Source organism: Chamaea fasciata, unplaced genomic scaffold (genome assembly GCF_029207755.1).
Source record: "Chamaea fasciata isolate MVZ Bird 193981 ecotype frontalis unplaced genomic scaffold, bChaFas1.0.hap1 SCAF_56, whole genome shotgun sequence".
NCBI classification, from domain to species: Eukaryota; Metazoa; Chordata; class Aves; order Passeriformes; family Sylviidae; genus Chamaea; species Chamaea fasciata.
In genome coordinates, this window is record NW_027094141.1 from 507,210 (window position 1) to 648,006 (window position 140,797).

A 140,797-nucleotide genomic window follows, 5' to 3' on the forward strand; every position below is an offset into this window, starting at 1 on the left:
TTCTGTTGGTCCTCAAGGAAACATCTTCTGCAGGACACGTGCAGAGAGCAATGCAGCTCCCACGGGCAATGGATAAGGTGACGGGATGGGTAGAACACGTGGTCAAAGCTTTCTTCCTCCCAGAGGCTGCTGGAAGATGCAGAACACAGAAAAGGACGCAGATGTCAAATGCCAGAGTCAAACATAAGGAGCCCAGCACGACACACGGTAAGAAGACAGAGTCTGTTTCCCAAAGCAGGCTGGTGTCAGAGCAGGACAGTTTGAACAAGGGGGAGTTGTCCCAGAGGAAATGGGGGATCTTGGAGCCACAGAAAGACAGCTCAGAGAGGAAGAGCAGCGGTAGCTCAGCAGGACAAAGCCGAGGACCCAAAGAACCAACACCCAGGTGGACACAGAGCTGAGGCTTTGTGATGTCAGCGTAGAGCAAAGGGTGGCAGATGGCAACACAGTGGTCAAAGGACATGACAACCAGGGAAAAACTCTGTGCAGCCCAGGGCAAAATAAAAATAGTTTTGGGCAAAGCAGCTGCCTAGTGAGAGAGTGTTCTGACCAGAACTCAGCATCACAAGCCATTTGATGCTTGTGGAGGATGTAAACCAGATTTCCAGGAAGGCCAGGCTGCAGATGAAAACGTCCATGGGGGTTTGCAGGTGGTGATCCACACACAGGAGGAAAAGGATGGTTTCACTCCCCATCACTGTTGTCAGGTACATGAGCAGAAGGGCCTGAGATAAAAACATCCGCAGTCTTGGATCATGCTCTGGGAAACCCTCTAGGATGAACTCAGTAACTGCTGTTGCATTTTCTGGTGCAGAATTCCAGCTCTTCGTGCTGAGACAGGATCATGGCAAAAACAAGGGCGATAATTTCACAGTCTGGACAAACATTTCTATCCTTCCTTCTCTGCTTCTTTCTTTTCCTGCAGTCTTGCCATAAAGCACAGTGATTGCACTTCAAACACTTTGTTGCCCAGTACTTTTTAGAGGAGTAGTTTCCTGCCCAATAGTTTCTTGGGGATTAGTTTCTTGCCCAATATTATCTTACCCAGTAGTTTCTTAGGGAGTAGTCCCGCCGTCCCTTTTATTTAATCTTCCTTTCTTTCATTTCTTTCTTTCTCTCTCTCTCTCTCTCTCTCTCCTCCTTCCTTCCTTTCTTCCTTCCTTCCTTCCTTCCTTCCTTCCTTCCTTCCTTCCTTCCATCCTTCCATCCTTCCATCCTTCCATCCTCCCTTTCTGTAATGTGGTGCCCTTATCCTCCCCAAATCACTGCCACGTAACCTCAGCCCTGCACAGCTTGGGACCTTTACCTCTGCCTTCCCAATTTCACTGTGATCTCCCAGAATGCACTTCTAGGCCCCAAAATTGCTACAAGCAACAGGAGCCTCCAAAAAGTGCCTCTTGCTTTCCCTTCCTCTAGACCCACTACTCCAAGAGCAAAAATTACCCAATACCTCATTGCAATCCCTACACCTGCCAAGTTCCTTACCACCCCCACAGTGCAATCCCCACATTTCACCGCTCCACACCACCCTACCCCACGGTACCCTACACCATCCCATCCCATCCCATCCCATCCCATCCCATCCCATGACTTCGGGGCAGGAAATCCCTTCCAACCAGGACTTAAAACCTCCCAGGGATTCAGGGGCAGCCGCAGCCTCTCGGGCCAACCTGGGCCACGGCCCGACCGCCCTCCCAGGGTACAAGTCCATGCCCACATCCCATCTCGGCCTGGCCCCAGCAGCACAAAGCCCTTCCCTGTGGCCTCTCCTTGCAGACCCTTGGCAAGAGTCTCTCTCAGCCAGCAATTACTGCTCCTCCCTGCTGTGGGTCACAAGCTGCAAGTTGATTTTCTCCCCGTGGCCCCGGCCCAGCCCAGAGCCAGGGCCAGGACCTTTCCCCGCAGCTCTGCGGCCGCTGCCTCCCTTCGGCCGCAGCCCAGCAGACGCAGCTCGGAGCTCCCCGGGGGCTGCGGCTCCTTGCCAGGGCCGGCGCTGGGGCAGCTCCACCTGGGCCCCGGGGGAGCAGGGACAGCAGCCCAGGGAACGGCTGGGGCTGGGCCAGGCTGGCTCCGGGCCAGAGAGGAGCAAAAGCTCCTTCCCCTACAGGGGGCTGGGACACTGACCAGGCTCCCCGGGGAATGATCACAGCCCCGAGGCTGCCGCAGCTCCAGGAGCCTTTGGACACCCCTCCCAGGGATGCCCAGGCCGCCATTGCCTGCACTCCATCATTCCTCTGGGTCCCTCTCAGCTCAGCCTCTTCTGCCATTCTCACCTCTGGCTCAGCCTGTGTGTCCACTCCAGGGGCTGACAGAGCCCTTCAGAAGCTGGTGGGGTAGGCACAAAGAACTGGTTGAAGGGCTGGGAGAAAACTTCCCCTGCTGTCATTTCCTCACAGAAAGTACCATTCTTAAAGTAACCCCAAAAACATACACTTAGAGTGTGATAGCCGTGTATCTATGTGCTTTAACTTCAAGCAGAAGTTAAAAATCCATGAATTCCTCACCTTATCTGTTGGGTTTGGTCTCCTCACCTGAGCTTGAAGATGGTAAAAAGCCTTTTTTCCCTCTGAAAGCCCCGAGCCAGGTCGCAAGAAAGAAGCGGAGTCCTCAAGGTCTTGTTCTCTTGATATTTCGTGTTGTTTATTGTTTCATATCTTAAAATGTTCACCGTGCCAAGTGGAGATCTGAACAGCAGCTGGGACACGAGGCGACTCCCCCCACAGTGGGACGTCGCAGTCCCTTTATACAGAAAGTAACGTATCACCTGTTTACACTTATATTCCAATACCTAGCACCTATAGTAAAATGGTCAACTTTACTCTAATCCAATCTCCTTAAACTACTTTGTGCCACCGTCACCAAAAGATGGAGGCCAGGGGAGAAGAAGGAAGAACTAAGGGCAACACCCTAAGCCCTCCATCTTGTCCCCCATGTACCTATATTCTAAAAACTCAAAACTACATCATTTCTCATCCTATACCAAACTAAACTACTTTTTTCACATCTTTGTGGTTTGTTATTCTTCCCTCAATGTTGGAAGCCGTTCCCATGGACTGAAGTCAAAGACAGTGTCTTCCTGAGCTCCGTGCCAGGGTCTCCAACCTCCCTGTAGAGCTCCAAAACCCCCCTGTACAGATCTCAAACCCTCATGCTCAGGTCTGTGGCCTCCCAGGGCATCCAGAAAAATGCCCTGGACTCCGACATTATCAACCCATAAAACAAACTAGATAACAGACCCAGTAGCCTTAGTTGTAGGGCCCCTGTTTTGATAAGGGCCTGCAAATGGGAGGAATACAGCCACAACCATGTGCCATCCAAACCAGGGTAAGCTAGACAACATGGTGTTACCTAATGAGGTTTCTATATCCAGCTCACAGAAAATTACAAGCTGGCCAGAAGGTGAAAACTTTGGTCTCACTGATGAAGAGGAGCAGAAACAAGTGACAAAGGCTGAAGAAGCTCCTCTGTCCAACCAACTGCCAGCAGAAGAAACACTCTACGCTCTTTTCACTGACAGCTCCTGTCGCATCGTAGGGACGAACTGGAGGTGGAAGGCAGCTGTGTGGAGCCCCAGGCAGGGGAGTATGGAGACAGGCCGCTGAAGCTCCTGAAGGAGAAGGTGGATCAAGTCAACTTGCTGAACTCAAAGCTGTTCAATTGGCCCTGGACATTGCTGAAAGAGAGAAGCTCTACCTCTACACTGATTTGTGGATGGCAGCCAATGCTCTGTGGGGCTGGCTGGAAAGGTGGAAAAAGGCCAGCTGGCAGCAGAGGGGAAAACCAGTCTGGGCTGCTGATGAATGGAAAGACATTGCCACTAGAGAACAGTGAGATGTTACTTGGGTAGAGAAGCTACCTATGAAAGTCCGCCATGTAGATGCCCATGTCCCCAAGAGTCGGGCTAATGAGGAGCAGGGAGATCAGGCTGCAAAGACAGAGGTGTCAAAGATAGATTTAGATTGGCAACACAATGGAGAGTTGTTCCTAGCTCGATGGGCCCATGATGCCTCAGGTCCTCAGGGGAGAGATGCCGCCTGTAAGTGGGCACGAGACTGAGGGGTGAATTTAACCATGGACAGTATTTCTCAGGTTATCCGTGACTGTGAGACATGTGCTGCAGTCAAACAAGCCATGCGGGTGAAGCCCCTATGGTATGGTGGGCGGTGGTCCAAATATAAGCATGGAGAGGCCTGGCAGATTGACTACATCACCCTTCCCCAAACCCTCCAAGGAAAGTGCTATGTGCTGGCCATGGTGGAAGGCACCACTGGCTGGTTGGAGACCCACCCTGTGCCTCACGCTACTGCCCAGAACACCATCCTGGGCCTGGAAAAACAAGTCCTGTGGAGACATGGCACCCCTGAGAGAATCGAGTCTGACAATGGGACTCATTTCAAGAACAGCCTTACCAACACCTGGGCTAGAGAACATGGCATGGAGTGGGTGTACCATATTCCTTATCATGCACCAGCGGCCGGGAAAGTTGAACGGTGCAATGGCCTGCTTAAAACTACCTTGAAGGCACTGGGTGGGGGAACCTTCAAGAATTGGGATATTAATTTAGCAAAGGCCACCTGGTTGGTGAACTCTTCAGGTTCCACGAACAGAGCAGCCCTGCCCAATCTGAGCCCCTGAGAACAATAGATGGAGATAAGGTTCCAGTGGCACACATGAGAGATATGCTGGGAAAAACTGGATTAATTCTGCCTTCAGCAAAGACAATCCCATCCGTGGGGTTGTCTTTGCTCAGGGATGAAGTTGCACCTGGTGGGTGATGCAAAAGGATGGAGAGATCCGATGCATACCTCAAGGGACCCTTGTTTTAGGGAGAACTACCCGTGACACTGTATCTGTATCCATGTTTGCATGTATATATGTATATAATTAAGGAAGTGAATGTATGTATATTCTTTAAAGGTTTAAATTCAATGTAATATGTTGGTATGGGGAAAAAAATTGGGGTGGATATTGTTGGGGGTTAGATTTGTTTCTTTTTTGCTTACAGAATTTTGTCCGATAGGTTGCTAGGAGACTAACTGCTGGGTACTTGTGGGTGCTTGACTAAAACAAAGCAGTAGCCAAAAGTCAGGAGAGTAAGTGTAGCATTGGACTACACTTCTTTTGTCTCTGGGAGTTTCCCTCGGAGGGGGAAGATAATCTGAGTTTTGGAGGCAGGTAGAGGATGGGGCTGGGGGCAGCTACGCTGTCTCTTGCCCTCGTATTTAGGAGAGAGGACGGCCAGGCTGCTGCATGCTGTGGGAGGAATCCACTGACACTACCAAGTCCGGTCCTGGGAAATCTACCCTCTGCTCGTGTTCCCAGGAATTCAGGGCTGCCTCCTCCTGCCCTGCTGGAGCTGGGCCGGCCCTGTCTCACCACTGCCCCTTCTTCGGCACAGCCCTTTTTGCTACTCTGTGGGCCTGCACTCCCCTGTCCTGCCGGGACGTCCCTGCCAATGCAGCTACCACCGTGGAGCTTCTGATATACCTTACCCACCAGCCCAGGATTTTTCACTGTTCCAGCTTGGTGCTCTCATAGTCCCGCAGGGGCACCAAAATCAGACTGCCCCAAGCTTTCTGAAACAAAGACGCTCAAGGTTCCTGGTTCTGTTTTGTTGTTAATGCTGTTGTTCTTGTTGTTTGTTTGCCTTGTTATACATACTAGAAAAGAACTGTTTTTCCTATCCCCATATCTTTGCCTAAGAGCCCCCTCAAAATTCAAAATTATAATAATTTGGAGGGAGGGGGTTTGAGTTCTCCCTGCCCCTCCCTAGTAAACACTTGTCTTTTCCAAACCAAGACACCCTTATAACCTGGAAACCGTTAAACAATAAAGATGTTAAATTTCCCAAAAATGTTTCAGGTAAAGAGGATTAGTAGGAGAAGAAAAAGAGAGATTGAGAAAGACAGAAGATCTATATCCAAAGACACACATATAGCTAGCAACTGCTTGGGTTCCAGTGTGGGTGAGACACAAACCCCAGGAGAAGGAGGGTCCACACCATGGGCTGAGCTTGTGATCCGTCTTTTAAGCTCCTGGGCCTTTGTGTGGCCACTGTGACACTGCAGAGCCAAGGAGACCATTGCTGACAGTACAGAACCCTACAGAACCGAGGGGCCATGGGGACACTGTGGTGCCTCATGGAATCAAGGGGACCATTGTGAAACTCAGGGGCCCCATGGAAGCAAGGGAACGTGGAATAGGCCTGGCTGGTTTGGCCTCCCGGGGGCTGCTGGACAGGTCTGGCTGACCTTGGCATGTTGAGGGCTGCTGCTCATCTGCCCCGGAAGCTCTGGGGCTCTGTGTTCTCCTTCTGTGGAAAAGAGCTGTCCTTCTCCTCCAAGGGCCTGTGGCTAAATTTGCAATTCCTCCTCCAAATTTCCTTAAATGGAAAGATTGTTTCCAGATGACATCTGCCAGGAGAGACTGATCTAGCTGGCCTGGAAACCTGGGGTCCATCTCACATTGTAGTAGTTTGAAGACAAAACAAATGAGAGGCTCCAAGTCAGAGATACAATTTAATAGGAAAAAAAAAAAAGAAAGAAAGTAAAATAAAATAGATGCAATAATACAAAAGACCACTGACAGAGTCAGAATACAACCTGAGCGTAGTGATGGAAGCAGTCCAGATGAGGTGGTCTTCCTGAAGCAGTGATCCTGTAGAAAGGTCTGGTAGCTCGGGTCCTCTGGGAATCCAGTGGGTAAGCGCCCCTCTGGTGTTCAGAGTCTCAGCTTATATCCAGGCTGGAATGCTTGGTTTCTCCCTCTGGACGGAGCATCCCACAATGGGATGGTGAGTCATGTGATAAGGCCTGATGGGCCCATTAACAGGAGGTAGTCCAGGAGGGGGTTATCTGTGAGCTGTGTAGCAAAGGTGCTGATGGCCCATTAACAGAAGATAAGCCAGAGTGGAGGAGGCAGGGAGCACTGCCTCACCTGGTTTCAACAGTTCTTGAAGATGGTGATAGAATATACTTCAACCCAGGACATTATCCACCCCTTATTCTATTACCATCTACATCATCCCAAATCAATACCTTCCTTAAACTACACACACACACATATATATATATAATGAAATCCTACACACAGTTCTCACTTAAAATAAGGTCTCCTTGTGGTACACAGTGGGTGTCCCCATCCTTTTGCATCACCCACCAAGTGTAACCAGGTCCTTGTGCAAAGACAGCCCCTCGGATGGGTTTGCCCTTGCCCGAGGTGGGATTAATCCAAACAGTCTTTCCTAACATACCTCTCATGTGTACCACAGGGACCCTATCTCCATCCACTGTATGCAAGGATTCAGACTGGGCAGGACCAGCTCGATTGATGGACCCTCGGGTATTGACCATCCAGGTGGCCTTCGCTAAGTTCAGTTCCCAATTTTTGAAGGTCCCTCCACCAAGTGCCTTAAGGGTAGTTTTAAGCAGTCCATTGCAGCGTTCCACCTTCCCGGCAGCTGGTGCATGGTATGGGATATGGTATATCCATTCGATTCCGTGTTCTCTGGCCCAAGTGCTTATGAGGCCATTCTTGAAATGAGTCCCGTTGTCTGACTCAATTCTCTCAGGGGTGCCATGTCTCCACAGGACCTGCTTTTCCAGACCCAAGATGGTGTTCCGGGCAGTAGCATGAGGCACAGGGTAGGTCTCCAGCCATCCAGTGGTTGCTTCCACCATGGTGAGCACGTAGCGCTTGCCTTGGCGGGTTTGGGGAAGGGTGATGTAGTCAATTTGCCAGGCTTCCCCATACCTATACTTTGACCATCGTCCGCCATACCACAGAGGCTTCACTCATTTGGCCTGTTTGATCGCAGCACAGGTCTCGCAGTCATGGATAGCCTGGGAGATGCTGTCCATAGTAATGTCCACCCCTCGGTCACGAGCCCATCGATATGTTGCATCTCTCCCTTGATGACCAGAGGCATCATGAGCCCAACGAGCTAGGAATAATTCTCCTTTGTGCTGCCAGTCTAGATCAACCTGAGATACTTTCACCTTGGCAGCTCGATCCACCTGCTCGTTGTTATGATGTTCTTCATTAGCCCGACTCTTGGGTACGTGCGCATCCACGTGTCGAACCTTCATGGTCAGCCTTTCTACTCGGGTGGCGATGTCCTGCCAAATCTCAGCAGCCCAGATGGGTTTCCCTCTGCGCTGCCAGTTGGCCTTTCTCCAGCGGTCCAGCCATCCCCACAGAGCATTAGCTACCATCCATGAGTCAGTGTAGAGATAGAGCCTTGGCCACTTCTCTCGTTCAGCAATATCCAAAGCCAGCTGGACAGCTTTAAGCTCTGCGACCTGACTTGATCCACCTTCTCCCTCGGTAGCTTGTGCAACTCGTCGTGTGGGGCTCCATACAGCAGCTTTCCATTTCCGGTTAGCACCTACAATTCGGCAGGAACCGTTGGTGAAAAGGGCATATCGTCTCTCACTCTCTGGTAGCTCATTATATGGTGGGGCTTCCTCGGCCCGTGTCACTTGCTCCTCCTCTTCTTCAGAGGATAATCCAAAGGTCTCACCTTCAGGCCAGTTTGTTATAATTTCCAGAATCCCAGGGCGATTCAGGTTTCCAATACGGGCGCGCTGCGTGATCAGGGCGATCCATTTGCTCCACGTGGTGTCGGTGGCGTGATGTGTGGTAGGAACCTTTCCCTTGAACATCCACCCCAGCACTGGTAGTCGAGGTGCCAGAAGCAGCTGTACTTCAGTACCAATCACCTCTGAGGCAGCTTGGACTCCTTCATAGGCGGCTAAGATTTCCTTCTCTGTGGGAGTGTAGTTGGCTTCGGATCCTCTGTAGCTTCGGCTCCAGAATCCCAGTGGTCGTCCCCGAGTCTCACCCGGCACCTTCTGCCAAAGGCTCCATGACAGACCATGGCTCCCGGCTGCAGAGTAAAGCACATTCTTCACCTCTGATCCCGTCCTGACTGGGCCAAGGGCTACCGCATGAGCGATTTCCTGCTTGATCTGGGCGAAAGCTTGCTGCTGTTCTGGGCCCCAGTGGAAATCGTTCTTCTTGCGGGTGACCAGGTAGAGAGGGCTCACGATTTGGCTATACTCGGGAATGTGCATCCTCCAGAAGCCTATGGCACCTAGGAAAGCTTGTGTTTCCTTCTTGTTGGTCGGTGGAGACATTGCAGTGATCTTATTGATGACTTCAGTGGGAATCTGACGCCGTCCATCTTGCCACTTCACTCCCAGAAACTGGATCTCTCGAGCAGGTCCCTTGACTTTGCTCCTCTTGATGGTGAAGCCGGCCTTCAGGAGAATCTGAATGATCTTCTCTCCCTTCTCAAAGACTTCTGTTGCAGTGTTTCCCCACACGATAATGTCGTCAATGTATTGCAGGTGTTCTGGAGCCTCACCCTTTTCCAGTGCAGCCTGGATCAGTCCATGGCAAATGGTGGGACTGTGCTTCCACCCCTGGGGCAGTCGGTTCCAGGTGTACTGCACGCCCCTCCAGGTGAAGGCAAACTGAGGCCTGCATTCTGCTGCCAGAGGAATGGAGAAAAAGGCATTTGCAATATCAATGGTCGCATACCATTTTGCTGCCTTGGATTCCAGCTCATACTGAAGCTCCAACATGTCTGGTACGGCAGCGCTCAGTGGTGGTGTGACTTCATTCAGGCCACGGTAATCCACTGTCAGTCTCCATTCTCCGCTGGACTTACGCACGGGCCATATAGGGCTATTAAAGGGTGAACGAGCCTTGCTTACCACCCCTTGGCTCTCCAGCTCACGAATCATCTTATGGATGGGGACCACAGAGTCTCTGTCGGTGCGATATTGCCGACGGTGCACTGTTGCTCGGGCGATCGGCACCTGTTGTTCTTCAACTTTCAGTAGTCCCACAGCAGAGGGGTCGTCTGAGAGTCCAGGCAAGGTACTCAGTTGTCTGATGCCTTCTGTCTCTAGAGCAGCTATGCCAAAAACCCAGCGGTATCCTCTTGGGTCTTTGAAATACCCATTTCTGAGATAGTCTATGCCCAAAATGCATGGGGCCTCTGGACCAGTCACAATGGGGTGTTTCTGCCATTCTTTCCCAGTTAGACTTACTTCAGCTTCCAGTACAGTCAGCTCCTGGGATCCTCCTGTCACCCCAGAAATGGAAATGGGTTCTGCTCCCACGTACCTTGATGGCATCAGAGTACACTGAGCACCGGTATCAACCAGAGCCGTATATCTTTGTGGGTCAGATGTTCCAGGCCATCGGATCCACACAGTCCAGTAGATCCGATTGTCCCTTTCCTCTACCTGGCTAGAGGCAGGGCCCCCCTATTCCTGGTCATGGCATACATTGCTCTCTTCTTGTAAATATGTTTCTGAGGTTCCTTCAAGAGGATCAGTCATATCATCATTCCTGTACCGTCTGGAGTTCTGTGCACGAGAGACCGGAGCAACATTGATTCTAGATGGGCTCTTTGTGGTAGGTGTTTCTCTTTTCAGTTCACGTACCCGGGCTGCTAAGGAGGAGGTGGGTTTTCCATCCCACTTCCTCATGTCTTCTCCATGCTCCCGAAGAAAAGACCAGAGGTTACCTCGGGGTGTGTATCCTCTCTCCCTGGCTGGGGAGCGCCTGCTCCTAATGGCAGAGACTCTCATTGGCTCTGGCTGGATATGGTAAATTTCTTCCTTAAGTTCTTTTTTCAGTTTCTGATGGCCTTCTTCAATCAAGTTCCGGACTTGCTCAGCCAGTCTTGTTTCCACAGATGAGACATGGGTACGAACTGGAGCAGTGACAGTGTCCTCGTAAATTCTTAGTTTATTAGCCAAGACACCTACCCTGTCCTCACCTTCCCTCCATTGCAGTGTTGCCAGGTAACGTGAGTACATCTCGGGTCCAAGCCGTGCAAATCTCAACCACATCCGTGATGTGCACTGGACACCATCTGGGTTTTTAGGAAATCTCTCATCTTCTGAAAAAAGGATTTCCAACACAGCCAATTCCCTCAGGCATCGGATGCCTTGTTCTATTGTGTTCCATTTTCCTTGGTGCACTTGGAGGTCTTCTTTACAAAGGTATCTATCCTTCACACTTGTTAGCAGTCGCTGCCAGAGGCTGAGAGGTTCTTGGCTTTTCCCAATCCCCTGGTCAATGACCACATCCCGGGACAACGATCCCAGTTGCCTGGCCTCACTTCCATCCAGAATGGTGTCATTGGCTGCAGCGTCCCAGATGCGGAGCAGCCAGGTCAGGATGGACTCGGTCTGGCGGGTGAATTCCCTTCGCAGGTCACGCAGCTCACCCAGAGATAGAGAGCGAGTGATGATTTCTGGCTCTGTCTCTTCTGCTGATTGTGAAGGTCCTGCTGCACCCTCATCAGTCACTATGCGGACTGATTTGGTCCTTGATTTCTTCTTCTGAACGGGGGCAACTGCTACTGGTTTAGGCTGTTCCGGTTCGGTGATGGTTTGTGTGGAGATGCTGATGGCACCCTTAGTCCCTTTCTCCTCTGTGACAGTCTGCGTAGATGTGGACACTGTTGCCTCACTTTTGGCTTCTTTCTCCTCTGTGACGGTCTGTGTAGATGAGGACACTGTTGCCTTGCCTTTGGTTCCTTTCACCTCTGTGACACTCTGTGTAGACACTGATATTGTTGCTCTGCTTCTTTTTCCCTCTTCCTCTTCCTTCAGAACACGCTGTATCACACCATGTAGTGTTTTGATTCTAAGCATGGTGCGGGCCGTGCAGAGAAGACAAAGCAGGACTAACAACAACATCATGCTGTCCTTGGCACCCAGAGGGTATTCCATATTTTCAAAAACTGCTGTGTCATGCCTGAAAAGCTGGAAAAAATCATTCTTCACCCCTCCCCACAGGGGCTGGGTGAGATTGTTGAGGCCCCAGATGTAGCATCCTAGACCAGAACAAGAAAACAAAAGTGGGTGTATATTCTGAATAATGTTCATTGCCTCAGAGTTTATCAAGCAATGGACATAATAGACTACTAAAGCAATTTTAGTACCATACCCTGGTCTACGCAGGAGCATTAAGACTGGCAGATAGTACCCCAGTTGTGGAAAAATATAGAGAGATAGATATAAGACACATGTAAGCATGTTGAGCATCATAGCGAACAGGTGTCTTCTTCAATACAAAATTGTAATTCTGACTTTTCTCAGTGCCTTGTGCCCCACGTTGGGCGCCAAAAATGTAGTAGTTTGAAGGCAAAACAAATGAGAGGCTCCAAGTCAGAGATACAATTTAATAGGAAAAAAAAAAAAGGAAAGAAAGTAAAATAAAATAGATGCAATAATACAAAAGACCACTGACAGAGTCAGAATACAACCTGAGCGTAGTGATGGAAGCAGTCCAGATGAGGTGGTCTTCCTGAAGCAGTGATCCTGTAGAAAGGTCTGGTAGCTCGGGTCCTCTGGGAATCCAGTGGGTAAGCGCCCCTCTGGTGTTCAGAGTCTCAGCTTATATCCAGGCTGGAATGCTTGGTTTCTCCCTCTGGGCGGAGCATCCCACAATGGGATGGTGAGTCATGTGATAAGGCCTGATGGGCCCATTAACAGGAGGTAGTCCAGGAGGGGGTTATCTGTGAGCTGTGTAGCAAAGGTGCTGATGGCCCATTAACAGAAGATAAGCCAGAGTGGAGGAGGCAGGGAGCACTGCCTCACCTGGTTTCAACAGTTCATGAAGATGGTGATGGAATATACTTCAACCCAGGACAGGGGTAAACGGTATTTAACAAAGGAGACCTTTCAATAGGTACAAGATAACAAGGTCACCAGTATTTTAACTGAGAGAAGGCACCTTACAGTAGAAATCTTTAACTGCGTTTAGAAATTTGTATTTTATTTCTTACATTGGAGACATGAAAACAACTGAAGAGAGAGAAAGAGCTCGTGAAGGTATTCTGTATTTTCATGAGCCCCACACTGGATTTGGGGCTGAGTCGCGGACGCTTAGGCATGGAGAGAGGGTTGAAGAAGCTGCTCAAGGAGGCAGAAGCAAAACTCCAAGTCCCTTGGAGCATCCCTGGGCCCCACTGAGGGCAGGGAGTGCCAAAGGCTCCCCAGGGACTGCTGAGAGCAGATCCTTGAGGCCAGGATTGCAGGGAGCCGCAGGCTGTGAGCAGGGAACTGCAATGCTGAGCAAGGCCTGGGCTGGTTGGAGGCAGCAGAAAGGCCAAGCCCTGAGCCCAGGCCTGGCACAGCAGGGCCTGTCCCTCCCGGGTGGCTCGGGGCTGCTTGTGGGGCAGTGGGATGGGAGGGGCAGCAAGGACAAATGGCACAAAGCTGCAAGCCCTGCCAGCCTCCTCAGGGAGGGGCCGGGCAGGAGCAAAGTGCAGCCCCTGAAAGGAAAGTTCCTTCTGTGGGGCCTGCAGAGGCGCTGGCAGAGCCCAGGGGACAAAGGCCTGGGTGCCTGTGGCCCTGCCAGCCCTGCCCAGCCCTTGGCCATGTGTCCTGCAGGCTGTGCCCCCTGTGCGTGCTGCTGCTGTGCCCTGGCCGCCTGCACACGCCCATCTCGCTGTCCCCCCAGCATTTCTCAGCCCAGCATTTCTGTGCCCTCCCTGGGCTCCCTGCACCCAGCGCTGCCGGCTCCTGGCACACAGAGCCAGGCCATGGCCCGGCCTCACGCTGGGACACCTCCTGCACCAAAATTCTGCCCTGGAGGGACTTTTCTTTTTGCTCAGCTCCAGGCTGAACCTTTCAAGCTTTGGGGAGATTTCCTTCTCATCCCAGTGCCAAGGAAAGCTCTGTCTGCTGCTGTCCACAAACAGACAAGGGCTGGTGGGAGATGTGCTGACCAGAAGCTGTTTGGCGTACAATGACCATGAAATTATAGAGTTTTTATATATTCTGTGAAAGAAGGAGGGGCATCAACAAAATTCTGCAGTGGATTTACAGAGGGCAGAATTTGACCTATTCAGGATGCAGATTTGGGGAGTGCCAAATCAAGTGCTGACATTTTTAAGGGAAACAGCCCTTAAAAACAAAGGGGTCCAGGAAAGATAACACAAATCAGGAAAGAAATCTTGAAGGAGCAGGAACAGCCTGTCCCTCTGTGCCAAAATATGAGCTAGCAAGGAAAATGACTGACCTGCTTGGACATGGGGCTTCAACAGGAACTCATGGGAAAAAAGGAGGGTTCATTGCTATTGGACAGAGGGGCAGGAAAATCAGGAAATGTTGAAGGATGTTGTTAGGTCATGCAGAAAGAAAACTAGAGAGGTGAAAGCTCAACTAGGACTTAATCAGGTTGCTTCTGTAAATGATAATACAAATGGTTTTATAAATATATTACTGGCAAAAGGAGGTATAAAGACAACCTCCATTATTTGTTGGATATGGTTGGGGGGGAATATAGTAACTAAATTGAGGAAAAGGCTGAGGTACTTAGCCCTTTCTTTGCCTCCGTTTTCAACAATAAGACTTGTCCTCAGGACGAGTGTTCTCCTGAGCTGGTAGATGGGCACAGGGAGCAGAACAGCTCCCCTGTAATCCAGGAGGAAGCAGCTGCTGACCTGCTGAGCCACTCAGATGCTCACAGGTGTCTCTGGGACCAGATGGGACCCCTCCTAGGGGGATGAGGGAGCTGGTGGATGAGCTCCCCAAGCTGCTCTCCATCATTTCCCATCCGTGCTGGCTCCCCAGGGAGGTCCCAGCGGACTGGAGGTGCCAATGTGAGCCCATCCCCAAGAAGGGCTGGCAGGAGGATCTGGGGAACTCCAGGCCTGTCAGCCTGACCTCGGTGCCCAGCAAGGTTATGGAACAGATCACCTTGAGTGCCATCACACGGCACCCACAGGATGGCCGAGGGATCAGACCCAGCCAGCATGGATTTCAACATCTGCATTGATGGTCTGGATGAGGGGATTGAGTCCACCATCAGCAAATTTGCAGCTGACACCAAGCTGGGTGTGAGTGTGGATCTGCTGGAGGGTAGGAGGGCTCTGCACAGGGCCCTGGACAGGCTGGATCCAGGGCCCAAATCCAGCAATGGGAGGTTTAACAAGACCAAGGGCTGGGTCCTGCACTTGGGCCACAACAACCCCTGCAGTGCTACAGGCTGGGGACAGAGTGGCTGGACAGCGGTCAGGCAGAAACGGACCTGAGGGGACTGCTGGACAGCAGGCTGGACATGAGGCAGCAGTGTGCCCAGGTGGCCAAGAGGGCCAATGGCTCCTGGCCTGGATCAGGAATGGTGTAGCCAGGAGGTGCAGAGCTGCTGTGCCATCACTGATCTGTCCCCAGTTAGCACACAGACATTGCTGCTGCAGCTCCAGAGAATGAAACAAAAGGGGGATCTCCAGGGAAGACTTTGCTGGGAGATCCTTTACTTCATTTAGAGCGACTGAGAGCACAGTTCCTCATTGACGCAGTCTGGGGCCACAGCGAAGAAGAAGAGAATCAAAAAGAGAAGAGGCACAAACAATGGCCTTTCTATGTGGACAATGTTGAAAAACAAGAACACAGGAAAACAAAACAAAAAAAAAACCCACAACCAAACAAAAAAGAACTATCAAAGATGACTTTTATTATATTCGATTTTCAGAAACCTGCCTATAGTTTAGTGTTTGTGAAATTGTCCAGTGATCAGTGTCCACACTGCAGCCTTGAGCTCCTGGTTCCTCAGGCTGTAGATGACGGGGTTCAGGGCTGGAGACACCACTGAGTACAGAACTGACAATGCCAGATCCAGGGATGGGGAGGAGATGGAGGGGGGCTTCAGGTATACAAAAAATGAGGTGCTGAGGAACAGGGAGACCACAGCCAGGTGAGGGAGGCAGGTGGAAAAGGCTTTGTGCCGTCCCTGCTGAGAGGCAATCCTCAGCACAGCCCTGAAGATCTGCACATAGGAGAAAACAATGAAAATGAAACAGCCAAAAGCTAAACAGACACCAACCACAATAACCCAAAGTGCCCTAAATTTGGAGTGTGAGCAGGAAAGCTTAAGGATGTGTGGCATTTCACAGAAGAACTGGCCCAGGACATTGCCATGGCACAGGGGCAGGGAAAATGTATTGGCCGTGTGCAGCAGAGCATGGAGAAAGGCACTGGCCCAGGCAGCTGCTGCCATGTGGGCACAAGCTCTGCTGCCCAGGAGGGTCCCGTAGTGCAGGGGTTTGCAGATGGACACGTAGCGGTCATAGCACATGATGGTCAGGAGGGAAACCTCTGCTGAAATGAAAAACACAAACAGAAAGAGCTGTGCAGCACATCCTGCATAGGAGATGGTCCTGGTGTCCCAGAGGGAATTGTGCATGGCTTTGGGGACAGTGGTGAGGATGGAGCCCAGGTCGCTGAGGGCCAGGTTGAGCAGGAAGAAGAACATGGGGCTGTGCAGGTGGTGGCCGCAGGCTACGGCGCTGATGACGAGGCCGTTGCCCAGGAGGGCAGCCAGGGAGATGCCCAGGAAGAGGCAGAAGTGCAGGAGCTGCAGCTGCCGCGTGTCTGCCAATGGCAGCAGGAGGAAGTGGCTGATGGAGCTGCTGTTGGACATTTGCTGTGTCTGGACATGCCAACCTGCAGATGGAGGAAAGACAGTGATATTTGAGGGGAGATTTCTCACAGAAAAGTCAAAGCCAATTCCCATAGACCATTCTCTGCCACTTAATACCACTCTTTTGTCTATATCTGGGAGATCTTCCTTCACCTTGGTTGCTGAAGCCCTGATTGCTGCTGGCCATTGTTCAGTGGGGAGCCAGACCCTGACCTGCAGGACACCTGGGAGTCAGCCCTGACCCCCAGTCAGTGCAGGGGAACAGTGAGGGCAGGGGCCAGTCCTGGTGTTTGAACTTGAACAAAGAATCTCCTGCTAATGCACGGGAGCTGCCAGAGCATGGGAGGGGATTGCAGGAGGCAGAAAGAGAGATTCTTCTGAACCTGGGGACAACAGAGAGTCCAGTGAGGTAGGAGGATTGTCTGAGCCTTAGTGCAGACTGAGGGGAGCTCCTTTTTTCCTGTGACCTGTTCCCAGCTGCCTGGATTTGCACCTTTCTGAGCTCCAATCCTGTGCTATCCTAGAAAGCCAGGAGACACTGCTGAGAGCAGAGGGATCCCTGACACACAAAGTGACCCCTGCCTTTCCCTAAATCAGGGAGATTTGGCTCATTCCCAGCCTGCCCTGCCCAGAGCTCCCCGGGGCAGAGGGAGCTGGGACACCCCATTGCTGTGCTCAGCCTGCACAGGAGGAGCCCAAGGGCTGGGCCTGAGCCTGCAGCTGGAACTGCAATTCCCAGAGAGCCCGTCAGCAATGCCAGCAGCACCTGGGCAAGGCAAGGAGAGAGAGAGCCGGGCCCTGAGGAAAAGCCTTTCCCTGCCCAGCCCTGCACAGCCCCTCCCAGGCAGCAGCAGTGCAGGACAGTGGCCCTCAGGCCCTGGTCAGCAGGGAATGGGCACATGGCAGGAGAGATGCCCTGCATCTCTGGGGCTGCTCTGCCGGCCCAGGAGGGGACTGAGGGCCCTGAGCCCCCGGGCTGAGGGCTGTGCTGGCTGGGAGGGGACACAAGAGCTGTGCTGCTCAGGGCAGTGTGTGCCCTGCAGGGCAGGGCCGGCAGGTGCCACATGTCCCCTGCAGCAGGGCTTCCCTCAGCACTGCCTCCCTCCCTCCCTGCCCACGGCTCTGCTGCTGGAGCTGTCCCAGCCCGAGCTGTTCCTGGTGCCCCGGGCTCCTTCCCTGCCAGAGCTGCCAGAGCCCAGCCCAGCCCTGGGCCAGCTCTGCCCTGCAGCTGCTCGGGGCTGCAGGATTAAAGAGCAGCTCCCCCAGGCCTGGGCACCATGGAAAGGTGATGCTGGATGGATCTGGAGGCTGGGGAAGTGGAGGCACTCGCTGAGGTTCCCAGGAATCCTCATCCTGATGCTTTAAGAGCCTCAGCCCTTGCTCTGCCCTGCACAGCTGAGTTTCCATTGCTGCCAAGTTGAGTCAGGGAAAAATGGGAGCACAGATTGAGGAAAGCAGAAACACAAGCAGGAAACTCCTGCCCTGAATGAGCTCATGAAAAGTCCCCTCAGAAATTACCTGGGCATGAGCTGGAGCTCTGGGCAGCCCTGGCACACACAGCACCCTCTCCACAGCAGCAGGACCTACCCTGGCAGGAGTCACTCACTGCACCCACAGCTCCCCTCCAGCATCCATGGGAGCTGCCAGGCAGGCTGAGAGCTGCCCCTGGCAGGTGACAGATCCCCCGGCCTGGCCAAGAGCCCTCAGGGCTGCAGCACCTGCTCTGCACGACAGCCCTGGGCACCCCTGGCTGCAGCCCCAGCTTCAGCCCCTGCAGCCGTCCCTGGCAGCAGGAGCCGTCCTGCCCTGTCCCTCTGACGGTGCCCAGGGCAGCCCCGCTCTGGAGCACATCCTCCCCCAAAGCAGAAAGGGCAGCAGAGCCATCCTTACAGTGCTGTCAGTCCTGTCCTGGGTCAGCTTTAGGAGATCCCTGCAGCCAGAGACTGACTGTGTCTGAAGTGGTGAAGATTTCTCCGTGAATTATCTCAGAATTGTCCTTCCAGTTGCTTTAAGCCTGTCTGTTTCACTGCTCTCAGGTACCTGCAGGCAGTGCCCTCAGCCCTGCTGGGCTGGTAGAGGAGCTGCTCCTGAGGAGAAATGTCTTTTTAAAGCTCTTCTTGGTTGCCAGGCGGTGCCTCTGTTTCAGGAGTCCGGCCCAGCTCAGCAGCACAGACACAGTACCAGGATTTTAATGACCCTCTTGGAGCTATGGTGTTGTTTACATCAGACTCAGTCCCTAAGAGAGTGTTTAAAAAACTTTCTGAGAACTCCTAATCAGATTGAAACTTCAAAGTTTCTTGAAGTTTTAAATGGGTCCCACTGAAAGACATGACTGAGAAAATGTCCCCAGGTTCCAGTTAGAGCAGAATACTGTAGGCACTGATGACAGGTGGGGACAAACAAGGCAAAGGTGTCTGTGATGCTGAGCAAACCTGCATGTGTTTCAGGAATGCAAAGGGCCAAGGCCCGAGCCCCAGCCCCTGCCAAGGCACATCCTGTCCCTCCCTCAGTGCTCAGGGCTCTTCCCGGCCCACTGGGATGTGGGGATGTGCAATGCCAAGGGCAGCAGCATGGGGCGGCCCCTGCCAGGCTGCTGAGCAGGGACAAGGAGGCAATGAGGCCCCAGGCCTGCAAGGGTCACTTGTCTCCTCCTCATGGCTCAGGCCCAGGCCCAGCAGCCATGGCCAAAGTGCTGCAGGAGTTGGCTCTGTCAGGGCCTTGCAGCTGCTGCCCATCCCTGTGCCCTGTGCAGCCCAGGCTGTGCTACGGTGTCCGTGCCCTGCGCCTCTGTCCCTGCAGGCTGTCGTCATCCCCCGGCTGCCCCACCTGGCTGGGCCCTTCCTTTGCTGACAGCTCTGCGTCCTGCCTGCCTCTGCCTGGCCACACAGAGCCTTGGGCTGCTCCAGACTCTTTCTGGGGGATGTTTTGCACCACAGCCCTGCCCTGGGACAGAAATTCCTCTCTCCCTGTGTCCAGTTTGGAACTCCCCAGGAGATCTGTTTGGCATTATTTCATCCTCAGGCAGTTTCACACAATGAAGAAGAGCTCCACCATCTCTGAAACACCCCTTCAGGCCCTCTCAGGCTATTCACACCACTGAGCCCAGGGCCCTTAGTCTCACGGGCTTTGTGCTTGTGGCCTCCAGATCATATCTTGGGAGATTTTTGTGTCTTTTCAAGGTCTTTTCAGATTAAAACATCGTGGTCATAATCCCAGAAAAATTGGCATATTTTTACAAGCCTGTATTGGCAGTGGAAAGGGAAAAGCCTTTAAAATTGTCAAGCATAAATTCAGATTTGATATAAGAATGAAATATTTTGTGTTTATGCTGACAGGATAGGAACAGGTTGTCCACAAAAGTGAGTGCCCCATCCCAAAAAGTGTTCAAGATCTGGAGCTTTGACCATCTGTTGCAGTGGTAGTTGTGCCTTCTCACAGCAAGGGGACTGCAGTACATGATATTTTAGGGCCATTCCAATTTTAAAAAAAACAGAAGATAAAAATTTAATTTTAGGGAAGTTCTGACACCTCCTCATGAAAGCCTCACCAAGGGGGTCAATGGCAGAGCTTTCCAGCATGATGTCATCTGAGCATGGGAGGTTCTGCGTTGAGGTCTGAGATTTAGGATGGAAATCCACAAAGGGCATTTGGGCAATGTGCGAGATTTCCCATGGGGTATCTAAGAAAGGGCCCCAGGAAGGGAAAGGATGGGGGATCAAGGTGGTTTGCTCAGAGGTGATGGTCAGTGCCCATCCCTGGCCATGCCCTAGAGCTGATCCCCACAGCCTGTGCCATTTTCCTAAACCCCTTGCTGCCAAGAACTCTCTGGGACAAGGGAGCTCCCTCTGCTCATGGTACTGAGGGATGTCCAAGTGCCAGATACTGGCGTGGGGACCACAAACCATCAGGTCCTGTGTCCTTTGGGGCCCAGGCACTGTTGAGACTGGTGTGTGTGCACACAGCACTGGTGTGTGTGGGGCTGGGTGTGACCACCAGGGAACATTAAACCAGAGCAACCAGAGAGCAGCAGAGGCCTGGGAGCCACTGAGTGAGATCAGCTCCTGCAGGGATCCACATGGTCTGGGTGTCTGTGCAGCTCTGCATCTCATCCTGCCATGGCAGAGCACACAGACAGCTCCTCCCTGTGTCCCTTTCTCCACTGACTGTGCTTTGGCCTGGCCTGGAAACCTCCCGAGGTCCCTCCCAGGGGGAGTCCCTGTGCATTTCCCTCCCCCATGGCTCTGCCCTTCCTGATCCTGTGGTGTTTTAACAGTGGAACATGGTGCCCAAGACGGAGGATGGAAACAAGCTGTCTGTAGCCCTTGTAAATCTCTTCTTTCCCTTTGCTCACAGCTGATGACTCTTGGCTGACAGGGACGAGCTGTAGTCTCTGACTGCTTTGTTCTGTTTGACTCGAGGTGGAAGTTTTGACATCTGGCCAGGCAGCCTGCAAAGGCCTCCTGCAAATGACTGAGGAGGAGGAGCCCCAGGATCAGTGTGAGCCACAGGAACTGCCTCCACCAGAAGTGCTGCCGGTTGAGCATGACCTGAACGTGGTGGAGGACAAGAGCACTCCGTGGGAGGAGGTAGAACATTTGAACAGGGAGCTCCAAGTGTGTCTGTAGCCCTTGGAGGGGGAAAAGAGGGAGTGGAATATGGTCCTTGGGAGGAGGTGGAATGGTCCTTGTGGCAGTCCTCCTTCAGAAAATCCCTGAAAATGGAAGATGAATCTGGCCATGAACTCCAGTAAAGCCAGTCTTTGGCTTTGAGCCATCCAGTCAAAGGGAAGTGGACGTGCAAAAAATCCATTTGAAGAGTCCTGCGTGTGGCAGGCTGACAGCATCTTCCTAAGGGCTGGCATTTGGAACGGCATCTCAGGGTCATCTCTGCCAGCCACCTTTCTGAACCAAACTCATTTCTTCTCCCAGATCTACACAGGCTCTTGCACCAAACCAGCTGCAGCAGGAGCATTGTGTCAAGAAGCCTTTGCTCCCCGAGCTGAGACGGTGATCCCGGGCAGTCGGTTCATCTCCTGCGCTGACACAGCTGCTGCTCAGCAACAGCAGATCGAGGAGGACTCCCTGGAGCTACTGAGTACGTCTTGTGTATTTGTTGTCTGGAGGATAGCGTATTGTGTGCACATGGCAGCGTAGCTGGAGCAAATGTTTTTCCTCAGTTTGATATCACAGTGACATTTAGGATTCCCCATAGGAACTTCTGGAGAAAATCAGTCTCTTCTGGCCATTTCTGCTTCAGAGCTGTCTGTCTGGTTGTTTTGTTGTTGTTACCCAGCTGACCACAAAGTGTTCAGAGCCCCAGCAATGGGGCTGCCTTTTGTGCCTCCTGGAAGCTGGGATCTCTGCTTGAAAGTCAGCATCTGGAATTTTGTTTTCCTCAGGGACATTTTTGAGCACGGAAAATCCCATGAGAAAATCCATCAAAATCAAAAATATCGGCAGCAGGTGAGTCCAACCACAAAACCCTGGGCCAGGTGTTTTCCTGGTAGAATATCTATCAAGTCTGAAGTCAGGCAAGCTGCAAAAATGTTCTGACACTGAGGATAGATTGTCCCATCTCTCAGTACCAGTCAGAATTTGTAAGCGTGGCCAGAAGGCATTCTCAAATTGTCAAATGCTCACACTGCCAAGGTCTTGCCTGGAGCAAGGAAAATGACCTGGTAGATCTCCTGGTCTCTCAAGCGTGGGACATCTCTGTGTTTATTTCCTTAGCATTTTTGTATAGCTATAATCAGCTGGCAACACAAATAGAGAAAGAAGAATCTTGCTTGCCTGAAAGAGAAACCTACCCCCTACCACAGCTTTCTTTCCAAGAGTTTGCTGAAGGAAATATTCCGTGGTCAGGATTAGAACTGCATAATTTAGGGACTGAAACCCGAGAAGAAAGAAGAAACTCTCATTCTGAGCTGAAGCAGTAATCCTCAATGCTTCAGGCCCAGTGGCCAAGCACTTGAGAGCAAAATGCCTCATCTGCCTTCTGACAGAGCCCTTCTGCATCCTGCAGGTTTTAGGCATTTCCAGCAGAGATCTCCAGTCTGGGCTGGCTTGCACTCCAAGATGTAAACGCTTTCTCCTTTCTTTGTGGCTCTTTTGTTTCTCGGACTTTTGGAGAGGTTTGTAAAGCACTCAACACTGCCACAGGAGGAGAGGTAAATGCCAACAGCCTCCACAGACTCTGCTGCTCTCGGGGGCTTTCCTCTCTGGTGTCAGCTGTGGCTGCAGCTTTGGGTAGAGCTGTGTTGAAAAGACACAAGAAGCACAGACTTGTGGCAGCCTGCAAATTGCATTTGGGACAGTTTTTGTCCTTCTCAGGTGCCAGAAGGAAGGCAAGGGGGGTAGTGGTTCCTTTCACAGAAGGACTCGCTCGCTTGCTGAATTGCTAAAACAAAGGTGGTGCCTCCTCGAGCATCTCCCTGCTCTTTCGGGCTACAGCTTGAGTCCTGAATTTTCATTTCTGCCTGCCAGCAAATACATCTGAATGATACTTGTGGGAGCTCAGTACCTCTGAACGACGGAACCAATAGGATTTCTGCAGAAGCCATTTCGTATTTACATTACACTATGTTTATAGATTGTAAGACCACTGTTCACACCTTCATGCCTTTCTTGATTGGTTCGTCTGCTTTGTTGGCTCAGCACACGTCCTCTAGGCAATTTGATTGGCTATAATTCTGAGCCTTCATGGCCTCTAGCTCATTCTTTTTGTCCTGGTATTCAATTTCCCAGGCTCCTCTTCTTTTTAGACCAGTTTGTGTCTCTGTGGCCTTGATATATTCCCAAAGAGCTGCTACTTGTAACTAATATCTCTAGGTGGTAGTTGGGCTTGAGCACTTTGTATTCCAAGTTATGCAGATACATTGCTGCAGATACATTGCTACAGTTAGTGGTAGCTCCTCAGGCACCTGCAGTGCTGATGGCTCTCTCTTCTGCTGGAGAAGAGGCCAAAGAGGAGCAAAATGAGCAAAGTTACCACAGCCCTACAGCTGTGGTGACAGCAGAGTCAGATTTTCCTGAGATAGTAAATGCCAATTCTGGAGGGTGCTGTCTTTAGTGCAAGGCAGAGGTGCAAGTTTCTGCCCAGCCAGCACTTGCTGCTGCTGGCTAAGGATGCTGAGTGCTGCAGTCCTGCCAGGACCTAGCATTTGCCCCATCCAGTGACAGCTGGGAAATGGGCTTTGATCTGCCATGTTGAGGCACCAAAGGGCTGGTGCTCCAGGTGAGCATCTGGCTCAGTGAAGCTCTATGTCTTGGCTTCTGCAGCGCTCTAGCCCAAGGGTGCATGGGCTCCTTCTGGAGGTCACAAGGTTTTGTTTGTTTGTTTTCCCATTTGGGACCTGTGTTTGGCTTGTGGAAGTGTTCTGCATTTTTCTCGAGTCGTTCTTCACTTCCACAGAGACATCAGGCTTTTGATAAGTCTTAGCTATTCCTTCTGTCCTCCATAACTAAAGCTGTGCCATACCACAGGTGGTGCCTTCAAAGTGACTCCAGTTCCAGCCTAGACCTCTCCTCTTCCAGACGACTCCTTCCCCAACACGCCCAGCAACACCAACCCCAGCTCAACGCCCTGCCAAGACCCGCAGCTGTCCCCATCCCTCCGCAGAGCTTTCCCACCCCCTGGTTCCCTGCATGTGCCGTGGGATGGCACTCGGGAGGATGTGCTCCAAGGCCTTCCCCGGCAGCAAGCTCAGGCTGCCAGGCCTACGGTTCCTGGATCATCCTTCCCACCCACCCTTCCTGTGCTCGGCTTTTCCATTTGCGCTCAGCTCGGACTTGTCCGCTTAAGCAGGACTGCTGGTAAAGGATGGAGAGCAGCCTGGCAAGCTCCTTCTCCAGCTCCCTCTTTACTCTAGGGGGAGGTAGAACATGCCACAGGAAAGCAAGCAGTGCCAAAAGACTTGGGCCAGCATCAGGCACATTTAGGAACCAAACAAGGCCTTTGTTTGATGTAAGGAAGCACAGGCAATTGACAGAAGGAAAGAGTACTTAGCACACATATCCAGAAGTACTTAGCACCAGTTAACATAAGAAAAACCTGGAAGCCTAACTTGGCAAGAGAGTGACTTGACAAAAAGCTTTAGACATAGCCTTGGGGAAGACCTAAGGGCGGCTACAGAATCAGCCCTGTGCAGGGAAGGGGTGAGGAAGATGAGCTGCTTTGGTGCGCTGAGACTCCTCCTGGCCAGCAGGTGGACATTAGCTTCAAGTCTAGGATTCTGACACAATGTGTTTCTTTCTAAGCCCCTGCCTATGGAATCACCTCAGCAGTCTGAAGACGGAAGGTATTTTTGATAGAATTCCTACAGAAAGCCACTGCAATTTGGACGTGGCAAAGAAGCCTTGTGGTGGGGTGCAGAGCCCTAACCTCCTGCCAATCAAAGAGCTTTTGGTGGACAATGCATTTGTCTGCTGATTTCTTTGAATTCTAGAGACCTCTCAGGACTGCTCTATCCTGAGGGAACGCCCTTGGCCTTGACCTGTAGGCACCCGCGCAAGCTTCAAATCAGCTCCCTCATCTTCCAGGACCTCTCTTGACCGGCATCCTGACGGGGATGCAGGACTGCTGCGAGGCACTGCTGGGACCCGGCAGGACAGGACCGGCTGTCTCGTGTCCACGTAGCAGCACCCCCTGACACAGCCGGGGTCATCCCGAAAGCGGACAACGCTCACGTGTCTGCGGAGAGGGGCAATGTCCTGGGTTGAAGTCTATTCTATCACCATCTTCATGAACTGTTGAAACCAGGTGAGGCAGTGCTCCCTGCCTCCTCCACTCTGGCTTATCTTCTGTTAATGGGCCCATCAGCACCTTTGCTGCACAGCTCACAGATAACCCCCTCCTGGACTACCTCCTGTTAATGGGCCCATCAGGCCTTATCACATGACTCACTATCCCATTGTGAGATGCTCCGCCCAGAGGGAGGAACCAAGCATTCCAGCCTGGATATAAGCTGAGACCCTGATGGTTTGTGGTCCCCACTCCAGTATCTGGCACTTGGACATCCCTCAGTACCACAGCAGAGAGAGCTGCCTTGTCCCAGAGAGTTGTTGGCAATCAAGGGTTTAGGAAAATTCCACAGGCTTTGGGGATCAGCTACAGGGCACAGCCAAAACTTGTCCTGACCAGCAAATAGTGTAAACGCTTTTTATACATTATGATATTGTTTTTATCCTTCTTTCTCTCTGTTTTCTTATGCCTGTTCCTCATAAAACCACTTTGATCTCTGAATCCTTTCCGTTCCTCTGTTCTTTTCTCAGACATCCCATGGGAAATCTTGCACAGGCTCCAAATGCCCTCTGTGGATGCTTATCATGTATCTGAGAACCCCCCCATGCTCAACTGGCAAGGTCATGCAGGAAAGCTCTGCCATAGACTCCCTTGGTGAGTCTTTCAGGAAGAAGTGTCAGAACTTTCCTTGAAGTAATTTATTTTTATTTTTTTTTTAAATTAGAATGGCCCAAAAATATCCTCTACTGCACTGTCCCTGCTATGGGAAGGCACAGCTACCACTGGACCAGGGTGCAGGATGCTAATATCTCCTGACTTTGAACACCTTTTGGGATGGGACATCCACTCCCACTGACAACCTGTTTTTCTGTCTTGTCAACCTATCATAAAATATTTTGTCCTTATATCAAATCTAAATTTATCCTTGTCCATTTTAAAGGCATTCCCCTTCCTCTGCCACTAAAGGCCTAAAAAAACCCACAGTCTATCTTGGGTTCTGTATGACCACAATGTTTTAATCTGAAAAGACCTTGGAGGACACAAAAGACACCCAAGATGAAATTTGGACTTAAGCACATGACTCATATAGAGAATGAGGGCCCAGGGCTCAGTGGTGTGAAAACTGAGAATAGAAAAAGAGTGGCCTGGCAGGAATTGAAAGGTGGTTTCAGAGATATTAGAGCTCTTCTTCAGAGCAGAAAATAGCTTGAAAAATAAAGAATGGTAGCAAGGGCAGCAGTGGAGGACCAGACTGGACACAGAGGGAGAGGAATTTCTGTCCCAGGGCAGGGCTGTGCTGCAACACGTCCCCCAGAAAGAGTCTGGAGCAGCCCAAGGCTCTGTGTGGCCAGGCAGAGGCAGGCAGGACGCAGAGCTGTCAGCAAAGGAAGGGCCCAGCCAGGTGGGGCAGCCGGGGGATGACGACAGCCTGCAGGGACAGAGGCGCAGGGCACGGACACCGTAGCACAGCCTGGGCTGCACAGGGCACAGGGATGGGCAGCAGCTGCAAGGCCCTGACAGAGCCAACTCCTGCAGCACTTTGGCCATGGCTGCTGGGCCTGGGCCTGAGCCATGAGGAGGAGACAAGTGACCCTTGCAGGCCTGGGGCCTCATTGCCTCCTTGTCCCTGCTCAGCAGCCTGGCAGGGGCCGCCCCATGCTGCTGCCCTTGGCATTGCACATCCCCACATCCCAGTGGGCCGGGAAGAGCCCTGAGCACTGAGGGAATGTGGTGGTTTAGCATGAATGTGAAAGATTTTTTTTTTTTTTTTAAGAAGGAATAGTATTGACAGCTTGGTTGACAAATAAGAGCGTTGTACATGTCTCTCGGGACCCAGTCTTGAATCAAAGGTACCAAGTGACTCAGTCGTCTTTCTATTTCTGGCTGGCGAGGAGTTAACACCACTTCATAAGTCAGAGGTTCGGGCTAGGCCTCCCCAGAGCGAGGCCCGGCAAGGCCTTGGGAGGGCCACTGCCTGTAGGAGAGCTGCCTGGGCCGGCACTGTCCCCTTTTTCTTCCAGCTCCTCTGATGGGGAGAGGAGGAGGATTGCAGATCGGCAGTGCTGGCCCTGTGCCAGGGGCCGCGGCGGCCGGTGGCCGTGCTCTGGGCTTGACTGCCGGAACCTCTTGTCTCACAAAATCACAGAATGTGTAGGCTGGAAGAGACCTTCAAGGTCATCGAGTCCAACCCAGCCCTAACACCTCAACTAGATCATGGCATCAAGTGCCACATCCAGTCTCTTTCTCAACACATCCAGGGATGGTGATGCCACCACCTCCCTGGGCAGACTATTCCACTTTTTAATCACTTGTTCAGTGAAAAACTTCTTCCTAATTTCCAACCTGGATTTCCCTTGATGCAGCTTAAGACTGTGTCCTCTCGTTCTGTCTGTTGCTGCCTGGAGAAAGAGACCAACCCCCCTCGACTACAAACACCTTTCAGGGAGTTGTAGAGAGTGATAAGGTCACCTCTGCGTCTCCTTTTCTCCAGGCTAAACAAGCCCAGCTCACTCAGTCGTTCCTCACAGGAGTTGTGTTCCAAGCCCCTCACCAGCCTTGTTGCCTCCTCTGGACACGTTCAAGCATCTCAACGTCCTTCCTAAACTGAGGGCCCAGAACTGGACACAGCACTCGAGGTGTGGAATCAGCAGTGCCGAGTACAGGGGAAGAATGACTTCCCTGCTCCTGCTGGCCACACCATTCCTGATCCAAGCCAGGTGCCATTGGCCTTCTTGGCCACCTGGGCACACTGCTGGCTCCTGTTCATTGACTGCTGACCAGAAGCCCCAGGGCCCTTTCCGCCTGGGCACTGTCCAGCCATGCCGTGCCCAGCCTATAATGCTGCAGGGGGTTATTGTGGCCAAAATGCAGGACTCAGCACTTGGACTTAATAAACTTCACCTTGTTGCACTCTGCCCACCCATCCAACTGTTCCAGGTCTCTCTGCAGAGCCCTCCTACCTGCCAACAGATCGACAAATGTTCCCAGCTTAGTGTCATCTAAAAATTTACTAATAAGAGATTCAATAGCCCCATCCATGTCGTCAATACAAATGTTGACCAGAGCTGGCCCCAGCACAGACCCCTGAGGAACACCCCTGGTGACTGGCTGCCAGCTGGATGCAGCACCCTTCCCCACCACTCTCTGGGCCCGGCCATGCAGCCAGTTGTTAACCCAGCAAAGAGTGCTCCTGTTCAAGCCGTGGGCTGCCAGCTTTTCCAGGAGCGTGCTGTGGGAGACAGTGCCTAAGGCCTTGCTGAAGTCCCAACAGACAACATCCACAGCCTTTCCCACATCCACCAGGCGGGTCGCCTGGTCATCAAAGGAGATCAGGTTGCTCAAACATGACTTACCTATCCTAAACCCGTGCTGGCTGATGGAGGAGAGAATTTTGAAAATTCTTCTCTGGAGCTCCAGGGAGCTAATCCAAGTTTGAGTTGCTTTAGATCAGACCAGGGGTGGAGGAGGGTCATCCATCAGTGTTCTTGAGCATGATTCTTCTCCATGTTCCCCCTGCTATCACTTTCAGCCTTGAAGTTCTGGGAGTCAGCTGGAGAAGGAGAAAAAAAAAAAAAAAAAGGACTTTAGGCAAAGACATTAACCTTTTTCCTTCCTTCATAGAAGACAGAGTGATTTGAAATGTAAGGAGAGAGTATGAGACAAAAGTTAGCACAAGAACTGATAAAGACTATTGGAAAAAGTGGATATTTCTGACCAGACTTCTCTGGATGTGAATTACAGAAAAATAGATTATTATAATGCTGTTTGGGAGAACGCAAGTTCTAGTCAAACAGTTGTATGTACTGATATGAATGAGATTTAATTTAGGATTTTGAATAGAAAATATACCTGGCTCCTGGGAAAAAATAAGGAAGTCTCAACCTTTGAGACAAAGATACTTCTAGAAAGGAAGTAATTTTGAAGTTCCGGCTCCTAGGCATAAAAGGAGGTCTCTATTTCTTTTGAGATAGTGATGATTTTAGAGAAAGAAGAAGAGAATCCTTGCTTTATACTAGAAAAGCATTCTTAAAATGGTACCCCAAACATGCAGAGGCCCATAAGCAGCTTGGGAAACTGTTAGATGGGTGGGACTGCACAGAATCTGCAAAAATTCCGTGTGGTTGCAGATTTGTGACCATGAGAACCACCAGACCTTTTCCTGTGGCACGTATCTCCATAAACTCTAGAGAGGCTCCTCTCCCAAGGTGATGCGGGATTGTGTTTAAATAGTTGCAACTGGCTAAAAATCATAGTTCTCTCTCTGTTGAGTGGGAAAGTGAACGGTTTGTGGTAAGTGGAAAGATGTTTGAATGTCTCATTTTTCCTTTTTCTCTTTTCTTAGTGTATGCTAATAAAATCTATCTGTTTTTACTTTTCAGTTGTGCCTGTTTCAGCTTTTTCTCCCAAAATCTTATCTGCCAGCTAGTAAACAAAATTCAGCAAACATAAAACCACCACAGGAAGGGACAGCATCTGCCTTGCCAGGGGCTGGAGCTCAGGCCTTGGCCTTTTGCATTCCTGAAACACATGCAGGTTTGCTCAGCATCAGAGACACCTTTGCCTTGTTTGTCCCCACCTGTCATCAGTGCCTGCGGTGTTCTGCTCTAACTGGAACCTGGGGACACTTTCTCACGCGTGTCCCTCAATGGGACCCATTTAAAACTTCAAGAAACTTTGGCGTTTTTAATCTGACTTTGAGTCCTTGAGAAGTTTTTTGAACACTCTCTCAGGGACTGAGTCTGATGTAAACAACAGCAAATCCCTGAGAGGCTCATTAACATCCTTGTGCTGTGTCTGTGCTGCTGAGCTGGGCCGGGCTCCTGACACAGAGGCACCTCCTGGCAACCAAGATGAGCTTCAAAAAGGCATTTCTCCATCAAAGTGGCTCCTGTGCACAGCCCAGCAGGGCTGGGGCACTGCTTGCAGCCACCCTGGGCACAGCACACAGGCACAGAGAGCTTCAATCACTCAGGGCTGGGAAGATGCTGAGGACTGACTGGGCGAGAATCATTTCCAGCCCTTGACACTGGAAACCTCTGGCTGCAGGACAGTGCAGCTGCAGCTCCTGCAATGATCTCCTAAAGCAGGAACATCCCATTATGGATTCTGTAAGTACAACTCAGACTATCTCTGCTGTAAGCATGTGGACATGCTCAGGGCTTCTGCTCACTCCAGGAATATTTCCAGGACAATAATTTTTATAAAGATAAAATTTACTCAGTCATTGTTTTCAGTTTCTTACTCCTGGTGAACGGGGGGGTTAAATAATAAACAACTTCATGTTTAAAAGTCCCTAAGGCATCTGAACTATACCTCCAGTGCTATTCATGGGTTCCCAAATGTGCTTTCATCCACTCCCTTGCCCATGGACAGCACCAGCATCACCTTCACTGGAGCCATCAGGCTTAGTCTGACCTGTCCTTTCTCCAAGCTCCAAACAGAACCTGCCCCCAGCCAGTGCCCTGCAAACAGGCAGGTTTCTGTAGGGCCAAGGAGAGTGCACAGAGATTTGGGGTCTGTGAGTGCTGGCAGGGAGAGATCAGGAACAGGGAAATACCTCCAGGAGAAAAATCTCCAGGAAGCAGAGAGAAGATCAGGCAATGAGAGAAAACAAAACCCAGAAAAGCTGTGGCAGGGAGAGATCTCCAGAGGATCCTTTCCAGTGCAGCCCCTCCCTCGGAACAAGCCCCCTCCCTCTTGTCCCCCAGCCAAGCCTCTGCCCTCAGGGCTGGGGGTCCAAGGCATGAAGCCCCTCCTGTGCAGGCAGAGCTGCAGCAGAGCCGTGGGGCAGCTCTGCAGCCCCGGGCCCAGTTCCCTCTGCAGAGCACAGGGCTGGGAGCTGCTGCCTGGCACTGGGGGGCTCTGGGAGGGGGCACAGCTGGCTCAGGGTGACCCTGTCCCCAGTGCCCGGCTGTGGGCAATGCTGTCAGTGCAGCCAGGGAAGGAGCTCCATCTCATTTAATCCAGTGCCATCATTAGGACACTTGAAAGTCTCCCTGAGATTTCCTTCCAAGCTTCCAGCTTCCCTCCACAATGCAAACCTGCCCTGTAGCATCTTTGTCTTATCTGAAAGCCCCACGGGGAGACACACAAGTTCTGTGATGGAGAAAATGCTGTTGGGTTGGTGGAATGAGTCCCGTGTGTCCTTGGGTACAAATATGGGGCTTAGCCCTTGAGAAGAGGATGGACATTGGGTGGACTGTGGTGGATCCATCAGCTCTCAGCAGTGTCAGGATGGTTTTTAAAGGAAACATGGGAGGGTGATCATCCTGTGTAGGGGACAGGTGAAAGCCCAGAGAATCCTGGAACAGGACAGGGTGACAGACCTCCTCCCCTCATTCTCCATGCACCACCTTGCCTCAGAGAACTTGCTCTGTTCTCCCTGAGCACAACAGCAGAAATGTTGAGAGTTTCTGACATCAAAAATAGTCAAGTGGAGATGAAGAAAAGCTGTTGAAAAAACTCTAGAACATTTAAACAGACTTTACCATTCCTGGTCACTGGCAGTGGGAGTACAAGCTGACAGACTTCTGTACTAACAGGGTTTCAAAGTGGAACACGAGGACGGGTTCCCTGTTCCCCTCTCACGTCTGCACAGCAAGGCTGAATTATAAAAACCCTGCATGTAATTGCCCTGAACCTGAAGACCCACTCAGCCAGCACCAACCAGGGCTCCCCAGTTGGAGTTTAAGGAAAATCTGCTAGAAAATCAAAAGGCTGTCAGTGTGATACAGAAGAATGGTCTGTGGGAAAAGGCTTTGATTTTACTGAAAGAACTTTCTCCTAACCTGTCACTGATCTTTTCTCCTTGCACAGGCCCCCATGGCCAGACACAGCAAATGTCCAACAGCAGCTCCATCAGCCACTTCCTCCTGCTGCCATTGGCAGACACGCGGCAGCTGCAGCTCCTGCACTTCTGCCTCTTCCTGGGCATCTCCCTGGCTGCCCTCCTGGGCAACGGCCTCGTCATCAGCGCCGTAGCCTGCGGCCACCACCTGCACAGCCCCATGTTCTTCTTCCTGCTCAACCTGGCCCTCACCGACCTGGGCTTCATCCTCACCACTGTCCCCAAAGCCATGCACAATTCCCTCTGGGACACCAGGACCATCTCCTATGAAGGATGTGCTGCACAGCTCTTTCTTCTTGTGTTTTTCATTTCAGCAGAGGTTTCCCTCCTGACCATCATGTGCTATGACCGCTACGTGTCCATCTGCAAACCCCTGCACTACGGGACCCTCCTGGGCAGCAGAGCTTGTGCCCACATGGCAGCAGCTGCCTGGGCCAGTGCCTTTCTCTGTGCTCTGCTGCACACAGCCAATACATTTTCCCTGTCCCTGTGCCAGGGCAATGTCCTGGGCCAGTTCTTCTGTGAAATCCCAGAGATCCTCAAGCTCTCCTGCTCCAAATCCTACCTCAGGGAATTTGGGGTTTTAGTTTTCACTACCTCATTAGGACTTGGCTGTTTTGTGTTCATTGTTTTCTCGTACGTGCAGATCTTTAGGGCCGTGATGAGGATTGCCTCTGAGCAGGGACGGCACAAAGTCTTTTCCACCTGCCTCCCTCACCTGGCTGTGGTCTCCTTGTTTGCCAGCACTGTAGCCTTTGCCCACTTGAAGCCACTTTCAGTCTCCTCCCCATCCCTGGATCTGGCATTGTCAGTTCTGTACTCGGTGGTGCCTCCAGCCCTGAACCCCGTCATCTACAGCCTGAGGAACCAGGAGCTCAAGGCTGCAGTGTGGACACTGATCACTGGACGATTTCAGAAACATTAAACTGCTGGCCAGTTTCTGCAAATCACTTGTAATAAACTTGTAATGATTGTGTCATCTTTGATAGCGTTGGTTTGATTGTCAGTGTTTTTCCTTTGTTTTAGTTTTCTGTGATGTTCACAAAGCAATGATGTTCATTGTGTCCTTTCTTCTATTCCTTTTCTCTAAGTTTTCTGTGGCCACAGACTGTGTCAGTGAAGAACTGCGCTCTCAGTGGCTTTTAAAGGAACTAAAGCATCTCCCAGCAGAGTTTTCACTGGAGATCCCGAGGTTTTTTCCCTTCTCTGGAGCTGCAGCAGCAATGTCTGTGTGCAGAGCTGGGGGCAGATCAGGGCAGGCACAGCAGCTGTGCCCAGGAGCAGCAGCCCTTGATGTTGGCAGTGCTGCTCCCGTGGCCCTGCCCCGCTGCCCTCCTGGCCCTGGTGTTGCTGTAGGGCCTGAGGGCTCTCGGGAATCGGGCACAGGGCTGGGGGTGGCAGTGCCGGGGCTGCAGCAGGGACAGGCCATGGGCACCGCTGGGGCAGCGCTGACGCCTCAGGGCAGGCCCTGGGGGCTCCAGGCTCCTTGCCCAGGCTCTCTCCAGAACACGCCCAGGCCAAAGCTCAGCAGAGAAAAGCCCCGTGAGCAGCCCCAGGGTGGCTGTGGACAGGGTGGGGGCAAACAGCATCACACCATGGGCATGTCCCTTGGGGAGAAGGATCATCCTACAAGTGCTTCAGGAATTCTCTGCAGGCTCCTGCAGTCCCTGGTGCTGTTCCCTTGCCAGAGGCACCACAGGCCAGGGGGGCACATCTGGGTTGCTGTGTCTGGGTGTGGGGTTCCCTGTTCTGGGCAATGAGGAGGGGCTGCAGAGGCTCTGCAGGACTGACAGGATGGGCTTTGGGGCTGTGAGGAGAAGCTGAGGGACCTGGACTGCTGCACCTTCGGAAGAGGAGGCCCAGAGCTCATCCTGCAACTGATCCAAGGGTGGTTTCAGAGAATCACATAATCAGCAAGGTTGGAAAAGACCTTGGAGATCATCAAGTCCAACCTGTGCCCTGACACCACCTTGTCTCCTCTGATCCTTCTCCAGGATAAACAACCCCAGCTTTCTCAGCCACTCCTCACAGAACTTTTGATCCAGACCCCTCACCAGCCTTGTTGGCCTTCTCTGGACATGCTCCATCCCTTCAATGTCCTTCCTAAATTGGGGGCCCAGAACTGGACACAGCATTTGAAGTGCTGCCTCAGCAGTGCTGAGCACAGAGGAAGAATCAGTGCCCTGCTCCTGCTGGCCACACCATTTCTGATCCAGGCCAGGAGCCATTGGCCTTCTTGGCCACCTGGGCACACTGCTGCCTCATGTCCAGCCTGCTGTCCAGCAGTCCCCTCAGGTCTGTTTCTGCCTGGCCACTGTCCAGCCGCTCTGTCCCCAGCCTGTAGCACTGCAGGGGTTGTTGTGGCCCAAGTGCAGGACCCGGCCCTTGGTCTTGTTAAACCTCCCATTGCTGGATTTGGGCCCTGGATCCAGCCTGTCCAGGGCCCTGTGCAGAGCCCTCCTACCCTCCAGCAGATCCACACTCACACCCAGCTTGGTGTCAGCTGCAAATTTGCTGATGGTGGACTCAATCCCCTCATCCAGACCATCAATGCAGATGTTGAAATCCACACTGGCTGGGTCTGATCCCTGGGCCATCCTGTGGGTGCCGTGTGATGGCACTCAAGGTGATCTGTTCCATAACCTTGCTGGGCACCGAGGTCAGGCTGACAGGCCTGGAGTTCCCCAGATCCTCCTGCCAGCCCTTCTTGGGGATGGGCTCACATTGGCACCTCCAGTCCTCTGGGACCTCCCTGGGGAGCCAGGACTGATGAGAAATGATGGAGAGCAGCTTGGGGAGCTCATCCACCTGCTCCCTCATCCCCCTAGGAGGGGTCCCATCTGGTCCCAGGGACACCTGTGAGCATCTGAGTGGCTCAGCAGGTCAGCAGCTGCTTCCTCCTGGATTACAGGGGGGCTGTTCTGCTCCCTGTGCCCATCTACCAGCTCAGGAGAACACTTGTCCTGAGGACAATCTGTCTTAATTGTTCGAAACTGAGGAAAAGAAGGGGTTAAATACCTCAGCCTTTTCCTTATCTTTAGTTTCTATATTCCCCCCACCATATCTAATAAAGAATGGATGTTGTCCTGACCTCTCCTTTTCTCCTTTTGCTATTAATGTATTGATAAGAACATTTTTATTATCTATCACCGAAGTGGCCTGGTTAAGCTCAAATTGAGCTTTCACCTCTCTAATTTTCTTTCTGCATGACCTAACAACATCTTTAAACATTTCCTGAGTGTCCTGCTCATCTGTCCAAAGGGGATGCACCGTCTTTTTCTCCCATGAGTTCCTGCAAAGGCCCCATGCCCAACCAGGCCAGTCATTTTCCTTGCTAGCTCATACTTTGGCACAAAGGGACACGCTGTTCCTGCTCCTTCCAGATTTCTTTCTTGAAGTGTGTCCATCCTTCTTGGAATCCTTTGTTTTTAAGGGCTGTTTCTCTTAAAAATATCAGTACCTGATTTGGCACTCCCCAAATCTGCATCCTGATTAGACTGAAGTCTGCTCTCTGTCAGGCCAGTGTAGAAGTTTGTTGATGCCCCTCCTTTTTTCATCATATTTAAAAAATCAAAAATTGCATCATCACTGTACCTCTGACCACCACATCTCCCACCAGCCCTTCTCTGTTTTTGAACAGCAAGAGACAGAGCTTTCCTTGGCAGTGGGAAGAGAAGGAAACCTCCCCAAAGCTTGAAAGGTTCAGTCTGGAGCTGAGCAAAAAGAAAAGTCCCTCCAGGGCAGAATTTTGGTGCAGGAGGTGTCCCAGCGTGAGGCCGGGCCATGGCCTGGCTCTGTGTGCCAGGAGCCGGCAGCGCTGGGTGCAGGGAGCCCAGGGAGGGCACAGAAATGCTGGGCTGAGAAATGCTGGGGGGACAGCGAGATGGGCGTGTGCAGGCGGCCAGGGCACAGCAGCAGCACGCACAGGGGGCACAGCCTGCAGGACACATGGCCAAGGGCTGGGCAGGGCTGGCAGGGCCACAGGCACCCAGGCCTTTGTCCCCTGGGCTCTGCCAGCGCCTCTGCAGGCCCCACAGAAGGAACTTTCCTTTCAGGGGCTGCACTTTGCTCCTGCCCGGCCCCTCCCTGAGGAGGCTGGCAGGGCTTGCAGCTTTGTGCCATTTGTCCTTGCTGCCCCTCCCATCCCACTGCCCCACAAGCAGCCCCGAGCCACCCGGGAGGGACAGGCCCTGCTGTGCCAGGCCTGGGCTCAGGGCTTGGCCTTTCTGCTGCCTCCAACCAGCCCAGGCCTTGCTCAGCATTGCAGTTCCCTGCTCACAGCCTGCGGCTCCCTGCAATCCTGGCCTCAAGGATCTGCTCTCAGCAGTCCCTGGGGAGCCTTTGGCACTCCCTGCCCTCAGTGGGGCCCAGGGATGCTCCAAGGGACTTGGAGTTTTGCTTCTGCCTCCTTGAGCAGCTTCTTCAACCCTCTCTCCATGCCTAAGCGTCCTGGACTCAGCCCCAAATCCAGTGTGGGGCTCATGAAAATACAGAATACCTTCACGAGCTCTTTCTCTCTCTTCAGTTGTCTTCATGTCTCCAATGTAAGAAATAAAATACAAATTTCTAAACTCAGTTAAGATTTCTACTGTAAGGTGCCTTCTCTCAGTCAAAATACTGGTGACCTTGTTATCTTGTACCTATTGAAAGGTCTCCTTTGTTAAATACCGTTTACCCCATACCTGCCTTCTCTCGTTAAAGGCTACTTATCGCAGTATCTTGTACCTATTGAAAGGTCTGCTTTGTTAAATACTGTTTACCCCATACCCATTGTTATTGTAATGCTTTCCCTGGTAAATGCTATTTACCTCAAAGTCTCTTCCCTTAGAACTGTATTCTTCCCCGTCGAGTACCTGTTCCTGCCCTGCCGGCTCCCGCCCTGCTGGCTCCCGCACGGCAACCGGTGACTCCACCCGGTATGTAAATGAAGAAGACTCCCACGGACCTCAGCGCCCAGAAGGAGCGGAAAAAAACCCTAAAAACAACGAGCCAACATGAAACCAAGGGCTAAGACAAACCACTCTCGGTCGGCAGAACCATAGAGAACCTGACAGCAATCCGTGCTGGATTCCGCCTCGTCACCATAACTTGAACAGCACTCGACCAGACAGGCATCTCTAGACCACGAGTTATGAGTGTTTTTTTCCTGGGGTTCAGCCCAAGGGATGAATTATTAAAAAAAATATGAATATCGCCCTAATGCCGATATCCAACTATGACGGACAAAAGACTCTCTAACAGTTTAAAGTTAGAAAGTGTATGTTTAATTACGACGCCGGGCAGCGTGCGGGATAGCTCCCAAACACACGTGCACCTACAGAAGATCACAGGGTCTTTTTATGTACAGAAGTATTGAATACCCTAAACACAAATGTGTATTCATGACTTTAATACATCCCATTCCCTGCTTCGTATGGTAATTAGCCAAAAGCTATTAAGCATGCGTGGTTTGTTCTTTGAAATGGGTCGGTGGTCTTTTTTATGGGGCAAGGTCTCAAAATGATGAAGTAAGTGAGTCTTCTTCGCTTTGACTTTTTAATCTTTTAGTGTTGTGTGACAACTGAATCCTGTTTTCCCAGGAGTATTTGATTTATGAATTCATTGTCCTTCTTGAAGCCTATTGATTAGTCAGAATACACAAACATAAGTGGACAGGCCTCATGATTTATCAGTTCCTTAAATCTGGTTTCTGCTTATCAAAAGGGAAGTCTATCTGTCTTACTTCAGCAATATCTGGTTTAACTAAAATCTTTAATTCTTCAAAATTAATGTTTCATTTCCCCACTTCCTCTTTAAAGTGAGTAAATTCTTTTACTCAATATATAGAGTCTTCTTCATCTATCCAAGTTGTACAACTAGTGTCTCTCAAGACCAATCCATACGCTTTCGATAGTGAAGTTAAGGCTGTTACTCTTCGTAGCATCCTCCAATTCCAAATAAGTATCACTACAGATGAAACTAAACTTATACTAACTAAAAAAGTAACACAACTATAGGGTGGACTAAGGTATTTAGTATACCGGTTGCTGTCGGAGACCACCCAAAAAGCTCATCCCACCAATGATGAGACACATGTTCCTCAAGCCTTTTAAAAACTCCTTTGATGGTCTCTGTGTCACGGTGTATTGTAATTAACATCTTTTTCCCCTCTTCATTTTTTTTAAGATTTCTCTCAATTCAGGATGTCTCATCAATTGAGTGACTAGAGTCAGATTCATTCCTATGGGCACAGGCAGTATTTTCTCCACAGTGGTTAGGTTAGTCTTTATATATTGATGTGATACTACAGGTGCTCGATAGGAAAAATCACATCTCCTAATTCTAACAAAATTACAAACACAAAAATTGAATTGCGTCTCTTTTACAATTTGGTTATCTACCCTTATGATGGAGCATGCTGTCCTTAGACAGAGGCACCCCTGTCCTGTATACACCAATGAAGTTTTCTGTTTGCCTGGATGTGTTTCAAAGTGACAAATACTTTGGTCTGTATCTAAACAAGTGTCTTTGTCACCTTCTAATGTCTTTTCACATATATATCTTAGTTGTCTCCTTGCAGTACAGGGTTCTAGATTAACAGTTTGCTATTTTCCTTCAATTTCTGTGCCCACATCCTGTGTTCAGAAGGGTACAATACGGCTCCCTCATGGTTTAACCCTAAGGGCACTATTGGGTGTATTAGGTCCACTGAGGCATCGTGTATGGTTAAAACAAAGGCTGTCACTATACTAGTCTCAGGGTTATAGGTGAAATTGACTAACACCTACCAAGACTGAAGCTCCTTCTCCATATCAGAGGCATTGTCCCAAACAATTTTGCAGCTTTCGGCAGGAAATGTTCCCTCTCCACCTTCTCTGATAACTGCAGCAGCCACTGATTGCATCTACAGTTGTGCTTGAGTACATCCTAGAGCTAGCTAAATGTTTTCACTAGCTGTACCTAGCACATTAATTATTGCCTCATGATCTCACTCTTCTGTGTTTTCCCATTCTGGTAGTATTTGGATCAATTTCCAATGATTGTTACCCAGTGCAAGTAGCGAGGATTGCAAAGGTTGCTGTAGCTGAACTAAATCATTCCCTACTGAGGCTAATTTATTCATCAGTGTTATAGAGGAAATTTTGCACAGAATAGTCTGACACCGTTGCTTGTCCCAATCAAGGATTTTATTAATTACAGCAAGCGTAACAATAAGGTAATGCAGCGCTGGGCGACAGGGGGACCATTGTCCCGCCACTGCCGCGCCAGTCAGGGTTTTAGTTCTTCCTCTTATACAGTCCGGTTTCCGGCGTGCGTGACTTCCTTGAATAGTACTCTGCGCATGTGCGTCTCTGTTGCTGGGGTCTGCTCTTCCCCTGCCGCGTTTCAAGACTCAGAATCGCTGACTTCCTGGAAAATATTGCTTACAACCGCAAATTATGCGAGACTACCTTTATCACTTAACTTGTCACCCATATCCTGGATTTAATGAACAAACATATCAGTAACAATATCCCCCCTTTGTCTTTAGGTTAATTTATGTTGTGCATTAAATCACTTAAGCTCTTGTCTGCTCCATTCCAATCCATCTCCCGTTTCTCCCTTTCTATTTTCTAAGTCCTCATATTTTGCTTGTACCAGCAGCAAGTGGGCAGCTTCCAGTCGCGCTTTTACTATTGTAATAAGTTTGTTAAAAATACAGGGACCAAAAGTTAATACAAGAACTAGTAAAAATATTGGTCCAGCTATGGTGGACAGTAAGGTAGTCAACCATGGGGAATGATTGAACCAACTCTCATACCAACTCTGATGGGATTCTCTTTCTCTTTCCCTTTTTTTTTCTAGTTGTTTTCTTAGTTCTCCTAGGGTGTCAAAGACTATTCCCGTTTGATCTATATAGGTGCAACACTCTTCTTTTAAGGCTACACAAAGTCCTCCCTGTTGCCAAAATAATAAATCCAGGCCCCGTCTGTTTTGTAAAACTACTTCTGATAATGAGCGTACTGACTTAGTTATGCAAGGGTGCTTTCTGCTGACTGGATATGGTTAGTGGGGAGCCTGTAGCCTCAGGGTAATTTGTAACCGGTGTTAGCTCTTCATCCTCCTCTAAAACTCTATTCGGTCCCATACCATAGGTATCAGCTGGGGCGGGTTCTTTCTTTATCACTATTAGGTTCCCTCTATCACGCCCAGGTTCCCAATGTCTAATTCCCCAATATTTTCCTAATACCCAGTCAGGGCTCTCTGGATTTATATACACATATTCACAAGTTCCTAAGTAAGAAATTTCTCCAGATGGTCCTAACCAATGCTTTGCACACCCTGTGGGACCAAATCCTGCTCTAATAAATTGATCTGCACCTCCCCCTGGAGTCCAATCGGAAGCAATAGTCTCACAGCCCCAATACCCACAGTAATACTCCCCTGGGTAATTACAGTAGCTCTTTCCAGGATTTGAGGCCGGACACATATAAAACCCAGTTAAATTCAAAACTCTCCCGCACTATTCTATGTTTGTCATGTTGCATAACCCAGCCTTAAAGGCTGGGGTCTGACTGGTCACAAGGGAGTCTAAAATTTTGTAGTCATTCATACGAATCAAGGACCATTTGAAAGGCTGGTGTGTTTGACCTCCTGTCTGCCTTACCCATAGGGATAATAATAGTAGTGACAGTAACAGTTGTCTACAGGTGGCTTTTTCATTGTAACAGTGGCTTGTTCCCATCTCATTTTCTTCTTCCCTGATTTTAGTCCCAGTCCTTGGACATTTCATTTTCCATGACCTCCTGGTTCCACCTATCCCAGGGCGACTTCCTCCACAGTTTTCTCTCCCTCTGCCTCGCCCGTCGACTCGGTTGCTGCGAGCCACGGGGAGACCCATCTTCTCGGCAGCAGGGATATTCTTCAGGAGGGGACTTTCGCCCTTTCTTTAAGGATCTCTGGATATAGGTGTTCCAGTTGTGGTCTTTAACCTGAGGAGCGTCACACCTTACTTCTTTTACCCGACGGCGACACACTCCAGCTATTATTTGTGCCACAAAAAGGACTGGTTCATTGGAATGGTAACAATATAGTTCGGGATTTATGCCTTCTGCAAATATGTCCCACCACTCTTTAGAGTCTACTTGTAATTCCCCTTGAGCTACTTTCTGAGCCAATACCAAATCAGTAAGCTCCCGCTGAATTTCTAGACAGAGGCAGCAAACACCTCTCGGGGGCCTGCCTCTGTGACAATGGGTCCACCACCTGTTTTCACAAACTAAACATTGGTAACATACAAAGGGGTAACAATTCCCATTACAATAAGAATCATTACATTTAATACAAACACAATCAGCATATATATTTCCCTTATGATCTCTTTCAAGCTCTAGTTGATATTCTATCCTAAAAGTTTTATACCAATATTTTCTATTCATCAAGAATGTCCTTTCTTAATTTCCTGTTGCAGTTCCCCGAGTGAGTTTCAACTTTAAGTCTCCGGCTGGGCTGATGACCTTCCACCTAGGCTCGGGCACTGGTCCTTTTATACGACTGGCGTGAGTCCATCCCCGCTCTGCTGTTCGTACTGCTGTATTTGTTGTGAGGAGCACCAGATATGGACCATCCCAATGGAGCTGGAGAGTAGTTTCTTTCCGAGTTCGGATTAAGACCCAGTCTCCCGGTTGCACCTGATGTAGAGTAATATTTAAGGGTGGTCTCTGCAATATCTGCCCTTTTTCCCATAACTTCTTCCTAAAGGCCATCATCTCCGTTATAAATGCTTTCATTTGCTTATCTATTATTCCGGGATGGTCTCGAGGCATACCTGCATCATACGGCATCCCATACAGCATTTCAAAAGGAGATATCCCCACATCAGATCGGGGCAGAGTTCTGAGATTTAACAAGGCCAAGGGGAGACACTTAATCCAATTAAGTTTGGTTTCTAAAGTTAACTTGGTTAGCTGTTTCTTTAATTCTCCATTAACTCTCTCTACTAACCCCGAACTTTGAGGGTGCCACGGGGTATGTTCTTCCCATCTTATTCCAAGGGCTTCTGACAAGGCCTTAATAACTTTTGATACAAAGTGTGGCCCTTGGTCTGAGTCTATACTTTCAGCTACTCCATACCTGGGCACAATTTGTTCTAGTAACACTTTGGCCACCGTGTGTGCAGTGGCCCTTGCGGTTGGAAATGCCTCTACGAAGTGGGTGAGGTGGTCTATTAGTACTAACACATACTTGTATCTTCCCACCTTGGGAAGTTCAGTGAAATTTTTTTTTTTTTAAGAGCCCGCAAGATGGCGTATAATTCACATGCTTGGGCTGACCATGACGGACTCAAGGGTCCTGCTTCTAATACCTCATAATCCTTCCCTGCTACTAGTGCATACCCTGATCTACGTCTTCCATCCACTATCCGGGATGAGCCATCCACAAAAATTACTTCTCCCTCTGAGAGCCCCTCCTCCTCTAAATCAGGCCTAATCTTAGTCTGTTCCTCAATAGTTCGGAGGCAATCGTGGGCCAGTTCTTCTGATGGTTTTGGTTCCCCAAATAAAAACTGAGCAGGGTTTTGTAAAGATGTAGTTTCTAATGTTAAATTCGGGGCCTCCAGCAAGATTCCCTCATATTTTAATAATCTGGAATCAGAGATCCATTTTTCAGCTTTTTGCTGCAAAACACTCCTCACATTGTGGGGGGGATAATACCTTAATGGTACTATTGAAGGTTATTTTTCGAGCCTCCTCTGTCATTAAGGCACATCCAACAATGGCCTGTAAACATGTGGGCCAGCCCCTACTCACAGGGTCTAATAATTTAGACAAGTATCCTATGGGCTTCTTTTTCCCTGCCCAATCTTGGGTTAATACTCCATATGCTGTCCCATTCTCTATGTTGGCGAATAGATAAAATGGTCGATTTAAGTCTGGCAAACTTAAAACTGGTGCATTTGCCAATTCTCTCCTTAATGCCCAGAGTTGCTCTTCATCTGTCTTTCCCCAGCTTATACGATTAGACTCGGTGAGCTTGGCATATAAAAATTTAACTTTACTACTGTAGTTTTCAATCCATAAGCGGCAATATCCCAATAGTCCTAACCATTGTCTAACCTGTTTTTTACTTGCTGGAGGGGGTAAAGATAAAATTCCCTGTACCTGTTCCGGGTCAATTGTCTTCTCTCCCTTCTCAATGTAGTGTCCTAAATACTTTACCTTTTCTTCTACAAATTGTAATTTAGATTTTGATACCTTCAGCCCCTTAAGCCCCAGAAAATTTAAAAGTTTTATGCTTTCTTTTCTGACTTGATTTTCCATTTTTCCTGCTATCAATAGGTCATCCACATACTGAATCAGAGTAATTTCTGGGTCTGGGGTAAAATCTTGAAGAATCTGTTCTAGGGCTTGTCCAAACAAATTAGGGCTTTCTGTAAACCCCTGTGGAAGCACGGTCCACCTCAATTGTTGTTTGCGCCCTGTGTCAGGGTCTTCCCATTCAAATGCAAAATAGTCTCTACAGCTTTCGTCTAAAGGGCAAGCCCAAAAAGCATCCTTTAAGTCTATTACACTGTACCACAAATTTTCTGGCCCCAATTTACTCAAAAGGGTATAGGGGTTTGCTACTACTGGGAATCTGGACACAGTGCGCTTATTGATTTCTCTTAAATCGTGCACTAGTCGATAAGTGCCATTGGGTTTCTTTACTGGTAAAATTGGGGTATTAAATGGGGACATACACGGTTCTAATAGTCCCTGAGATATTAATCTCTCAACTTCGGGTTTCAACCCCTTCCGCCCTTCTATAGACATAGAATATTGCTTAATTTGGACGGGGTTCTCCGGGTTCTTGAGGGTTACTTTAAATGGCGAGATGTTTAGTCTGCCCACGGTCTCAGGGGTATACCAGACTTCGGGATTAATTTCTTGTTCGTCTTCAACCCTCAGGGCACATATTTTAATTCCCAGCTCCCCTTTTTTAACTTCCAAACCTATTCCTAATTCTACCATCAAATCCCTTCCCAAAAGATTAAAATCGGCTTCTGGGACTAAGAGAAAATTTCTCATACCTAATTTAGATTCTGTTTCTATTAAAACTTGTTGTATAATCCCTACCTTGAAGGGTTCTCCCTTTGCTCCAACCACATGGGCAGTATCTTTAGATAATTTGTACCCAGGGGGTATTTGCTGGAGGGTAGACCTCTCAGCTCCTGAGTCTACCAAAAATTCTACCTCCTGTGACTGGGGACCTAGTTTCAGTTTTATCAAGGGCTCTTTGTTCGTACGGGTCCCCAATACATAGAGCCCCTGACCCCCCCTAATCTTCTTTGAATGCCGCCTCATCCTTTATCCTCTGTCTGCAGTCTCTTTTCATATGTCCTTTCTTCTGCAGTAAACAAAATCCTCAAAATAGACTGTATTTCTTAACAGTATTTGAGTTCAAAGGGACAGATACAAATCCTAGTTGTGGCTGGGCTCCTCCTATTGGCACTTCCCTTAAGGGGAGTAACTCATGTTCTCTTTGCTCCCTTCTCCTCCTTCTGACTGCGGCTCCGATACCTTCATCTCCAGGGGAGGGAGGGGGAGTAGGAGGAGGTAATATCTGAGGCGCCGGTGGTAATGGGGGAAGTGCATACGGGGGTGGTATTAGGGGAGCATCCTCCTCCTCCTGTAATTTTTCAGTCTTTTTATCTTTATGCCCAAACTCCATTTGGGAGAGATTGAATATTGCTACTCCCTGGTCCCCTGGGCGGGTGACCCATCCTCTTCCTGATTAAAGGGGACCTACCTACGTACCCACTGATTCAAAAATCTCTGAACCCATACTTCTGATGACCCAAACCTGGGCCACCAAACTGCCTTGGAGATTTGTCCTCCCCAGACTTCTACACAAAAGTGTATCATCTTAACTTTGTCCTTGTCCCCCGTGGTGGGATAATATTTCCAATTCTCTAACATAAACCCCAGCGGTGAATCCCTAGGAACCGAAGGGAGTCTCATGGGTGGAGGGGGCTTGCTTTTCCCCTGTCCCATCTTCTGGAATACCCTCTCTCAGCCGTGTGTGTACTCACTCACTTCCCCTTTTTCGTGGCCCAGTCCCTCGCGGGCGATGGGAAACGCACTACTTAAGGGTCCGCACTCACTTGGAGAATCTGGCTGCCAGTTCTCCTCTCACTCACACGCACACACGTTGTATTCCAGGATCCCAACCCAGCCCGGACGGGTTCCCCTGCACAATGGGCAGTTACTTACGCGTCTCCTGCGTCTTCGTCCGGACCTCGAGTGCACCGAGCTTATAGGGTTTTCCTTACCTTATTGTTACAAATTTGGGTTCGTTGGTAAGAGCGAGATCCCGACTTCAGAACCAGAGGCCGCCTGTACAGGCGGGGCGCCTCCCCTAGTCCCTCTGTCGGATCCGTATTCTTATCCGAGTCACGGCACCAAATTGTTATAGAGAAAATTTTGCACGGAATAGTCTGACACCGTTGCTTGTCCCAATCAAGGATTTTATTAATTACAGCAAGCGTAACAATAAGGTAATGCAGCGCTGGGCGACAGGGGGACCATTGTCCCACCACTGCCGCGCCAGTCAGGGTTTTAGTTCTTCCTCTTATACAGTCCGGTTTCCGGCGTACGTGACTTCCTTGAATAGTACTCTGCGCATGTGCGTCACTGTTGCTGGGGTCTCGCTCTTCCCCTGCCGCGTTTCAAGACTCAGAATCGTTGACTTCCTGGAAAATATTGCTTACAACCGCAAATTATGCAAGACTACCTTTATCACTCAACTTGTCACCCACATCCTGGATTTAATGAACAAACATATCAGTAACAGAAAGCATTCAGAGGGAATACATTTAATCCAAAATCACACCTTAAAACTGTAGCTCTCAATGTTCGCTCTCAGTTTACACAACTATTACACAGAAAAGTTTCCTTCAGTTTTTCCCCAAATTTCAAGTGTGATACAGAGCGCTTTGTCAAATCTTCCTGCTTTCCAGCCTTTGGCACCCTGAGGCATGGGATGACAGAAGGAGAGAGGGTGACGCTGCCCAGAGATGGGCTGACAGGACCACCTCCTCGGCACGGCCTCCCAAGAAGGGAATGCTCCCAACACTATCACTTCTTTGTCATCACATGTCCAAATGCCCTGTGCCCTGCACCTCCATGATCCTTGCTGGGATCAGCCCAGTGCCAACTCACACACTTGGACACATTCATTGCAGAGCTTGAATTCCAGGAGTTTGGCATCGAGGAGTCCAGGGTATGTGCAAGGTCCGTGTATGGACCCAGGAGACGAGTGGGCTGGCATGGCTGAGGTAAAACCACAACTTTTTTTATTCTAGATGCTGTAAAACAAAATCATCTCTCCTCCTCTTCTTCCTCCTCCTCCAATCCCGTAGTTATTTCAGCTGGAGTGCAAGGAGTGCATTTTAAGCCTGACTAATGGCAATTTATCTTCCTCCCACGAGGAATATTAGAGCCTGTTGATATGGAAGGATCTGCTGACCAGGCATTATGAGCATCAGGGGTTTGAGTCAGAGCATGGGGAGACTCTAGAACTGGGCTGCATGCCCAGCTGCCGAAGATGGGTGGAAAGACCAGAAAAAAAGGGAAGAGGACAGAAAAGTGTCAATGAGCAGGCTGTGCAGAGCCAGAGGAGGCATTTGCTGAGAGCACCTCTGAGTATCTACTGCGATTCTCGGGTATTTCTGTGTACTGAAATCCTTCCCACCTTATACACATGGAATAATCTTCAAGCATCATCCAGTCTCAGTTTGACATAGTCACTGAGTCACAGAATTTACCAGGGAGCCCTTACAGTCTTGACGGGAAAAGCAGGCACTTACAAGCACTGCAATATCATTTTAAATTTTTGTTATATGCTTCTAATTTCACTGTGCTCAGGTCGAATTAGCCTGAGGTCTGGTTCTCAAAACTATTAACTCTCACTGATTAGATATTGATATGGGCTATTCTTTTCTGAAACACCACCAGTTTTGCATGCCTTTGCATACCTAACTTGAGAGATCTGGAAGCCCGATTTTTTCAAGGCTCTTGGAAAAGCCACAGTTTTTTCAGTGTTTTGACATTGATTCTGTGGCTTTAAAAAGCTTCTGTCTTGAATTTCAAGTACGTAGTCATTGGTCATTTTGGAAAATCTTGTCTTAAATACTTACGGAAGGGGAACAGTGTCATGATAACGACCCATCAGAGGCAGGCTCATAAAACCGTAGTAAAGCACTTTGACAAAGAGGTTGATTTCCCTGACTGTGCTCCACCCAGTAACTGTGGCCTAATGTCCTTCCTAACTGAGGGGCAGGACACACAGTCTTTCCCAGTGTGTCTTTGAAACATCATGTCGGGAAGTGACCAGGGACATTCTCTTGTTTGCAGCGTAAGCTCTCTGAGATGGGACATGCCTCTTACTTCATGTCTATACAAGTGCCAGGTGCACTGCTAGAAAAAATAATCTGCGTACAGGAGAAGTGCCAGCAAGACTGGCAGCATTCAGGGGGGTGGGGAGCGGGGACGTTCTGCTGCCTCTCCTGAGGAAATGGAGTGAGGTTTCATTCCAAATGAAACGTGAGGAGATTGGCTTTGCAAACTTCATGGGTCACATCTTCTGTCTCGTGAAGTGGTGGGGGTCTCTATGGTGGTATGGCTAGTTTGGCCAAGGAGCAGCTCATGATCACCAAACTCAGAACTTGCTTAGCTCAGCTCACTTTCTCTGAAGCAAGTCAAAAAATAGCAGAAAACAGCAAATCATTCCCCTCCTTCTAAACCTGCTGGGTGGAGTACTTCACTCAGAATTCATTCCAATTTCTATTTACACACACAAGAATGTTTCCTTACTCTGGCTCACAGAATTGGTCCTCTCCAGTTCAAATTACAGCACACTTGAAGCTCTTGTTAGATCGTATCATCCATAGCACCTTGTGAGAACTTAACAGCATCCTAAACACATTCAGAATTGGAAAAAACTATGGAACAGGCTTCTCTACAACTATTTTCAGCTTGTATCCATAGGAATAGAGGTTGGATTGGGGAAAATGCGCTCTATTATTTCAAATAATGAAAATGCAGTGATTACTGTAAAGTATGTGCTTTGTTTTAAGTGGTCTGACACTCATTTCCATAGAAACAGAGAGAGGATAACAGCCCACTTGTTTGAACTGTCCTGTGGATTCTGTCTGTGTCAGAATGCAGGAATATAAAGCTTTTAAAAATGTGGGAAAGGCCTGGGGTTTTGGTCTTAATTTTTTTTTGTTTTGTTTTGTTTTGTTTTGTTTTAATCCTCAAAAGCCAAAAAGAACATTAGGGAACTTCTTGGAAATTTTATTCTGGGAGAATAGAATGAAAATGACAAATATCAGCTCTTAAAAAATTACAGGGGAGAAGGCAGGAAGAAAAAGCAGTAGGATGGGGAGAAGTGTACACACACACAGAAGAGTGAGAGAGTGTGTGTGTGTGTGTGTGTGAAAAAGTATTTCTGAGATATTTTTCTGACAACTCTTGTTATTCTACATTAGATCTAGTGATTTTTTTTTTCACTAATAGAAGATTTTAGGCCATCTAACTGAAGTATTTTATTTCAAATTACTATTTTCACATTCACTTTCTTTATTTCACATTGTTTACTTCTTAACTGACACACTAATTTTATCGGAATTTCCATACACTAAGCAATGATATGAGTTTTGAATTGGCAGTTTGGCTGAAATTCAGGGGAAAATGAATAACAAGGAGAAAAAGAAGTTAAGTGCTCAAATTTTGGCTTTGCTTTTTTAAAGCTTCCATGTAACAACACAATTCCTGCATTTCTGGCACAGTAAAATAATTCCTCCCCAAGTTCAAAAGAGAGAAACTCTCTGAAGCAGATGTGATATTTCTCTTGGATTCTAACTTCTGGACTTTCAAGTGATTTTTTTCCTTTGGGGAAAAAATGAATCCAATTCCTGTTGCTCATGAGGGAAGGACAAGGCTGAGATACTGTAATTCTACATGCTGAACATGTCTGGATTAGTTATATTGTCTTCCAGCAACTGAATGTTGCCAGCTTGTAGAAGCAGCTTTCAAGGCTGTAGCAAAGAGGTGCATTCTGCACATCATGATAAACACTTGCTCCCTTCCTGCCTTTGTGTTTTACACTACTGTCTCCAAGTTTTCTATTCACACACTACCCATCACAGGGGATAGCAGAGATTCGCAAAAATACTTTCTATATTTTAGGGTACTTGGTTTTTAGGTTAATGTTGAATAGCAAAGTAGCCCCCATTCAGCGGGAAAAGAAAAAAAAAGTGTATATATATATCTCAGTGCCATTCCACTGAAAGCATGTCTTCAGTTCCTGTCAGCCACAGTGTCCGTGAGTTTTCCTTCTCCACAGGAAGGCTTCCCTGGAAGATGTGAACAAGCCGGAGCACCCAGCTGCCTCTTGCGCTGTCGTTCAGCCCTCCCCGCTTCACCTCTCTGGAGGTTACCTACATTTCAAACCTCTCCCAGTTCAGTCATTCCACTTGGAAACTGCCTTGGCCTTTGGGTTATACTTGCACAGTGCCAAAAGCATACCAGGCTCATTCCTGCGCTTTGGGATGGTCTTTTGCCTACAGCATCACCAGGCTAGAAAAAGTTACGTTATCTCACTGGGAAGATTCACAAATACTCATCAGGCAACAGCCCTGGCAGACCTTCTGATTCAAAGCCTTTCAAGCACAAGTATGGGATACTTCCCAGTTATTTTTGATGCTGTCTACATTCTTCTGCATTGGTTGAGCTTCAATGACCTCCCACAAAATTTGTTTGAATTTTAAAACCCCGCTGTGTTAAGAGATTCTTCCCCTACAAAACTGGGGGGCAGACAGTACAAAAGGTTTGACTGTAGCCATTTGCATTAAGTGTCCTTTGCAGGCTTTGACTATTTCCACCCACCCCTGAAAGAGCCTGGGAGACGGGCATTAACGGCCAATCATTAGGCCAATGGCTTTTTGAGATAACAATCAGGCTTGCCTAGTATCAATGAGACCTGTTAAAATTCAGTCTTTGCCTTGCAGAGTCATGTTGGGTTAACCGGAGCCGCAGGAGAAGAGCCTCATGCTATCATGGTCAGCAAATCTCGTTTATTTCAGGTAGCATACACACATTTATATCTTCTATAATCAGCTCATACATATTGCAAAAGTTAAGCTCAGGATTGGTGCTCAGACTAAAAGTCAGCTACGCCTCTTTCTACATTCCTTTGTGGTTACATTGTTTGAGTAAGTTTTAGTTTAACCAGGCTTCTCCCTCTTATCTTTCAGCTACAATGTCTTGTTATCGGTCTTGTTATCGTATAGCAGCTGTGCTCAAGGAAATAGAAGCTTACTGCCTTGCTGGTTTACATGAGAGTTCCTGTGTGCTCAGCAAAACTCTCTCATGTCTGCGTGACCTTTTGCAGCTAGCCAGTTATCCATCACACTCTCCACACTTCCCCCGTTTTCTTTTACTGCTATCATTGTCATCTTAAAATTATCAAACATTGACAATACCATACGCTGCAAACATTGCAACACACAAGGCAAAACTAAAAGCAAAACAACAATTACAAGCAAAATCACAAGCACTACTTGTATCAAATGTTTTAACCAGCCTGTAATGTGCGCTGAAGTTGCATGAAAAGTTCACTCAGTCGGGGGTTGTTAACTTCTTTGAGACTTGCGTCTTCAATTCTGGAGACAACTCCCACTACATAAAGTGAGTCAGAAACTACATTAACAGGTTCTTGGAAGGTTTGAAAAGCCCATATAACTGCCAATAGTTCTAACGTCTGGAGATTGTCTTGTGGGCTTGCTGGAATCACATGATGATGCCACTGGCCTGCCTTGTTCCAAGTAGCTGCTGCTCGGCGGGAGCGCTTTCCTGCATCAGTAAAAACTGTAATTGCGTGTGGAATAGGTTGGTCTTCTCTCAAAGGTTTAGTAATTAATTGCCATTCTCCTAGCCAGTGCAATAATTTCGGTTTAAGAGGGCCTGTTGTAACAAAACTCGGTGCTTGTAGTAATGCCTCTGCCAATTCTGCGGAGTTAAGCAGAAACCAGTCTAGGGACGCTTTTTCCATAGGTAGATGTATCACACTAGGTTCCTTGCCACTTAGCTCTATTGTGCGTAATCGGCCTTTCATAATTAGCAAGGCAAGTTTTTCAATTTTTTGTGTAATTGTTTTTCTTTGTTGTAAGGGAGGGCTAATCCATTCCAGGACCCTCAAGTCCTCCATATTTCCTGGTCTCTCCCCCGTTTTCTTTTTCTGCGTAATGGCTCCTAGAAGGTGATCTTTGTTATTCCAAATAGTCAGTGAAACAGAAAGGGATGGATCGTATCTGGTGACAAAGCCATTGGCAACACACCACAAAATACTTTGAAGGGCACTGATTTGATCTGCAGAAAGTACAACCGGAGCACAGGGGTCCGTGCCTTTTAAGAGGGGGCGCAACGCTTCTAGAAGGGTGTTAGGAATGCCAACTACAGGCTTAAGCCATTGGAGGTCTCCCAATAGTTTTTGTGCTTCATGCAAAGTGGACGGTGGAGCCTGGATGGTCCTTTTGGGCCTTGTAGATAAGTCTATGACAGGAAGAGTGATACCTCCTGAGGAGCCAAGGCATTTTGTTCCGCGCGGCTCATCAGATCGTGGTGGTATGCTCATAGTTAATTGCGGTAGAGGTATGAACTGGGCGATCCGTTGGCCTTTTGGAATGTTCACCGGCGGGAAAGGTGTATGAGCTATAACAAAAATCTCTCCTTCAGCATCAGCGTCGATAACTCCAGGTTCTACCAGTAGGCCCAAAACAGACCCAGACGATCGACCTAAAATGAGTCTTCCTGTGGGTTGTCCATTAATGAGAATAGGTCCAAAAATTCCGGTAGAAATCACATGTGGACTGCTGTTATATAGGGTAACTTTTACTGCTGCTGCCAGGTCCAATCCGAGGCTGCCGGAGGTTGCTGGCAAGAGTTGCCCATCGATGGTGTGGCTGGAACTATTTGTGTCCCGGCGCGGCCCAGTTTCGCGCTGGTCTTGGAGTTTCCCGATCCAGATCGGCAAGCGGTGCTGTTGTGGGTATTGGATCGGCACTTGCCGCACCATACGCCCGTGGCACTACATTCGCGGCGGATGTGTCCCGGCTTTCCGCAGCGAAAACACTTCATCCTCCCACCGGTATTGGGGCTTTGACGCGCTGTCGCCGCTTGGAGGGGTGCGAGGGCAGCTAAAACCTGAGTCTGAGCTGATACTGCTTGTTCTCTAAAAGCCTGAGCCTGCTGTTGTAACCCCTCACCTATCTTTTGCAGCGCTTCTACCACAAATACCTGAGTGCCGGAAGGCATGGCTGCCGCTTTATCTAACAAATCTTGGACATTCCAATTCCCAGGGGCTGAAGCTATGAGGGAACGAGTATTAGCATTCCCATTCTGCAAGATACATTGTTTAACTAGGGCATCTTGCATGTGCTCAGCAATGCCTGCTTTACTTAAAGCATCAATGATTTTGTCCACAAAGGGGCCAAGAGGCTCCTCTCTCCCCTGTTTTATCCCCATATAAAGAGGAACACCTCCTGGAGGTCTAATTTTCTCCATAGCTCTTTTAGCTACCGCCATGGCCTCTCTCAATTTATCAGGACCTAGGGTAGCTTGAGCCTCTACTCTATGAAGCAGTCCTTGACCCATAAGCTCGTCAACAGTAATGCCGAGTAAGGGGTCTCCTTGGGGACGAGGGAGTGCGGCACTTGCAGCCGCCTCTTCCCTCCATCGGGCTTCAAACAGTAACCTTTGATGTGGGGTATAAATTAAACGAGAAAGACCTCTAACATCTGCGGGCAACAGGAGATTCGTATTAAAAAGGAATTCTAACATTTGTTTAGCGGGTTCGCTTGTGACCCCATAGCTCGCTACGGTAGATCGTAGTTGTGACAAAAGTTTCCAGTCTAAATTAGTAACCTCCGCCCGTTGCCCTCCCTGCGGGTTATTGTGAAAGATAACTGGGAGGGCGAGGGGGGACGACATCTGCTCCTGAGCTGCCGCGGCCAGATCCGTATCTCCCTCCCGCCAGCCCTGATTTGCCAGTGCCGCCCATACCTCCCGTCTTTCTCGTGCCATAGCCTCCGCGAGGTCCGATAAGGCTCCGGGGAACGGCTCCGTGGCAACAGGACAGGGAGGGGCATTCCTAGCCTCTGCATTCATGGGGGTAGGGGGTGAAGGCATTAGTGGAGCAGAGGGCTGTGGCGAGGGCTGAACGGTGGGTGTACTGGCCGGCTCTACAGAGTCAGATGACGGGAGGTCAACGGTTGCAAAGACCGGAGGGTTTGGAGCGGAAGGGTCATCCCCATAAGCCCTATTCCTAGTGTGCATTTCACGAGCATTATCGACAGCTTTCTTCTCCGCCTGACACATAAGCAATTCATTATGCACAGTTCTCCACAACTTGCTCATCTTTTTCGCTGGCTTATCATCATCTAATACTAATTCCCAAAGCTTATCCCCATACCTGCGCCATTCGGCTAATTCATGAACAGTATGGGGGTTAGCAAAAGAGCCATAAGAGGTAGCATGGCTCAAAAGAGGGGGGAGCTCCTTATCTAAGTCAAGCCCCTTAAATCCCCGCTTTCTAAGAAAAGCGGTAAAGAGATCATACGCTGCTTGCCTTTCCATACTCACCGGTACCGTTGCAAACCTCCAGGCGTCGGCAGCGCGTAGCGGCAGGGCGCACCGATGTGACCACCCCGGGCGTAAATCCGCCGTCCAAAGGACCCGACCCCAATGCAGCTCTAAAGAGGGTAGGGGAGAAGCCCGTTCGGGCGCCAAATGTTGGGTTAACCGGAGCCGCAGGAGAAGAGCCTCATGCTATCATGGTCAGCAAATCTCGTTTATTTCAGGTAGCATACACACATTTATATCTTCTATAATCAGCTCATACATATTGCAAATGTTAAGCTCAGGATTGGTGCTCAGACTAAAAGTCAGCTACGCCTCTTTCTACATTCCTTTGTGGTTACATTGTTTGAGTAAGTTTTAGTTTAACCAGGCTTCTCCCTCTTATCTTTCAGCTACAATGTCTTGTTATCGGTCTTGTTATCGTATAGCAGCTGTGCTCAAGGAAATAGAAGCTTACTGCCTTGCTGGTTTACATGAGAGTTCCTGTGTGCTCAGCAAAACTCTCTCATGTCTGCGTGACCTTTTGCAGCTAGCCAGTTATCCATCACACTCTCCACAGAGTCACTTTGTGTTGACATGTGGGATGCTGAGATGCGATACAGCGCATCCTCTTCCCCTAGGCAAGTTTAATCTCATCTTCTCATAATCTCAAAATTCTGCTTGTCCCTGCCATGGCATCCCGGTTATCAAACCAGCTGTGCTAATTAAATGTGTCTTCCTCTCTGTCTTGTGTATTGCCACATCCCAGCATTCATTTCTGCCTTTGGCAGGACTGACCTGAGACAGCAAGTGCAGGAAGTGTCCAACTGAATGATCACCCTGAAGGCAAGGTCCAGGGGAAAAAGAAGGAGAGTAGGGGGAGACTACCACAAGTCTCCTTCCAGCTCCCCAGGTGGAAGGCAGAGGGTAACTGACTGAGTTCAAAGGCAAACACTGTCCTTATCTGAGGCAAGGGTTTCACCTGCAGACCTACTGTTTTCTCTGCCCATCTGTGTTTGCAGTTGCAGATGTTTCAGAGTGATTTTATACTGTTATTTGGGAATCTTTGATCCCATTTGAGTTCAGTAACACTTGATGGAATGTCCCTGACCTCAGACAGGTTCATGTGAAACCTGTTTTGCTCTTATCTGCCCAAGACTATGGAGGAATAGTCTGATATATGTGATACCCAGTTGTTTTTCTGGGTGTGAAGAGGGACAAGGTGAGGAACAAAAGTGGATTCAGATTCAAACGTGAAGACCAAGTTGGTCAAAGTTCAGTGTAACCTCTGAAAAGAGGTGCCAGACTTTGGAAATTCAAATCTGGATGCATTCCAACTTCAGTTGGAACAGGAGGAAAGGAATAGTTTTAACACAATTAGTTTGGTTCCATCGTCTTTCACCTACTCACTCATGGGGTTTTGTTTTTGTTTTTTTTTTTTTCAGGAGAAAGATCGGTGTGAACATGCATAGCATAATGTAAACAGTTGGATATTCATGTTTACCCACTGTATACCACAGCACAGCCCCAGGAAGAAAAGATGCTTTCATTCCCCATTTTCAGAGTTGGTTCTAAGCTCTCTTTCCTGAGGACAGCTCTTACAGGAACTGGGAAATGAGTGTCCTGATTTATCCCCTTGAGTCCCTCATACCTTAAAAGAAGCACCAAATTACATTTGAAGGTAGTTTAGCAGGTAGTAATGACAATTTGCTTGAACTTCTCACCGGTTCACTTTTCTGTATCACAAAAGATTACAGGGAACAACTTGAACTCTCTCAAAGTAACTTCAAGATGTTTCCCCACTTTGCAGTGAAGGTTTTAAGCCAAGCCTACACACTTCAAACTCAAGACCCGCTGGAGTCGGAACGCTGCGGGGATGAGGTAAGGTGGTGTCACCGGTGTGAGGAAAGAGAGAAGGTCCTTTTGCCGCCTGGAAGAGTCAGTGCTGTTTGCCCACTGAAATCCCTCATCCAGAGATCCTGCCAGGCGTAGGTCCCAGCTGGGTCCCCTCAGAGACCCGTGAGCCGAGGTGTAAGGGCTGCAGCGGCAGACTTGGCAGGGTCTGGCATGAGGGCCGAGGGCATCTGGAGCAGGCAAGGCAGGGAAGTTGGGCTGCGGGGGACGGGGAGTGATGGGGAGCACCTCGCACCTGTCTCGGGAAAAACACAAGCGGGGAAACGCGGTCACGAGTCGCAGTGTGTGTAAGTCCGTGAAAGTCCTCCAACCATTGCAGTTGGCCTTCCTATTGCAGTTAATATATTTGAAAAACTTTTTTTAATATCCTGTACAAAATTGCCAAATTAAGTTTGAATTGAGCTTTGGACTCCCAAACACTTTTCCTACATGCCTTAGCAATCCCCTTAAATACTCCTTGACCTGACCCTCCTTCCAAAGATGATACATCCTCTTTTTATTCCTAAGTTCCTTCAAAACCTCCTTGCCCATCCAGGCTGGACGTTTGCCTCGTCAGCTCATCTTTTGGCACACAGGGAAAGCCTGTTCCTCTGCCCTCAAGATCTCTGCTTTGAAGCACGCCCACCTTCCCTGGACTCCTTTGTTTTTAAGGGCTGCTTCCCTAGCAACTCCCTGAATAAGTCTTGTAAATAGGCCAAAGTCTGCTGATTGGAAGTCCAGTGTAAAAGTCTTCTTGATGTTCTTCCTGATTTCACCAAATATCGAGAACTCTATAATTTCATCATCACTGTGTCCCAAGGAGCCTCCAACCACCACATCTCCCACCAGCCCTTCTCTATTTGCAAACAACAGGTCGAACATAAGCCCTCCCCTGGTGGGGCTCACTCACCAGCTGCAACAAAAAGTTGTCCTCCATACACTCCAAAACCTTCCTGGACTGCCTCTTTCCTGCTGTATTAAGTTCCCAGCAGATATCTGGCAGCTTAAAGTCACCTACAAGAACAAGGGCTGGTGATCCTGAAACATTCTCCAGCTGCTTATAGATTAAGTTGTCCACCTCATCTTCCTGGCTGGGTGGATGATAACAGACTCCCAGCAGGTTCCCCCGGTACCCCGTCCTGTTTTCTTAGGGTACAACAGTAACAATGGAAACCTTACCAAGGGCACAACTCCCAAGTCCACAAGGAAAAGAACAGACAAGCTGTCAAGTTCTTCAAATATTTGTCCTGCTTTGCTGCAAGACTCCTACTGCACACACAGTGTGGAAAGCCAAGGGAAGCTGCAGTTGGTGGCACGTCTTGTGACAGAAGCTTCACCTCGTTCTCCAGGAAGTGTTCTTGGAAAGAGCAGACAGGAGTGTGGAGAAGATTCTGGGAAAACTGAAGGATCTTTTAAGAAATGAAATGGAACTGTAAAGAAGCAATCAAAGATGTCCTTGTCAAATGATTTTGATGCTCCCCTTTTCCATCTTGCACTACTTCTCCATCCCATGAACTACAAATGGATCTCACCTTTAAGATCCATGATTTGGCAAGTTTGAGATGCTGTAAAATACCATGAGCTACACACAATTTGCCTTCCCCTGTTTTTCTTGGAAAGCAATGCTGGAGACAAAAGTGCAGTGCTTGGGCCAGGTACGAATTCTGCATTCAGGGAACGTGCTCTGACAGTGTCTGACCCTCAGCAGGGACAATGCACAGCAGCAACCAAGGGGATTGCTCTGCCACAGTGCAGGAGTCAAGACTCTGTGTCTTGGCTCCTGTGGGCAAAGTTCCCGTGTCTGGACAGGCTCGGGGCTGCCCCCGGGGAGCGCGGGGCTCGGCGTGGGGCTGAGCGGGCAACGGACAAACGGACCTGGGGAAAAACGGCCCCGGGGCTTCAGTTGCTACAGCAGCAGCGGCAGCAGCGGCAGCAGCGGCAGCAGCGGCAGCAGCGGCAGCAGCGGCAGCAGAAAAAGCGACTTTTGTCGACTTCCTCCTGCCTTTCCTCTCCCTCTCGCGCAGGCCCGCACCCTCTCCCTTAGTCCCGCACCCTCTCCCGATCTCCCTGTCCCGGTGTCCCCGTCCTCTCGCAGTCTCCCTCTCCCCTGCAGGGCCGGGCCATGCCCCCGACCCGCCCCCGGCCCCGGGTGGGGCTGTCCCGTCCCCGACCCCGGCCTCGGGCCTCCCGCCGCGGTCTCGCCTCCGCCGGGCTCTGGCTGTCCTGGCGATGGCGGTGGCGGACGAGGATCAGTGCCTGGGGCTGCGGCGGCATCGCCGTCCTTTGCCTCCGCCTGTGCCGAGCCCGGCCCCGGCCCCGGCCCCGGCCCCGACCCCGGCCCCGGCCCCGGCCCCGGCCCCGGCCCCTCCCGGGCCCCGCGGAGGACACAGGTGGCGCGGCCGCTCCCGCAGCCTCCGCCGCGGCTTCCCCGGCCCGAGCTCCGCCGCTCGGCAGCGTGGCCGCCGGCCCCGAGCTGCCGCTGTCGCCTTGCCAGGAGCGAACGCCTGGGGATTCCCGGCCCGGGGCGGTTGAGGGGCGCTCGGGGGCCGTTGCTGGCCCCGGGCCGAGCACTGACAGCCACATCTCGCCGGCAGGGAAGGCGCAGCAGGGCCTCCAGGAGCAGTACCGGCTGGGTTCGCTGCTGGGGCGCGGCGGCTTCGGAAGAGTCTTCGCAGGGATGCGGCTCTCGGACGGCGCACCGGTGAGCGGCGGGGCTGGCGGCGGGCGCAGGAGGAGGAGGAGGAGGGCGGAGGAGGAAGAGCATGGGGCTGGGCAGCGTGGGCAGCGTGGGCAGCGAGCTCAGGCCGCTGCTCCCCTTGGCTTGCAGGTGGCCATCAAAAGGGTGCCACGGAACCGCGTCCGGCACTGGGGAGAGCTGGTGAGTGAGCGGGGGCCAGCGGGAGAAGCCGGGGCGTGCCGGGCGGGGACGAGCCGAGGCCCGGCAGGGTGGAAGCTGCCAGGACGCCTCGAGGGAGAGCGGGCGTGGGGCCAGCGGAGGGTGCAGAACATCCCGGGCTGGGTGAGGGCTTCCCCACCCCTGGCACGGCCTCAGCCCCACTGACGGCATCGTGGTCATCCCACAGCCCAACGGCACCAGCGCACCGCTGGAGATCGTGCTGCTGGACAGGGTCTCCACTGGCTTCCCTGGTGTCGTCCAGCTGCTGGACTGGCTTGAGCTCCCCAGTGAAATTGTGATGGTGCTGGAGCGCCCGCAGCGGTGTCAGGACCTCCAGCATTTCATTCGGGCACAGAGATTCCTATCCGAGGAGGTGGCGCGGGAGCTGTTCCGCCAGGTGCTGGAGGCCGTGCGGCACTGCACCAGCTGCGGGGTCCTGCACAGAGACATCAAACCAGAGAACATCCTGGTTGACCTGGCCACCAGGCAGGCCAAATTGATCGATTTTGGCTGTGGCACCTACCTTCAACACACGGCATACACGCAGTTTGCAGGTGAGCCCACGCAAGGATGTGCTCCCAGCTCCTGACATCTCATGGCCCAACATCTCACAGCCCAACCTGGGTGTGGCAGTGGGGATTCTCCCTTTTGCTGCCACTCATGGCACTGAGACTTCAGCTGAGTTGCTTTTGAACAGGGGTGGGTTGGGGCCCAGCTTCCAGCCCTGCTGGCAGCCTTTGCCAGCCACTCTGCCCAGGACTGGGGCTGGGGCAGCCAGCCCGACAGAAACACCCGTGGGTGGGGCTATCAGAGAGCGTGGAGTCAGAACCTGTGCACCAGCCAGTTTGGTGTGCAGGTGAGAAAGGGCTTGGACGGCTCCTCTGGCCTTCTTTGTCTTGTGTTCATAATGTTATTTGGGGCAATGCAGGCAGGGAGGAGGAAGGCATGGTTTTCCTCCTGCTCTGAGTGGGTTTTTTCTTGTTCTGGTCAGGCCTGTCCAGGGTTTCTGCCGCCCTTTTCCTACACCAGTGGTTTCTTTTCCAATGGCAATTTTTCACACGAGGCCCAGGTCCTGGTGGGAGGGCAGCGGGTCACACCATGTGCCACTGGGGCAGTCCCCACATGCCCAGGGATGCTGGGGCCAGGCTCTGGGAGCAGCAGCATCCCCCTGATGAACTCCATCTGTATTCCACAGGAACACCAGCATACAGCCCCCCGGAATGGACCGACTTTGGCTGGTACTATGGCGAGCCAGCTACCATCTGGTCCCTGGGCATGCTCCTGCACCAGATGGTCTGCGGGCAGCACCCTTTCAGGAGCGGCTGGAACATCAGCTGGGGCCAGCTCCCGCTGCCACAACGGCTCTCTCCAGGTGGATCCTCATCTCTGGGCACGGGGGGAATACCAGTGCTGGGAGACAGCAGTTGGCTCGTGAGCGTCCTGCTCTGGCAGCTGCTGAGGAGGTGGCACATGTCCTGCTCTCCTGCTCTCCTCCAAAACAGGGAATTGATGGGAAAGTTTAGGCCCAGCTCTGAGCACATCCAGCATGGCCTGGGCATGGGAATATGGGGCAAAGCAGCCAGGGGCCTTCTCCAACTGACTGGCAGTTTCTGGTTTCTCTTCCCAGAGTGCAAGGATCTCATCAGGTGCTGTTTAGCCGTGGATGACATGGAAAGGCCTTCATTAGAAGACCTTTTTGGTGATCCTTGGATGCAGGAGATTCATCTGGAGTAGAAGAAGGGAGAGAGCCAGAGGCTCATTTTGATGCAGGGCCCTGGTAAGTTCCAGCTGCACACATGCCTTGGCAATCAGAAGCAAAGAAAGCCAGACTTTTTGTGCTGCCTGTGTCACTGCACAGGGGTCATCAGGTGGGCACAGGCAGCCCTTGTGCTGGAGCTGAGTTGCCATGCGAGTTGTTTTGGCTTGTGCTGGTTCACTGACAGCTGGGGCCCTGGGCAGAACACTGACAGCCTGGTCTCACCCCCAGGGAAGGAGAAGGAGCCCCTGGAGAAGCTGGACCAGGTGGGGCTGCTGCTGCTGGAGACAGTGAGGACGACAACAAGGATGACAACCTCTTCCTGAACCTGGCCACCAGCAATTGAAGGTGATGAACTTCAATTCTGGCACCTTCTTCAAAGTCAGGCTCCACAGCCAATTTGCAGATGAGTTCGCACACAGGGGGATGCTCCCAGATTTGGGCATTGCACAGCCTGGCCAGGAACCAAAGGTTCCCCCCTTTCCTGGGGCTGATGCAACTGATTGTTCAGTGGGCTGCCAAGCTGCTTTTTGGCAGGGCTGGGGGCACGGGCTGGGGTGGTTCTGAAATGGGAGTCGGCTCCTGGCCCTGCCAACAGCCGCCACCCCCCACCATGCCCTGGGCTGGGGCTGGGGCAGCCAGCCCGACACAAACAAAGCCCCAAGGTGGGAGCAGAGGTGGGTCTCCAGAACCTGTGCTCGGCTGCTTTGCTTTGCCGGCAAGGAAGGACTTGGGCTGCTCCACTCCCTTTGTTTTCTTTGGGATCACCATTATTTTGGGGGGCAGTGTAGGGGGGGAAGAGTGAAAGCATGGGCTTCCCTCAGTGGTGGGTGGGTTTTTCCCTAGCATGCAGGGCATGGGGGCTTCCTCAACCTCTGACAGAGATAGGATCTTTTACCTTTTCCCTTTTCTCCCTTTCTTGTCTGTAATCTCTTTTTGTTAATTTGATGTTTGTTTTTCTAAAGGAAGCCTTCTAGGTGGTGTCCAGTCTTGACTGGGAAGTGCTTGGGACCAGCTGTGGAGTGGATGAAGGAGAAGGCTGAGGACGTGGTTTGGGAGCAGCTTTTCTTTGCGCGGCGGATGGCGTGAGGTGTGTCCCCGTCTTGTTGGCACGGGTGGGGTAAGAGCTTTTGGGAGATGGCAGCCAGCACAGGAGCATCCTGCTCTGGGCAGCTGCTGGGGAGGTGGATCTGGCCTGGCTGGCTGCAGGCTGGGCACGTGTCCTGCCCTCCTGCTCTGCCGCCAAAGGCAGCAATGATGGGCAGCTTTGGGCCCCGCTCTGAGCACGGCCAGCATGGCCTGGGCACCGCGGGCGGCTGGGACAAGGGCACAGGAGCCTTCAGCTGACGGGCGGTTTCTGGTTTCTGTCCTTGCAGCCGGGCTCTGCGGATGCTGAGGCTGCTCTGGGCTCTGCCCGGGCTCTGCTGGAGCTCAGCACCGGGCCGGGATCAGCCAAAGAAGAAACGGTGTGACCTGCAGCAGACTTGCCGTGAGCATTTCGGCAATGCAGCTCAAGTTTGCAGAGGATGCATCTCCAAGGGAAAACATGACACCCCCCAAAACAAACTTGTTCAATACCTTCTGAAATGAAATCAATCTGGGGTGACGCCAAATGACATTTTTCAGCTTGCTCAAGCTGTAGCTCAGCCCTTCTCTGAACAGTTCTGTCCCCCACCTGCATTTTCCTTCACAACTGCTCCCTATTTTCCCCCAGTGAGTGCCCAGCTGATTGCAGTCTCCATCACACTATTGCCATCCTTGGTGCCCGTCACCATGAGGAAGACCGAGCCCCAGGCTTAGGGACTCATCCTGTCACTGGCTGAGGGGCAGCAATGCCTCAGAGGTCTGGTGGCATTTTAGTGTCATTCAGAGCTGCTCTCTTGCCCTCAGCTCTCCTCACTGCTGAGTTCCCACTCCCTTTTCCTCATCCTTCCAGCAGGATGAGCTCTGTGAAGTCCCGTGAGCCACCCCACTCTTCCCGGCCCACCCACCCACCTCAGTTAGGCTGAAGCTGAAGCTTCTTTGTCTCCTCTGGCACACCAGTGCAGTCCCCTCTGCGGGGAGCCCAGAGCACAGCACACAGCAGTGCAGTCCGGGCTGGACCAGCTGCCCTCCACCCCTGGCTTGGCTGTTTGTGGCAGCCAAATGCTCCCTGTTTGCAGCTGTCCCTGCAGGATGGCCCCAGGGCAGAGCCCAGCCGGGCTCCCACTGCATCCCCTGGAGCAGACAGTGGTGCCAGAGCTGAGGTTCATGGGGAGCAGCCAGAGCTGTGGCTTGCAGTCAGTGTTTGCAAGTGTTGTGTTCTCATCTCCTGCAGCTCGTGGGGAAAACAACCTGTGTTGCCAGGCCAGCAGTGCCCCTCTGTGCAGGGACAAGGCTGAAGGGCTTTCCCATTCCAGAGGAGCCGGCACTGAGCCTTGGCAGGGCCTGGCAGGGCTGGAGCCAGGTCTCACCTGCTGTGCGGGACTCACTGCTCACCAACCGCCCCCACACGCCGCGCTCCGTCCTACAGGGACAGAAGGGTCTGTGTGTGCCAGGGGCTCTGGGATGTCTCTGTACCCATGGACAGAAGGGTCTGTGTGTGCCAGGGGCTCTGGGATGTCTCTGTACCCATGGACAGAAGGGTCTGTGTGTGCCAGGGGCTCTGGGATGTCTCTGTACCCATGGACAGAAGGGTCTGTGTGTGCCAGGGGCTCTGGGATGTCTCTGTACCCATGGACAGAAGGGTCTATCTATACAAGGGTTTCCATAACATCTTTGTTCCCTTGGGTATGGAATGAACACAGAGTGAAGGTGTCAGTCATGTTGCTTGTGCACTCCTTCCTTTCCATACAAGACACATCTATGCACACCCCAACATACAGATATTTTAAAAGGATAGGGATGGATAGAGATTTCCCACAGAGCTCTAACTTTGACATAACTCACTTGTAAGCCAGTGGCCAGGGGATTTTTTTCCCAGCTCTGTATGGGTCAGTGCCCAAGAGTTGAGGGGAGCAGAATTCAGAAGCAGTTTCAGGATTTCTAGGCAGGAAATGGAATTGACAACTATCAGTGTAACTCACCCTATTCATTGGGATGGGCTGCTGGTTCCTTAGGAATATGGCTGTTGTGCAGAGCAGGTGCTGCAGCCCTGAGGGCTCTTGGCCAGGCCAGGGGATCTGTCACTGCCAAGGGCAGCTCTCAGCCTGCCTGGAGATCCTCATGGACCGTGGGGTGAAGTTGGAGGTGGAAGGAGTGACCCCAGCAGGGCAGACTCCTCCTGCTGTGGAAAGGGTGCTGCATGGCCAGGACTGCTCTCAGCTTTGTCCTAAAGGAAAGGGAAAGGGCTGTCAGCTTTGTCTGTGTCACTGAGACTCCTGCACTGTCACCCTGGGCATCAGCAGATCTGTCTCAGATCTCCCTCAGAAAGTTCCTCCTCACCCTCCTCTACCTACAGACAGCAGCAGCAGCACCTTGGCTTGCAGCATCTCGTTGGTCTGAGCTGCCCTTAAGGCCCTGCTGCCAGGGAGATGCCCCTGGGCAGTGGCCTGGGCTGGGAGGGGTGTGCAGGGCAGAGCTCAGCCCCCAGGGCTGGGCTGGGCTCTGGGAGCACTGGCAGGGACAAGGCTTGGATAGAGAGAAACAGCTCCCAGTAGGCACAACTCCAGGTAGGAGAGAGCAAGACAAGCCCTGGATATCCCTTCCTATACAACAACACAGAAAAAAAGGGAGAGAAAAGTGTAGGGAAATTAATTTTGAAATTGCAGCTTACAGAAAGTCCACTTTATTTTTCAAGAAAGGTTTAAGTCCAATCACCCTGAAGTAGAGGGAGGTGTAATGAGCAAAGGGTACCTGTGCAGGACCAGCTGGTCTGATTGCACTGGGTCACAGGCTCTGTTTTCCCTCTGGGCTCCCCAGTGTTCAGGCTGAGAGCAATGCTGAAGATGTGGCAGTAACTAAGCAGCACAAAAATGAACTCAAAAATAAAACTTTACTGAATTTTCTGCAAAACAACAGAAATACTTTTGAGGGAATTCCTAATAAGACATAGGATTGAATCAAGGAAATCTGTCACAGCTTCTCAATGTCTTCTTTCAACAGTCCACCATGCCCAGAGTGAAGAAATGTCCAACAGCCGCTCCATCAGCCACTTCCTCCTGCTGGCACTGGCAGACACGCAGCAGCTGCAGCTCCTGCACTTCTGCCTCTTCCTGGGCATCTCCCTGGCTGCCCTCCTGGGCAATGGCCTCGTCATCAGCGCCGTAGCCTGCGGCCACCACCTGCACAGCCCCATGTTCTTCTTCCTGCTCAACCTGGCCCTCACCGACCTGGGCTCCATCCTCACCACTGTCCCCAAAGCCATCCCCTACTCCAAATAATGGGCGCCACAGCAGCGCTCCAAGAAGCCCCTGCCTGTGCGTCTGCTGAACAGAGTGTCTCTGCTCAGCTGGAAGAATCCCATTAAGAACAACCTCAGCTGCACTGCACTTCCTGCTGCAGTTTTGATTTGCATTTCTATTCTGTAGGGTCTTCACAGTGTTCTAAGTAAAGAGGTACCGCGAGGGATACACATGGCAGGTGAGCAGCCACTGCACCATCCGCCTCAAGCGGATCCCATCTCCGTTTTCATCGCCTCACAGTCACTGTGACTCCTGCCTGGACGAAACCACTTGTGATGCTTCTTGATGCTAAACCAAGCCCATCTGCACAGGAAATGCTTTTGGCCCTCTTCTGGAAAAAAAAGAAAAGTTTTTATTTCAAAACATTCAAACCCTTGAGTTTCTTCCTCTGTTCACCTATTTGAATTGCCTCGACATCAAAATACTGCCAGCCGACGTTCCCAAGTGGCTGGTCTATGTCGGTGTGCGCAGAGCAGAGGCGCCACGCCGTCTCCGTTTCCCGGGTGTCTGTTAATGTCCATTTCAACAGACGGCTGAGGGCTCGGCCTGCCCCAGCCGCCATCTTGTGCGTGGCTGCCTCTGCTCTCTGGCCGCCATCTTGGGCGTGGCTGCTCCAGCCCTGGCCGCCATGTTGTTCTTGGCTGCCTCAGCCCTGGCTGCCATCTTGTGCATCCACCTAGTCCAACTCTGAAGCAAACGTGTCGCTGTTTTGCCAGCAGTCAGCACCAGAGACGCCAACACCGGCGTAAGGAATAAGCGGCTTTTGCTGGAGTGCAAAGCAGCAAAGGAGTACCAAAGGATAAGCTAAGCAATGCACCTGATTGTTACAGCAGAAGACTGCCTGTAGGGATTAAGAAAGGTACATCGCCAGTTACCCATATGCTTTGTAATTCCTATGCAGCTCGCCCACCCACAGGCCAGGCCGCAGACTTTGCTGTTAGAGGCCCCAGATTTTATTCTGTTGAATAAACAAGCTGCCAAAACTTCTAGTGCAGGAACATCTGATTTCATCCTTCTCTCGGCCCGGGCTCAGAGAGGAACCAAGGCAGTCTGCTTTGACCATAGATCTTCAAACAAGACCACACAGATCTGATTCCGTGGCCTTGTCTGGCTTCTAAGTGTGGAAAGGTAAACACCTGTTGCACTACCAACCGGATTCATCTGTCATACCGGTAATGGTCATGCCTGTTTTGTTTATGAGCCAATACAAATACGATGTTTGGTTGGAAGGGTCGTCTGGAGGTGAGCTTTGGCTTAGGGCCTGTTGTTGAGTCCTTAGTACTTCACCAGAATTGTCCTTTTCCAGGCAGTGGTGCTGTCCCCTCGGCTGCAATGGCATCTTCAGCTGGTCCCACAGGGATTGCCAACACTCTGGTTGTGCTGAGCTCCTTGTGAGCGGAGTCGTCAGTCTCTTGGGTGAGCAGATTCTCTGTCACGGAGTCCAAACTTCCGCTCTGGGATGCACCAAGGTAACAAGAGGAAAGCGCTTCTGCAGTTCTGACATGGAAATTGTCCTGCTGGGTGGGCTTTGCTGTGAGTCTGAAACACAGCAGCTCTCTGGCCATATGGTGCTGCTGGCAGAGCTAGCTGCTGCCTACTCAAGGCTCAGGTAGGCACCTGAGCTGCCTCGCCGCACTGCAAAAACCATCTCAGTGCTCATGGCATGCCCAGATGCCTCATCTCAGTGGAAGTCCCACTGGCAGTGTCAGAGCAGTGGCTCCTCGGCATTGGTGCTGCCTGTGCTCTCTGCCCTGGCCCTGGCCCTGGCAGTGCTGGCCCCACTGCCATGCATGCACAGGGAATGGGAACTGCTGCCTGACGTTTTTCAGCTGCGCCACTGCTGCTGCTGAAGACACCTCGATGAATGGATTAGTGGGATTGTGGGCCATATGAGCCTGTGATAGCAAGGTCCTGGACATGAAGGCAGAGGTGCAGAGTGTCCTGCCAGTCCTATTTCAGCATATTTCTGGAAACCAGGGAATCTCTCTTGATCCTCTGAGGCACTGAGTTTGCAAAGTAATGGTTCCATTATTGCTGTTGTTGTTGCTGCTGCTGTTGTTATTGTTGTTTTCCCTTTGTGCTGCAACCCTATTTGATGCCAGCTGAGCCTCTCTCCAGATGGGCATCTCTGATCATTGCAGTGAAGCAATGCAGGCAGTTCAGGAGGGGGTGATGACCATTTCAGGATGACTCTCTCCAGTTCAAGCCCTGAGTGGGAGTCAGAATAAAAACTCTATCAAACCTCAACTCCATTGGAAGATTCCCTTCCTTGTCACCCTGTGCATAAAATCTACATTACCTTTCTGAATTGTCCATTGTTTATTCAAGATGGAAAATCCTGTTGATGGTGATTTTGGTATGGTTAGGAATTGGGGAATGGTCTCCTTCTAATGCCAACATGATTTCTGCTTTTCTATTTCCTTCATATATATTCCTAGCTCTGTAGACTACTGTTGTATAGTTATATAGTTCCTAGGTAACTTCAGTACTTTTCCTCCTCGGATAGGCAGAAAGACAAAACACGTTCCAAAGGCTCCTATCTTATCTTGCCTCCTCTGGGAGCCAAGGTTGAAACAGCAGTACTGATAGGCAGTACAGCTAGGAGCAAGAAAGAGGGGCTCCAGAGGAGGTGGGAGCAAAGCAGGGATATTTCCTCAATATTTGTGCTTCTAATTGGGAATTCTTGTCAATTACGCTAATGTTCCACACTTGTAAAACCACATTTGCCCTATGTGGGGCGGGTGTTTTTCCATATCTGCCCCTGGAGGCCTCCAGTTAAAGGCCAGATTTGACATTACCTGCTACAGTGATGTCGCAAAAGTGCGTTGTTTTATTTTTCAGTCATTAGGGTACCACTTCTTCCACACTGCGGTGCCTTTGGAATATGGCCCATCCGCCCCTGTTTGCACAGCTGTGGTACTTCTACATGAGGCAGAAAATGCATTTCCAGCCAAAAGGCCAGAAGGAGTGGGGCAGCCAGAGCATTCTGTGCAGTTACAGGCCTGCAGCTGTGACTCGAGAGGGTTTTGGTTGCTGCCTGGTGTGGCAGGTGCGTCTCCTCTGTGACTGCCTCTCCTCCTGGCTGCCCATGGATAGCAGGTACAGGGTTCTGCAAGGGGAATGGAACAGGTTGGTGATGTCTGCTGGCAAGAGAGTGCAGTGGAAAATGTTGGGAAATGTTTGACCATAACAAACTGTGAATTCCTTAAGCTTTACCAGACAGTTGTTAGTCCTGTATTCCCTCCTAGCAGTGCAAGTGTTTATCTTAGGTGGGAGAATAAAGAGAGTGGGCCTGCTGAAAAGATAGCTTCAATATATTTAAAGGGGAGAAATTTGTTTTCAGAGGCTCTTGACCATCAAAGGAGAATTCGAGGCATGAAATCTTTCCCAAATAACCACCAGAGACTTTTAAAGCGACCTCTATTCTGATGCAATTAATTTTGTGGCAGTGATTTAATATATGAAACCATGTGCAGGGGGTTGGGGTGATGCCTCTGAGGGCCATCCTGCTGCCGTGTCTGTCACAGCCGTTCTGAAGGACATTTCTTGGTATCTTGAATCTCAACTGCTGCCCTGGACAACGGAAGTAGTCCTTTGGCCTTTTGGCCAGCAGTCATCCAAACTGATTCCTGCTGGCCTCTTCCTACTCTCCTTGTTTCTTGAGGTGTTTTAACAGTGGAACATTGTGTCCAAGACAGAGGATGGAAACAAGCTGTCTGTAGCCCTTGTAAATCTCTTCTTTCCCTTTGCTCACAGCTGATGACTCTTGGCTAACAGGGACGAGCTGTAGTCTCTGACTGCTTTCTTCTGTTTGACTCGAGGTGGAAGTGTTGACATCTGGCCAGGCAGCCTGCAAATGCTTCCAGCAAATAACTGGCAAGAAGGAGCCCCAAGGTCAGCATGAGGCACAGGAACTGTCTCCACCAGAAGTGCTGCCGGTTGAGCATGACCTGAACGTGGTGGAGGACAAGAGCACTCCGTGGGAGGAGGTAGAACATTTGAACAAGGAACTGCAAGAGTGTCTGCAGCCCTTGGAGGGGGAAAAGAGCCCTTGGGAGGAGGTGGAATGGTCCTTGTGGCAGTCCTCCTTTAGAAGATCCTTGAAAATGGAACATAAATCTGACCATGAACTGCAGTAACACCAGCCTTTGGCTTTGGCCCATCCAGTCAAAGGGAAGTGGACGTGCAAAAAATCCATTTGAAGAGCCCTGCGTGTGGCATGCTGACAGCATCTTCCTAAGGGCTGGCATTTGGAACGGCATCTCAGGGTCATCTCTGCCAGCCACCTTTCTGAACCAAACTAATTTCTTCTCCCAGATCTACACAGGCTCTTGCACCAAACCAGCTGCAGCAGGAGCATTGTGTCAAGGAGCCTTTGCTCCCCAAGCTGAGACGGTGATCCCGGGCAGTCGGTTCATCTCCTGCGCTGACACAGCTGCTGCTCAGCAACAGCAGATCGAGGAGGACTCCCTGGAGCTACTGAGTATGTCTTGTGTATTTGTTGTCCGGAGGATAGCGTATTGTGTGCACGTGGCAGCGTAGGTGGACCAAATATTCCTCCTCGGTTTGATATCACAGGGACATTTAGGATTCCCCAGAGGAACTTCTGGAGAAAATCAGTCTCTTCTGGCCATTTCTGCTTCAGAGCTGTCTGTCTGGTTGTTTTGTTGTTGTCACCCAGCTGACCACAAAGTGTTCAGAGCCCCAGCAAGGGGGCTGCATTTTTAGGTATCTCCTGGAAGCTGGGATCTCTGCTTGAAAGTCAGCATCTGGAATTTTGTTTTCCTCAGGGACAATTGTGAGCATGGAAAATCCCATGACAAAATACATCAAAGTCCAAAACATCGGCAGCGGGTGAGTCCAACCACAAAACCATGGGCCAGGTGTTTTCCTGGTAGAATATCTATCAAGTCTGAAGTCAGGCAAGCTGCAAAAATGTTCAGACACTGAGGCTAGACTGTCCCATCTCTCAGTACCAGTCAGAATTTGTAAGCGTGGCCAGAAGGCATTGTCAAATTGTCAAATGGTCACACTGCCAAGGTCTTGCCTGGAGCAAGGAAAATGGCCTGGTAGATCTCCTGCTCTCTCAAGTGTGGGACAGCAGTGTGTTAATTTCCTCTGCATTTTTGTATAGCTATAATCAGCTGGCCACATTTACAGAGGGAGAAGAATCTTGCTTGCCTGAAAGAGAAACCTACCCCCTATCATAGCTTTCTTTCCAAGAGTTTGCTGAAGGAAATACTCCATGGTCAGGATTAGAACTGCATAATTTAGAGACTGAAACCCGAGAAGAAAGAAGAAACTCTCCTTCTGAGCTGAGGCAGTAATCCTCAATGCTTCAGGCCCAGTGGCCATGCACTTGAGAGCAAAATGCCTCATCTGCCTTCTGACAGAGCCCTTCTGCATCCTGCAGGTTTTAGGCATTTCCAGCAGAGATCTCCAGTCTGGGCTGGCTTGCACTCCAAGATCTAAACGCTTTCTCCTTTCTTTGTGGCTCTTTTGTTTCTTGGACTTTTGGAGAGGTTTGTAAAGCACTCAACACTGCCACAGAAGGAGAGATAAATGCCAACAGCCCCCACAGACTCTGCTGCTCTCAGGGGCTTTCCTCTCTGGTGTCAGCTGTGGCTGCAGCTTTGGGTAGAGCTGTGTTGAAAAGACACAAGAAGCACAGACTTGTGGCAGCCTGCAAATTGCATTTGGGACAGTCTTTGTCCTTCTCAGGTGCCAGAAGGAAGGCAAGGAGGGTAGTGGTTCCTTTCACAGAAGGACTCGCTCGCTTGCTGAATTGCTAAAACAAAGGTGGTGCCTCCTCGAGCATCTCCCTGCTCTTTCGGGCTACAGCTTGAATCCTGAATTTTCATTTCTGGCTGCCAGCAAATACATCTGAATGATATTTGTGGGAGCTCAGTACCTCTGAACGACAGAACCGATAGGATTTCTGCAGAAGCCGTTTCATATTTACATTACACTATGTTTATAGATTGTAAGGCCACTGTTCACACCTTCATGCCTTTCTTGATTGGTTCGTCTGCTTTGTTGGCTCAGCACACGTCCCTTAGGCAATTTGATTGGCTATAATTCCGAGCCTTCATGGCCTCTAGCTCATTCTTCTTGTCCTGGTATTCAATTTCCCAGGCTCCTCTTCTTTTTAGACCAGTTTGTGTCTCTGTGGCCTTGATATATTCCCAAAGAGCTGCTACTTGCAACTAATATCTCTAGGTGGTAGTTGGGCTTGAGTACTTTGTATTCCAAGTTATGCAGATACATTGCTGCAGATACATTGCTACAGTTAGTGGTAGCTCCTCAGCCACCTGCAGTGCTGATGGCTCTCTCTTCTGCTGGAGAAGAGGCCAAAGAGGAGCAAAATGAGCAAAGTTCCCACAACCCTACAGCTGTGGTGACAGCAGAGTCAGATTTTCCTGAAGATAGTAAATGCCAATTCTGGAGGGTGCTGTCTTTAGTGCAAGGCAGAGGTGCAAGTTTCTGCCCAGCCAGCACTTGCTGCTGCTGGCTAAAGATCCTGAGTGCTGCAATCCTGCCAGGACCTAGCATTTGCCCCAGCCAGTGACAGCTGGGAAATGGTCTTTGATCTGCCATGTTGAGGCACCAAAGGGCTGGTGCTCCAGGTGAGCATCTGGCTCAGTGAAGCTCTATGTCTTGGCTTCTGCAGCACTCTAGCCCAAGGGTGCATGGGCTCCTTCTGGAGGTCACAAGGTTTTGTTTGTGTTTTTTTTCCCATTGGGGACCTGTGTTTGGCTGGTGGAAGTGTTCTGCATTTTTCTTGAGTCCTTCTTCACTTCCACAGAGACATCAGGCTTTTGATAAGTCCCAGCTATTCCTTCTGTCCTCCATAACCAAAGCTGTGCCATACCACAGGTGGTGCCTTCAAAGTGACTCCAGTTCCAGCCTAGACCTCTCCTCTTCCAGACGACTCCTTCCCCAACACGCCCAGCAACACCAACCCCAGCTCAACACCCTGCCAAGACCCGCAGCTGTCCCCATCCCTCCGCAGAGCTTTCCCACCCCCTGGTTCCCTGCACGTGCCGTGGCATGGCACTCAGGAGGATGTGCTCCAAGGCCTTCCCCGGCAGCAAGCTCAGGCTGCCAGGCCTACGGTTCCTGGATCATCCTTCCCACCCACCCTTCCCGTGCTCGGCTGTTCCATTTGCGCTCATCTCGGACTTGTCCGCTTAAGCAGGACTGCTGGTAAAGGATGGAGAGCAGCCTGGCAAGCTCCTTCTCCAGCTCCCTCTTTACTCTCGAGGCAGGTAGAACATGCCACAGGAAAGCAAGCAGTGCCAAAAGACTTGGGCCAGCATCAGGCACATTTAGGAACCAAACAAGGCCTTTGTTTGATGTAAGGAAGCACAGGCAATTCACAGAAGTGAAGAGTACTTAGCACAGATATCCAGAAGTACTTAGCACCAGTTCACATAAGAAAAACCTAGAAGCCTAACTTGACAAGAAAGTGACTTGACAAAAAGCTTTAGACATAGCCTTGGGGAAGACCTAAGGGCGGCTACAGAATCAGCCCTGTGCAGGGAAGGGGTGAGGAAGATGAGCTGCTTTGGTGCGCTGAGACTCCTCCTGGCCAGCAGGTGGATATTAGCTTCAAGTCTAGGATTCTGACGCAATGTGTTTCTTTCTAAGCCCCTGCCTATGGAATCACCTCAGCAGTCTAAAGACGGAAGGTATTTTTGATAGAATTCCTACAGAAAGCCACTGCAATTTGGACGTGGCAAAGAAGCCTTGTGGTGGGGTGCAGAGCCATAACCTCCTGCCAATCAAAGAGCTTTTGGTGGACAATGCATTTGTCTGCTGATTTCTTTGAATTCTAGAGACCTCTCAGGACTGCTCGATCCTGAGGGAACGCCCTTGGCCTTGACCTGTAGGCACCCGCACCGGCTTCAAATCAGCTCCCTCAGCTTCCAGGACCTCTCTTGGCCGGCATCCTGATGGGGATACGGGACTGCTGCGATGCACTGCTGGGACCCGGCAGGACAGGACCGGCTGTCTCGTGTCCATGTAGCAGCACCCCCTGACACAGCCTGGGTCATCCTGAAAGCGGACAACGCTCACGTGTCTGCGGAGAGGGGCAATGTCCTGGGTTGAAGTCTATTCTATCACTATCTTCATGAACTGTTGAAACCAGGTGAGGCAGTGCTCCCTGCCTCCTCCACTCTGGCTTATCTTCTGTTAATGGGCCCATCAGCACCTTTGCTGCGCAGCTCACAGATGACCCCCTCCTGGACTACCTGCTGTTAATGGGCCCATCAGGCCTTATCACATGACTCACTATCCCATTGTGAGATGCTCCGCCCAGAGGGAGGAACCAAGCATTCCAGCCTGGATATAAGCTGAGACCCTGATGGTTTGTGGTCCCCACTCCAGTATCTGGCACTTGGACATCCCTCAGTACCACAGCAGAGAGAGCTGCCTTGTCCCAGAGAGTTGTTGGCAATCAAGGGTTTAGGAAAATTCCACAGGCTTTGGGGATCAGCTACAGGGCACATCCAAAACTTGTCCTGACCAGCAAATAGTGTAAATGCTTTTTATACATTATGATATTGTTTTTATCCTTCTTTCTCTCTGTTTTCTTATGCCTGTTCCTCATAAAACCACTTTGATCTCTGAATCCTTTCCGTTCCTCTGTTCTTTTCTCAGACATCCCATGGGAAATCTTGCACAGGCTCCAAATGCCCTTTGTGGATGCTTATCATGTGTCTCAGAACCCCCCCATGCTCAACTGGCAAGGTCATGCAGGAAAGCTCTGCCATAGACTCCCTTGGTGAGTCTTTCAGGAAGAAGTGTCAGAACTTTCCTTGAAGTAATTTTTTTTTTTTTTTTAATTAGAATGGCCCAAAAATATCCTCTACTGCACTGTCCCTGCTATGGGAAGGCACAGCTACCACTGGACCAGGGTGCAGGATGCTAATATCTCCTGACTTTGAACATCTTTGGGATGGGACATCCACTCCCACTGACAACCTGTTTTTCTGTCTTGTCAACCTACCATAAAATATTTTGTCCTTATATCAAATCTAAATTTATCCTTGTCCATTTTAAAGGCATTCCCCTTCCTCTGCCACTAAAGGCCTAAAAATAAACAGAGTCTTTCTTGGGTTATGTATGATCACAATGTTTTAATCTGAAAAGACCTTGGAGGACACAAAAGACACCCAAGATGAAATTTGGAGGCCTTAAGCACATGACTCATATAGAGAATGAGGGCCCAGGGCTCAGTGGTGTGAAAACTGAGAATAGAAAAAGAGTAGCCTGGCAGGAATTGAAAGGTGGTTTCAAAAATATTAGAGCTCTTCTTCAGAGCAGAAAATAGCTTCAAAAATAAAGAATGATACCAAGGGCAGCAGTGGAGGACCAGACTGGACACAGAGGGAGAGGAATTTCTGTCCCAGGGCAGGGCTGTGCTGCAACATGTCCCCCAGAAAGAGTCTGGAGCAGCCCAAGGCTCTGTGTGGCCAGGCAGAGGCAGGCAGGACGCAGAGCTGTCAGCAAAGGAAGGGCCCAGCCAGGTGGGGCAGCCGGGGGATGACGACAGCCTGCAGGGACAGAGGCGCAGGGCACGGACACCGTAGCACAGCCTGGGCTGCACAGGGCACAGGGATGGGCAGCAGCTGCAAGGCCCTGACAGAGCCAACTCCTGCAGCACTTTGGCCATGGCTGCTGGGCCTGGGCCTGAGCCATGAGGAGGAGACAAGTGACCCTTGCAGGCCTGGGGCCTCATTGCCTCCTTGTCCCTGCTCAGCAGCCTGGCAGGGGCCGCCCCATGCTGCTGCCCTTGGCATTGCACATCCCCACATCCCAGTGGGCCGGGAAGAGCCCTGAGCACTGAGGGAGGGACAGGATGTGCCTTGGCAGGGGCTGGGGCTCAGGCCTTGGCCCTTTGCATTCCTGAAACACATGCAGGTTTGCTCAGCATCACAGACACCTTTGCCTTGTTTGTCCCCACCTGTCATCAGTGCCTACACTATTCTGCTCTAACTGGAACCTGGGGACATTTTCTCAGTCATGTCTGTCAGTGGGACCCATTAAAACTTCAAGAAACTTTGGAGTTTCAATCTGATTAGGAGTTCTCAGGAAGTTTTTTAAACACTCCCTTGGGGACTGAGTCTGATGTAAACAACACCAAAGCCCCAAGAGGGTCATTAAAATCCTGGTGCTGTGTCTGGGCTGCTGAGCTGAGCCGGGCTCCTGAAACAGAGGCACCTCCTGGCAACCAAGAAGAGCTTTAAAAAGACATTTCTCCTCAGGAGCAGCTTCACTCCCAGCCCAACAGGGCTGAGGGCACTGCCTGCAGGTACCTGAGAGCTGTGAAGCAGACAGAGGCTTAAACACCTGGAAGGAAAATTCTGAGTTTCTTTGTGAAGAAATGTTCACCACTTCAGACACAGTCAGTCTCTGGCTGCAGGGATCTCCTAAAGCTGACCCAGGACAGGACTGACAGCACTGTAAGGATGGCTCTGCTGCCCTTTCTGCTTTGGGGGAGGATGTGCTCCAGAGCGGGGCTGCCCTGGGCACCGTCAGAGGGACAGGACAGGACGGCTCCTGCTGCCAGGGACGGCTGCAGGGGCTGAAGCTGGGGCTGCAGCCAGGGGTGCCCAGGGCTGTCGTGCAGAGCAGGTGCTGCAGCCCTGAGGGCTCTTGGCCAGGCCGGGGGATCTGTCACCTGCCAGGGGCAGCTCTCAGCCTGCCTGGCAGCTCCCATGGATGCTGGAGGGGAGCTGTGGGTGCAGTGAGTGACTCCTGCCAGGGTAGGTCCTGCTGCTGTGGAGAGGGTGCTGTGTGTGCCAGGGCTGCTCAGAGCTCCAGCTCATGCCCAGGTAATTTCTGAGGGGACTTTTCATGAGCTCATTCAGGGAAGGAGTTTCCTGCTTTTCTTTCTGCTTTCCTGAATTTGTGCTCCCATTTTTCCCTGACTCAACTTGGCAGCAATGGAAACTTATCTGTGCAGGGCAGAGCAAGGGCTGAGGCTCTTAAAGCATCAGGATGAGGATTCCTGGGAACCTCAGCAAGTGCCTCCACTTCCCCAGCCTCCAGATCCATCCAGCATCACTTTTCCATGGTGCCCAGGCCTGGGGGAGCTGCTCTTTAATCCTGCAGCCCCGAGCAGCTGCAGGGCAGAGCTGGCCCAGGGCTGGGCTGGGCTCTGGCAGCTCTGGCAGGGAAGGAGCCCGGGGCACCAGGAACAGCTCGGGCTGGGACAGCTCCAGCAGCAGAGCCGTGGGCAGGGAGGGAGGGAGGCAGTGCTGAGGGAAGCCCTGCTGCAGGGGCCATGTGGCACCTGCCGGCCCTGCCCTGCAGGGCACACACTGCCCTGAGCAGCACAGCTCTTGTGTCCCCTCCCAGCCAGCACAGCCCTCAGCCCGGGGGCTCGGGGCCCCCAGTCCCCTCCTGGGCCGGCAGAGCAGCCCCAGAGATGCAGGGCATCTCTCCTGCCATGTGCCCATTCCCTGCTGACCAGGGCCTGAGGGCCACTGTCCTGCACTGCTGCTGCCTGGGAGGGGCTGTGCAGGGCTGGGCAGGGAAAGGCTTTTCCTCAGGGCCCGGCTCTCTCTCTCCTTGCCTTGCCCAGGTGCTGCTGGCATTGCTGACGGGCTCTCTGGGAATTGCAGTTCCAGCTGCAGGCTCAGGCCCAGCCCTTGGGCTCCTCCTGTGCAGGCTGAGCACAGCAATGGGGTGTCCCAGCTCCCTCTGCCCCGGGGAGCTCTGGGCAGGGCAGGCTGGGAATGAGCTGAATCTCCCTGATTTAGGGAAAGGCAGGGGTCACTTTGTGTGTCAGGGATCCCTCTGCTCTCAGCAGTGTCTCCTGGCTTTCTAGGATAGCACAGGATTGGAGCTCAAAAACTGCAAGTCCAGGGCAGCTGGGAAGAGGTCACAGGGACAGAGCAGCTCCCCTCAGTGTGCACTAAGGCTCAGACAATCCTCCTACCTCACTGGACTCTGTTCTCCCCTGGTGCAGCAGAATGTCTCATTCTGCCACCAGCAATCCCCATTCCTTCAGCCCGGCAGCTTCCGATCCTTACGAGGAGATTCTTCGTCCAAGTTCAACCACCAGGACTCGCACCTGCCCTCACTGTTCCCCTGCACTGACTGGGGGTCAGGGCTGACTCCCAGGTGTCCTGCAGGTCAAGGTCAAGGCGAGGTGTTTAGTGGTAGGGAATGGTCTGTGAGAGAGGGCTTTAACTTTTCAGTGAGTAATCCCCCCTCAAATGTCATTGTCTTTCCTCGTTCTGTAGGTTGGCATGTCCATACACAGCAAATGTCCAACAGCAGCTCCATCAGCCACTTCCTCCTGCTGGCATTGGCAGACACGCGGCAGCTGCAGCTCCTGCACTTCTGCCTCTTCCTGGGCATCTCCCTGGCTGCCCTCCTGGGCAACGGCCTCGTCATCAGCGCCGTAGCCTGCGGCCACCACCTGCACAGCCCCATGTTCTTCTTCCTGCTCAACCTGGCCCTCACCGACCTGGGCTCCATCCTCACCACTGTCCCCAAAGCCATGCACAATTCCCTCTGGGACACCAGGACCATCTCCTATGAAGGGTGTGCTGAACAGGTGTTTTTCTTTCTCTTCTTTATGGGAGCAGAGTTTTCCCTCCTGACCATCATGTGCTACGACCGCTACGTGTCCATCTGCAAACCCCTGCACTACGGGACCCTCCTGGGCAGCAGAGCTTGTGCCCACATGACAGCAGCTGCCTGGGCCAGTGGCTTTCTCTACGCTCTGCTGCACACGGCCAATACATTTTCCCTGTCCCTGTGCCATGGCAATGCCGTGGGTCAGTTCTTCTGTGAAATCCCACACATCCTCAAGCTCTCCTGCTCACACTCCAAACTCAGGGAACTTGGACTTCTTGCTGTTAGTGTCTGTTTAGCTTCTGGTTGTTTCGTGTTCATGGTTTTCTCCTATGTGCAGATCTTCAGGGCTGTGCTGAGGATCCCCTCTGAGCGGGGTCGGCACAAAGCCTTTTCCACCTGCCTCCCTCACCTGGCTGTGGTCTCTCTCTTCCTCAGCACAGGCACATTTGCCAATCTGAAGCCCCCCTCCATCTCCTCCCCATCCCTGGATCTGGCATTGTCAGTTCTGTACTCGGTGGTGCCTCCAGCCCTGAACCCCCTCATCTACAGCCTGAGGAACCAGGAGCTCAAGGCTGCAGTGTGGACACTGATCACTGGACGATTTCAGAAACACTAAACTGCTGGCCAGTTTCTGCAATCATTTTTAATAAAAGTCATCTTTGTTAGTACTTGTTGCTTTGCTTGTTTTTTTTTTTTTTTTTTTTAACTGTGTTTTAATTTTCAGTGATGTTCACAAAGCAAGGCCATTGTTTGTGCCCTGACTTGTTTTGTTTGTCTCCGGATTTTCTGTGGTCAAAGACTGTGTCAGTGAGGAGCTGTGCTCTCAGTGGCTCTTAATGAACTAAAGAGTCTCCCAGCAAAGTATTCAGTGGAGATCCCCTTGTTGTTCACTTCTCTGCAGCTGCAGCAGCAATGTCTGTGTGCTAACTGGGGACAGATCAGTGATGGCACAGCAGCTCTGCCCCAGCTGGCCGCACCATTCCTGATCCAGGCCAGGAGCCATTGGCCTTCTTGGCCACCTGGGCACACTGCTGCCTCATGTCCAGCCTGCTGTCCAGCAGTCCCCTCAGGTCCCTTTCTGCCTGGCCACTGTCCAGCCGCTCTGTCCCCAGCCTGTAGCACTGCAGGGGTTGTTGTGGCCCAAGTGCAGGACCCGGCCCTTGGTCTTGTTAAACCTCCCATTGTGGGATTTGGGCCCTGGATCCAGCCTGTCCAGGGCCCTGTGCAGAGCCCTCCTACCCTCCAGCAGATCCACACTCACACCCAGCTTGGTGTCAGCTGCAAATTTGCTGATGGTGGACTCAATCCCCTCATCCAGACCATCAATGCAGATATTGAAATCCACGCTGGCTGGGTCTGATCCCTCGGCCATCCTGTGGGTGCCGTGTGATGGCACTCAAGGTGATCTGTTCCATAACCTTGCTGGGCACCGAGGTCAGGCTGACAGGCCTGGAGTTCCCCAGATCCTCCTGCCAGCCCTTCTTGGGGATGGGCTCGCATTGGCACCTCCAGTCCTCTGGGACCTCCCTGGGGAGCCAGGACTGGTGAGAAATGATGGAGAGCAGCTTGGGGAGCTCATCCACCAGCTCCCTCATCCCCCTTGGAGGGGTCCTGTCTGGTCCCAGAGACACCTGTGAGCATCTGAGTGGCTCAGCAGGTCAGCAGCTGCTTCCTCCTGGATTACAGGGGGGCTGTTCTGCTCCCTGTGCCCATCTACCAGCTCAGGAGAACACTTGTCCTGAGGACGTGTCTTATTGTTGGAAACAGAGGCAAAGAAAGGGCTAAGTACCTCAGCCCTTCCCTCAATTTAGTTACTATATTCCCCCCCAATCATATCTAATAAATAATGGAGGTTGTCTTTATGCCTCCTTTTGCCAGTAATATATTTATAAAACCATTTGTATTATCCTTTACAGAAGACACCTGGTTAAGTCCTAATTGAGCTTTCACCTCTCTAGTTTTCTTTCTGCATGACCTGACAACATCCTTCAACATTTCCTGATTTTCCTGCCCCTCTGTCCAATAGCAATGAACCCTCCTTTTTTCCCATGAGTTCCTGTTGAAGCCCCATGTCCAAGCAGGTCAGTCATTTTCCTTGCTAGCTCATATTTTGGCGCAGAGGGACAGGCTGTTCCTGCTCCTTCAAGATTTCTTTCCTGATTTGTGTCCATCTTTCCTGGACCCCTTTGTTTTAAAGGGCTGTTTCCCTTAAAAATGTCAGTACTTGATTTGGCACTCCCCAAATCTGCATCCTGAAGAGGTCAAAGTCTGCCCTCTGTAAATGCACTGCAGAATTTTGTTGATGCCCCTCCTTCTTTCACAGAATATATAAAAACTCTATAATTTCATGGTCATTGTACCCCAAACAGCTTCTGATCAGCACATCTCCCACCAGCCCTTGTCTGTTTGTGGACAGCAGGAGACAGAGCTTTCCTTGGCAGTGGGATGAGAAGGAAACCTCCCCAAAGCTTGAAAGGTTCAGTCTGGAGCTGAGCAAAAAGAAAAGTCCCTCTAGGGCAGAATTTTGGAGCAGGTGTCCCAGCGTGAGGCCGGGCCGTGGCCTGGCTCTGTGTGCCAGGAGCCGGCAGCGCTGGGTGCAGGGAGCCCAGGGAGGGCACAGAAATGCTGGGCTGAGAAATGCTGGGGGGACAGCGAGATGGGCGTGTGCAGCCGGCCAGGGCACAGCAGCAGCACGCACAGGGGGCACAGCCTGCAGGACACATGGCCAAGGGCTGGGCAGGGCTGGCAGGGCCACAGGCACCCAGGCCTTTGTCCCCTGGGCTCTGCCAGCGCCTCTGCAGGCCCCACAGAAGGAACTTTCCTTTCAGGGGCTGCACTTTGCTCCTGCCCGGCCCCTCCCTGAGGAGGCTGGCAGGGCTTGCAGCTTTGTGCCATTTGTCCTCGCTGCCCCTCCCATCCCACTGCCCCACAAGCAGCCCCGAGCCACCCGGGAGGGACAGGCCCTGCTGTGCCAGGCCTGGGCTCAGGGCTTGGCCTTTCTGCTGCCTCCAACCAGCCCAGGCCTTGCTCAGCATTGCAGTTCCCTGCTCACAGCCTGCGGCTCCCTGCAATCCTGGCCTCAAGGATCTGCTCTCAGCAGTCCCTGGGGAGCCTTTGGCCCTCCCTGCCCTCAGTGGGGCCCAGGGATGCTCCAAGGGACTTGGAGTTTGGCTTCTGCCTCCTTGAGCAGCTTCTTCAACCCTCTCTCCATGCCTAAGCGTCCTGGACTCAGCCCCAAATCCAGTGTGGGGCTCATGAAAATACAGAATACCTTCACGAGCTCTTTCTCTCTCTTCAGTTGTCTTCATGTCTCCAATGTAAGAAATAAAATACAAATTTCTAAACTCAGTTAAGATTTCTACTGTAAGGTGCCTTCTCTCAGTTAAAATACTGGTGACCTTGTTATCTTGTACCTATTGAAAGGTCTCTTTTGTTAAATACCGTTTACCCCATACCTGCCTTCTCTCGTTAAAGGCTACTTATCGCAGTATCTCGTACCTATTGAAAGGTCTGCTTTGTTAAATACTGTTTACCCCATACCCATTGTTATTGTAATGCTTTCCCTGTTAAATGCTATTTACCTCAAAGTCTCTTCCTTTAGAACTGTATTCTTCCCCGTCGAGTACCTGTTCCTGCCCTGCCGGCTCCCGCCCTGCTGGCTCCCGCACGGCAACCGGTGACTCCACCCGGTATGTAAATGAAGAAGACTCCCACGGACCTCAGCGCCCAGAAGGAGCGGAAAAAACCCCTAAAAACAACGAGCCAACATGAAACCAAGGGCTAAGACAAACCACTCTCGGTCGGCAGAACCATAGAGAACCTGACAGCAATCCGTGCTGGATTCCGCCTCGTCACCATAACTTGAACAGCACTCGACCAGACAGGCATCTCTAGACCACGAGTTATGAGTGTTTTTTTCCTGGGGTTCAGCCCAAGGGATGAATTATTAAAAAAAATATGAATATCGCCCTAATGCCGATATCCAACTATGACGGACAAAAGACTCTCTAACAGTTTAAAGTTAGAAAGTGTATGTTTAATTACGACGCCGGGCAGCGTGCGGGATAGCTCCCAAACACACGCGCACCTACAGAAGATCACAGGGTCTTTTTATGTACAGAAGTATTGAATACCCTAAACACAAATGTGTATTCATGACTTTAGTACATCCCATTCCCCGCTTCGTATGGTAATTAGCCAAAAGCTATTAAGCATGCGTGGTTTGTTCTTTGAAATGGGTCGGTGGTCTTTTTTATGGGGCAAGGTCTCAAAATGATGAAGTAAGTGAGTCTTCTTCGCTTTGACTTTTTAATCTTTTAGTGTTGTGTGACGGTGGTCTTTTTTATGGGGCAAGGTCTCAAAATGATGAAGTAAGTGAGTCTTCTTCGCTTTGACTTTTTAATCTTTTAGTGTTGTGTGACAACTGAATCCTGTTTTCCCAGGAGTATTTGATCTATGAATTCATTGTCCTTCTTGAAGCCTATTGATCAGTCAGAATACACAAACATAAGTGGACAGGCCTCATGATTTATCAGTTCCTTAAATCTGGTTTCTGCTTATCAAAAGGGAAGTCTATCTGTCTTACTTCAGCAATATCTGGTTTAACTAAAACCTTTAATTCTTCAAAATTAATGTTTCATTTCCCCACTTCCTCTTTAAAGTGAGTAAATTCTTTTACTCAATATATAGAGTCTTCTTCATCTATCCAAGTTGTACAACTAGTGTCTCTCAAGACCAATCCATACGCTTTCGATAGTGAAGTTAAGGCTGTTACTCTTCGTAGCATCCTCCAATTCCAAATAAGTATCACTACAGATGAAACTAAACTTATACTAACTAAAAAAGTAACACAACTATAGGGTGGACTAAGGTATTTAGTATACCGGTTGCTGTCGGAGACCACCCAAAAAGCTCATCCCACCAATGATGAGACACATGTTCCTCAAGCCTTTTAAAAACTCCTTTGATGGTCTCTGTGTCACGGTGTATTGTAATTAACATCTTTTTCCCCTCTTCCTTAATTTTTTTTAAGATTTCTCTCAATTCAGGATGTCTCATCAATTGAGTAACTAGAGTCAGATTCATTCCTATGGGCACAGGCAGTATTTTCTCCACAGTGGTTAGGTTAGTCTTTATATATTGATGTGATACTACAGGTGCTCAATAGGAAAAATCACATCTCCTAATTCTAACAAAATTACAAACACAAAAATTGAATTGCGTCTCTTTTACAATTTGGTTATCTACCCTTATGATGGGGCATGCTGTCCTTAGACAGAGGCACCCCTGTCCTGTATACACCAATGAAGTTTTCTGTTTGCCTGGATGTGTTTCAAAGTGACAAATACTTTGGTCTGTATCTAAACAAGTGTCTTTGTCACTTTCTAATGTCTTTTCACATATATATCTTAGTTGTCTCCTTGCAGTACAGGGTTCTAGATTAACAGTTTGCTATTTTCCTTCAATTTCTGTGCCCACATCCTGTGTTCAGAAGGGTACAATACAGCTCCCTCATGGTTTAACCCTAAGGGCACTATTGGGCGTATTAGGTCCACTGAGGCATCGTGTATGGTTAAAACAAAGGCTGTCACTATACTAGTCTCAGGGTTATAGGTGAAATTGACTAACACCTACCAAGACTGAAGCTCCTTCTCCATATCAGAGGCATTGTCCCAAACAATTTTGCGACTTTCGGCAGGAAACGTTCCCTCTCCACCTTCTCTGATAACTGCAGCAGCCACTGATTGCATCCACAGTTGTGCTTGAGTACATCGTAGAGCTAGTTAAATGTTTTCACTAGCTGGACTTAGCGCATTAATTATTGCCTCATGATCTCGCTCTTCTGTGTTTTCCCATTCTGGTAGTATTTGGATCAATTTCCAATGATTGTTACCCAGTGCAAGTAGCGAGGATTGCAAAGGTTGCTGTAGTTGAACTAAATCATTCCCTACTGAGGCTAATTTATTCATCAGTACTTCAGAATCTACGGTATTTAGTACTCCCAACCCTGTTCCTAGCAATCCGGTGAGATCCCTCTTACTTCTAAAGTTAGAAGGCATACCCTTTTGGAGCCAAGTGGTCCAGTCCATAAAGGAGTTCTTGAGAGATGGAGCACATTCTGGTTATTTACTTGTACTCCCATTTTTACTCATTTTAAAGACCACTTTGGGTTAATTATCAGCCCAATTTTGGTCTTATTGCACACCCCTCTATTTTGAGTCTAAACTGAGGGCATTTACTCGAATATTTGTCACAGCATTCAGGACTAATTCGGATGGGTCTCATGGGTGGGTGGTAAGCCTCATGGAACCCGTCCTGTACAAATGCATACTTACAACCCCACACATTTCTTCTTTCCCACAAGCTTGCATTCGTGACTTTTAGCATGTTATTTAAAGCCTTACGAGAGTAAGCATCGTAAGCTCTCCCTTCACACCTGTTTATCTCGGTCACATTGTACCTACGTGGTATTGCATTGATTCTTGTTATATTTACAGTAATTACTGCAGTAATTACAATTTTCCACATAATGTCCATGATAACTATTAGTCTATCTATTCGTAGTTCCGAGTGAGCTTCAGCTTCAGTTCATTATCACCTGGTGTGATCTTCCAGATTCCTTCTGGGGCTTTCTTCACTCAGGAGTGATGGATCCAGGCTTTCTGTTCTTTGATCTTGTTTGCAGTGAAGGTAGTAAGAAGCACCTGGAATGGTCCTTCTCACTGTGTTTCCAAGGTCTTTTCTGCAAAAGACTTAACATATGCATACTGGCCCATCTAATTCTCTGTTTTGAGCTCCGACCACATATTTCTCAATTTCTCTAAGTTGTCTATTCAGGGCCTCCATATACCTATGTAGGGTCTCTTCCCCTACTTGCATAGGTGTTGTTCCTTCTTGAACTGCATATGGCCTTCCATACAGTTTTTCAAGAGGGCTTAGTTTCTCTTTTGCCCTTGGTTTTGTCCGAATTTGCAATAATGCCAATGGGAAAGCCTGGGGCCAGGGCAAATTTACTTCTTGCCCCAATCTCACAGTTTGTTGTTTAATCAAGTGGTTCATTTTTTCCACTTGACCGCTAGATTGAGGGTGGTATGGGGTATGCAATTCCCAATCTATTCCCAGGTGATTACTTATTTGCTGCACAATTTTTGAAATAAAGTGTGGCCCTCTATCTGAGGATATGGTGGCTGGAACTCCAAACCTCGGTATTATTTCTTGTAACAGTGCTTTGGTTACCTTTCAGGTCTTAGCTGTTCTGGCAGGAAAGGCTTCTGGCCATCCTGAAAAGGTATCGGTTAACACCAATAGGTAACGATATCCTCCCTTCCTGGGTAGCTCTCTAAAGTCAATTTCTCATTGTTGCCCAGGTCCACAGCCCTTCCCAATTTGTCCCACTTTAGGCTTAGGAGTATTTTTGGGATTAGTTTGGAGGCAAAGGCTACACTGACGAATTCCTTGTATCACTGTGCCCTGCAATTTCCTGGCCATGATCCTTTCTTTTAAATAGTTATACAGGGCATCTATTCCCCAGTGTGTTTTCTCATGCTCCCTCTGTACTAATGCCCACAACAAATAGGAGGGTACTACAAGTTTCCCTTCTTCTGTTACAGCCCATCCCTCCTGGTTATAACTTGCCTTTTCTGCCTTAATGAGTTTCTTATCCTTTTTATTGTATTTTAGCTTATCCTCAATAGAAATTTTTCCATCTGGAATTAATGCTGCTTCAATTATCTCATCAGGTATCTCACCTTTTGCTGCTTCTTTTGCCTCTCTATCCGCCAGCATATTCCCTTCTTCCAATTCTGAGCTCACCTTCTGGTGTGCTTTGATATGCATGATGGCTACCTTCTCAGGTAATTGTACTGCCTCCAACAGTCTCAATATTTCTTGTGCATGTTTAATATCCTTCCCTTGCGAGTTTAACAGTCCTCTCTCTCTCCAAATGGCTCCGTGGGCATGCACGACTCCAAATGCATACCTTGAGTCTGTGAAGATATTAATTCTTTTTCCTTCTGCCAGCTCTAGGGCTCGAATTAAGGCTATTATCTCAGCCTTCTGTGCAGAGGTGTTCGTTGGTAATGGTTTGGACTCTATTACCTCTCTGCTTGTGGTAACTGCATACCCAGCACGTCTTTTCCCACTGATGACATAGCTGCTCCCATCAGTAAACCAGGTTTCGGCATTTTCAAGCGGGCTATCTTTCAGATCCGGGCGACTGGAGTAGGTGGCTTCAATGCTCTCCAGGCAATCATGGATCACTGGTTCTCCCATACTTCCGCTGAGGAAGGAAGCTGGGTTCACAATGTTAGTTACCACAATCTCAACATCATCCTGTTCCACCAGTATAGCTTGGTACTTCAGGAATCTCTGTGGGGAGAGCCAATGCCCCCCTTTCGCTTCCAGGACTGTAGACACTGTGTGAGACACTAGCACCGTCGTCTTCTGGCCCAGGGTGAACTTGCGTGCCTCTTGGATGTTCACTGCCACTGCTGCAACGGCTCTGAGGCACCCTGGCCACCCCTTAGCTGCCGTATCCAGCTGCTTAGAGAGGTAGGCAACTACCCTTCAATACGGGCCCAGGTTTTGTGCTAGTATCCCTAAAGCGATCCCTTGCTTCTCGTGAGAAAACAAAAAGAATGGCCTACTCACATCTGGAAGTCCCAAGGCTGGTGCTGACATGAGGGCCTTCTTTAGCTGGTCGAAGGCTCGAGCTGCTTCTTTGTTCCACTGAAGATCTCTGCTTCCTTCTGTGGTCAAGGCATACAGAGGTTTAACAAGTAATCCATAGTTATAAATCCACAGTCTGCACCATCCTGTCATGCCTGAGAAGGTTCTCAGTTCTTTCACTGTCTGAGGCTTTGGGGTCTGGTATATTGCCTCTTTGCGATCTTGCCCTAACGTTCTCTGTCCAGCACTCACTTCATAGCCCAGGTAAATTACTGTTTGCCTCACCATTTGGGCTTTCTTCTGGGACACCCAATACCCCTGTAGGCCCAAAAAGTTTAGGAGGCTTACCATCCAGTCCACACATGTTTCCTGGGTCTGGGTGGCTATTAGGAGGTCATCCACATACTGGAGCGACTGTCCTTCTCCTGGTGGAGGTTCCCAAGACTCCAAATCCTTTGCAAGCTGTTCCCCAAATATGGTGGGGGAGTTTTTGTACTTTTGAGGCAAACACACCATGTGAGCTGAGTTTTTCGTCCAGTTTTGGGGTACTCCCAGTCAAATGCAAAGATTTTCTGGCTGGCTTCATGGAGAGGGAGGCAAAAGAAAGCATCTTTCAAATCTAAAACAGTAAATCAGGTTAGTTCAGGGATTAAACGAGTTAACAATATATAAGGGTTAGCAACTACTGGATCCAAGTCTTCAGTTATCTTATTAACAGCCTTTAAGTCCTGTACTAGCTTGTATGATCTGTTAGGCTTCTTCACTGGCAAGATAGGAGTGTTAAAATCAGACTGACACTCTTTTAGTAGTCCTATCTTCAAATGTTTTCAATAATTGGACTAATCCCTTCTCTGTCTTCCTTCTTTAGGGGGTATTGTTTAACTTTTACTGGCTGCCCTCTTTCCTTAAGTTTGACCTATACTGACAGTGCATTCTTTGCCCTGCTTGGTATGTCAGAAGCCCACACCCCAGGAAACACTTGATCTAATATTTTCCTGAAATTCTCTTCTTCATTGGCAACTTCAGTTTCTTTGGTTATCATTATCAAGCTTAACAGTTCTATATATTGTTGATCTTTTTCCTCCAAAATAATTTTCCCATTCTTAAATATTATTTTTGTCTCCAGCTGCTCTAGCAGATCTCTGCCCAAAAGTGCAGATGGAGCTTTAGGCATATTAAAAAAATCAATGAATTCCACATTGTTTTCCAATTTATACTTCAATGGTTTGCAAAAAATAAGCTCTTTCAGATTGGCCAGTCGCTCCTTTTACCACAACATAGTCATTGGTTACAGGTATTAGGGCCTTATTCAGCACTGAAAATGTTGCCCCTGTGTCTATTAAGAATTCTCTCTTTTTTTTTTTTTTTTTTTTTTTTCTTTTTTTTTTTTCTTTTTTTTTTTTCAATGCTTTTTGATCTTATTCTAATTCTTAAGTTTCACTTGGTATTCTTCTGGTACAAAAATATGCTGGCCACACTCAAATTTAGGAATTTGTACTGGTTTCTTTGAGATCTCTGAAATCCCATTTTCCAGCAACTCAAATATTTTACCGCTGCGTAGGCTTATAGTTCCACTCTTAGGTACTAGCCACCTGTACCTTTATCGTTCCCACGAGCCTTGACAGACTGCACCACGAAGCACAGTCCGCTGATGACAGTAGCAGCCCCTCCTTGGGCAGGGGAACTCTTCTGAACCAGCCTCCCAATTCTTGTGCCTCCTATTCCTGGGCATATATCAAAATCAACACAAGAGAGAAAAAACAAAGAAACAAAACTAAACAAAAACTAGTTTGTTAACCTTAAAAAGGAAAAAGTTATCTGTACTTTCAGCTGTTGAGGAAAGAATTACAGTTAAAAAGCAAAAAAAGGAAAAATCAAAACAAGGCTCAAGGCATAAAAAGCAAAAAAGAATTCTTTTCAAAATAAGGCTCGAAGCATTACCTGTTGTGAAAAGAACTTATGGTTAAGAAAAGGATAAACGTCTTTTTATTAAAGCAAACAGACAAAAAGCAGAAACAGACAAACGAAAACTTTTCCAATCAGTCAGGCACAGTTTTAGGCTCGCAAAGGAAGCAGCCAAGGTGGGGGGGAGATCCCCCATGATTCTGAATACATTCTTAAAATCCCACAGACTTCGGCCGGGACACAGCACAGACCCTCCTGCAGGAAAGCGGGGGCGGGGCTGGATCCCACACTCCCCCTTCGCTCTTCTGCAGTCGCAGCCCAGGACTACAGCACTTTGAAGATATTATCACACACTCTGGCAATTGCAAACTTCCATTCGCCAAAAATCCCTCCGCGTTTTACAAAGAGCTGGGAAACATAGCCTTAGGCTGTGAGTTCAGCCTGTTGTCTGACTACCAAGGTGACACTAAGTACCCTTGATCACCGGCTATGTCAGGCATGGATTCGAAGAGATGGAAAAAAAACCTCCTTGCCTGTTTTGTTCCCTTTTCTTTTCTTTTTCTTTTTCTTTATTTTTTTTTCCTTCCTTTTTTTTTTTTTCTCTTTTTTTTTTTTTTTTTTTTTTTTTTTTTTTCTCTCTCTCTACAAACAGTAAACAGCTTATTCACTCACGGTGCTTTTCTACTGAACGACAAACTGATTGAAGTCACACTATCAGTTAAACAATCAAAGCTAGCACACAGCCTTCCCTGAAACGCCACAGCCTTCCCAAATCCCTCCACCTTCTCAGACAGAGGTATCCCTCTGCCAATCAGCGGGGGTGTTAAAATCTCTTACGTGTTCCAAAAACACTTACAGAGATTAGTAGCACATTCCAAAATTACACAAACCGAAACGACTATTTCACAAGCTTTCACAAACCGCAACACAAACGGTACAAAACTGATCCACAATCACAAAACCTCGGGATCACCAAACAGACACAGATCTGCCCGCAATACACACACACACATCCGGTGCACGGGACCACGACTCAAGATGGGACCCTTTGCATCTCAAAACTCAGATTATGCATTACCATGCATTATGCACTAGCCCCTCAGATTATGCATTACCAAGGTGCACCTTTGAACTACAAGCCGAAACCGGAGCTAGTACTGCTTTAAAACCAACAAGACCCAAGACCGGCGGCTCTGCTGCCGCCGTTGCTGCCCCTCCACTCAGGATGCAGCCACCAACTACCAGGTTCTTTACCTGGAAACAAAACAACCATCTACAATACTCCGCGGAGTTTTTCCAAAACTCATTCAGGCCTCTGCTTTGCATAAGACGTCTCTTATGACTTACAAGCTGTCTCTATTCAAAGGTTCCTGTCTTCAGTATTTGTTCTTTATTTTATCTTTTTTAAACATACCTTTTTGTCCGTAGTTCCAGCAGGCTCTGGTCTGTCTCCGGGGGTGTCAGGGGGGTCGCAGGAGCCCTCTACCCAGAAAATCCTGGGGGGCGCCCAAAAGGGTCCTAGACGCCGATGGCCCCCTCGGCGAGAGAGAGCGTCTCCTGGCTGGCTCGCCAAAATGAATTATTAAAAAAATATGAATATCGCCCTAATGCCGATATCCAAAAGACTCTCTAACAGTTTAAAGTTAGAAAGTGTATGCTTAATTACGACGCCGGGCAGCGTGCGGGATAGCTCCCAAACACACGCGCACCTACAGAAGATCACAGGGTCTTTTTATGTACAGAAGTATCGAATACCCTAAACACAAATGTGTATTCATTACTTTAGTACATCCCATTCCCCACTTCGTATGGTAATTAGCCAAAAGCTATTAAGCATGCGTGGTTTGTTCTTTGAAATGGGTCGGTGGTCTTTTTTATGGGGCAGGGTCTCAAAATGATGAAGTAAGTGAGTCTTCTTCGCTTTGACTTTTTAACCTTTTAGTGTTGTGTGACAACTGAATCCTGTTTTCCCAAAAGTATTTGATTTATTAATTCATTGTCCTTCTTGAAGCCTATTGATTAGTCAGAATACACAAACATAAGTTGACAGGCCTCATGATTTATCAGTTCCTTAAATCCGGCTTCTGCTTATCAAAAGGGAAGTCTATCTGTCTTACTATAGCAGTATCTGGTTTAACTAAAATCTTTAATTCTTCAAAATTAATGTTTCAGTGGCCGCAGGCTACAGCGCTGATGACGAGGCCGTTGCCCAGGAGGGCAGCCAGGGAGATGCCCAGGAAGAGGCAGAAGTGCAGGAGCTGCAGCTGCCGCGTGTCTGCCAATGCCAGCAGGAGGAAGTGGCTGATGGAGCGGCTGTTGGACATTTCTTCACTCTGGGCATGGTGGACTGTTGAAAGAAGACATTGAGAAGCTGTGACAGATTTCCTTGATTAAATCCTATTTTATTAGGAATTCCCTAAAAAGTATTTCTGTTGTTTTGCAGAAAATTCAGTAAAGTTTTATTTTTGAGTTCATTTTTGTGCTGCTTAGTTACTGCCACATCTTCAGCATTGCTCTCAGCCTGAACACTGGGGAGCCCAGAGGGAAAACAGAGCCTGTGACCCAGTGCAATCAGACCAGCTGGTCCTGCACAGGTACCCTTTGCTCATTACACCTCCCTCTACTTCACGGTGATTGGACTTAAACCTTTCTTGAAAAATAAAGTGGACTATCTGTAAGCTGCAATTTCAAAATTAATTTTCCTACACTTTTCTCTCCCTTTTTTTTTTTTTTTCTGTGTTGTTGTATAGGAAGGGATATCCAGGGCTTGTCTTGCTCTCTACTACCTGGAGTTCTGCCTACTGGGAGCTGTTTCTCTCCATCCAAGCCTTGTCCCTGCCAGTGCTCCCAGAGCCCAGCCCAGCCCTGGGGGCTGAGCTCTGCCCTGCACACCCCTCCCAGCCCAGGCCACTGCCCAGGGGCATCTCCCTGGCAGCAGGGCCTTAAGGGCAGCTCAGACCAACGAGATGCTGCAAGCCAAGGTGCTGCTGCTGCTGTCTGTAGGTAGAGGAGGGCGAGGAGGCACTTTCTGAGGGAGATCTGAGACAGATCTGCTGATGCCCAGGGTGACAGTGCAGGAGTCTCAGTGACACAGACAAAGCTGGCAGCCCTTTCCCTTTCCTTTAGGACAAAGCTGAGAGCAGTCCTGGCCATGCAGCACCCTTTCCACAGCAGGAGGAGTCTGCCCTGCTGGGGTCACTCCTTCCACCTCCAACTTCACCCCACGGTCCATGAGGATCTCCAGGCAGGCTGAGAGCTGCCCTTGGCAGGTGGGAGATCCCCTGGCCTGGCCAAGAGCCCTCAGGGTTGCAGCACCTGCTCTGCAAAACAGCCATATTCCTAAGGAACCAGCAGCCCATCCCGATGAACAGGGTGAGTTACACTGATGGTTGTCAGCTCCATTTCCTGCCTAGAAATCCTGAAACTGCTTCTGAATTCTGCTCCCCTCAACTCTTGGACACCGAACCTCACAGAGCTGGGAAAAAAATCCCCTGGCCACTGCCTTACAAGTGAGTTATGTCAAAGTTAGAGCTCTGTAGGAAATCTCTATCCATCCCTATCCTTTTAAAATATCTGTACGTGGGGGTGTGCATAGATGTGTCTTGTATGGAAAGGAAGGAGTGCACAAGCAACATGACTGACACCTTCACTCTGTGTTCATTCCATACCCAAGGGAACAAAGATGTTATGGAAACCCTTGTATAGATAGACCCTTCTGTCCATGGGTACAGAGACATCCCAGAGCCCCTGGCACACACAGACCCTTCTATCCATGGATACAGAGACATCCCAGAGCCCCTGGCACACAGACCCTTCTGTCCATGGATACAGACACATCCCAGAGCCCCTGGCACACACAGACCCTTCTGTCCATGGGTACAGAGACATCCCAGAGCCCCTGGCACACACAGACCCTTCTGTCCATGGATACAGACACATCCCAGAGCCCCTGGCACACACAGACCCTTCTGTCCATGGATACAGACACATCCCAGAGCCCCTGGCACACACAGACCCTTCTGTCCATGGGTACAGAGACATCCCAGAGCCCCTGGCACACACAGACCCTTCTGTCCATGGGTACAGAGACATCCCAGAGCCCCTGGCACACACAGACCCTTCTGTCCATGGGTACAGAGACATCCCAGAGCCCCTGGCACACACAGACCCTTCTGTCCCTGTAGGACGGAGCGCGGCGGGTGGGGGCGGTTGGTGGGCAGCGAGTCCCACACAGCAGGCGAGACCCGGCTCCAGCCCTGCCAGGCCCTGCCAAGGCTCAGTGCCGGCTCCTCTGGAATGGGAAAGCCCTTCAGCCTTGTCCCTGCACAGAGGGGCACTGCTGGCCTGGCAACACTCGTTGTTTTCCCCACGAGCTGCAGGAGATGAGAACACAACACTTGCAAACACTGACTGCAGGCCACAGCTCTGGCTGCTCCCCATGAACCTCAGCTCTGGCACCACTGTCTGCCCCAGGCTCCAGGGGATGCAGTGGGAGCCCGGCTGGGCTCTGCCCTGGGGCCATCCTGCAGGGACAGCTGCAAACAGGGAGCATTTGGCTGCCACAAACAGCCAAGCCAGGGGTGGAGGGCAGCTGGTCCAGCCCGGACTGCACTGCTGTGTGCTGTGCTCTGGGCTCCCCGCAGAGGGGACTGCACTGGTGTTCCAGAGGAGACAAAGAAGCTTCAGCTTCAGCCTAACTGAGGTGGGTGGGTGGGCCGGGAAGAGTGGGGTGGCTCACGGGACTTCACAGAGCTCATCCTGCTGGAAGGATGAGGAAAAGGGAGTGGGAACTCAGCAGTGAGGAGAGCTGAGGGCAAGAGAGCAGCTCTGAATGACACTAAAATGCCACCAGACCTCTGAGGCATTGCTGCCCCTCAGCCAGTGACAGGATGAGTCCCTAAGCCTGGGGCTCGGTCTTCCTCATGGTGATGGGCACCAAGGATGGCAATAGTGTGATGGAGACTGCAATCAGCTGGGCACTCACTGGGGGAAAATAGGGAGCAGTTGTGAAGGAAAATGCAGGTGGGGGACAGAATTGTTCAGAGAAGGCCTGAGCTACAGCTTGAGCAAGCTGAAAAATGTCATTTGGCGTCACCCCAGATTGATTTAATTTCAGAAGGTATTAAACAAGTTTATTTTGGGGGGTGTCATGTTTTCCCTTGGAGATGCACCCTCTGCAAACTTGAGCTGCATTGCCAAAATGCTCAAGGCAAGTCTGCTGCAGGTCACACCGTTTCTTCTTTGGCTGATCCCAGCCTGGTGCTGAGCTCCAGCAGAGCCCTGGCAGAGCCCAGAGCAGCCTCAGCATCCGCAGAGCCCAGCTGCAAGGACAGAAACCAGAAACCGCCCGTCAGCTGAAGGCTCCTGTGCCCTTGTCCCAGCCGCCCGCAGTGCCCAGGCCATGCTGGCCGTGCTCAGAGCGGGGCCCAAAGCTGCCCATCATTGCTGCCTTTGGCAGCAGAGCAGGAGGGCAGGACACGTGCCCAGCCTGCAGCCAGCCAGGCCAGATCCACCTCCCCAGCAGCTGCCCAGAGCAGGATGCTCCTGTGCTGGCTGCCATCTCCCAAAAGCTCTTACCCCACCCGTGCCAACAAGACGGGGACACACCTCACGCCATCCGCCGCGCAAAGAAAAGCTGCTCCCAAACCACATCCTCAGCCTTCTCCTTCATCCACTCCACAGCTGGTCCCAAGCACTTCCCAGTCAAGACTGGACACCACCTAGAAGGCTTCCTTTAGAAAAACAAACATCAAATTAACAAAAAGAGATTACAGACAAGAAAGGGAGAAAAGGGAAAAGGTAAAAGATCCTATTTCTGTCAGAGGTTGAGGAAGCCCCCATGCTCTGCATACTAGGGAAAAACCCACCCACCAGTGAGGGAAGCCCATGCTTTCACTCTTCCCCCCCTACACTGCCCCCCAAACTAATGGTGATCCCAAAGAAAACAAAGGGAGTGGAGCAGCCCAAGCCCTTCCTTGCCGGCAAAGCAAAGCAGCCGAGCACAGGTTCTGGAGTCCCACCTCTGCTCCCACCTTGGGGGTTGGTTTGTGTCGGGCTGGCTGCCCCAGCCCCAGCCCAGGGCATGGTGGGGGGTGGCGGCTGTTGGCAGGGCCAGGAGACGACTCCCATTTCAGAACCACCCCAGCCCGTGCCCCCAGCCCTGCCAAAAAGCAGCTTGGCAGCCCTCTGAACAATCAGTTGCATCAGCCCCAGTAAAGGGGGGAACCTTTGGTTCCCGGCCAGGCTGTGCAATGCCCAAATCTGGGAGCATCCCCCTGTGTGCGAACTCATCTGCAAATCAGCTGTGGAGCCTGGCTTTGAAGAAGGTGCCAGAATTGAAGTCCATCACCTTCAATTGCTGGTGGCCAGGTTCAGGAAGAGGTTGTCATCCTTGCTGTCATCCTCACTGTCTCCAGCAGCAGCAGCCCCACCTGGTCCAGCTTCTCCAGGGGCTCCTTCTCCTTCCCTGGGGGTGAGACCAGGCTGTCAGTGTTCTGCCCAGGGCCCCAGCTGTCAGTGAACCAGCACAAGCCAAAACAACTCTCATGGCAGCCACCAGTGGTGGGCAGAGCAGCTCAGCTCCAGCACAAGGGCTGCCTGTGCCCACCTGATGACCCCTGTGCAGTGACACAGGCAGCACAAAAAAGTCTGGTTTTCTTTCCTTCTGATTGCCAAGGCATGTGTGCAGCTGGAACTTACCAGGGCCCTGCATCAAAATGAGCCTCTGGCTCTCTCCCTTCTTCTACTCCAGATGAATATCCTGCATCCAAGGATCACCAAAAAGGTCTTCTAATGAAGGCCTTTCCATGTCATCCACGGCTAAACAGCACCTGATGAGATCCTTGCACTCTGGGAAGAGAAACCAGAAACTGCCAGTCAGTTGGAGAAGGCCCCTGGCTGCTTTGCCCCATATTCCCATGCCCAGGCCATGCTGGATGTGCTCAGAGCTGGGCCTAAACTTTCCCATCAATTCCCTGCTTTGGAGGAGAGCAGGAGAGCAGGACATGTGCCACCTCCTCAGCAGCTGCCAGAGCAGGACGCTCACGAGCCAACTGCTGTCTCCCAGCACTGGTATTCCCCCCGTGCCCAGAGATGAGGATCCACCTTGAGAGAGCCGTTGTGGCAGCGGGAGCTGGCCCCAGCTGATGTTCCAGCCGCTCCTGAAAGGGTGCTGCCCGCAGACCATCTGGTGCAGGAGCATGCCCAGGGACCAGATGGTAGCTGGCTCGCCATAGTACCAGCCAAAGTCGGTCCATTCTGGGGGGCTGTATGCTGGTGTTCCTGTGGAATACAGATGGAATTCATCAGGGGGATGCTGCTGCTCCCAGAGCCTGGCCCCAGCATCCCTGGGCATGTGGGGACTGCTCCAGTGGCACATGGTGTGACCCGCTGCCCTCCTACCAGGACCTGGGACTTGTGTGAAAAATTGCCATTGGAAAAGAAACCACTGGTGTAGGAAAAGGGCAGCAGAAGCCCTGGAAAGGCCTGACCAGAACAAGAAAAAACCCACTCAGAGCAGGAGGAAAACCATGCCTTCCTCCTCCCTGCCTGCATTGCCCAAAATAACATTATGAACACAAGACAAAGAAGGCCAGAGGAGCAGTCCAAGCCCTTTCTCACCTGCACACCAAACTGGCTGGTGCACAGGTTCTGACTCCACGCTCTCTGATAGCCCCACCCACAGGTGTTTCTGTCGGGCTGGCTGCCCCAGCCCCAGTCCTGGGCAGAGTGGCTGGCAAAGGCTGCCAGCAGGGCTGGAAGCTGGGCCCCAACCCACCCCTGCTCAAAAGCAACTCAGCTGAAGTCTCAGTGCCATGAGTGGCAGCAAAAGGGAGAATCCCCACTGCCACACCCAGGTTGGGCTGTGAGATGTTGGGCCATGAGATGTCAGCAACTGGGAGCACATCCTTGCGTGGGCTCACCTGCAAACTGCGTGTATGCCGTGTCTTGAAGGTAGGTGCCACAGCCAAAATCGATCAATTTGGCCTGCCCGGTGGCCAGGTCAACCAGGATGTTCTCTGGTTTGATGTCTCTGTGCAGGACCCCGCAGCTGGTGCAGTGCCGCACGGCCTCCAGCACCTGGCGGAACAGCTCCCGCGCCACCTCCTCGGACAGGAACCTCCGTGCCCGAATGAAATGCTGGAGGTCCTGACACCGCTGCGGGCGCTCCAGCACCATCACGATTTCACTGGGGAGCTCAAGCCAGTCCAGCAGCTGGACGACACCAGGGAAGCCAGTGGAGACCCTGTCCAGCAGCACGATCTCCAGCGGTGCGCTGGTGCCGTTGGGCTGTGGGAGGACCACGATGCCGTCAGTGGGGCTGAGGCCGTGCCAGGGGTGGGGAAGCCCTCACCCAGCCTGGGATGTTCTGCACCCTCCGCTGGCCCCACGCCCGCTCTCCCTCGAGGCGTCCTGGCGCCTTCCACCCTGCCGGGCCTCGGCTCGTCCCCGCCCGGCACGCCCTGGCTTCTCCCGCTGGCCCCCGCTCACTCACCAGCTCTCCCCAGTGCCGGACGCGGTTCCGTGGCACCCTTTTGATGGCCACCTGCAAGCCAAGGGGAGCAGCGGGCTGAGCTCGCTGCCCACGCTGCCCACGCTGCCCAGCCCCATGCTCTTCCTCCTCCGCCCTCCTCCTCCTCCTCCTGCGCCCGCCGCCAGCCCCGCCGCTCACCGGTGCGCCGTCCGAGAGCCGCGTCCCTGCGAAGACTCTTCCGAAGCCGCCGCGCCCCAGCAGCGAACCCAGCCGGTACTGCTCCTGGAGGCCCTGCTGCGCCTTCCCTGCCGGCGAGACGTGGCTGTCAGTGCTCGGCCCGGGGCCAGCAACGGCCCCCGAGCGCCCCTCAACCGCCCCGGGCCGGGAATCCCCAGGCGTTCGCTCCTGGCAACGCGACAGCGGCAGCTCGGGGCCGGCGGCCACGCTGCCGAGCGGCGGAGCTCGGGCCGGGGAAGCTGCGGTGGAGGCCGCGGGAGCGGCTGTGCCGCCTGTGTCCTCCGCGGGGCCCGGGAGGGGCCGGGGCCGGGGCCGGGGCCGGGGCCGGGCTCGGCACAGGCGGAGGCAAAGGGCGGCGATGCCGCCGAAGCCCCAGGCACTGATCCTCGTCCGCCACCGCCATCGCCAGGACAGCCAGAGCCCGGCGGAGGCGAGACCGCGGCGGGAGGCCCGGGGCCGGGGGCGGGGACGGGGCAGCCCCACTCGGGGCCGGGGGCGGGCCGGGGGCATGGCCCGGCCCTGCAGGGGAGAGGGAGACTGCCAGAGGACGGGGACACCGGGACAGGGAGATCGGGAGAGGGTGCGGGCCTGCGCGAGAGGGAGAGGAAAGGCAGGAGGAAGTCGCCAAAAGTCGCTTTTTCTGCTGCTGCTGCCGCTGCTGCTGCCGCTGCTGCCGCTGCTGCTGTAGCAACTGAAGCCCTGGGGCCATTTTTCCCCGGGTCCATTTGTCCGTTGCCCGCTCAGCCCCACGCCGAGCCCCGCGCTCCCCGGGGGCAGCCCCGAGCCTGTCCAAACACGGGAACTTTGCCCACAGGAGCCAAGACCCAGAGTCTTGACTCCTGCACTGTGGCAGAGCATTCCCCTTGGTTGCTGCTGTGCATTGTCCCTGCTGAGGGTCAGACACTGTCAGAGCACGTTCCCTGAATGCAGAATTTGTACCTGGCCCAAGCACTGCACTTGTGTCTCCAGCATTGCTTTCCAAGAAAAACAGGGGAAGGCAAATTGTGTGTAGCTCATGGTATTTTACAGCATCTCAAACTTGCCAAATCATGGATCTTAGAGGTGAGATCCATTTGTAGTTCATGGGATGGAGAAGTAGTGCAAGATGGAAAAGGGGAGCATCAAAATCATTTGACAAGGACATCTTTGATTGCTTCTTTACATTTTCATTTCATTTCTTAAAAGATCCTTCAGTTTTCCCTGAATCTTCTCCACAGTCCCGTCTGCTCTTTCCAAGAACACTTCCTGGAGAACGAGGTGCAGCTTCTGTCACAAGACGTGCCACCAACTGCAGCTTCCCTTGGCTTTCCACACTGTGTGTGCAGTAGGAGTCTTGCAGCAAAGCAGGACAAATATTTGAAGAACTTGACAGCTTGTCTGTTCTTTTCCTTACGGACTTGGGAGTTGTGCCCTTGGTAAGGTTTTCATTGTTACTGTTGTACCCTAAGAAAACAGGACGGGGTACCGGGGGAACCTGCTGGGAGTCTGTTATCATCCACCCAGCCAGGAAGATGAGGTGGACAACTTAATCTAAAAGCAGCTGGAGAATGTTTCAGGATCACCAGCCCTTGTTCTTGTAGGTGACTTTAAGCTGCCAGATATCTGCTGGGAACTTAATACAGCAGGAAAGAGGCAGTCCAGGAAGGTTTTGGAGTGTATGGAGGACAACTTTTTGTTGCAGCTGGTGAGTGAGCCCCACCAGGGGAGGGCCTATGTTCGACCTGTTGTTTGCAAATAGAGAAGGGCTGGTGGGAGATGTGGTGGTTGGAGGCTCCTTGGGACACAGTGATGATGAAATTATAGAGTTCTCGATATTTGGTGAAATCAGGAAGAACATCAAGAAGACTTTTATACTGGACTTCCAATCAGCAGATTTTGGCCTATTTACGAGACTTTCTCAGGGAGTTGCTAGGGAAGCAGCCCTTAAAAACAAAGGAGTCCAGGGAAGGTGGGTGTGCTTCAAAGCAGAGATCTTGAGGGCAGAGGAACAGGCTTTCCCTGTGTGCCAAAAGATGAGCTGACGAGGCAAACGTCCAGCCTGGATGGGCAAGGAGGTTTTGAAGGAACTTAGGAATAAAAAGAGGATGTATCATCTTTGGAAGGAGGGTCAGGTCAAGGAGTATTTAAGGGGATTGCTAAGGCATGTAGGAAAAGTGTTTGGGAGTCCAAAGCTCAATTCAAACTTAATTTGGCAATTTTGTACAGGATATTAAAAAAAGTTTTTCAAATATATTAACTGCAATAGGAAGGCCAACTGCAATGGTTGGAGGACTTTCACGGACTTACACACACTGCGACTCGTGACCACGTTTCCCCGCTTGTGTTTTTCCCGAGACAGGTGCGAGGTGCTCCCCATCACTCCCCGTCCCCCGCAGCCCAACTTCCCTGCCTTGCCTGCTCCAGATGCCCTCGGCCCTCATGCCAGACCCTGCCAAGTCTGCCGCTGCAGCCCTTACACCTCGGCTCACGGGTCTCTGAGGGGACCCAGCTGGGACCTACGCCTGGCAGGATCTCTGGATGAGGGATTTCAGTGGGCAAACAGCACTGACTCTTCCAGGCTGCAAAAGGACCTTCTCTCTTTCCTCACACCGGTGACACCACCTTACCTCATCCCCGCAGCGTTCCGACTCCAGCGGGTCTTGAGTTTGAAGTGTGTAGGCTTGGCTTAAAACCTTCACTGCAAAGTGGGGAAACATCTTGAAGTTACTTTGAGAGAGTTCAAGTTGTTCCCTGTAATCTTTTGTGATACAGAAAAGTGAACCGGTGAGAAGTTCAAGCAAATTGTCATTACTACCTGCTAAACTACCTTCAAATGTAATTTGGTGCTTCTTTTAAGGTATGAGGGACTCAAGGGGGTAAATCAGGACACTCATTTCCCAGTTCCTGTAAGAGCTGTCCTCAGGAAAGAGAGCTTAGAACCAACTCTGAAAATGGGGAATGAAAGCATCTTTTCTTCCTGGGGCTGTGCTGTGGTATACAGTGGGTAAACATGAATATCCAACTGTTTACATTATGCTATGCATGTTCACACTGATCTTTCTCCTGAAAAAAAAAACAAAACAAAAACAAAACCCCATGAGTGAGTAGGTGAAAGACAATGGAACCAAACTAATTGTGTTAAAACTATTCCTCTCCTCCTGTTCCAACTGAAGTTGGAATGCATCCAGATTTGAATTTCCAAAGTCTGGCACCTCTTTTCAGAGGTTACACTGAACTTTGACCAACTTGGTCTTCACGTTTGAATCTGAATCCACTTTTGTTCCTCACCTTGTCCCTCTTCACACCCAGAAAAACAACTGGGTATCACATATATCAGACTATTCCTCCTTAGTCTTGGGCAGATAAGAGCAAAACAGGTTTCACATGAACCTGTCTGAGGTCAGGGACATTCCATCAAGTGTTACTGAACTCAAATGGGATCAAAGATTCCCAAATAACAGTATAAAATCACTCTGAAACATCTGCAACTGCAAACACAGATGGGCAGAGAAAACAGTAGGTCTGCAGGTGAAACCCTTGCCTCAGATAAGGACAGTGTTTGCCTTTGAACTCAGCCAGTTACCTTCTGCCTTCCACCTGGGGAGCTGGAAGGAGACTTGTGGTAGTCTCCCCCTACTCTCCTTCTTTTTCCCCTTGACCTTGCCTTCAGGGTGATCATTCAGTTGGACACTTCCTGCACTTGCTGTCTCAGGTCAGTCCTGCCAAAGGCAGAAATGAATGCTGGGATGTGGCAATACACAAGACAGAGAGGAAGACACATTTAATTAGCACAGCTGGTTTGATAACCGGGATGCCATGGCAGGGACAAGCAGAATTTTGAGATTATGAGAAGATGAGATTAAACTTGCCTAGGGGAAGAGGATGCGCTGTATCGCATCTCAGCATCCCACATGTCAACACAAAGTGACTCTGCAAGGCAAAGACTGAATTTTAACAGGTCTCATTGATACTAGGCAAGCCTGATTGTTATCTCAAAAAGCCATTGGCCTAATGATTGGCCGTTAATGCCCCTCTCCCAGGCTCTTTCAGGGGTGGGTGGAAATAGTCAAAGCCTGCAAAGGACACTTAATGCAAATGGCTACAGTCAAACCTTTTGTACTGTCTGTCCCCCAGTTTTGTAGGGGAAGAATCTCTTAACACAGTGGGGTTTTAAAATTCAAACAAATTTTGTAGGAGGTCATTGAAGCACAACCAATGCAGAAGAATGTAGACAGCATCAAAAATAACTGGGAAGTATCCCATACTTGTGCTTGAAAGGCTTTGAATCAGAAGGTCTGCCAGGGCTGTTGCCTGATGAGTATTTGTGAATCTTCCCAGTGAGATAACGTAACTTCTTCTAGCCTGGTGATGCTGTAGGCAAAAGACCATCCCAAAGTGCAGGAATGAGCCTGGTATGCTTTTGGCAGTGTGCAAGTATAACCCAAAGGCCAAGGCAGTTTCCAAGTGGAATGACTGAACTGGGAGAGGTTTGAAATGTAGGTAACCTCCAGAGAGGTGAAGCGGGGAGGGCTGAACGACAGCGCAAGAGGCAGCTGGGTGCTCCGGCTTGTACACATCTTCCAGGGGAGCCTTCCTGTGGAGAAGGAAAACTCACGAACACTGTGGCTGACAGGAACTGAAGACATGCTTTCAGTGGAATGGCACTGAGATATATATATATACACTTTTTTTTTTTTCTTTTCCCGCTGAATGGGGGCTACTTTGCTATTCAACATTAACCTAAAAACCAACTACCCTAAAATATAGAAAGTATTTTTGCGAATCTCTGCTATCCCCTGTGATGGGTAGTGTGTGAATAGAAAACTTGGAGACAGTAGTGTAAAACACAAAGGCAGGAAGGGAGTGTTTATCATGATGTGCAGAATGCACCTCTTTGCTACAGCCTTGAAAGCTGCTTCTACAAGCTGGCAACATTCAGTTGCTGGAAGACAATATAACTAATCCAGACATGTTCAGCATGTAGAATTACAGTATCTCAGCCTTGTCCTTCCCTCACGAGCAACAGGAATTGGATTCATTTTTTCCCCAAAGAAAAAAATCACTTGAAAGTCCAGAAGTTAGAATCCAAGAGAAATATCACATCTGCTTCAGAGAGTTTCTCTCTTTTGAACTTGGGGAGGAATTATTTTACTGTGCCAGAAATGCAGGAATTGTGTTGTTACATGGAAGCTTTAAAAAAGCAAAGCCAAAATTTGAGCACTTCACTTCTTTTTCTCCTTGTTATTCATTTTCCCCTGAATTTCAGCCAAACTGCCAATTCAAAACTCATATCATTGCTTAGTGTATGGAAATTCCGATAAAATTAGTGTGTCAGTTAAGAAGGAAACAATGTGAAATAAAGAAAGTGAATGTAAAAATAGTAATTTGAAATAAAATACTTCAGTTAGATGGCCTAAAATCTTCTATTAGTGAAAAAAAAATCACTAGATCTAATGTAGAATAACAAGAGTTGTCAGAAAAATATCTCAGAAATACTTTTTCACACACACACACACACTCTCTCACTCTTCTGTGTGTGTGTACACTTCTCCCCATCCTACTGCTTTTTCTTCCTGCTTTCTCCCCTGTAATTTTTTAAGAGCTGATATTTGTCATTTTCATTCTATTCTCCCAGAATAAAATTTCCAAGAAGTTCCCTAATGTTCTTTTTGGCTTTTGAGGATTAAAACAAAACAAAACAAAAACAAAAACAAAACAAAACAAAAAAAAATTAAGAGCAAAACCCCAGGCCTTTCCCACATTTTTAAAAGCTTTATATTCCTGCATTCTGACACAGACAGAATCCACAGGACAGTTCAAACAAGTGGGCTGTTATCCTCTCTCTGTTTCTATGGAAATGAGTGTCAGACCACTTAAAACAAAGCACATACTTTACAGTAATCACTGCATTTTCATTATTTGAAATAACAGAGCGCATTTTCCCCAATCCAACCTCTATTCCTATGGATACAAGCTGAAAATCGTTGTAGAGAAGCCTGTTCCATAGTTTTTTCCAATTCTGAATGTGTTTAGGATGCTGTTAAGTTCTCACAAGGTGCTATGGATGATACGATCTAACAAGAGCTTCAAGTGTGCTGTAATTTGAACTGGAGAGGACCAATTCTGTGAGCCAGAGTAAGGAAACATTCTTGTGTGTGTAAATAGAAATTGGAATGAATTCTGAGTGAAGTACCCCACCCAGCAGGTTTAGAAGGAGGGGAATGATTTGCTGTTTTCTGCTATTTTTTGACTTGCTTCAGAGAGAGTGAGCTGAGCTAAGCAAGTTCTGAGTTTGGTGATCATGAGCTGCTCCTTGGCCAAACTAGCCATAACACCATAGAGACCCCCACCACTTCACGAGACAGAAGATGTGACCCATGAAGTTTGCAAAGCCAATCTCCTCACGTTTCATTTGGAATGAAACCTCACTCCATTTCCTCAGGAGAGGCAGCAGAACGTCCCCGCTCCCCACCCCCCTGAATGCTGCCAGTCTTGCTGGCACTTCTCCTGTACGCAGATTATTTTTTCTAGCAGTGCACCTGGCACTTGTATAGACATGAAGTAAGAGGCATGTCCCATCTCAGAGAGCTTACGCTGCAAACAAGAGAATGTCCCTGGTCACTTCCCGACATGATGTTTCAAAGACACACTGGGAAAGACTGTGTGTCCTGCCCCTCAGTTAGGAAGGACATTAGGCCACAGTTACTGGGTGGAGCACGGTCAGGGAAATCACCCTCTTTGTCAAAGTGCTTTACTACGGTTTTATGAGCCTGCCTCTGATGGGTCGTTATCATGACACTGTTCCCCTTCCGTAAGTATTTAAGACAAGATTTTCCAAAATGACCAATGACTACGTACTTGAAATTCAAGACAGAAGCTTTTCAAAGCCACAGAATCAATGTCAAAACACTGAAAAAACTGTGGCTTTTCCAAGAGCCTTGAAAAAATCGGGCTTCCAGATCTCTCAAGTTAGGTATGCAAAGGCATGCAAAACTGGTGGTGTTTCAGAAAAGAATAGCCCATATCAATATCTAATCAGAGAGAGTTAATAGTTTTGAGAACCAGACCTCAGGCTAATTCGACCTGAGCACAGTGAAATTAGAAGCATATAACAAAAATTGAAAATGATATTGCAGTGCTTGTAAGTGCCTGCTTTTCCCATCAAGACTGTAAGGGCTCCCTGGTAAATTCTGTGACTCAGTGACTATGTCAAACTCAGACTGGATGATGCTTGAAGATTATTCCATGTGTATAAGGTGGGAAGGATTTCAGTACACAGAAATACCCGAGAATCGCAGTAGATACTCAGAGGTGCTCTCAGCAAATGCCTCCTCTGGCTCTGCACAGCCTGCTCATTGACACTTTTCTGTCCTCTTCCCTTTTTTTCTGGTCTTTCCACCCATCTTCGGCAGCTGGGCATGCAGCCTAGTTCCAGAGTCTCACCATGCTCTGACTCAAACCCCTGATGCTCATAATGCCTGGTCGGCAGATCCTTCCATATCGACAGGCTCTAATATTCCTCGTGGGAGGAAGATAAATTGCCATTAGTCAGGCTTAAAATGCACTCCTTGCACTCCAGCTGAAATAACTACGGGATTGGAGGAGGAGGAAGAAGAGGAGGAGAGATGATTTTGTTTTACAGCATCTAGAATAAAAAAAGTTGTGGTTTTACCTCAGCCATGCCAGCCCACTCGTCTCCTGGGTCCATACACGGACCTTGCACATACCCTGGACTCCTCGATGCCAAACTCCTGGAATTCAAGCTCTGCAATGAATGTGTCCAAGTGTGTGAGTTGGCACTGGGCTGATCCCAGCAAGGATCATGGAGGTGCAGGGCACAGGGCATTTGGACATGTGATGACAAAGAAGTGATAGTGTTGGGAGCATTCCCTTCTTGGGAGGCCGTGCCGAGGAGGTGGTCCTGTCAGCCCATCTCTGGGCAGCGTCACCCTCTCTCCTTCTGTCATCCCATGCCTCAGGGTGCCAAAAGCTGGAAAGCAGGAAGATTTGACAAAGCGCTCTGTATCACACTTGAAATTTGGGGAAAAACTGAAGGAAACTTTTCTGTGTAATAGTTGTGTAAACTGAGAGCAAACATTGAGAGCTACAGTTTTAAGGTGTGATTTTGGATTAAATGTATTCCCTCTGAATGCTTTCTATACTTGATTTATACATAAAATGAAACATTTATTTTAAGACACTAATGCATTTCTTACCAAAGGAGTGAAGGGTGGGAGATTGCAACTCACAGATGAAGTGAAGTGAAACCACCACAGGGGTTACTGTAACTGTAAGTGGGGTATCCCAACAGCAGGACAGGTTTGGGCTGGGAGTAGCATGGGCTGTATAGCTGGGGTCATGCAAAGGTCTGTCTGCAGCCCTTCTCACAGTCCCTCATCTGCAGGGAGAGGCTGTAGGCCTGGAGATCAGGCTGAGTTTGGGAAGGGTCAGGAGGACACGGTTACGGAGTGATGTAAATGCGTATCAAGAGACTTGAGGGGTGGCAATGTCAGCTAGAGAACAGCAAGGATCCATGGCTAACGGCTGGAGATAGGGGCTGCCTGAGAAGGACAGGAGTGCTTAAGGCTGAAATCAGAAGAGAAACCTCGGTGAAGCTTTTGTGTTAGAAACGGTCTCATCTGCCCAATCAGATATTTGTCTTCAGGATTGCACGAGTAAGGAATCCCACAGCAAAGAAAAAGGTTCAGGTTTGGGAGCAAAGGCAAGTTGGGCAGGACTGCGGGGCTGGGGCTTGGCTGTTTACATTCTGTTCAGGACAGTAAAGGCCTCCGAGGTCGTAACTGAGGCAGGAAAGGGTCGCTTGGCTCAGTTAGTCTTGTATCTAGAACTGTTCCTTGAACAAGGGGGGGAGCTGAGGTTCATGCAAGGGACCAGGAATTGTTTTTTAGCCTTGAAAATGCCAGAGGGGTGTGTGTAACTTGGATATGATGATAAGTTCATCTGGCAAGAATCACAGAATATTTTGATTTACTGAAAAACCGGGCAGCTCAGAAGTTACTACTTGACTCATTGCTGCTCCCATCTGTTGCACACATAAGCACAGCAGAACAGATGATTTTTTTCTGAGCCTGAGGTCTTCGACTGACCCTCCATAAATGCGTCTTGCCAAAAAGCAGACTTGGGGGAGGAAAGTTGTCAGATATAATAGAGAAAGAAAAGGACACAGGCTTCAAAGTCCACTCCAGCAGAACATGGAAGTGACCTGGCTGGAAATGAAACCCGTAGTCTGCTTCCCCAGCCTCCTGGAAGCCTCTAACAGCTCCACAGGCAGTGAGGGGAGAGAATAATTGAACTTCAAGTTGAAATAAAAATAATTTTCAGTAGCATTCTGCAGTACTTTTAAAATACTAGAACCATGAAATATGGTGTGATGATAACTATCAGGCTTGTAAGCCTGGTAACTAGGACTTTTACCTTGAAGATTTCAGTATGGGTACTTTAAGCCTTTTAAAACAGAGTTAAATCAATTTTTTTTCCCCCTAGTTCTGCTAGCACTAGCCTTTCTTTTCACCCCCTCAAAAGCAGAGCAACTCCCTCTTGAGAATGTTATTTACTTTCCATATTATGTGCTTACCAATTTCTGGAATTGCCAATGTATTTGGATACCTGCATAAATTTAAGTTTCAAGAAAACTGTAAGGCTGAAACAAAAGAGAGAGACTGCTGCAGATGGGATATTGGGAAGGAATTCTCGTCTGTGAGGGTGCTGAGGCCCTGGCACAGGGCCCAGAGAAGCTGTGGCTGCCCCGGATCCCTGTGGTCTGACTGAACTAGAGGTAAAGCCGCCTGGGTGTCCTGCCCACGGCAGGGGGTGGGAAGGGATGGTGGAACGAGATTGACGTGAATGTTTTGAGATTAATTCGTGGGTTTTTTATAATATACTTTATAAGCCTGTGTAGTAGATATTTTAGAGTTAGTTTGTGTTTTACTGGATAACATCACTTTCTTAAGCCTAAAGGAATGCGGGGTTCCCGGAAGACATTCCTCTGCCGAGAGGGAAGATCATCATCCATCGCGGAGAGAAAGGAGGGTGTGACCCCTGGCTGATGGAGCTGAGCACCGCCATCAGCCACCGTCAGCCGAGTGCTCAGCGCCCCACAGCCATCATCCCGACTCTCACAAGGACATACATCTCAATACCTGGTTCCGGCAAACCCGGACAAAAGCTTCTGTCTCCCCGGAAAAAACTATTCACCTGACTTGCAACCGTAAAAGACCCTAGATGAATATGAATCAAGAATCATACACACAAAGAACCGATGACGTAATCGGTTGCCCAAGCCCAAAAACTGTATAAAAACGGGCTCTGCACACTCTGAATTTGTGAACCAGAGGGGGATTCTGTGCCGTTCCATGGTAATTATTTTTAACTCTTGTTGCTCACCTGAGCACCGGTCGCTGGGCAGGCCCGACAACTCGGCCGGGGCGGGACCGCAGGAGCAGCACCCTGCCCGGGCCGCGATATCCCCGGGCCGCTGCCGCTCCCGCTCCGCCCGCCCCTGCCTGCGGGAGCAGCGGCGATTCCGGGGTGCCGCCGTGCCGGCTCCGAACCGGGCATGGCCGGGAAGCGGAGCGGGGAGCCTGCGGCCCGCGGGACGAGGAGTTCGATGGCGCCCGCCTCACGGCGCTGCTGCGGGACCCCGCGGCCGCCGCCAAAGGTGAGGGGCTCTGCGTGGCGGGAGAGGCGCGCCCTGAGGCGGCCGCGCTGGACAAAGGCGGCCGCGCCGTCCCGGGCTGAGGCGGCCGCGCCGTCCCGGGCTGAGGCGGCCGCGCCGTCCCGGGCTGAGGCGGCCGCGCCGTCCCGGGCTGAGGCGGCCGCGCCGTCCCGGGCGCATCGGGCTGAGGCGGCTGTCCCGGGGCACGTCGCAGGGGGTGGGTGGCACCGGTGCTGCTGCTGGCGGGGCTGGCGCACATGGCACCGCTCGGCCCCTCAGGGTCGCGGCCGGGCCGGAGCGGGCCCTGCACGGGGCGCCGGTGCCCCGGGTTGACGCTGCGCCTTTGCAGGGCTGGAGACGTTCGTGCCCGTCGCCAGGACGCTGCCATCGGCCCAAGTGTACGATGTCGTGGAGGGATACGTGAAAATTTCCGTGGAGTGTGCTGAGATATTCAAGCTTCTCGATGGAGAAAGGAGGCCTGAAAGTGAAGTAAGTTGGACAGGGGGCTTGTAATTCAGGGACTGGCGGCTGCAGTCCCAACAATCCCACCCTGGAGAAGAAGCGACAAAAGGTTTCCAGAAAATGGTCACAATGGCCAAGGCTGCCAGAGCTCCAGGAAGGTTTGGACAGCGCTGTCAGGCGTGGGACTGTTGGGGTGGCTGTGCAGGACCAGGAGTTGGACTGGATGATCCTTGTGGGTCCAGCTCAAGATATTCTGTGGTTCTGTGAATAAATGCTTTGTGATGTAGATAATTCTGATAATTGAATATGGCTTTGGTTTGGTTTTTTTCTTTTTTTCTGGAAGTAGCAGTGGCAGAAGCACCTACCGAGTGGGAGATGCTCTTTTCAGTTCATAGATGTTCCTGGATTTAATGACACACACAGCCAATAGTCCCGTCCAAATCAAGCTGTTAAAGTTCTTTAAATGTTATCAAAAGATCTTTTAGGAAATAAGAGGATCAATAAAAGCAGTTAAGTAAGCAAAACAATAGTCTGGTGAAAGTAAATGTTTTTAGGTATCTCCCTGATATATCAGTATTTCTAGGAAGCCGCTGGTAAAGTTGACCTCATTTTTCTTATTTTAGCTGGACACAATTTATCCTCATCAGAATATGACGAATGAACAAAGAGTTCAGTAATTTTTCACTGTGAATGCTGGTGCGGCATTGCTGACTGCTTACAACATAGTACTGTATTGTGTGGCTTTTTAACCATCGCTTGCTATTCTTTGTCTTCCAGTATCATTTTTATCTGTGTTGTGTTCAGTGACAGCCTTTCCTCAATATCCCATTGCTCACAGGGGCTGGTGTTTGTAATGGGCGCAGCCCAGTGCTGTGTGGTTTCTGGATTCCTCTGCAGGGAAATAATTGCAAGACCGGAACAGCCCCAGTGTTTTTCTCCAGCGCATTTTGTTTTTCGTCGTCCACTTAGGAGCAGCCGTCTCTTGAAGCACTGATTCCTTGAAACTACATGCTCTCCAAAGTGATCTTTTCAGAGAGGAAGCATTAATTTGGGAGAGAATCTAGAAGTTAATGTCACTTTCATGTGTGGAAGCTTTCCTCTTGGGGTGGGGTTACCCTTTATTGATGGTGGTTATTACTATTTGCTCAGCTAATAATTTCAAGTCTTACCTGATAATTGTCAGATGCTAACATACTTTTTTATCCTGCAGATGCTGTTAGTCTTTCAAGCCCTAGAAGCCATTTTACTGAGGACAGCCAGCGACCGCTCACATTTGTGGGAATGAACGTCGTCAGAAAGTTGATTCATTCCTATATGAGACTGGTCTATGCTGCTTTGTATTCTGAAAATCACAAGTAAGTCTTCTTGGTGCTCTGCTGGAGAATCTCTGTCAGTTGATCTGGAGGGACTGTACTGGACGTTGCAAAATTCATTTTGAGTTATTGCTAATAATCCACCTTTATTTAATAATCCTTTTCCACTTGTCATAAAATAATTGCCTGTGGAAGTCTTTGCAAAGTGAAAGCTCTGATGCATCATACAATCCAGTGCTGTAGGATAATTTCCTGAAGGTGTAGTTTTCATCGGTTGGGCCTGCCCTAGTGACAGCTAACACAGGTGGTAGCTTGAGTCCTCTTACTTTATTGCTGCTTGATTTGTGGGGTGGAATGTACTGCGTGGAACAGGGCTGGGCAGTCTTCCTGTGACAGCAAAAAGAGCTGCTCTTGAGTTCTTTGTTTCCCTGTATTTTTTGGAGTCAGGTTGCCATGTTTATAATGGATTTTTCTCTTTCAGACTGGCTTTGCTGCTGTAATTTTTTCAGTCTCTTAAAACTGAGGTCATTTTAGGTTGTTCAATAACTGTTGTTATTTAGTCCAGACCAAACAATTTCTCGTGCTCCTGTGGATGGGGAAAAAAGTTGCAAATTCCAGAGACATTTCGGTACAAACCTGGGAGGAAGAGGGAAGTAGAGAAAAAAAACAGACTGAAATTGACTTGTCTGAGGCAAATGTCTCATCTTTCAGTCTTTGAGCAGAACTGGAAAACCTTTTCTCTGCTTGCCTAGTTCATAGGCACAGCTGTGCTTCCTGAGCTGTGCAGTTGATCTTATTGCAGCAGGCTTTTTAACCTGACAAAGAATCTCAAATCTGTATACGGGAAACAAATTTTGAGGCTGTGCAAGATGTGCGCTTCTGATAAAATGTTTAAAGATTGCAGGTTCTGGAGGAATCCTTCTAGAACCTGCACAGAGGGGGCTGCAGATTTCTGATGGGAGATGCTCTGCATTTTCTGTGCAACCTCTTTGCTGTGCAGAGGGATTTTCTTTATTGCATGTCTAGATAGAATCTCTGCTTGAACCACACGGCTTTTTACAGATTGTCCATGACAGATGCACGATGGACAGGTTACAAATCTGTTCATGGTAGTGGCTGTTCAGATGATGGAGGTCTGCTGTCCTCTTACATATTCCTGTTGAAATAAATGGCAGACCTCTATGAATTTAGGAGTTCATAGAATCATAATTAAGGCTTGCGTAGTCCAGCCCCACTGCCATGTACGGGTCATCTTAGAGTTGGTCATTTTGGCACTTTCACCCTTTAAAACTATTTTATAAAGGGATTATCCAGCCTCACCTTATGGCTTAATTTTGGGGAAGAATATAAAAAGGCATTTCCTTCTCCCTTCTTCCCTCACCCCTCTTTCCCAGCTGCTGTTATTACTACCTAAAATAATTACTTTGATTATTTAACTTCCCTTCTATTTTCTCTCTAAGTTTTAATCTGTTGGTTTGGTGATTAGTATAACCATGATCCTGGAAATAACCTGCAGGTTTTCCCTCTGCTTTGTCTTTTTAGGGTGAGCCAGGGGTGCCTTACACTGCTGTCAGCAATGGTGGCTCAGGGCCCGGGTTCAGCAAGGGATGTATATAGTCATTTGGATTTCAATGACAAATACCTGCCTGGATTGTTGGAAAGAAGATGCAAGAAGGTAAATTAAGGTCCTGCATGCAATGAAATGCTATGCCATGGCTCCACCAGCATTTTTAGCTAACTGTTGGGAACAAAGCTGTTGCCAATGTTTGTTGTATTTTCATCTGCAAGAACTTAACTCTCCCTTCCTGTCCTGTGTCAGGCTGAAGTCCTTGACTGTGCCTAACTGGGCACATGAAAATGCCGTACGTGTTGCCAACGAGCTGTGGAGAAACATAAATGTGCAGTTTCTGTGAACTGTCCTTCTGGTGTTTTAAACAGAGTGAAAGCGATAGTACACTCCTGAAAACTAGTCAGTCATTTTGCAGTTTGGTCCCACTGAAATAAATGGAAACTGAAGAGGGGATATTGCTCAGTACTAATACAGGGTAATTGTGTTTGAAAGCATAAACAGAATAATCCAAATTATCTCTAACTGGAAATCCTTAAGAGGAATATGTGAATGAGGGGAAGAAGTCACTCCTTTTTTTCCTGAAGAAACTATCTCTTGTTTCCTCCCTGTTTGCTAAAAATAGTCAGGATTGATCCAAACCAGAACAAGAATATCTAAGTGTCATTCCAAATGCAAGTATAAAATAAATCCAGTGTTGGTTGCAATCTTGACATATTGTTTCTAGATTTTAAAGATTACTTGCAGAGTGAATGTGTAAGTTTGTGTTAGGTTTGTGCCATCTGAGGTGAAAATTCAGATGTTTTCTTTATTAAGCAGTCAAAGGGAAGGCAAAAAACCAAACATCCCTTTTTCCCTGGAACCACCTTTTATAGTTCTGGAACTGTCAGATTCCACAAGTTTTGACCTCACTGCAGGAGTTGTCTGCAGGAGTACCTCCACCCTTAATTTTAAATGCTTGGGTGCAGTCTTTTGACCGCAAGCTGCTCAAGTACTCCAGTAAGGTACAAGGAAAAAAGCATCCCAAAGGTCTTACTCTTGTACAGCTTTCAATGAAATCGTGTCACAGCTGGTTATCAGAGGTGAGTTTTTAACACAAAAATACCAGGCCCAAAGCTTCCAGCAAAATTTCGTTTGTTTCTCTTTATTTCTTCTTTCAGCCTTTTCATGAGTCCCTGCTGCCTTATCTTTTGCCTACTCAGAATCATCTTTACATGCAGATTATTTTGCACAGCAGGTTTATAAAAAATTGTAAATCATGGGGGGACTCTGTCAGGGAGTGTAGTGATTGGGTGAGGGATGAGGGTTTTTTTAAAAGAGGGTGTATTTACATAGGATATTGGGGGGAGATTCTTGGCCATGAGGGTGGTGAGACGCTGTCCAGCACAGGTTGCCCAGAGAAGCTGTCACTGCCCTGTCCCTGGAAGTGTCCAAGGTCAGGTTGGACAGGGCTTGGAGCACCCTGGGATAGTGGAAGCCATCTCTGCCCATGGCAGGAGGTGAATGAGGTGTTCCTTAGGGTCCTTTCCAACTCGAACCGTTCCGTGATCCGTTGTTCATATCCTGTGGTGCTGTTACAGGTCAGGGTGTCGCTGCTTCCAGTGTGCCTGAGTTGGTAGTTTTATACTTGCCCCTTTTAATGGGCATTTTTGTGACCTGACCAAGCAGGGCACAAGGGAGGAAGTTCAGTGATGCAGGGTTTGGCATGAAACTGCTGTTAATGTTTCCTTTTTCTTTAGATCTGTGGCCTGGTCTCATATCTCCGGAATTGAAGAGCACGTGAACTAGCACATTTTCCTTTTTAGGTAAAAGTGATCTGCTTCATGCCAGAAGTGTTTTAGCTGAATACACTGTGGATGTATTGCATGTAAATGTGGGTCTGTGGCTGCATGCAGCATGTTTACGGAAGTTGTTTCATTTGCCCATTTGTGGCACTGGTACAGGTAATCAGCAGTTGCAGTATTGATTCTGCAGTTGGGTACAGCCTGTGTGCTGACAACTTTTTTTTTTTAATTTTATATTTACATTTTTATGTTTCCAGGGGAGAACAGATGCCCACATGGCCTGTATTCAGTTTGCGCTCTCCTTTCTCATTGCTGGCGGCAATGCAGTCTTGGCACAGGTGCTGGTATTAAAAGGTCCTTCATAATTGCATTTGGGTTTTTGTTTTCTAAGGCACGGTCATTTACATGACCTAATTAAAATGCAAACCAGGTCGAGAGCACCAATGAGAAGCAAAATATATATATTTTCTTCTTATTACCTGAAAAGCTTTAAACTTCTTTGGTAGTTTAATAAATAAGTCTCCTGCTGGAGAGCAATACGCTAACTGCTAGAACTTTGCAAAAATAGAAAGTCTTTGGTGACGCAGATTAAAAAAAAAGTAAATCTAATGTAAAACTTTGAGGTCATAGAGTCAAAAAACATAAAACAAATCATGGCCTCCAGTCTTGCTCATCAGACAGTAACAGTGGATATATTGCATTAATTTTCTATTGAAAAGTGTGTGCTTGAGTTGCCTTTCTGCCCTGTGAATTGTGACCCGTGGTAAAGTTATGGGAGAATTCAGGAGGGATGTAGAAATATTGCTTAAAAAAAAGGTCCTTCAGCCATTAGCTGGCAGCAGGTTATTTCTCCTGAGGCGGGGGACTGAGAACTGGCTGCAGTTGTCCTGGGCTGCTGATTTTCTTTAGGTGCTGGCAGTTGTTCAGTTCTTTCAGGCTGGGGATTGCACACCCCGGCCCAGTCAGTACAGCTGGCTTTCATTCCCCTGTGAGAGCCCTGAGTTCTCTCTAAACTGAAGTTGTCTAACTTTGGGGTGCACAGGTGAGCCAAAGGATGATACATGTGGTTGGAGATGGAATCTCCAAACATTTGAGAATCACTCAGTGAAACAATTACAAGTGCTTCATTGGGAAGAATATGAATTTAGGTACGGCATTTCAGGGCCCAAAATGTGTTTAAAGTTGACAGATGCTGTAGCAGTGTTAATCAGCAAGTGGGCAAATTAGCCAGTCAAGATGAGAGTAGGCTTGGCAGCTTCAGTTGCTCATCACCGTAGTCAGACACATCATCCTTCTGAGCTCTGCTTGCTGTCTTTAGGTTCATCCTGGAATGTAACAGCAGGGTAAATAATGTGAGAAGGAAGAGGAATGGCTGTGAATTCCCTGAAGCATTTTAGTATGAAAAGAGCTTTCACATTTTGACTTAACATTTGAAATGTCCTCTTAGATTTCATTCCAGATATTCTTCGCTCTGAAATAAAGGAAGACAGAGTTTCTACTGTCAATCTGTTACTTTCCACCCTGAGAACTAAGGTATGATACACCCTTGAAACTGTGTTGCCTCATGTTTTCTATTTTCCTCACAACAGGAAACAGTTTTGCAGTGATTTCTCTCAGTGTTCAGTTCTTAGGGCTGCTGGCAGTGTGCCGCTGCAGTGTCTGTGACTGGCAATATGTGTTGGGGGTTGGTAGCTTGGCTATATTACTGTCTCAGCGTTGAAAACAGGGAAGCAGGAATTGCTGAAGGGTGTGAGAGTTGGTTTAGTGGTGGCTGCCTTTCCTGTGCTCTGTCACCTTCTGAGCATGGCCCTGCCTATTCCCTGGGACGCACTTGTTGCTTGTAGAGCAGCTGCACCTGAGATGTATTTTATTTCTTTAAAGATGTTTTTGCTCCAGTATCTATGTTTTCTTAAAATACCTGTTCTGAACTGCTGTAGCAATGTTGCAGAAGCTGTTGGGTGAACATTTGAGGGAATGAAGAAGAAATAGTTTCCAATTTAGAGTGTAGCCACAAGAGCCTGCCTCAGACTTGGGCTTTTCACAACTGACCAATTAAAGCCAAAAATGTTCTTTCATTTTGCTGTTGCAATAACATGAAAAAGAAGGAGAATAAAAAAAGCTACCATTTAAATGTAAAATAAACCTCCTCAAAAACTTTGTTTTTCAAATGAAGCTTTTCCTGTATGGGAATCATGGGCCATTAGGTTATTGGTGGACCCTAGCACACTGTACGACTCTTTCAGCCTAGCAAGAAAAATCAGAATTAAAGCAATGCCAGCAGTAAAACACAGTAGAAGAACTTTTGAGGAACTTCTTTGGCTGTGTATTCCCTTTCATTCAAACTTCCTTTGTAGTAGCCTTTACCATGTCTGCTCCCATGTCCCGTGGTTGTAGTCTGTGGCTGTGATGCTCTAAACATGATCTGTGCTCCTCAGCCGAACGTGGACATCTGTCCTGTCCAGCGTGTGCAGGGCTTGCCGAGGTTGGTGTAGGGTCCAAGTGGAGCAGGGGCATGTGAGAGAAGTGTTGACAGGACAGGCAGACCCTTTCTTCTGCCCTGGTGAGGAAAGCCAGCTCTGTGTGTGCTAGAAGAATGAAGTGTGTTGTTATTTTGCCATGATTTTGTCATAACTTGCAATAACTAGAAGAGTTTGCTTTTTTCTCATTTTTTGGTGGTTCATAATAAAAGTATCAGTAAAAGGCGGAAGGTGCGTTTTTTTCACTGCGGGAGTGTTGCTTCACATCGCTTCACTGTACTGTTGAAATGGGATTACTGATGTCAGCCCTGAGGATTTAAGGGTCTGTCATTATTTCTTTGTTACTCCTAGTCCTTCTGCTGCCTGTTTTTTACCCTGCCTCTTGCAGCCCACAGCTTTTGGAACAGCTCCCAATGGCTCTGAGCTTGATGAGTTCAAAAAGAGGAATCTACTGAGCCTATTTAAAAAGAATCTCCCAAATTTCTGCTGCTTCTCGCTGGGTTTTGGCTACAGATCTTTTTACTCTTGTGTCTGCTCTCGTGTATTCCTCTACTAGATGCTTATGACCCCGTCACTCCCATCCTGATACACCGTAAACACCCTTTGGAGGAGATCTGTTTCTAGTAGGGGTCTGCTTGGAGCTGTGCAAATCTCTGACCCCATTCATAAGCATGCATTTCAGTTCTGAATAAGATTAAGTTGTTACAGTTCCTGGCAGTCCCTGTACGTCATGTGATTCGGGATTTCCCAGCCACACTTGTCAGGAGTCTCCTCATCCATAGGCATCTTGAGTTGCTCCAGATTTAGAAGGTTAATGGAATTTAGAATCACAGAATGGTTTGGGTTGGAAGGGACCTTCAGGTCCTGAAGCTTCTCTTCTTAATCTGAACAGAAGCCAAACTTTCTTTTAGTATTTCCCTAAGAGGAGCCATATGAAATGTAGAGTGCAGTTGATACCTGTGATGTCAAATCTCATATGCCTTTTTTACTCCTTTTTGGTTTTTAAAGGTGGCTCAAGGTTCTGTGGAAGTGGGAAAGGCAATGGTATGAGAGCTTGTGCATAGTTTCCTAATGGACCTCTGCTACTCTCTGAAACGTGGCATAACCTTCTATGATCCGAGTCTTGGAACTTCTGGCAAGTAAGTCACTGTGCGGCTGGGAGTGGGCATGGAATTTTTGCTAGAAGCAGAAGAGACCTCACTGGTTATCGTGTTTGCCCTAAAATGTGTGGTAGTAATTCACTGTTTGTCATGCAGAAAACGTGGAGGTAAATTAATTTCTTACTTCTCTGAGCGTAAACTCAGAAATTATGCCAGGAGGGTGAGAGATCTTGCCTTCAATTAACAGTTAGAGAAGCTGCAGAGTTCACATCCCATATAAAGTATCAAAATAAGGATTTCTTATTCAAAATAAAGTTTTTGTCTTCAACAAGGGAGGAAATCTGGTACTTCTGCACTTCCTGCTTGGTTTAAAAACGACTACAGAAGATGAAATGGTTGCTGACCTCATGGTGAATATTTTCAAAGTATGCCCAGATTTACTGCATAGATAATTGTAGGAGACTCACTATTCCTTCGTTCCTAGAGCGATGTCTGCTTGGATGGACAACATGAAGTTACTCAAGAAGGTAAGAGTATGGATGATGGTAAAAAACCATGCTCAGAGCAGGAGGCTCTATAAACACTTCAACTGAACTGAGAAAGAAGGAATTTTGGTGTAAGAAACAGTGGAAAACATCACATCAGTGATGTATTTTTTGAGGCAGCAGCATCAAAGCTCAGCTAAAAGAACGTTCTATCGTTTCCGAGTGTTCCGCTGCCTATTTGTTTAGATGAAAATGATCAAGTAGGATCTGGAATCTCTTGAAAAGGGATGGCCTTTAGCAGGGATGCTGGTTGCATACAGAGAGTGCATTTAGTTGAGTAGGACTCTGGAGGATGCTCTAGCATATTTGCCTAAAAATTGATATTTAATGATGCTGTTACTTCAGACAAGTCAAAATCCTTCTGTATAATGCTCCCCAGAAGAAGGAAGCTGTCATCTCTGGGAATGTACCAATGAGGCATAAATTTTATTTCTTTTCTTTCTTTTCTTTCAGATCTATGAGGCTCAACCAGAGATCTCCAAGTCTTCTAAGACTTCAGAATTTCTTCCTCTCCGCAGATTGCTTTCGATGGTGATGGTAACAACAGTCCCTGCAGTGTGCAATAAAATAATGTTCACCCAGGGGTTAAATGTAAGAGCAGTCTGTGGTATTTCAGTGACTTTTCTCTCCCAGTTAGTACTGTTTGATTTTGCTGTGTGATCATTGAAGAAATTTCTTTAGTTGGTTAATTACCTGTGTTTTGTATTGTCCGCCCCAGCAGAAATCTGGCTTGGGAAAGCACTGGAAAATGAATGAAAACCGCTGATATTGATTCCAGGTGCCTTTCACAAGCACCAGTTCTTCCGCTGTCCGGTGGTAGTTTAGGCTGGGAATCTGAAAACCTATGGATTCTTTACTGCTAGCCAAGACCTAGAAAATAATTAATTCATTGACCAGTTTTAACACATTCAAAGTACAGGTTCTGTGCAACGCATAACAGGAATCACTGAAATGTCTCTAACTGACTTCTTCTTTTATTTGCCCAGCACAGTGGTGAAGCACAGCATCCTGTCACTGGAATCCATGGTGCTGAGAAGAGCCCTGAGGAACACTGAGCACTGTTTGTCTGGAGGAACCTGGCAAAGGTCACAAATCTACACGCTGCCAACAATGCAGGAGTTGGTGCGGCTATACAGAGAAGCTGTCAGCAAGGTAGAAAGAAAGAGACAACTGGGGGCTGACAGGAGGCATTTTGCAGGCGGCTGACAACTGCTTTCCTCTGTACTTTCTCCTCATGTAGTTGAACCCTAGGAGCCAGGAGATGGTATCCTGGGGGAGGCTGTGGATGAAATGGTGAGGTAGGAGCTTGCGTTTCCTGACACATCTGTCTGACAGGAATGCAAATAAAATTCTGTGGTGAGATGATCTGTAACATTAATGGCTCTTGAGCTGCAAATGCCTTTCAAGGCCAGGAAGCAAGTTCTCTTCCTGGTTCAAGTCAATGTAGCCCGCAGAGGTTACTCAGAACTTACTAAACAAAGGAGCACTTGAGTTGGAAATATACCATGCGAAGGAAGAACCAAACAAAATTTTCACGGGAAACCTTTTCAGTAAAATGTTCTTTCCAGTACTTTTGTTCTACAGAAGTGGAACTGCTTGATTTCAGGTCATTCCCTGATTGCACACAAGGTCAATTCTTACCTTTGTGAAGAGCAGCAAATCTTCCTGTTGGGTGTTTGGGGATGTATTTGTCGCAGGAGCTTTGTCTTACAAAGGAGAGCTGTTGCGATTCACCCGTTTTGCTTTTAGGTTTTACCGGACGTGAGTAGTATCGTGGCTGTCTGGCAGTCTCTTCTGAAGGAAGAGAGACAACACAGCGACAGCCCAGCAGAGAAAAAAGGAAGGTGATGTCTCCACTGTGAGGGCAATGACCGAGACAGAAGTTTCTGAGCAGCATGGTAGGCAAAGCAGGTGGAGTTACAGCTTCCTATCTGTGTGGGAATGGGTGTTGTGAAATCCTCATTCTACCCTTCACTTCAGCAGAATCCAGATCTCACTTGTGTATTTACTGCTCACCCTTTCTTTGTTCATTTCTTCAGGGCATTAGAATTGCCTGAAAACACAGTTGAATGTGTAGGCTGCCACTGTTACTGGAAGGTTAAGCAGTTTGACTTTGCTGTCCCAGGATCACAGCATGGTTGAGGCTGGAAGGCATCTCTGCAAATCATCTTGCCTGATACCTCTGCCTATTCCTGGTGGTTACCCAGGTCCATGTTCACCCAGCTTTTGAACATCTCCAAAGATGGAGACCCCAGGACCTCTTTAGGCAACTTGTGTGGGTGCTCGATCGCCTTCATAGTCAAAGAGTGTTTCCTGGTGCTCAGAGTGTTCCTGTGTTTCACTTTGTGCCCAGTGTCTCTGCTCCTGCGCTGGGTGCTTCTGGGAGGAGCTTTGCAGCCTCACTTCAGGTGTTCATACATATTGATGAGGTGGCCCTGAGCCTTCTCTTCAGCCTGAACAGTCCCGGCTCTCCCAGCCGTTTCTCACAGGAGAGATGTTCCAGTCCCTTCAGCATTTTTGTGAGCCTTTGCCTGATTCCCTCCAGTGCCTTCATGTTCTGGGGAGTCCAGGCCTGAACACAGCACTCCTGGTTTGGCCTCCCCAGCGCTGAGAGGAGGGGAAGGAGATGCTCCCTGACGTCAGGACACCAGGGCCTTCAGATCCTTCCCTGGCAACCTGCTCTCCACTTGCACTGTGGAATGGGTCTGTTCCTTCTCAGGTGCAGGGCTCTGCTCTTCCTCCTGTTGAACCCAGCCCTCCTGCCCTTGACCTTTCCATGCTGGTGGCTGTTTCGCAGCCACAAAGGAAAACTTGCAGGGACACTCATATGCCTGAAAAATAATTTTTTGAGAGGTTTTTGTTTGTCCAGGTTATTTTACCAGGAGGTCATATTTGTTTTTTAGCAGTTAGGTACTGTGGCTACACAAATGCTTGTCTTGACGTAATACAGGAGTGGAATTGTGAGCGTTGGAAGAGGGATGTAGTGAAGGCTTCAGTTTTCCTCTCTCAAGCTCAGCATCCCTCCAGAAGGGCTTGCTTCCACAGTCCCACTGCTTCCCGCAGCAGGGGATGGGAAGTTTCAGGATTGTCTGCATCTTGGCCACTGGCCTGTGAAGTTTTCCTTGTAGGCTGGAGATAAATCTGAAACCAGTTTCACCCTTCAGAGGGCATATTCCACAGAGACACTTCCTGGAGCAAAAGGTTTTTCAGTGGACGTCCTTCTGTGCCTCCCATTGGGCAGCAAAATGTCAGCACTGACAGTCCAAGGCTTGGAAACCAGTGGGGCAGCTGGGTTCTGTAGGACTGCAGCTGTAGTTCCTCAGCTTTCTGTGGTCATGATGCTGTCACTTACTCCCAGTTCACCTTTAACAACTTTATTTGCATTGTGGCCTCTAGAGAATTCCTTTCTAATGGGAGCTGAGACTCAGGCAAACAAAGTTTATCCATGGCATTCATCCAGTTCTTTCTAGCTCCCCGCGGGAGATGAAGTTAACAGGGAAAAGTTAGGTGTTGATTGTTTTGGTCCATGTGCTTTGCTTGCTTTCATTAATGGCTGGATAACAGGTAGCTTTTATGCCTCCTCATGTTACAACTGAAACCTGAGATGGCTTTTCCTAGGAAGTGAACAGTTGCATTAAGTGCTACTGCTGTTTCTCTCGGACAGGTATTTGTTGTCTGCCTCTTGCCAAAAGCTTACGGTGAGAAGCCTTATTTTGAAAGGGGAAAGGGAAAGAGAGAAATTTTTAAGTGAAATAATAAATTTGCCACAAACTGTAGTGTACTGTCTCGTGCACTTCCCCAGCCAAACCTACCTGACATTAGCTAAAAGTAGCGCGCCCAGAAATCAGCAGCATGACCATATCCTTTCCTTCGCTTTTTCCTGTTGTTCAGCCCTGCACTGAACAGCAGTGGGACTGGTGGGGTTCTTACAGTGAGTATTCAGATGTTCAGGTGGTGTTTTACATGTGTGAGCACTTGTGAGTCAAATTAGAAACGGCAGCTCTCGATCTAAGCACCGAATAAGTGGATTTAGTTTTGAAAGTGTTCATACAGGAATGAGTGGGGAAGGAAACTGGGGATTCCGTGGGTGTTTTTCTCATTCCTGTTGGGAAGATGGCAGGTCATTTCCTAGGCAAGTCTGCTGGAAATAAAGTTTGTAATGCTCAGTGTTTCTGTGCTGGGTAATGGAGGTGCCACACTCCACTCTTGCTGTGAAGGAAGGAGAAGCCAATTATGGTAATATTTTGTTTAGGTTCAGATGATGCTGAGATGCTGCTTCTGAAAGCTGCACTGCTTCAGGTCATGTCTTCATCAGAAGGTTGTGCCCCACTTGGTAGCACAGAGCAACTTTGATTTTAGCAAGCTGCTAAAAGGTATGTGATGGGGGTTTGTATTTCCTTCAGTGTTTTCTCTGGCTGTTTACAAAGTCCACAGCAGAAAGGAAGGTTTGCTTTTCTGTGGAGATAAAGGAACTGTTTTCTAAAAGTAGCCCATTTTAGTTTCTCTGTTATGTTTTTATTATTTATTAAGTTTTTGTTGTTTGGTCTTACTGTTGGATTGCCTTGGTGGTGACTTTTTAAAATGTGATGTTGTTTCTCGAATGAGGGCCACAAAGATCCTACACAGGCTCCGAGAGGCTCAGACACCAGTGCTTTGTACTGCTGATGTCAGGTTAGATGGGGGCAGCTCAGGTTCTGATTGCACTGCGACAGCTCCCTGACTTGTCACAAGAATAAGTGAGGTTATTCATGAGCTGGTGATAGCAGTGATGCAGGGAGAGACATGAGTGTGAAGTTCCATTGTCTGGAGCAAGTATTGTCGTGGTACAAGCATTTGTTGAGTTAAATTCTGTATTTTGCTCTCCAGTTTGTCCACCCTTTGTCCTGCCTGTAGGTCACAGCTTTTCAAGGTTGCTGAGACTGATAGAAGAGATTTTATATTTCCATGCACGACCAGTGCTTTGTGCTGGGGTTAGCTGATGAAATCTCCCTCCGAGGGCTGGATTCCCACCTTGGGTTGGCCAGCCTTCGCTGCAGTGTGTCTGGGGATCCCATGACATGAAGATCTGTGAATTGCCAGCTTGTCTCACAGTTGTGTTCTAAACCCTAAAACAGGAGTGTTCTGAAGTCACAGGCAGAGGAACCGAAGTGAAGTTTGTTTCTTGCGTTCACACCTCAGGTATCGTCACTGGAAAGGGCCTGCGGGAGGAGGTCCCTCCTCTTCTGCAGCACCAGATCCTGAAAGTGGCTTTAGAACTTCCTGCCAACAAGTTTGCCTGGTTCAGAGGACAGGTAAGAGGCTGGTGCAAAGTTATGTTTGCTTGCTCTGTTGTCCTCAAATGTTTTCCTCTGGCATCGCCTAGTTTTAAATTAGTCCAGCCATTTTAGGGGTGACCCTTTTGTAAAGCAGCAGGAATTACAGTCTTAGCAGTAGTGAAAACTCCCTTCTGAGCTGGAAGGTTTTTTACAGGGAAAACATTTTTTGCCTCCCTGATGAATGGAGAAGGTTGCTGTAGCTCTTTCTGTCTCTGGAGATGTTCCCTCACAAGAAAGAGTGTGCTGGATTCCACTTGTCTGGAAAGCCTGAGCTGCAGACCAGGGAAATGAGCTACTGATGGGAGCCGTCCCACCCCTTCCCAAGGAGGATTCCAACATTTTTTAACGCTCTCCATAATTGGTGGAAACCATCAGGGCCCCAGCTTTTTTTTACTGCAGGTTTGTCAAATAAGTACTCTGACAAGACTTGGCTTGTCACGTCAGGAGAAAGGAGTGGACCTGGCTTTGAGGAGGTAGCAGGGATAGACATGGAATGATTAGGGAATGAAATATGATTGATGAGGGAAGTTGCTTTGTCTTGGGCCCTTTCAATAGTTGGGGGTTTCTGTTACTATGGTCTTCTTCCACTTTTCAGGAAAACATTTTGCAAATGAATGCAACGATGCTGGCTCATTGACTGCAAAGTAGTGTAAATGATCCCACTGGTTTCTGGCCTTGGGACTTTTGGGCAGGTCTGTAAAGTAACACGTTTACCTTGCGTATCATTGTCAGTGCAACATAGTCCTGTACAGTGTTGCTGTAGCAGAGGAATTCTAATACATTTTTCTTGCAGGACATCTCTGAAACAGAGAAGCTATCTGGTGAAAAATCAGTCTTCTATTTACTGATGAAAATGTTTGTTACAAGTACCCACTCTCATCTGAAAACTTCCAGCAAACAATTAATCATCAAGGTACATATTTGAATTGAAATATCGGGATATTCACTATATCCCACTGGTCTGAAATGCCAGGATGGTAAAATTTTTTCTTGAAGCAGCAGATACCTTTACTGCATGATTGTGTGGTCGACACCTGATTCAGGTTTAATTTAGCGATGATTTTCTTTGTTAGATCAGTAGTTTTCTAAACTGTCCTACAGGCTATTGTTAAGGCGCACTTTTTTTCTGCCTGTGATGACATGAAGATGTACAACCCTCTGAAAGCAGTATAACCTGCTTTCCAGAAATTATAGAGGTAAGGTTTTTAGTGTCCACTGTCCAGTTGACAAGTCCCACTAGTGAGTGGAAAGAAAAGGCCTCTTGAATTGAGGGGGTGAGGAGAGTGGCAGGTACTTCTTTTCATCGACCTGCTCTTCCTCTTTTCTTTCCCAAAAGAAGGAATCATGAAGTTACTGTACAAAAAGATCTGCATCTCCTGGAGTTTTGTATTTGAGGTGTTTTGAGGTTTATTTACACACCTCCCCCTTTGTTTCCTGGACAGGTTTTACGTGACAGTGGAGTGTTTGAGTACACATGGAAGGGAACTTTCAGTTTGGCTGGAACATTTGGATAATGCAACAGAAGACCAGAAGGAAGCAGTGATTCAGCTTTTGGAAAGGGTAACAGTGTTCAAATTAGCTGGATAAACAATGCAAAGAATAATTGTTGGGGGTTAGGTTTGTTCCTTCTTTCTCTAAAGAATTTTTTCCCACAAGTTACCAAGGAGACCAAGTGTTGGATACTTGAGAGTACTTAACTGAAACAAAGAGGTGGACAAAGGTGGAAGGGGGAGATAACGCAGGTAAAAGACAGAGCTTGAGGCAGCTGCGGGCTCTTCTTTTTCCTGCGTTCGGGGAGAGAGAGAGAATGGCTGTTGCTGGCTGGAAAAGTTTCACTGTGGCCAAAAGGATCCAGTCCTGGAAAATCTACTATCATCAGTTCTGCCTCGCCTTCGGCTTCTTCGGCGCTGCTCCTCTTGCTGCAGCGTGACCCTGCACCCCCTGCGCTGCCGGGACATCCTGCCCCTGCCTGCCGAGACACCCTGCCATCCCAGCTACCAGCCCGGGACTTTTCCACTGTTTCAGCTTGGTGCTCTGAGGATCCTGCAGAGACACCGAAACCAAACTGCCCTGGGTTTTGTGAAACAAAACCCTCAAGGATCTTGGTACTGTTTTCGTTTATTATTAATGCTGTAGTTGTTTGGTGAGGGTTTTTTTGTGTTTGTTTACTTTGTAATACATACTAATAAAAAACTGCTATTCCTATTTCCCAAATCTTTGCCTAAGAGCCTCTGATTATAATTTATAATTAAAAAAGAAAAAAAAGAGAGTGAAGGGGGGGGGGGGTGTTTAGACTCTCCATCCCAAAAGAAACTGCAGTTGGTTTTTTTTTTATTACCTAGCAGATACCTGTCTTCCCAAACCAAGAGAGGGTCCAAGGCGTAAAGCCCCTCCTGTGCAGGCAGAGCTGCAGCAGAGCCGTGGGGCAGCTCTGCAGCCCCGGGCCCAGTTCCCTCTGCAGAGCACAGGGCTGGGAGCAGCTGCCTGGCACTGGGGGCTCTGGGAGGGGGCACAGCTGGCTCAGGGTGACCCTGTCCCCAGTGCCCGGCTGTGGGCAATGCTGTCACTGCAGCTAGGGAAGGAGCTCCATCTCATTTAATCCAGTGCCATCATTAGGACACTTGAAAGTCTCCCTGAGATTTCCTTCCAAGCTTCCAGCTTCCCTCCGCAATACAAACCTGCCCTGTAGCATCTTTGTGTTATCTGAAAGCCCCATGGGGAGACACACAAGTTCTGTGATGGAGAAAATGCTGTTGGGTTGGTGGAATGAGTCCCGTGTGTTCTTGGGTACAAATGTGGGGCTGAGCCCTTGAGAAGAGGATGGACATTGGGTGGACTGTGGTGGATCCATCAGCTCTAAGCAGTGTCAGGATGGTTTTTAAAGGAAACATGGGAGGGTGATCATCCCGTGTAGGGGACAGGTGAAAGCCCAGAGAATCCTGGAACAGGACAGGGTGACAGACCTCCTCCCCTCATTCTCCATGCACCACCTTGCCTCAGAGAACTTGCTCTGTTCTCCCTGAGTGCAGCAGCATAAATGCTGAGAGTTTCTGACATCAAAAATAGTCAAGTGGAGATGAAGAAAAGCTGTTGAAAAAACTCTAGAACATTTAAACAGACTTTACCATTCCTGGTCACTGGCAGTGGGAGTACAAGCTGACAGAGACTTCTGTATTAACAGCGTTTCAAAGTGGAACACGAGGACGGGTTCCCTGTCCCCCTCTCACGTCTGCACAGCAAGGCTGAATTGTAAAAACCCTGCATGTAATTGCCCTGAACCTGAAGACCCACTCAGCCAGCACCAACCAGGGCTCCCCAGTTGGAGTTTAAGGAAAATCTGCTAGAAAATCAAAAGGCTGTCAGTGTGATACAGAAGAATGGTCTGTGGGAAAAGGCTTTGATTTTACTGAAAGAACTTTCTCCTAACCTGTCACTGATCTTTTCTCCTTGAACAGGCCCCCATGGCCAGACACAGCAAATGTCCAACAGCAGCTCCATCAGCCACTTCCTCCTGCTGGCATTGGCAGACACGCGGCAGCTGCAGCTCCTGCACTTCTGCCTCTTCCTGGGCATCTCCCTGGCTGCCCTCCTGGGCAACGGCCTCGTCATCAGCGCCGTAGCCTGCGGCCACCACCTGCGCAGCCCCATGTTCTTCTTCCTGCTCAACCTGGCCCTCAGCGACCTGGGCTCCATCCTCACCACTGTCCCCAAAGCCATGCACAATTCCCTCTGGGACACCAGGACCATCTCCTATGAAGGATGTGCTGCACAGCTCTTTCTGTTTGTGTTTTTCATTTCAGCAGAGGTTTCCCTCCTGACCATCATGTGCTACGACCGCTACGTGTCCATCTGCAAACCCCTGCACTACGGGACCCTCCTGGGCAGCAGAGCTTGTGCCCACATGGCAGCAGCTGCCTGGGCCAGTGCCTTTCTCTGTGCTCTGCTGAACACAGCCAATACATTTTCCCTGCCCCTGTGCCATGGCAATGCCCTGGGCCAGTTCTTCTGTGAAATCCCACACATCCTCAAGCTCTCCTGCTCACACTCCAAACTCAGGGAACTTGGGCTTCTTTTGTTTTCCATCTGTTTATGTCTTGGTTGTTTTGTGTTCATGGTTTTCTCCTACGTGCAGATCTTCAGGGCTGTGCTGAGGATCCCCTCTGAGCAGGGACGGCACAAAGCCTTTTCCACCTGCCTCCCTCACCTTGCTGTGGTCGCCCTGTTCTTCAGCACTGGCACATTTGCCTACCTGAAGCCCCCCTCCATCTTCTCCCCATCCCTGGATCTGGCCCTGTCGATTCTGTACTCGGTGGTGCCTCCAGCCCTGAACCCCCTCATCTACAGCCTGAGGAACCAGGAGCTCAAGGATGCCCTGAGGAAAATGATGAGTAGATGCTTTTCAGGAGCAACAAACTGCCTGTTTTCTTGGCCATAATTTTCAGAATGGAACTCATGACAGGCTCAAAAGGCCTTCCCAGGTCTTTGGTAGTGTTCAATGGGTTTTTCTGTCAGAAAATTATCCCCAGTGAAATTTTTTTAATCACCCCCATCTAATTCACTGTCTGCCTCTTGAATTTTATCCAGAAGCTCTGTAAACCAGGATTTACTGTATTGCTACATTTCAAGAAAATAAACTACCTTGCAGTGCTTGTTTTTCCTGGGATCCCATCTTTGTGACCTGCATGAAGTTAGAGGGGAGAAGGGGAAAAGAGTCCCAGCACAGCTACACTGCCAGGGAGCAGCAGTGCTTGGTCCTTTCAGTGCTGCTCTTCCCAGCTCCAGCCTCTCCTTCCCAGCCCTTCTGTGGCTGTAAGGCCGCAGTGCTCTGGCACATTGGTCACTGTCCTGCTGCGTGTCCCTGCTGTGACCACAGGCAGGGACTGGCCATGGGCACTGCTGGGACACAGCTGGGCTCCAGCACAGCAGCTCCAGCAGCACAGGGAGGGCAGGGCAGGAAGGCTTTGCTCTCCCTGCAGAGTCACTCTCAGGAACAGGCCCAAGGAACAGACTCTGAAGAGGCTCCTTGTGCTCCTTTTTCTCCCAGGGCTCAGTGGGATGACATCAGGGTCCCAGCGTGGCCTTCAGGGGACTCAGGGCTGCCTCAGGTTCTGCTTGTTGGTGGCCAGGGCCCATCAGATGGTGAATGGCCTGTGTTGAACCTTCCTGGGGCTCTGCAGCTTGTGCCAGGGCTGATGGCAGGGGAATGTTTGTCTGGAGGGCCTTGGCAGCTGCCAGGAGAACACAGGGGAGCTGCAGGGACAGCGTGTGCCAGGGATCAGCAGGGAGTGGAGCTCCCTGGGCACAGGCCTGGCCAGGGTGGGGTCACCCCGAGATCAAGGACTGAATGTCTGCTGTGAGCCAGGAGAGCTCTGCAGCCCCAGGGGACACAGCAGGCACAGGGAGAGGAGTCTGGGCACTGACTGCTCTGGCCCTCAGGGAACTTCCCCAGGAGGATCCAGGGCAGCCCCAAGGCCATGTGGCAGCCCTGGAACAAGGCAGGCAGCTCTGAGCAGCCTCCACGGCCCCAGCAGAGCCTGTGTGGGAGGGGGTCAGTGCAGGGAGCACCATCAGCTGCCTCTGTCTCCCGGGCTGAGCAGCAGAGCCCAGCAGAGGCAGCCCAGGGCCCCGGGCAGCACAGCCCCCGTGCTCTGCAGAGCAGCAGCCCCAGCTCGGGGCTGTGGGCAGCAGGGCAGGGGCTGCAGCAATGGCTGCTCAGGCCAGCACAGACGTGTTCCCCTGGGAAAGGCTCTGTGGGCAGCTGCCGTGTGCCAGGAGCAGAGCAGGAGCCCGTGGGTGTGCAGAGGAGCCCTGGCAAGAGGCTGCCCTGTCCCTGGGGCAGCAGCAGCAGCAGCCTGAGGAGCCCCGGGGCCAACTCTCTGCTGCTGTGCTGGGCAGCGGGGCTGGCCCTGGGGCTGCAGGAGCTGCCTGAGCTGAGCATCTCCTGAGCATTGCAGACACAGAGTGGCTGTCCATGACCTCCAGTGCCTCCAGTTCCTGCTGCTGGGCCAGACTGGACTGGGCTGCTCTGCAGGGCTGGGGCAGGGAGAGGAAAACAATGGGCCCTTGATTATAAGAGTCCCCGCAGTTTCACACCGGTCCCTTGGTTCCATGGGGGCCCCACGGTGTCACTCTGGTCCCCTTGGTCACACCAGGCCCCGCAGTGTCACAATGTACCCTTGGTTCTGTGGGGCTGCAGTGTCTGTTCTGCCACTGAGCAGGGTCGGCACCAAAAACACAGACACAAGGTTCAGGTATGGTGTGATTTATTATAACGCAAAACTGCAAAGAATGACAAAAGGGGAAGCTCAGCAATGCACCCAATCGTCACTACCAAAGATTGCCTGCAGTGATTATGAAAAAAGATGTACCAGTTACTCTCAGACTTTCCCATCAACCAGATCCACACATCAGCTGGGGGAAGCTGTCACAGCCAAGGACTGCAGAGCCACTCCCGGACACTGGGAATTCCTGCAGGTGCCTCCAGCCACAGGTGAGGCTCCAACCCGGCTGTGAGAGGGCCCAGCTCTGATCGCGCTGAATAAACAAACTGACAGCACTTCTGGTGCGGGAACATCTGGTTTCATTCTCCTCTTGGGTTTGTTCCAAAGCCTGGTCAGAGCTCAAATATAACCAATAACCAATACCATCCACCCCCAAACAAGGCCAGATGTCGGATTTCATGGCCTTGTCCAGTTTCTACATACAGAAAGATCAATCCATGTTTCACTGATGAGGGGATACATCTATCACAGCACTAATGACCATGCATATTTCATTAATGAGCACATACAAAGATAATCTTTGGTTGGAAGTTACATCCAGAGGACACCTTGGCTCAGGGCCTGTTGTCCAGCCTTGGTACTTCAGGGACCAGGTTTAGTGTTGGGCTTGACACTGCTGGGTGAACGGCTGGACTTGATGTGCTCAGAGGTCTTTCCCAACAGAAAGAATTCTATAATTCCAGGATTCCATCTGCTGGATTCAGTTAGGTCCATGTTAGCAGCATTACTTGACTCAAGAATTTCCTCTTGGTCAGTGCTTGTGGCCTAAGGCTTCAGCTCCTTCAGCTCCTGCTGCTAAGCTGCTCACACTGAACGAAACGACTCGGAGAGAAGAATACAGTTCATCCAATTCCTTCTGGGACACTGAGAGGGGAGGGTGTGAAAACAGGAGCACTGTTTGGTGTGGCCTCCTCTCTGCCCTTCACGCCTTTCAGCACTTTGAAGCAGCCAAGAGCTTTCTCCAAGAGTGCAATGAAGCAGCTGCTCCTGCTCCCAGGTCCGGCTCTTCCCAGTCTCTGACCTTGCCTGGTTTTGTCCCTCTTGCTGTGCCCTCTGTTCCCCCTGTGCTCGGTGGCTGCTGCCCAGGACTGTGGAACTGGCACAGATCCAGTGGTGGAGACCCTCCTTTCTCTGCCCTTGCAGCTGCCTGCTCACAGCAGCCTTTTCCATCTGGGAAGCTCTACGTGGAGAAGGAGTCCCCACCTCTCATCCTTTCACAACCCCCAGGAGCCCAGGGCTGCCATCTCAAGTCCCTGCTGGCCCTGAGGGCTCCCGGGTGCCTCAGGCTGCTGTGACACCACTGCCCACGGGAGGGAACAGTGGCAGGGGCTGTGCTCAAAGTCAGCTCCATGTGCTGCTGCTGCTGCTGCTGCTGCTGCTGTGGGGGTCATTTGTCCAGCCCTGCCCCAGACTGAGGGATCAGATGCAGGCCCTGCTGCTGCTCCCTGGGGATCAGGCACAATTTGGTTGTTGCTGTCAGGGCCAGCAGAAGCCGTGGCTGGAGCAGCGGGTGCTGTCAGTGCCCCAGGGCCCGGGGCCGGAGGGGTCCCTGGGCTGGGGGCTGGCAGGAGCTGCCCCTTGTTCTCCCTCTGCCTCCCGCAGAGCTGGGCCGGGGACAAGTGGGGCAGCACAGCAAACAGGGAGCCTGCCAGTCTCTTCCAGCCCTGTGTGCTCAGAGTTTGGGCCTTGGAGCTTCAGGTGGACAAAGGCAGCTGCTTCTGCTCCCTCTGTGTGTCCCCATGTTCAGCAGTGCTGCTCCATCAGTCTGTGCCCAGCAACGGGGAAAAGCCTCAGCCCTGCAGGGCCAGGAGCTGCCGGGCTCTGCCTGAGCAGCTCGGCCACCAGGAAGGGAGCAGCTCCACAGGGGAACCAGGAGCAAAGGAAATGCCTTTTATAGGATGTGTTTTATGTTTTGAAAAAAAAAAAAAAGAAAAAAGAAAAAGAAAACATTAGAAAATATATAAAAGATAAAACTACCCCAAATGTTTAGTGAAAAGTCTTCTGTAACTTTGGATTAGGAAAGAGGTAACTGATTTTTTGAACAGAAAACTCAGTGACTTACTTGGTTAATCTGCTGGTGGAAAAAATCCGTCAGCTGAATTCCTCTGGCAGATTTTGGTTTTTTTTAACCAATATTAAGTTAATTTAAATAGTGGTTTGAAGCAATAGGAAATTGAAAAATGGAATGTGCATGACTGCATCGTGAGTGTAAAAATTTTGCAGTTTGAAACTTAGACATAAAGTATTGCAAAAAAAAAGAGATATAAATCCCAGTAGATTGTGTGACAGCAGCTTTCCCTTGAGCAGGTGCAGCATCACAAAGACTTCATCAGTGGGATTGGGGGTGCTTGGAACTTCGTCCTGTTCCATTCGTGAATGTCATGAAATGGGACTTCACCTGCCACCAGCCCTGGTCACCCTCTGCCACCACAGCTCCTTGGACCTTGTGTCCCCCAAAGCAGATACAAAGTTTTCCTGCTGCTCCCCCCTTTCCACAGATCCACAGAAAGATGGGATTTTTCCAAGTCTAGTGGCTCCATCGTGCCATATTCCTAAAGAACCAGCAGCCCATCCCGATGAATAGGGCGAGTTACACTGATGGTTTTCAGCTCCATTTCCTGCCTAGAAATCCTGAAACTGCTTCTGAATGCTGCTCCCCTCAGCTCTTGGAAACCTACTCACAAAGAGCTGGGAAAAAAATTCCCTGACCATCAGCAAACAAGTGAGTTGTGCCAAAGTTAGAGCTCTGTGGGAAATCTCTATCCATTCCTATCCATTTAAAATATCTGTATGTGGGGGTGTGCATAGATGTGTCTTGTATGGAAAGGAAGGAGTGCACAAGAAACATGACTGACACCTTCACTCTGTGTTCATTCCATACCCAAGGGAACAAAGATGTTATGGAAACCTTTGTATAGATAGACCCTTCTGTCCATGGGTACAGAGACATCCCAGAGCCCCTGGCACACACAGACCCTTCTGTCCATGGGTACAGAGACATCCCAGAGCCCCTGGCACACACAGACCCTTCTGTCCATGGGTACAGAGACATCCCAGAGCCCCTGGCACACACAGACCCTTCTGTCCATGGGTACAGAGACATCCCAGAGCCCCTGGCACACACAGACCTTTCTGTCCATGGATACAGAGACATCCCAGAGCCCCTGGCACACACAGACCCTTCTGTCCATGGGTACAGAGACATCCCAGAGCCCCTGGCACACACAGACCCTTCTGTCCATGGGTACAGAGACATCCCAGAGCCACTGGCACACACAGACCCTTCTGTCCATGGGTACAGAGACATCCCAGAGCCCCTGGCACACACAGACCCTTCTGTCCATGGGTACAGAGACATCCCAGAGCCCCTGGCACACACAGACCCTTCTGTCCCTGTAGGACAGAGCGCGGCGGGTGGGGGCGGTTGGTGAGCAGCGAGTCCCGCACAGCAGGCGAGACTCAGCTCCAGCCCTGGCAAGGCTCAGTGCCGGCTCCTCTGGAATGGGAAAGCCCTTCAGCCTTGTCCCTGCACAGAGGGGCACTGCTGGCCTGGCAACACTCGTTGTTTTCCCCACGAGCTGCAGGAGATGAGAACACAACACTTGCAAACACTGACTGTAGGCCACAGCTCTGGCTGCTCCCCATGAACCTCAGCTCTGGCACCACTGTCTGCCCCAGGTCCAGGGGATGCAGTGGGAGCCCGGCTGGGCTCTGCCCTGGGGCCATCCTGCAGGGACAGCTGCAAACAGGGAGCATTTGGCTGCCACAAACAGCCAAGCCAGGGGTGGAGGGCAGCTGGTCCAGCCCGGACTGCACTGCTGTGTGCTGTGCTCTGGGCTCCCCGCAGAGGGGACTGCACTGGTGTGCCAGAGGAGACAAAGAAGCTTCAGCTTCAGCCTAACTGAGGTGGGTGGGTGGGCCGGGAAGAGTGGGGTGGCTCACGGGACTTCACAGAGCTCATCCTGCTGGAAGGATGAGGAAAAGGGAGTGGGAACTCAGCAGTGAGGAGAGCTGAGGGCAAGAGAGCAGCTCTGAATGACACTAAAATGCCGCCAGACCTCTGAGGCATTGCTGCCCCTCAGCCAGTGACAGGATGAGTCCCGAAGCCTGGGGCTCGGTCTTCCTCATGGTGACGGGCACCAAGGATGGCAATAGTGTGATGGAGACTGCAAGCAGCTGGGAACTCACTGCGGGAAAATAGGGAGCAGTTGTGAAGGAAAATGCAGGTGAGGGACAGAACTGTTCAGAGAAGGCCTGAGCTACAGCTTGAGCAAGCTGAAAAATGTCATTTGGCGTCACCCCAGATTGATTTCATTTCAGAAGGTATTAAACAAGTTTATTTTGGGGGGTGTCATGTTTTCCCTTGGAGATGCACCCTCTGCAAACTTGAGCTGCATTGCCGAAATGCTCACGGCAAGTCTGCTGCAGGTCACACCGTTTCTTCTTTGGCTGATCCCGGCCCGGTGCTGAGCTCCAGCAGAGCCCTGGCAGAGCCCAGAGCAGCCTCAGCATCCGCAGAGCCCGGCTGCAAGGACAGAAACCAGAAACCGCCCGTCAGCTGAAGGCTCCTATGCCCTTGTCCCAGCCGCCCGCGGTGCCCAGGCCATGCTGGCCGTGCTCAGAGCGGGGCCCAAAGCTGCCCATCATTGCTGCCTTTGGCAGCAGAGCAGGAGGGCAGGACACGTGCCCAGCCTGCAGCCAGCCAGGCCAGATCCACCTCCCCAGCAGCTGCCCAGAGCAGGATGCTCCTGTGCTGGCTGCCATCTCCCAAAAGCTCTTACCCCACCCGTGCCAACAAGACGGGGACACACCTCACGCCATCCGCCGCGCAAAGAAAAGCTGCTCCCAAACCACGTCCTCAGCCTTCTCCTTCATCCACTCCACAGCTGGTCCCAAGCACTTCCCAGTCAAGACTGGACACCACCTAGAAGGCTTCCTTTAGAAAAACAAACATCAAATTAACAAAAAGAGATTACAGACAAAAAAGGGAAAAAAGGGAAAAGGTAAAAGATCCTATCTCCGTCAGAGGTTGAGGAAGCCCCCATGCTCTGCATGCTAGGGAAAAACCCACCCACCAGTGAGGGAAGCCCATGCTTTCACTCTTCCCCCCCTACACTGCCCCCCAAACTAATGGTGATCCCAAAGAAAACAAAGGGAGTGGAGCAGCCCAAGCCCTTCCTTGCCGGCAAAGCAAAGCAGCCGAGAACAGGTTCTGGAGTCCCACCTCTGCTCCCACCTTGGGGGTTGCTTTGTGTCGGGCTGGCTGCCCCAGCCCCAGCCCAGGGCATGGTGGGGGGTGGCGGCTGTTGGCAGGGCCAGGAGCCGACTCCCATTTCAGAACCACCCCAGCCCGTGCCCCCAGCCCTGCCAAAAAGCAGCTTGGCAGCCCACTCAACAATCAGTTGCATCAGCCCTAGGAAAGGGGGGAACCTTTGGTTCCCGGCCAGGCTGTGCAATGCCCAAATCTGGGAGCATCCCCCGCTGTGTGAACTCATCCGCAAATTGGCTGTGCAGCCTAGCTTTGAAGAAGGTGCCAGAATTGAAGTCCATCACCTTCAATTGCTGGTGGCCAGGTTCAGGAAGAGGTTGTCATCCTTGTTGTCGTCCTCACTGTCTCCAGCAGCAGCAGCCCCACCTGGTCCAGCTTCTCCAGGGGCTCCTTCTCCTTCCCTGGGGGTGAGACCAGGCTGTCAGTGTTCTTCCCAGGGCCCCAGCTGTCACTGAACCAGCACAAGCCAAAACAACTCGCATGGCAACTCAGCTCCAGCACAAGGGCTGCCTGTGCCCACCTGATGACCCCTGTGCAGTGACACAGGCAGCACAAAAAAGTCTGGCTTTCTTTCCTTCTGATTGCCAAGGCATGTGTGCAGCTGGAACTTACCAGGGCCCTGCATCAAAATGAGCCTCTGGCTCTCTCCCTTCTTCTACTCCAGATGAATATCCTGCATCCAAGGATCACCAAAAAGGTCTTCTAATGAAGGCCTTTCCATGTCATCCACGGCTAAACAGCACCTGATGAGATCCTTGCACTCTGGGAAGAGAAACCAGAAACTGCCAGTCAGTTGGAGAAGGCCCCTGGCTGCTTTGCCCCATATTCCCATGCCCAGGCCATGCTGGATGTGCTCAGAGCTGGGCCTAAACTTTCCCATCAATTCCCTGCTTTGGAGGAGAGCAGGAGAGCAGGACATGTGCCACCTCCTCAGCAGCTGCCAGAGCAGGACGCTCACGAGCCAACTGCTGTCTCCCAGCACTGGTATTCCCCCCGTGCCCAGAGATGAGGATCCACCTTGAGAGAGCCGTTGTGGCAGCGGGAGCTGGCCCCAGCTGATGTTCCAGCCGCTTCTGAAAGGGTGCTGCCCGCAGACCATCTGGTGCAGGAGCATGCCCAGGGACCAGATGGTAGCTGGCTCGCCATAGTACCAGCCAAAGTCGGTCCATTCTGGGGGTCTGTATGCTGGTGTTCCTGTGGAATACAGATGGAGTTCATTAGGGGGATGCTGCTGCTCCCAGAGCCTGGCCCCAGCATCCCTGGGCATGTGGGGACTGCCCCAGTGGCACATGGTGTGACCCGCTGCCCTCCCACCAGGACCTGGGCTTTGTGTGAAAAACGGGCATTGGAAAAGAAACCACTGGTGTAGGAAAAGGGCAGCAGAAGCCCTGGAAAGGCCTGACCAGAACAAGAAAAAACCCACTCAGAGCAGGAGGAAAACCATGCCTTCCTCCTCCCTACCTGCATTGCCCCAAATAACATTATGAACACAAGACAAGGAAGGCCAGAGGAGCAGTCCAAGCCCTTTCTCACCTGCACACCAAACTGGCTGGTGCACAGGTTCTGACTCCACGCTCTCTGATAGCCCCACCCATGGGTGTTTCTGTCGGGCTGGCTGCCCCAGCCCCAGTCCTGGGCAGAGTGGCTGGCAAAGGCTGCCAGCAGGGCTGGAAGCTGGGCCCCAACCCACCCCTGCTCAAAAGCAACTCAGCTGAAGTCTCAGTGCCATGAGTGGCAGCAAAAGGGAGAATCCCCACCGCCACACCCAGGTTGGGCTGTGAGATGTTGGGCCATGAGATGTCAGCAACTGGGAGCACATCCTTGCGTGGGCTCACCTGCAAACTGCGTGTATGCCGTGTCTTGAAGGTAGGTGCCACAGCCAAAATCGATCAATTTGGCCTGCCCGGTGGCCAGGTCAACCAGGATGTTCTCTGGTTTGATGTCTCTGTGCAGGACCCCGCAGCTGGTGCAGTGCCGCACGGCCTCCAGCACCTGGCGGAACAGCTCCCGCGCCACCTCCTCGGACAGGAACCTCCGTGCCCGAATGAAATGCTGGAGGTCCTGACACCGCTGCGGGCGCTCCAGCACCATCACGATTTCACTGGGGAGCTCAAACCAGTCCAGCAGCTGGACGACACCAGGGAAGCCAGTGGAGACCCTGTCCAGCAGCACGATCTCCAGCGGTGCGCTGGTGCCGTTGGGCTGTGGGAGGACCACGATGCCGTCAGTGGGGCTGAGGCCGTGCCAGGGGTGGGGAAGCCCTCACCCAGCCCAGGATGTTCTGCACCCTCCGCTGGCCCCACGCCCGCTCTCCCTCGAGGCGTCCTGGCGGCTTCCACCCTGCCGGGCCTCGGCTCGTCCCCGCCCGGCACGCCCCGGCTTCTCCCGCTGGCCCCCGCTCACTCACCAGCTCTCCCCAGTGCCGGACGCGGTTCCGTGGCACCCTTTTGATGGCCACCTGCAAGCCAAGGGGAGCAGCGGCCTGAGCTCGCTGCCCACGCTGCCCACGCTGCCCACGCTGCCCAGCCCCATGCTCTTCCTCCTCCGCCCTCCTCCTCCTCCTCCTGCGCCCGCCGCCAGCCCCGCCGCTCACCGGTGCGCCGTCCGAGAGCCGCGTCCCTGCGAAGACTCTTCCGAAGCCGCCGCGCCCCAGCAGCGAACCCAGCCGGTACTGCTCCTGGAGGCCCTGCTGCGCCTTCCCTGCCGGCGAGACGTGGCTGTCAGTGCTCGGCCTGGGGCCAGCAACGGCCCCCGAGCGCCCCTCAACCGCCCCGGGCCGGGAATCCCCAGGCGTTCGCTCCTGGCAAGGCGACAGCGGCAGCTCGGGGCTGGCGGCCACGCTGCCGAGCGGCGGAGCTCGGGCCGGGGAAGCCGCGGCGGAGGCCGCGGGAGCGGCCGCGCCGCCTGTGTCCTCCGCGGTGCCCGGGAGGGGCCGGGGCCGGGGCCGGGGCCGGGGTCGGGGCCGGGGTCGGGGCCGGGGCCGGGGCCGGGGCCGGGCTCGGCACAGGCGAAGGCAAAGGGCGGCGATGCCGCTGCAGCCCCAGGCACTGATCCTCGTCCGCCACCGCCATCGCCAGGACAGCCAGAGCCCGGCGGAGGCGAGACCGCGGCGGGAGGCCCGGGGCCGGGGGCGGGGACGGGGCAGCCCCACCCGGGGCCGGGGGCGGGCCGGGGGCATGGCCCGGCCCTGCAGGGGAGAGGGAGACTGCCAGAGGACGGGGACACCGGGACAGGGAGATCGGGAGAGGGTGCGGGACTAAGGGAGAGGGTGCGGGCCTGCGCGAGAGGGAGAGGAAAGGCAGGAGGAAGTCGACAAAAGTCGCTTTTTCTGCTGCTGCTGCTGCCGCTGCTGCCGCTGCTGCCGCTGCTGCCGCTGCTGCTGTAGCAACTGAAGCCCCGGGGCCGTTTTTCCCCAGGTCCGTTTGTCCGTTGCCCGCTCAGCCCCACGCCGAGCCCCGCGCTCCCTGGGGGCAGCCCCGAGCCTGTCCAAACACGGGAACTTTGCCCACAGGAGCCAAGACCCAGAGTCTTGACTCCTGCACTGTGGCAGAGCAATCCCCTTGGTTGCTGCTGTGCATTGTCCCTGCTGAGGGTCAGACACTGTCAGAGCATGTTCCCTGAATGCAGAATTTGTACCTGGCCCAAGCACTGCACTTGTGTCTCCAGCATTGCTTGCCAAGAAAAACAGGGGAAGGCAAACTGTGTGTAGCTCATGGTATTTTACAGCATCTCAAACTTGCCAAATCATGGATCTTAGAGGTGAGATCCATTTGTAGTTCATGGGATGGAGAAGTAGTGCAAGATGGAAAAGGGGAGCATCAAAATCATTTGACAAGGACATCTTAGTATTGGTTCTATACATTTTCATTTCATTTCTTAAAAGCTCTTTCAGTTTTCCCAGAATCTTCTCCACACTCCCGTCTGCTCTTTCCAAGAACACTTCCTGGAGAACGAGGTGCAGCTTCTGTCACGAGACGTGCCACCAACTGCAGCTTCCCTTGGCTTTCCACACTGTGTGTGCAGTAGGAGTCTTGCAGCAAAGCAGGACAAATATTTGAAGAACTTGACAGCTTGTCTGTTCTTTTCCTTGTGGACTTGGGAGTTGTGCCCTTGGTAAGGTTTTCATTGTTACCGTTGTACCCTAAGAAAACAGGACGGGGTACCGGGGGAACCTGCTGGGAGTCTGTTATCATCCACCCAGCCAGGAAGAAGAAGTGGACAACTTAATCTAAAAGCAGCTGGAGAATGTTTCAGGATCACCAGCCCTTGTTCTTGTAGGTGACTTTAAGCTGCCAGATATCTGCTGGGAACTTAATACAGCAGGAAAGAGGCAGTCCAGGAAGGTTTTGGAGTGTATGGAGGACAACTTTTTGTTGCAGCTGGTGAGTGAGCCCCACCAGGGGAGGGCCTATGTTCGACCTGTTGTTTGCAAATAGAGAAGGGCTGGTGGGAGATGTGGTGGTTGGAGGCTCCTTGGGACACAGTGATGATGAAATTATAGAGTTCTCGATATTTGGTGAAATCAGGAAGAACATCAAGAAGACTTTTACACTGGACTTCCAATCAGCAGACTTTGGCCTATTTACGAGACTTTTTCAGGGAGTTGCTAGGGAAGCAGCCCTTAAAAACAAAGGAGTCCAGGGAAGGTGGACGTGCTTCAAAGCAGAGACCTTGAGGGCAGAGGAACAGGCTTTCCCTGTGTGCCAAAAGATGAGCTGACGAGGCAAACGTCCAGCCTGGATGGGCAAGGAGGTTTTGAAGGAACTTAGGAATAAAAAGAGGATGTATCATCTTTGGAAGGAGGGTCAGGTCAAGGAGTATTTAAGGGGATTGCTAGGGCATGTAGGAAAAGTGTTTGGGAATCCAAAACTCAATTCAAACTTAATTTGGCAATTTTGTACAGGATATTAAAAAAAGTTTTTCAAATATATTAACTGCAATATGAAAGCCAATCTTTGTTCTGTACTGGATGTGGGAGGGAACTTAGTATCCAGGAGGAGGCAGTCAGAGAACTGCTGAGCTGCTTGGATGTTCATAGATCTATGGGCCCAGGTGGGATCCACCCCAGGGTGATGAGGGAGCTGGCAGATGAGCTTGTGAAGCTGCTCTCCATCATTTACCAACAGTCCTGGCCCACTGGTGAGATTCCAGATGACTGGAAGCTGGGCAATGTGACACCCATTCACAAGAAGGGTGGGAAGGAGGATCCTGGTAATTATAGGCCAGTTAGCCTGACCTCAGTACATGGTAAAGGTCATGGAGCAGTTTATATTGTGTCATGGCCAGGGTATCAGAGCCAGCCAGCATGGGTTTAGGAGGGGTAGGTCATGTTTGACCAGTTTTTATATCTCCTTTTCTGGCCAGGTGACTTGTGTGGTGGATGTGGGAAAGGCTGTGGATGTTGTCTGTTGGGACTTCAGCAAGGCCTTAGGCACTGTCTCCCACAGCACGCTCCTGGAAAAGCTGGCAGCCCACGGCTTGAACAGGAGCACTCTTTGCTGGGTTAACAACTGGCTGCATGGCCGGGCCCAGAGAGTGGTGGGGAAGGGTGCTGCATCCAGCTGGCAGCCAGTCACCAGGGGTGTTCCTCAGGGGTCTGTGCTGGGGCCAGCTCTGGTCAACATTTGTATTGACGACATGGATGGGGCTATTGAATCTCTTCTTAGTAAATTTTTAGATGACACTAAGCTGGGAACATTTGTCAATCTGTTGGCAGGTAGGAGGGCTCTGCAGAGAGACCTGGAACAGTTGGATGGGTGGGCAGAGTGCAACAAGGTGAAGTTTATTAAGTCCAAGTGCTGAGTCCTGCATTTTGGCCACAATAACCCCTGCAGTGCTCTAGGCTGGGGACGGTGTGGCTGGACAGTGCCCAGGCAGAAAGGGCCCTGGGGGTTCTGGTCGACAGGCAACTGAACATGAGGCAGCAGTGTGCCCAGGTGGCCAAGAAGGCAAATGGCATCCGGCCTGGATCAGGAATGGTGTGGCCAGCAGGAGCAGAGAGGTCATTCTTCTCCTGTACTCGGCACTGGTGAGGCCACACCTCGAGTGCTGTGTCCCGTTCTGGGCCCTCAGTTAAGAATAACCTTGAGATGCTTAAATGTGTCCGGAGGAGGCAACAAGGCTGGTGAGGGGCTTGGAACACAGCTCCTGTGAGGAACGACTGAGGGAGCTGGGGTTGTTTAGCCTGGAGAAAAGGAGACTCAGAAATTACCTTATCACTCTCTACAACACCCTGAAAGGTGTTTGTAGTCAGGTGGGGCTTGGTCTCTTTCTCCAGGCAGCCACTGACAGAATAAGAGGACAGAGTCTTAAGGCTGCACAAAGGGAAATATAGGTTGGAAATTAGGAAAAAGATTTTTACGGAAAGGGTGATAAAGTTCTGGAATGATCTGACTGGAGACGTGGTGGCATCACCATCTCTGGATGTGTTTTAAAAAAGACTGGATGTGGCACTAGGTGCCATGGCTTAGGTGAGGTGTTGGGACATGGGTCGAACTCAATGATCTTGGAGGTCTCTTCCAATTTGGTCATTTTGTCATTCTGTAATTCTGTAAAGGTTTCCAGGTCAAATGGGCTAAGTCAATGAAGCTACTGCTATGATAAGAGTTTTATTTTGAGTTGGATGTTTTATTAAATGGTTTTCCAAGTTCCTTGATTTTCTATATTTTGCCAGTAGAGCTGTGTGTTGCTTTGACCTCTTAGCTCAGTTGGTTAAAGTATGGTGCTAATATCACCGAGGTTTAGGGTTCCATCCCTCTATGGGCCATTAACTTCAGAATTGGACTTATGATCCTTGACTGTTCCTTGCAAATAAGAATATTCTGTGCATCTGTTCATCCTGAGACTATCTGCTTGGCATTTCTCCTTGTGCACCAAACTCGAGTAAGAGAACCTTTGGGTACCCCCATTATTTCAGTGTTCTGGGGTGTTACAGCCCCGCAGGCTCATTACGGCCTCTTGTTTCCATGAGGCCCTGCTGTGTCACACTGGCCCGCAGTGCCATGAGGATCGGGAGTGTCACACAGCTTTGTGCCATTTGTCCTCGCTGCCCCTCCCATCCCACTGCCCCACAAGCAGCCCCGAGCCACCCGGGAGGGACAGGCCCTGCTGTGCCAGGCCTGGGCTCAGGGCTTGGCCTTTCTGCTGCCTCCAACCAGCCCAGGCCTTGCTCAGCATTGCAGTTCCCTGCTCACAGCCTGCGGCTCCCTGCAATCCTGGCCTCAAGGATCTGCTCTCAGCAGTCCCTGGGGAGCCTTTGGCACTCCCTGCCCTCAGTGGGGCCCAGGGATGCTCCAAGGGACTTGGAGTTTTGCTTCTGCCTCCTTGAGCAGCTTCTTCAACCCTCTCTCCATGCCTAAGCGTCCTGGACTCAGCCCCAAATCCAGTGTGGGGCTCATGAAAATACAGAATACCTTCACGAGCTCTTTCTCTCTCTTCAGTTGCCTTCAAGTCTCCAGGGCTTGTGCAGCTGCTTGGAGTCAGTTTGGAGTTCTGTTGAGGGAGATTTCAAAGTGCATCTCATGATTTTGTGTTTTTTTTTTTTTTTTTTCTTTTAAATCAAGGGCA

General features: G+C 50.2%; 5 protein-coding genes and 2 long non-coding RNA genes across 7 annotated transcripts in view; 3 read left to right on the top strand and 4 right to left on the bottom strand.

The window, feature by feature from the left end:
* The window catches only part of LOC136304190 (olfactory receptor 6E1-like), a gene marked incomplete at its 3' end in the record, with an annotated part of 956 nt that extends 110 nt beyond the window's left edge, over positions 1-846 (bottom strand). The window contains 5 exon segments of the mRNA XM_066207817.1: positions 1-336; positions 339-381; positions 383-473; positions 475-813; positions 815-846. The exon segment at positions 1-336 is cut by the window's left edge and continues 110 nt beyond it. Coding sequence (XP_066063914.1) covers positions 1-336; positions 339-381; positions 383-473; positions 475-813; positions 815-846 — 841 coding nt within the window.
* Positions 847-15,522: 14,676 nt separating this feature from the next.
* Positions 15,523-26,808, bottom strand: LOC136304177 (olfactory receptor 14C36-like). The gene is made up of 2 exons (XM_066207807.1): positions 26,766-26,808; positions 15,523-16,472 (listed from the first exon to the last, which is right to left on the bottom strand). Exons 1-2 carry the CDS (start codon positions 26,806-26,808, stop codon positions 15,523-15,525), a joined length of 993 nt encoding a protein of 330 aa, XP_066063904.1.
* A 3,485-nt stretch (positions 26,809-30,293) lies between these two features.
* On the top strand, positions 30,294-32,966 carry LOC136304182 (olfactory receptor 14J1-like). Its single transcript, XM_066207811.1, has 2 exons — positions 30,294-30,302; positions 32,025-32,966. Exons 1-2 carry the CDS (start codon positions 30,294-30,296, stop codon positions 32,964-32,966), a joined length of 951 nt encoding a protein of 316 aa, XP_066063908.1.
* Positions 32,967-39,623: 6,657 nt separating this feature from the next.
* LOC136304172 (uncharacterized) lies at positions 39,624-45,336 on the bottom strand. Its single transcript, XR_010724409.1, has 2 exons — positions 45,253-45,336; positions 39,624-41,691 (listed from the first exon to the last, which is right to left on the bottom strand). It is a non-coding gene; the product is annotated as an uncharacterized lncRNA (long non-coding RNA).
* Positions 45,337-64,273: 18,937 nt separating this feature from the next.
* LOC136304178 (olfactory receptor 14A16-like) lies at positions 64,274-77,798 on the top strand. Its single transcript, XM_066207808.1, has 3 exons — positions 64,274-64,301; positions 76,744-76,748; positions 76,863-77,798. The coding sequence occupies exon 3, from the start codon at positions 76,866-76,868 to the stop codon at positions 77,796-77,798; it is 933 nt and encodes a 310-aa protein (XP_066063905.1). The 5' UTR covers positions 64,274-64,301; positions 76,744-76,748; positions 76,863-76,865.
* A 7,527-nt stretch (positions 77,799-85,325) lies between these two features.
* Positions 85,326-86,378, bottom strand: LOC136304183 (uncharacterized). Its single transcript, XR_010724411.1, has 3 exons — positions 86,198-86,378; positions 85,832-85,926; positions 85,326-85,473 (listed from the first exon to the last, which is right to left on the bottom strand). It is a non-coding gene; the product is annotated as an uncharacterized lncRNA (long non-coding RNA).
* A 38,781-nt stretch (positions 86,379-125,159) lies between these two features.
* On the top strand, positions 125,160-126,301 carry LOC136304193 (olfactory receptor 14J1-like). Its single transcript, XM_066207819.1, has one exon. It carries the CDS (start codon positions 125,160-125,162, stop codon positions 126,114-126,116), a length of 957 nt encoding a protein of 318 aa, XP_066063916.1. The 3' UTR covers positions 126,117-126,301.
* The last annotated feature ends 14,496 nt before the right edge of the window (positions 126,302-140,797 follow it).

Excerpts from the sequence above, each read along its gene's own strand:
- LOC136304193 (XM_066207819.1), top strand. The coding sequence starts at position 125,160 with ATGTCCAACAGCAGCTCCATCAGCCACTTCCTCCTGCTGGCATTGGCA.
- LOC136304178 (XM_066207808.1), top strand. The coding sequence starts at position 76,866 with ATGTCCAACAGCAGCTCCATCAGCCACTTCCTCCTGCTGGCATTGGCA.
- LOC136304177 (XM_066207807.1), bottom strand. The coding sequence starts at position 26,808 with ATGAGGCCCCAGGCCTGCAAGGGTCACTTGTCTCCTCCTCATG. Across the intron at positions 16,473-26,765 it reads TCACTTGTCTCCTCCTCATG|ATGTCCAGACACAGCAAATG; the intron begins GCTCAGGCCCAG and ends CTGCAGGTTGGC.